Below are 144179 nucleotides of genomic sequence, written 5' to 3'. Positions count from 1 at the left end.
TTATGAAGGATCCCTCCCTTGTGGGTGACCAAACTAATTTATGATTTAAAAAATCAATTTAGCCAGGAATTCTTGAGTTAACAAAGAAGTGAGTTTTTTCATTACCAAGCATGGGAAGAAGAAATAGCGCAACAAACACACATAGGGATAAGAAGTGAGTCCAAAATAAGATAAAAGTTAAAAGATATATGAATCAATCTCTTTGTGTTGTCTGTGATGGCTAAATTGTGGAACACTAGTAGTTAGAGAGATGAGATTCTTGACTTGTGCTGGTTAGTTGCAAACCTTTGGTTCTTTTTTTTAACATTGGTTGGATGGAACACAGAAGGTGAGCAAATCCTTCTGTTGCCCTGTTTCATTTGATTGCCTTGCTGTTTACTGAGCGGGTTGTGAGTTCATGGAATGCCCTGCAGTAACAGTGGTGGACTCTCCCTCTTTATTGTCATTTAAGCGGGCATTGGATAAGCATATGGAGGTTATTGGGCTAGTGTGGGTTAGGTAGGCTTCGGTCGGCGCAACATCGAGGGCCAAAGGGCCTGTACTGCGCTGTATTTTTCTATGTTCTATGTTTGGGTGGCTTCTAGCACTTAGAGCAAGAGAGTCCTTTTACATACAATGGAGGGGTGACCACTGGCTGGTTCTTCAGCTGTGGTTTTCAAAGCACACTAGTGCTGAATCCAGGCTTGCACTCTTGGGTGGCTCAATTCACTAGCACACCTTCTTCAGTTACCACACACAAACCAGGGTTTCAGACAGGTCATTTGTATTTCTGGAAGGGAACCACATGAAAATTGTTTGTAAGGTGTCGCTTTCTTCTGAGAAGACGAATTTCTTTGTGATCTCTTCCTGTTTACATCTCCCTCTCCCTGTTCAAAGCTTCCCCAACACTCCACAGCTGAGACATTCCATGTGTCCCTGTATTGACCAGAACCAGGTCAATCTTATTGACTACAAGTTCCTTGTTTGAGGTGGTTACCTTGGGCCTACAAAGGAGCCCTGGCTGACAGATATAACCAGGGGATTCAGAGAGTCTCCTGACTTCAGGTATTGACTCTGAGCTGACTGGTCATGGCCAATGTAACATGCACATGGAAATAAAGGGTGACTTAGTGACAGGATACTGGCCAAAAGGACTTGGCCGGACAGCACTGATTATAAATCTGCAGCTTTTTTTTGTTGTCTCCAGTTTTTATAGAAACATGTTTTGGAATTAAAAGTTTTTTTAAAATCCCTAGTGCTTTGGGGTACTGATCCTTCATTATGACAGTGGTGAGTTAGTTAACTTCCTGTGGTGTCGCAGTCCTTTGAGTTTAGGAACATTCACAATGCTTTTAGGAAAGGAATTCCAGGACTTGACCCAGCGACTGTGAAGGTATAGCAGTATAATTCAAAGGCAGGATGGTACATGGCTTTGAGGGGAACATACAGCAGGTGGTGCTCTCATGTACCTGCTTCCCTTGCCTTCTAGGTAATAGTGGAAGCGACCTTGCTGATTTGCTTCAGTCTTGAGGATGGTGCACATCATTGTTGTAAGGGCTTCAGGACCCTGGAGGAACCTTGTAATGACGTCATGGAATTGCACATCATTGGGCATAAATACCACAATGTGGACAGCGTACAAAAATGATAAACAACACTACACACATTAGACTAGAACTTTAAAGAAAAGCCAAAAGAATGGCAGATGCTGGAAATCACAAACTCAAACAGAAATTGATGGAACAGCTCAGCAGGTCTGGCAGCATCTGTGGAGAGAAAACAGAATTAACGTTTCAGATCCAGTGACCCTTAGTTCTGAGTTCTCTCCACAGATACTGCCAGACCTGCTGGGCTTTTCCATCAATTTCTGTCTACATGTTGGAACTTTAAAGATCCTTGAAAGCAATGGACATGAACATATAAAGAATATGCATTAGTCCTTATTAAATGTAATTATAAGATTAAAGCCAGGGATAATACTATGTACAGCAGTGCTTCGTATTAATGTATAGTAAGTTGTGTTACTTTGAAGTCTAAGCCTGTACACAGTTCTTAATTTTGACTTCTCCTTGAGCAGTCTGACCAAATTCATAGTGTGGCTTTCAAGCCACATGATTAAAGACACATCATATCCAATGTTTCTGCCGTGACAGGACTGAATATTGAAGGTGGTGGATGGGTTGCCCATCGAGTGGGCTGTTTTGACATGGATGGTGTCAAGCCACTTGGCACATTATTGGGGCTGCACTCATCCAGGCAAGTGGGGAGTATTCCGTCACACTCCTGACTTGTGCCTTGTAGATGGTGGACAAGCAATTGGGAGACTGGAGGTGAGCTACTCACTGCAGACATCTTAGCTTCTGAACTGCTCTTGCAGCCACATAATTATAGGCTGGTCCAGTTCAGTTTCTGGTTGCCGGTAACCCCCAAGGAAATTGATAAGTACCATTGACCAGAAACTGAAATGAACCAGACACAGCATAGGATGTAAGATTTAAAAATAAAAGACAAGAACATTTAACAAAGTTAATTATTATTATAATACACATTTAGACCTGAATTTGTTGTAATGTCACAGCAACAATGATTTTATCTTATTTCAACTAAATAAGATAAAGTTAGTTCTTTCGAGTATGTTTTCCAATTCAATTTAGCTGCTGATTGTGGATTAGTTGCAAAGATATTTACTATTAAGTGCATTGGAATGGAACTAATCTCACAGACATTCATAAAGACGACACTGACATAAGTTTATTTTTAGCCATGGGATGTGGCTTTTGCTAGGCTAGCATTTATTTCCCATCCTTAATTGCCAGAAGGCAGTTAAAAGTCAATCACATCGCTGTGGGTCTAGAGTCACAAGTACATCAGACCAAATAAGGATGGCAAATTTCTCTTCCTTAAGGAGGTTAGTCAACTGGCTGGGGTTTATGACAATCAACAATTGCCATTATTTTTTTCTCCAGATTTTCATTCAAATTGCAACCATCTGCCGCTGTGGGATTTGAATCCATGTAGGGAGGCCTTGATCACTAGGGCAGTGACATCGCCAGTATGCCCAAAGCACTAAACTAATAGAGTCATACAGCGCAGAAACACACCTTTTGGTTCAACCAATCCATGCTGATTATAATCCCAAACTAAACTTGCTCCTGCCTGCACTTGGCCTATATCCCTCCAAACATTTCCTTTTCCTGGACTTAACCAGATGGGAGAAAGTGAGGACTGCAGATGCTGGAGATCAGAGTCAAAATGTGTGGTGCTGGAAAAGCACAGCAGGTCAGGCAGCATCCGAGGAGCAGGAGAGTTGATGTTTTGAGCATAAGCTCTTAATCAGGAATGTGGGTTGACTGATGAAGAGCTTATGAATCATATGCTTGAACAATTGACTCTCCTGCTCCTCGGATGCTGCCAGATTGGTTGTTCTTTTCCAGCACCACATTTTTGGATTTATCCAAATGTCTTTTAAATGTTGTAACTGTACCCACATTCACTACTTTCTCAGGAAGTTCATTTCACGCATGAACCACACTCTGTGTAAAAATGTTGCCCCTCATGTCCTTTCTAAATCTTTCTCCTCTCACCTTAAAAATATGCCCCCAGTCTTGAAATCCCTCACCCTAGGGAAAAGACACCTGCCATTACCTCTCATACTTTTATAACTCTTTATAAGGTTTCTCCTCAACCTCCTGTGCCCCAGTGAAAAATGTCCTAGCCCATGCAGCCCCTCCTTATAACTCAAACCTTCCAATCATGGCAATGTCCTGGTAAATCTTTCCTGAACCCTCTCCTTCTTAATAATATCCTTCCTATAGCAGGGAGACCAGAACTGGATACAGTACTCCAGAAGAGGCCTCACCAATGTCCTGTAGAATCTCAACATGACGTTCCAACTCCTATACTCAAGGTCTGAGCAATGAAGGCAAGCATGCTAAACGCTTTCTTCACCTATCTGTCTACATTTGACACAAACTTCAAAGAATTGTGTCCTGAAATCTATAGGTCTCTCTGTTCTACAACACTATAGAAGACCTGACTTTTAGTTATGTAAGTCTTGTTTTATCAAAATGCAATAACTCACATTTATTCAAATTAAACTCCGTCTGCCACTCCTCAGCCAATTGACCCAATTGATCAAAGTCGCTTTGTAATCTTGGATAACCTTCTTCACTGTTCACCAGGCCACCAATTTTGGTGTCATCTGCATAATTACTAACCATCCCTATTTAAGTGCAGGGCCCAGAAACAGGTGAAACATTGCTAACCACGATTTCTCTCCCAAATTTCTCTCTGCAAGTTGGGCCTTGGCTCATTGGAGTTTAGAATGAGTGGTGATCTAAATGAACCATGTCAGAAGCTGAGGGACCTTGACGGGGTAGGGGCTGAAAGGTGTTTCCTCATGTGGGAAATCTAGAGTTAGTGAGTATTGTTTAAACGTAAAGGATATTCCTATTTAAGATGGAAATAAAGAGGAATGTCTTCCCTCAGGAGGTTCATTGCCTCTGAAAGTCTCATCCACATGAAACAAAATGGAGGCTGAGTCATTGAATATATTCAAGGCTAAGTTTAGAAAGCATTTTGATTGGCAACTAGGGAGTCAACGATTATAATCCTATTGAATAGTGGTGTATACTTGATGGGCAGAATGGTCGAGTCCCACTCCTATTTCTCATGATCTCCAGGAAGAAGTTTTTTAAGAATCCACTGGCAACACTCAGGACACCACTCCCATTCCAATATTGCCCCTCTATAAATAGGATGTTCAAAGATCCTATGCCATTGTTTGCTGTCTCTGAATCAATCTCCAAAGAGTGTAAGAGGGCTTTGAGACAGTGCATTAAACCCTCATTCAACAGCACATGATGGAAGTATTTTATCACTGACAGCTAGCTGGAATCTTTCTCTCTTGAACGACGAGCCTGAAGGTGTTACTTAGGAGAGGTCATTACTGTGATGCAGAGAAGGAGAAAGCATTTCCTGTTATGGGGAAGAGCATCAGTTGAAGCCATCTACGAAAGATTGTCAGCAATAGAGGATTCAGAAAATGCACCCACAAACAAAAACAGAAATTGCCGGAAAATCTCAGCTCGCTTCCTCAAAGCTCGACCCAAAATGCTAACTCTCTCTCCACAGAAGCTGCCAGACCTGCTGAGCTTTTCCAGCAAACTGGTTTTGGATTACGGCATCCGCAGTTCCTTTGGTTTTTATTCAGAACATACATTGTTGCCCACGGAGTACTGAAAATTAGGAATTCAGGAAATGGTTAAGATGAATAGTGTAGATGCTTTGGAGGAGAGGTTGGAGAAGAATATGGGAGAGAAGGAAATGGAGGATTTTGTTGAAAGAGATAAAGATAAATAAGAGGAGGCGTGAGTGGAGTTTATAGATGATAAGGCCTGGTGAGGTTGGGCGGCCTGTATATTGTCTGCCTTGTGTGTTACTATGACAACAGATCAGTAACGCCGAAGTATTTATAGACATATCTTACTGTTCATTCCAAAATTGTGTTTTTCCTTTTAAAAGAGGGCTTTGACAAAAAAAAACTGTTGATGCAAATTCAGTGACTGGCCAAGTACTCTGAAACCCATGAAACATCACATCTGGAACATCAGGGAAGCTTCAAACATGAAGAGACTTAATAAAAAGAGATAATGCAGGGGTTGGCTATTCTTCACCCCCTATCCCTTCAGTAGAAAATCGTCTCTTGGAGAGATGTCTGTCTTATCCTTCAGCAATACAAAAACAGAAAACTTAAAAACTGCTGCAATATTATTCTGTATATCTTTGCGCCTGGACAGTCTCATGTGCAGAGTAGAGTGCCACGAGGGCCATAGCTTTTGAGAACATCCAGTTTGAACACCTGCATTGCAGGTAAAGTAAAAACAAAGGCAGAAGTGGGTACTGCAGATGCTGGAGATCAGAGTCTAGATTAGAGTGGTGCTGGAAAAGCACAGCAGGTCAGGCAGCATGTGAGGAGCAGGAAAATCAATGTTTCGGGCAGGAGCCCTTCATCAGGAATACAGGCAGAGAGCCTGAAGGGTGGAGAGATAAATGGGCGGGTGTGGGGCTGGGGAGAAGGTAGCCAAGAGTACAAAAGGTGGATGGAGGTGGGGATGAAGATGATAGATCAGAGAGGAGGGTGGAGCGGATAGGTGGGAAGGGAGACTGACAGGTGGGACAGGTCATGAGGATGGTGCTGAGCTGAGACAAGGTGGAGTGAGGAGAAATAAGGAAACTGGTGAAGTCCACATTGATGCCCTGGGGTTGAAGTGTTCCGGGGCAGAAGATGAGACGCTCTTCCTCCAGGCATATCCTTGGTAGAGTGGGAGGGGGAGTTGAAATGTTGGGCCACAGGGTGGTGGGGTTGATTGGTACGGGTGCCCCGGAGATGTTCCTTAAAGCGCTCTGCACGAAGGTGACCGGTCTCCCCAATGTAGAGGAGACCGCATCGGTAGCAACGGATACAATAAATGATATTGGTGAATGTGCAGGTGAAACTTTGTAGAATGTTGAAGGCTCCTTTGGGATCTTGGATGGAGGTGTAGGAGGTAGGGTGCGGAGGTGGCGGGAGGGGGGGCAGTGGTGTGGACGCAGGTTTTGCAATTCCTGTGGTGGCAGGGCAAGGTGCCAGGAGGGGAGGCTGGGTTGTTGGGGGGCGTGGACCTGACCAGGTAGTCATGGAGGGAACTGTCTTTGCGGAAAGTGGAAAGGAGTGGGAAGGGAAATATATCCCTGGTGGTGGGGTCCGTTTGAATGTGACGGAAATGTGGGTGGATGATGCAGTTTATGCAAGGGTGGTAGGGTGGAAGGGGGGTGGAATTTCCTGATGATGATGATGAGAGGTTGTGTAGGCTGGGTTTATACTCGTTGGAATATGGAAGAGTGAGAGGTGACCTTATTGAAACATGTAAGATTCTGAGGGGGCTTGACAGAATAGAGGCACAGAGGCCATTTTCCCTGGGACCAGAGGGCACAATCTCTGAGTGAGGTGTCACCTATTTAAGGCAGAGATAAGGAGGAATTTCTTCTCTCTGGCGATAGTGAATCAGTGGAATTTTTAAAAAATTAATTCTTTTAAAAGTTCATTCATGGGATGTGACTGGGCCAGCATTTATTGCCCACCCATAATTACCCAGAGGGGAGTTAAGAGTCAACCACATTTCTGCCCATGGCGAGATTTGAACCCAAGTTCCCACAACATTGCCTGGGTCTCTGGATTAATAGTCCAGCAATAATAGCATGAGGCAATTGCCTCTCCTTTCTTTATCTAAGTGAGTTCTAGAGACCGGTTCATTGAGTAGAGTCAAGGCTGAGTTGAACAGTTTATTTTAATCAGTCAAGAGAATCAAGGGTCATAAATTCAAGGGAATAAAGTCAGGAAAATGGAGTTGGAGGATTATCAGATCAGCTATGATCACATTGAAAGTTGGAGCAGACTCAATGGGTCAACTGGCCTCCATCTTCTCCTATATCCCAAGGTGAATAACTAAGAGGAATCAGCTCATCTGGGAGCTGAATGATTTTGAGGTCTGGGAACCAGAAGAGATTGAGGAAGCTTGCCTGAAGTCTTGTCTACCAAAGTTCTGCATAGATTAGACAGCATCCTTTCATGTTGATATCATGGCTCTACGGTGAAATCAACCTTTCACAATCCCTTGAGCTGGAACCTGGCCAGTCCACAATGCAGGAAATGCCACTAGACCAAATCAATCACTATAGCAACTTGTATCCATTTGAAGCCCTTTGAGAAAGCTCTTAAAATGTAATATTAGCCCCAAGTGCACTCAGTTTATAGGTTTTAAGTATTGAATGATAATTAATTTGCTAAAAAAACTGACTGTGGGTGACCTTAATGAAACTAGTAAATGATTCAGAAGATTTTTAATGACAGGTGGTGGACGAGACATCCACTTTTCATTTTATTAATAAAACTACAGTCGCTTATCACTTTTAAACAGAGCAAACAATTTACTTTACAGCAAGTTTAAAAAATAAACACAATTACATTTAATACAATGCCTGAAGGCATTGTTTCATGGAAGATCTTAAATTTGTGATCTTGTAAATTAGTTTGAGTGGATACATGGACATTAAATTCAATTTGGAAATTGAGCACAACATTAAGTAACATTTGTACTGAGATTGCCAGCTGCATCTAGGCTGGGAAATCTACACTATAATGTTTTGGCAGTTCCTTCCTTGATTCAGTGAAGAGCACTGTTGTCACTGAGACAGAAGTGTTCAAGCACGCCTCCAGGCAGAGACTTGAATGAGGAACAGAGGGTGCCAATTCTGACAGAACATCGCACCATCAGAGGTGAAAAGCAAGGCTGCACCTGCCCTCTAAGGCTGACAGGAGAAATGTCCACAGCAGCCAGGATTTATCCAGTCAAAAGTAGGGCCTTTGGGTAGTGTTGTAGAACAGAGAGGCCTAGGAGTTCAGGTACACGATGCTTCGAAATTTGCATCACGTATACAGTAGAGCCTTGATTATCCGAACATCAATTATCCAAATTTCGGATTATCCAAACAAGATCTCAAATTCCCATAAAAAACGGCAATTCAGCATTCATTTATCAGTTAAATGGCATTATGGCATGCATTGCCAGATAATCGAGCAATATTCGAGAACCCCAGCACTCATATTATTGCTTAGTTACGATAGATCAGTTATCGGTTAAATGGCATTATGGCGTGCATTGTTGGAGAACCGAGAAGTGTTCAGATAACCAACATTCATCAATTACCGTTTGTTTCCGGTTATCCAAACAATCGATTATCCGAACGAAATACTCCCCAACAGTCTTGTCCGGACAATTGAGGTTCCACTGTAGACAGGTTGGTGAAGAAGGCATTTAGCATGCTTGCCTTCATTGCTCAGACCCTTGAGTATAGGAGTTGGGACATCATGTTGAGGTTGTACAGGACATTGGTGAGGCCTCTTCAGGAGTATGTGTCCAGCTCTGCTCGCCCTGTTATAGAAAGGATAGTATTAAGCTGGAGAGGGTTCAGAAAGGATTTACCAGGATGTTGCCAGGAATGGAGGATTTGGGTTATAAGAAGAGGCCCGTTAAGCTGGGATTTTTTTCACTGGAGCATCGGAGGCTGAGGGATAACCTGAAAGAGGTTTATAGAATCATGAGGGGTATAGATATTGGCAGTTATCTTTTGCCTAGGGAGGGGGATTTCAAGACTAGGGGGCATATTTTTAAGTTGAGAGGAGAAAGATTAAAGGAAGACATGAGGGGCAATTTTTTTTTTACACAGAGAATGGTGCATATGAGGAATGAACTTCCAGAGGAAGTGTTGGATGCGGATATAGTTCCTACATTTAAAAGACATTTAGACAAGTACATGAATAAGAAACATTTGGAGAGATATGGCCAATTGCAGGCAGATGGGACTAGGTAGTTTGGGATTAAGGTCGGCATGGACTGGTTGGACTGAAGGGTTTGGTTCCAAGCTGTATGAATCTGTGACACTCTATTGAAACTACCACCCTAAGCAAAATGTGCTCATGTCACTGGCCTTATAATCCCAAACCCCAGCTAATTGTTGGAAGATATGGCTTTGATACACACCGTGGCAGATGGCGAAATTTGAATTCAATGTTAAAAAGTCTGGAATGAAGTGAAAGCTATTCTAATGGTTTTGTAAACTTCCAGCTGGTTCACCAATACCCTTTAGGAATGAAATCTGCCATCCTTACCTGGTCTGGCCTACATATGACTCCAGACCCATAGATATGTAGTTCACTCTTAACTGCCCTCTGAGCAATTAGGGATGGGCAATAAATGCCTGGCCAGCGATGCCCTTATCCCATGAATTAATAAGAAAAAGGCTGCATTTGCTGATTGTCCTATATCATGCTATGTGTTGCTTTAAATTGGACACGGGCAAATTTTGTGGTTGTGATAAAGTCATCAAGTCATAGAGATACACAGCATGGAAACAGATCTTTTGGTCCAACTCGTCTATGCTGACCAGATATTCTACACTAATCTGGGGCCATTTGCCAGCATTTTGCCCATATACCTCTAAACCTTTCCAATTGATATACCCATCGAGATCCTTTTAAAAATTGTGATTGTAGCAGCCTCCAGCACTTCCTCTGGCAGCTCACTCCACACACGCACCACCCTCTGTGTGAAAAAGATCCCCCTCAGGTCCCTTTTGTATCTTTCCCCTCTCACCTTAAACCTATACCCCTTATTTTTGGACTACCCCACCCCAGGGAAAAGACCTTGAGTATTCACCCTATCCATGCCCCTCATGATTTTATAAACCTCTACAAGGTCACCCCTCAGCCTCCAATGCTCCTAGGGCAACAACCCCAGCCTTTTCAGCCTCTCCTTGCAGCTGAAGCCCTCTGACCCTGGCAAAGTCCTTGTAAGTCTGTTCTGAACACTTTCAAGTTTCACAATTCTGACCAATAGCAGGGAGACCAGAACTGATTGTAGTATTCCAAAAGTGGCCGAATCAATGTCCTGTACAAACACAATATGACCTCCCAAGTCCTATACTCAATGCACTGACCAATAAAGGCATGTGTACTAAACAGTTTCTTATGTGGCCTGAGTGATTGGGGGTGTGGTTGGAAGGTTTCAGTGTTAGGATGGTGTGGGGTGGAGTGGGGGGAATGTGGAATGTGGATGGGGTGGGGAAAAGATTAGGATTGGGGCAAGCGATGTCCCGATCCTTTCCACCAATAAGACCAAACGAGGCCATGGTTTGAGTCAGTGTTGTTTGTGGGATTTTACTAAGCACTGAATGCCTGTTACACCTGACCATGTTTACACACCAGGAAATCAGTGCTCAGCAAGATCCCATGAACAACATTGATTCAACTCATATAAACATGGCTGCACTTCAAGGGCGGCAGAGTGGTTAGCACTGCTGCCTCACAGCACCAGGGACCTGGGTTTGATTCCAGCCTGGGGTGACTATCTGTGTGGAGTTTGCACATTCTCCCTGTGTCTGCGTGGGTTTCTTCCCACAGTCCAAAGATATGCAGGTTAGAATAACTGGCCATGCTAAATTGCCTATAGTGTTCAGGGGTGTATAGGTTAGGGGCATTAGTCAGGGAAATGTAAAATAGTAGGGTAGGGGGATGGGTTACTCTTCAGACCGTCAGTTGCGCCAAACGGTCTGTTTCCACACTAAAGAGATTCTATGAAATCTAAACCATTGCTCCGTAAGAATCAACCTTTCTTGTTTTTCTGATGAGAGGTGCACAGGACTGTGGCACTAAGCAGTATCGACACTCAAAGGTATGTTGATGGAAGAACAGATCAAAGTGTACCTCTCCATTCTCCTTGTCTGGATTGGTTGTTCCTCTATCATTTACGTTTCTTATCTCCTATCATTGGCTCAGCAGATTCCAAACATCTGATTAGATAGGGCCGAGTCTGCACCCAATCTCACATCTGGATCTGTCTGAGGTGTTCTGCTGCATTTGTGGAATGTCAGGTTTTCTTTAGGTCCACCCTTCTTACTGATTACCATCAAAGTCTGCTTTTTGATGAGATGTCAGAATGACACGTAGACAGGGTGGTTTAATAAAGCATTTGGCATGTTCACCTTTGTTGCTCAGTCCTTTGAGTACAGGAGTTGTCATGTTATGTTGAGGTTGTACAGGACACTGGTGAAGCCTCATCTAGAATACTATGTCCATTTCTGGTCGCTCAGTTATAGGAAGGATATTATTAAGCTGGAGAGGTTTCAGAAGAGATGTACCAGGGTGTTGCCAGGTATGGAAGGTTTGAGTTATAAAGAAAGGCTGGATAGGTTGGGACTTTTCTCACTGGGGTGTAGGAGATTGAGAGATGACCTTTTGGAGGTTTATGAGATCGTTGTAGTATAGATGGGTGGTAGGTGTCTTTTGCTGGGATGGGGAATTTCAAGCCTAAAGGGTACATTTGTAAAGTGAGAGGAGAAAGATTTAAAAAAGACATGAGGGGCAACTTCTTTACGCAGAGTCGTTCATGTGTAGAATGAACGTCCTGAGGAAGTGGTGGATGCGGACATAGTTACAGTGTTCTAAAAGTACTTAGGTAAGTACACGAATAGGAAAACGTTTGGAGGGGTATGGGCCAGGAGCAGGCCAGTGGGGAATTTTAGCTTGGGATTTATGTTTGGCATGGACTGATTGGACTAATAGGTCTGTTTCTATGCTGTATATAAATTCTATGTATGAGTCGATGTAAACTATACTTCAACTCACTGGCAAAGAGAGTGGTGAATGCAGGGATGGTCAATGATTTTGAAAGGCATTTGGATTGGCCTTAGAAGCAACTTATTGCAGACTGCTGGGTATAATGTGCGGGAGTCAGACTGACTGGATTGCTCAACAGAGCCATTAAAAAGGCACCAATATAGAGGGAAGGAATTTACAGGATTTTGGTTTACTGGTGGAGTATTCTACTGGAGATACAGAACATGATAGAAATATCTTTCTAAATATTAACAACCCTGTTACTGCAGATACCTTTGAAATTCTGATGTGATGTAAGGTCTTTCAAAATCCATCTCTCAGATAAGAACACACACACTTTCTCTCTCTCTCTCTGGCACACACACTCTCTCACACACACACACACTCTCTCTCTTAGTCTCTCTCTCACTCGCGTATACACACACACACACACTTTGGACATTTAATGAAGATTATTTTCCCCTTTCTATTACCAGTGAAATATTGTGTTACTTGGGTTGAGTCAAAAGAACAATCAAACAGTAAGATTGAATACCCCAATTCACCTGATTTTTCTATCATTTAGAATCTGCAAAATCTATGGAAACAGGCCATTCGGTCCATCAACTCCATATAACTCTCCCCCCCACACTATCTCCAGAACCTTCTCTTCCTTTCTCCTTAATGTTTTCATCTCATTTCCTCTTAATGCATCATTGCTCTTCAACTCAAATCTATCCCATGGTAAACATTGTCTAGGTTCCTCCTGAAATTCCAATTGGATAGATTCTTGGTATTCTTATGTTCATGGCCTCCTAGTTTTGGACAATTTGGAACAAAAAGCAGTTAGGACAGTCAAGTGTACTTGACAGAAGACAACCAGCCAATCACCTCCTTCCAAAAGGCCAGAATAATCCATGTTATTTCTTAAAACATGAGCTTGGTTCCAAGAGCTTCCAGATAATTTCGAAAGACTGGTTAGATCTCACTTGGAGCGTTATGTCCATTTTGGGAATTTTTGAAGAAAATGTAAAGGATATTGACCAGAGCGGTGACAGATCTGATGGAGCACAGCTATACGGAAAGGAACTTGTGTCGTTTGCTTCAGGGCAGAAAGATAAAGGGGAGATAAATGGATTGCTTTCCCAAGGAATGGATGCAACTATGATGGGCTGAAAGGCCTCTGTTGCTGTTGTAAAATGCAGATTCTTGCAGGACCTGTTCTAGGCTCCACCCCTTCACTTGGCGGGTCCTGAACCTGCACATTATGAGATGGTACAAACTTCTTATTTTGCAATTGAATTTTTCACACAATGTGTGCATCACAGGCAAGGCTATCACCACCTTCCAAAGGGCAAGTAGGAATGGTAAATAAACAGCAGACAACACTTGTATCCCATGAAAGAAATGGTTAAGGTCTCCATTTAATGATCAGGTTCTAGACTAAGCTTTTGTTTTCTTCAGTAGAGACAGGGCTACTTGAAGGGTTGGGGAAATGTGATAGGGAGCTGCAGCCATCACATTGGCAATCCATCCTAGGACATCTATCCCTACGACTCATTCCACAGGCAACTTTTCGTGCTCTTAATTCCCAAATTTGGATCAGAGACTACTTCATTGTGTGATTTAATTTGCAAAGCCCTAAGTCAGCTTTTCCTGTCTCTATTTCCTGTCCTACTCTCTTTGTCATCTTCATAATCAATGCATTCTCCTCCTCTCATTCATTACACTTTCACTAACAATCGGGCAAATGTTACCATAGTTCTGCACATACTCCACTCTATCTTGGAACTTACCTTCTGTTTTTCCTCTGACTTAAACAACCTTACAGAGTGGCTCAGTGGTTAGCACTGCTGCCTCACAGTGTCAGGGACCTGGGTTTGATTCCAGCTTCAGGCAACTGTGTGGAGTTTGCACATTCTTCCCATATCTGCGTGGGTTTCCTCCTGCATTCCAAAAATTAGGTGGATTGGCAATGGGAAATTGCCCCTTGTCTAGGGATGTGCAGGCTGGGGCACATGGTTCCGCACTGTAGGGGGTTTGTGATATCTACCTTTCTTCAGTTCTGATGCAAGGTCACTTATCCTGAACTCGCCTTTGAACCACCCCCCCTTCACTCAGTCCTGATGGTACAAACTCTCTGACCCCTTTAAACAGTCTGGTAGGCTCTGACAACATTCAACCGCAATAATCCCTCTTCCAGTCTAACATGTAACAAGCATGGCAACACAGTCTTCGCTGTATTCTAAAAGTCCTGGATCTACATTAGGATCTATTCAAGGATCTACCATAGAAACATAGAACATTACAGCACAGTACAGGCCCTTTGGCCCTTGATGTTGCGCCAACCTGTAGAAACAATCTGAAGCCCATCTAACCTACACTATTCCATTCTTATCCATATGTTTATCCAATGACCATTTAAATGCCCTTAAATTTGGCAAGTCTACTACTGTTGCAGGCAGCGCGTTCCAAGCACTTATTACTCTCTGAGTAAAGAAATGACTATGACATCTATCCTGTATCTATCCCCTCTCAATTTAAAGCTATGTCCACTAGTGCTAGCCATCACCATCTGAGGATAAAGGCTCTCACTGTCCACCCTATGATGATCTTATATGTCTCAATTACGTCACCTCTCAACCTTCTTCTCTCTAACGAAAACAGCCTCAAGTCCCTCAGCTTTTCCTCTCTCTAACGAAAACAGCCTCAAGTCCCTCAGCTTTTCCTCATAAGACCCTCCCTCCATAGTAGGCAACATCCTAGTAAATCTCCTCTGAATCTTTTCCAAAAGCTTCCACATCCTTCCTATAATGCGGTGGACGGAACTGCACGCAGTACTCCAAGTGCGACTGCACCAGAGTTTTGTACAGCTGCAGCATGACCTCATGGCTCCGAAACTCGATCCCTCCACCAATGAAAGCTATCAACCAAACAGAAAGCTGTTCCATCTGAAGAGAGCCTCATTTGTTTCTGTTTGCACAAATTCCAAACGTTCTGAACTGTGAAACAAATTAAAAAGCTGTTGCCATACCACTGCAATTTGCTTTCAATTTACCCTTCACTTTTTGCTCTCAGGTCCCATAGCAGACCCAGGTCACCTGGACGTATTTTTGTGAACCAATTGATGTCATAATTATGAAAGTAATTAGCCCTTGTTCAAAAGAAATCTCCTCAGCCCTCTTTCTTTTCTTTTTGAAGGGACATCTCACAACGGAAAATACAGATATTTTTCCCAAAATGTGGGTCATCCCAAAAGGCACTGCACAGGAGGTATTCAGAGGGCATTTTCCTCTAACATTGCAGTTGGGACGCCATTGTATGTGGTACCTTCTGTTCTTCATCTGCCATAATCATAATTCTAGGGCCAACCGTGGAAATGGTCAGAAATACTTATGGGTGATACAGGAGTCCTCAACCTGAATAAACTCAATTGTTAACTCTGTGTTTCACCAAAGACGCTGCTGACCTCTTCAGTTCCCCCGGCACTTTGTTTTTAATTTCCATGAAAAGGATCCTTGATGACTCCATACAGTGAGGAAACAGGCCCTTTGGTTCAACCAATCCACACCAACCCTCCAAACTGTAACCCACCACACCTAACAACACGGGCAATTTAACACATCCATATCACCTGACCTGCACACCTTTCAGAACGTGGGAGGAAACCAGAGCACCTGGAGGAAACCTATGCAGATATAGGGAGAACGTGCAAACTCCACACAGACTGCAGCCTGAGGTGGAAATTGAACCCAGGTCCCTGACTCTGTAAAGCAACAGTGCTAACCACTGAGCCACTGTGCCGCCATCCATCTAGGAGCAACAGGGGAAGGTGTTGGCCTAGTGGTTTCGCTGCTAGAATATTAATCCAGAAACTCAGGTCTGGGAGTGCAAGTTTGGATCCCATCATGGCTGGATAGGTGAAGTTTGATTCCATCAACAAAGTCAGGCATTAAGAGTCCAATGATGATCGCGAAACTCATTGTTGGGGAAAACCCATCTGGTTCGCTAATGTCCTTTAGGGAAGGAAACTCTCGTCCTTACCTGGTTTGGTCTACATGTGACTCCAACCCACAGCCAAATGGTTAACTCTTAACTGCCCTCTGGAGGATGGGTAATAAATGCTGACAAGGCCAGAGATGTCCTCATCCCGTAACTGCATTCGCTGACACAATTGCATGCACACTATGTGTTGCTTTAAATTGTGTATTTTGGGAGGGCAGCCTGAGTGGGTGGGGTAGGGTGGGATGAGGAATAGATCACCAGAGTAGAGGTCTGGAATTAGGATGCAGTGGGGGAAGAGATTGGGACCAGGGGACGAAGTGATCCTGATCCTGTCCATCAGCAAGAGGAAACTTGATTTGGGCCAGTGTCATTTGTGGGATCGTGCTGAACACTGCCTGCTGGCTACCCGTACACGTGGCTGGCAATCACAGCACAGCAAGATCCCACAAGCAACACTGACTCAAGCCATGCAAACATGGCTGTGCTTCAACAAGTGTCAACCTTTGCTTCACAAATGTTCAACCTTACTTATTTTTTTTTGACGTCAAGTGGACAGGATTATTTGGCCAGTCGATGTCAACATTCAAAGGAGACTTCACTGAAGATGCAGATCCCAGTGCACTGCTATGGTCTTCTCAAGCCTGTGAATGAATAATAATAAATTTAGCAGCTCAGAAATTTATTAGGGAGGCCACCCTGATTTCTCATCTGAGGAGGAACGGAGTCTGCTCACTCTGAGAGCTGGCTCTGAGGGAGTGTGATGGACTTTCCACGTGTAAATAAAGAGTGACTTGGTGATGGCATACCGGCCTCTGTGGAGTTATTTCAGCAATAGCTAGGTTTCCTCAGTTGTGTCCATGCCCAAGTTTAACAATTTTGCAAGGATCTATATTGACTACTGCAAAATTAATGCAACAGCCTAGGCTGACACCTACCCAATACCCCAGCTGGAAGGTCGCACAGACTGGGTAGGTAAAGCTGCCTATGTTTACCAAGATAGATTTACTCAAAGGATGCTGGCGGATTCCCGTGACTGCCTGCAGAAAGGATATCTCCATCTTTGAGCCACACTATTCAGATTCTGAAATTCCTGAGTCATCTTTCACAGGCTGAAGAACCAAATCGCTTATCTACTTGTGTAGCGTACCCACGTTTTCCACTGCACAATGACACCCTGTGGAATGCACTTTGAGAAACTTGAAGCCCTCTTCCAGGAAACACCATCTGCTGACCTACTGGTCAATCTTGCCAGGACTGAGTTCCCGAAATCATGTCCCTCTGGAACATTCATAGGTCAAGGATGACTACTTTCACCCGCACTGGGCATGCGTTCACATGCACTGGGCATATGTTCACCAGCACTGGGCACACTTTAACCCATATTGGGTACACTTTCACCCACCCTAGGTATACTTTAACCCACAGGAGGCTCACTTTCACCTGCACTGGGCACATTTTCACCCACATTGGGTGCAATATCTCTATGACTCCATGCCTATTCTGAGGTACACTGGCTATGTGTCTGACGCTATTCTGAGGTACACCGGCTGTGTGTCTGACACCATACTGAGGTACACCGGCTGTGTCCCAGATATCTGATCCTGTAACATATCCAAACATGCCCTCACAATTGTAAGCCTTGAAATCGGACACCAACCTCACAATGTTCTTTTGTTCCCGCAGTACTCCGCACGCTCTCTGGGCCTGTTTTACAAACAAGGAAACTGTTTGTTTAAAGTGGGTTGCAGTTCCTTTTTAGTTCAGATGGAAACAAAGCAAATCATTAGGTCTGCAGGTTCTGAATATCCTGTAAATATTCGGATGTGCAGTGATGAAAGGGGATTGGGAGCTCCTCCCCACCAGCCCGAAGCTTGAAGGTAATGAAGTTTTGTCTGAACAGGAAGCACCTGGAATTAATTGTTGTTCTGGATTGTAGTTCTCATTCCCACTGGGGTAATGACAAGGGAATGACAACTGAGTCCACTCCACAGGAATCCTGAGTCCTGCTCCTAATTGCATTTCCCTCACCTTCCATCCCTCTCGCTCTGGTTCCCCATCCCTCAATAGTCAAGAGGGTCAAGAGGGTCACTTGGTCCCACAGTGTGGGACAGAGAGAGATATCACATATGCAGCCTGGGTTGTAGAATGAGAACAAGAGATTATTCCCAAAGTGGGATGAAGAGAGAGAGAGAAGGACATTTTTCCTAAAGTGTGGAACAGAGTTAGAGTGAGAGAAAAGGAGAAAGAGATTATTCCCAGAGTGTGAGATGGAGACGGAGAGAGATGACATTTGAAACATGGGATGAGAGTGAGAGAGAACAAAGAGATTATTCCCAGTGTGGAATAGAGAGGGGGTGGGAGAGACAGTGTGAGAGAGAGATTCCCATATTGCAGAATGAAGAGAGAGAGAGAGAGAGAGAGACAATCATTCCTATAGTGTGGAACTATAGAGGAAGAGAGCGAGATCATTCCCACACTGGAGAATAGAGAAAGAAATACAAGATGTTCTCATATTATGGCTTAGAGAGAGAGAGCAAGACAGTAAGCAATCATTCCTACAGTACGGAACAGGGAGATAGAGGGAGAGAGACAGAGATCATTCCCACACTGTGGAATAGAGACAGAGTGAGATTAAAAGAGACTGAGATTGATCATTTCCACAATATGAGATTGGTCCAGAGAGACAGAGAGAGAGAGAGAGACTGAGCAATCAGTCCTACAGTGTGGAACAGAGAGAGAGTGTGTGTGAGAGAGAGAGAGAGAGAGAGAGAGAAATTGTTCCCACAGTGTGGGGAGAGGGAGAGAGAGAGAGAGAGACAGAGAGAGAGAGAGAGAGAGAGAGAGACTGAGCAATCAGTCCTACAGTGCGGAACAGAGAGAGAGTGTGTGTGTGAGAGAGAGAGAGAGAGACTGAGCAATCAGTCCTACAGTGTGGAACAGAGAGAGAGTGTGTGAGAGAGAGAGAGAGAGAGAGAGAAATTGTTCCCACAGTGTGGGGAGAGGGAGAGAGAGAGAGAGACACACAGAGAGAGAGAGAGAGAGAGAGACAGAGATCATGCCCACAGTACATGATGGAGAGGGAGACAGCAATCACAGCTACAGAATGGAGCTGGTTCTAATGGTGAGAAAAAGGACAGCACAGTGGCTCAGTGGTTAGCACTGCTGCCTCACAGTGCCAGGGGCCCAGGTTCAATTCCACCCTTAGATAGCCTCTGGGTGGAGTTTGCATGTTCTCCCTATGTCTGCATGGGCTTCCTCTGGGTGCTCTGGTTTCCTCCCATAGCCCAACGATGTGTCAGTTAAATGGATTAGCCATGGAAAATTCAGAGGGATGGGATGTGGTGGGATGGATGCTGTACACAGGGTAGGTGTGGACTTGATGGGCCAGATGGTCTGCTTCCGTACTGAAGGGATTCTATGAAAAAAAAGGGAGAAAGCTGGGAACAGTTGTTCAAGGAATTCTCTGACAGGAATTCAGATACAGAAAGAGCTGGAAATATCTGGGACGCGATACAACTCTCGAGTGCATTTAATCAAACTCGGCATGTGCAATGAATAAACACAAAAACTATAATTTGTATTAAAAACATTCCACTTCCTGTTTAAAGTTTAAACAAACACAAATTGTTCACCCACTGGACTCCAAGCAAAACGGTTTCCTGTTTTTAGCTCTTGTTACACAACAACCCACCTTAGCATTGGCAGGGAAACAATTGGATAATTTTATTTTCGCACATATTTTCTTCACAGCGTATTTTTGTGATTACCTCATTAACAGTATTACATCAAATTCAGCATTACACACATGCCCAGTACCAGATGGGAGTGAAGTATTCTCTTCTTAATGCTTGGCGTTTTTAGTATTGCAGGAGGCCATTCAGCCCAGTCTGTGCCTATAATTGTGTTTCACTCAGACCTCCTCAAGCCTTTTAAAGTTATCGAAGCTTATCATAATTATTTTCAACTATCTTCACACATGTTATCTACCTCATTTCCCTCCAAGTGCGGTTGTGAAATTCCCCTCAACTGCTCCAACAGTGAGTTTCACCTTCAATCCATGGTGTGAAGCGATTTCTTCTGACTTCCCAGTTGGATTTACTAAATTCTTTACATTTGTCATTCCTAGTTTTAGATTCACCTTACATTGAGCTTGTCCTTCTTCTTGTTTAGAGCTGAAAATGTGTTGCTGGTTAAAGCGCAGCAGGTTGGGCAGCATAGGCCAATGAACAAGCTGTTTAATTGTTGACCAGGCAATTTCAGGGTTTAGAGACTCTTAAACACAATGACAATGTCAGAAAATGGCTACACACAGCATTGAAATTGGAGTGAGCACGTGTCGGGGGCTGTGATTTCAGATGTAGGCATCGATGGTTTTCAGTGTTCCCAATATTGTAGATAGTGAATCTCCAACTCATTCAGAGCAAGTTTCCTGCCCATCCTACTTGAGGTACCGACGAATTGATTATGGCACACTGCTTTGCCCAGGACTATAAGAAACTACAGAGAGTTGTGAACACATCCCAGTCCATCACACAAACCAATCTTCCATCCACTGACGCCATCTCTGCTTCCCACTGCCTCGGGAAGGGAGCCAACATCATCAGAGACCCCTCCCACCCTGGTTACAATCTCTTCCAACCGGTTGCATCGGGCAGCAGATACAAAAGTTTAAACACACATACCAACAGATTCAAGAACAGCTTCTTCCCGGCTGTTATTGGACTGCTGAATGGACCTCTCAAATTTTAAATTTAGTGTCGATCTCTCTCTTTGTGCACCTTTTCTGCAGTTGCAACATTGTATTCCTCGCTATGTCCTAATAACCTAATGCACTTTGTATGGTCTGAACTGCATGCAAAACAAAACTTTTCACTGTATCTGGGTACATGTGACAATAATAACTCAAATCAAAAAAGTTTCTAAGCCATGTAAGTCTTAAATTATCAACAGTTAATCAACAGGACCCTGCAGATTTGAAAATGTTAACCAGTCCTGACATTCCTGTTGTTTGCTAACTATGTGTGATGTGAAAGCCCTGTGACTAACTGCAGCATCAAACTCTATCCAACCATTGCCTCACTGACAGTTTTCCACGGTCTATTCAATCCATTTAATCATCACAAACAGAATTCTTTCTCCTGACTCATCTGGGATCAAGTTTGTTGTCTCATTCTTTTGGGAAATTGGAGTCAGATTTTCAGTAAGCAGCCATGCTCTGCTGCCAGCGTGACTAATCCAATGGCCTTGTCATGGAGGTTCAACAAGCAGTCGTCATGGGAACAGGGGAAATCCCTCGGCCGCGCTGTTTCAGCCAAGATGCTCTGCAATGGCTATCTGCCCCCAAGCAAAGGAAGAGCCGAAATTCTGCCCCAGATAACAATCCAAAGCTACCCCTTGTGCAAATGTGAGCATGGGTGAGAGGGAGACCAGACACCAGGAAGGTCAGAACATCAAAAGTGAAGGTTTTCAGATAAAGAAACTAAGAGCTGGAGTAGACCATCCAGCCCTTTCAATACAATCATCCTGTTCAACCGTTGAATTTCAGTTGAGATTCAGTTCAGAATCATATCCTTCCTGGAGTACAGTAACCAGTGAAAGTTCTGGTTACTGTATTCCAGGTAGGATATGATTTTACTTGAGTGAGTCGAGACGAGATTGATTAGGCTGTTGTTTGTCCTGGAGAATTTTAGTTATGAGGAAAGGTTCCACAGGTTAGTTTGGCTTTTGTTGAAATGAGGAACATAAGGCAAGAGGTAGGAGGTTCAGAGGGGAATTGAAGGGAATGTTTTTCAACCAAGTGGCAGTGGGGATCTGGAATTCACTGCCTGCAATGAAATCCTCATCATATTTAAAAAGTACTTGGATATGGGCTAACGGTTCTATAATTTTCAATGACAATGGGTTGATAGCTGGAAAGTGGGATTATATAGGGGATGGCTGTTTAGAATCTTACAGTCAGAGAGAGGTACAGCATGGAAACAGATCCTTTGGTCCAACTTGTCCATGTTGACCAGATATCCTAAATTAATCTAGTCCCATCTGCCAGCATTTAGCCCATAGCCCTCTAAACCCTTCCCATTCAAGAATCCACCCAAGTGCCTTTTAAATGTTATAATTGCACCAGCCTCCACCACTTGCTCTGGCAGCTCATTCCATACACGTACCACCCTCTGCGTGAAAAAGTTGCCCCTCAGGTCCCTTTTAAATCTTTCCCCTCTCACCCTAAACCTAAGTCCTCTTCTTTTGGACTTCCCCTCCCTGGGGAAAAGACTCTGACTATTCACTCCATCTACACCCGCCATGATTTTATAAACCTCTACAGGTCATTCTACGATAACGCCTCAGTTGCGTTCCTCTGCAAGCTCCGACTATAGAAAATTGCACTGTGAAAGATCGTTAATAGAAAATTGTTATACCCGTTCAGCTGGAAGTTTACATGATCCAAATAATGTCCATAATTCATCAATCACATTATAGCCAATTTGCGCTGATGAAATGTGCGTTATAGTGGAACAACCTGCATTAGGTTTATAAACCTCACCCTCCGGCACTCCAAGGAAAAATAGCCCCAGCCTATTCAGCTTCTCCCTATAACTCAAACCGCCTTTCCCCGGAAACATCCTTGTAAACGGTTGCTGCATCCTTTTATGTTTCACAACATTGTTGGACAATCTGGAATGACGGGCTGAATGGCCTGTTTCAGTGCTGTGACTCTAAGATGATAGAATAACTTCCTTGCTTTTCTTGGCTTGCATTGACTCACACACAAGGGAAAAGGCAGGAAAAGGCTACAGGAAATAGCAGGAAGGGTTTGATGATAATCTGGGAATTTGTGCGTATTGGAAATACGTTGTGCAGCCACTGTGCGTTCACATCTGGAGGCAGGAGGCATTAAATGCCACTCCTCTTCCAAAGGTGTTCCCTGTAAGTGGGGCACAGGTCCACCAGTAATCCCCAGAACCTGGGAAATTGGAGCAGAGGTAGACGTTACGGCCCTTCATCGAACCCTTAACCTGAGACAGTGTCCCTGTCTTCTCAATTTGCCAAGCCAGGACAAATAAACCTCTCAGTGTCAACCTCCGCTTATGGAGAAAGGATTGAGCTCACAACCTTCTGACTCAGAGATGAGCATGCTGGGAATGAATAAACAAAGCAATATCCTTCTGATCTCCTGGTAGTCGTGGAACACAGCAATCTTAAAGGCAGCTCACCCATTCGGAAGAGAGAGAGGAGGCACTCACTTGCTGTGGTCACAGTTGGATCCCAGACAAAGCAATTTAATGGTAGATCTTACATGAAACATGTCCAATCAATTAAATGTGGTCATCAACAAAATGTCTGGGATGTAGGTTCTCTGAGCACTGTGTGGGGTAAAGGGTTAACTGTACCTTTCCTATGATAATAGTGTTGCCTGTGACATTTTTATACAGATACTTTGACCAATTCATTAGAATAGAATAGATTAGAACTGAATAGAATAGCAATTTATTGTCATTTGTATTTTTACCAAAAAAATAAAGTGAGGAGTGTTTAAATTGCCCTACTTCAGCACCATTTTAATAACAAATTATTCATATTAAAGAAAAAGAAAAGTTGAGATAAAGTCCGCCCTGGTTGAATTCACGGCTCCAGGACTCCGGAGCTCAAGGAAACCTGACACTGAAGACTCCGCAAGGAATCCTGGGCTGCCGCTGAAGTCAACGCTGAAGCTGCCGAAAGGAATTCCAGGCCATTGGAATCCCAGGTCAGGCCCACATTGCTGCCCTAGAAGCTGCCGACGATGTCGTGAGGAATTCCGGTCCATTGGAATCCCGGGCCCACCTTGTTGCCGATGCCGCCTCTGAAGCAGCCCACCACGACCTGGGCCCCACCGGGACACGACGGCAACGGCCATGAGGACCAGCCAGATCCACACGCCACCCTCTGCCGCAGCAGCCCCTCGAAACCGCCTTCCTCCCCTGAAGACGTCAAAAGGTGAATTTTGATGTTCGAAATGAAAGAAAAGAATATGGCAGGTTCAGTGATCAGAAACAGACAGGCCAGGAGCCCTATCACTTCCCACCCTGCCACCTTTTACTGTTCATAAAACATGTTTACCTAAGCACACTTACTGTGAGAGCTAAACAAAGGACTGCGGTTCAAACGTAGCTTTATTTAAAAGGGGTAAGTGAGGACTGCAGATACTGGAGATCAGAGTCAAAAAGGGTGGTGCTGGAAAAGCACAGCCGGTCAGGCAGCATCTGAGGAGCAGGAGAGTCGATGTTTCGAGCCTAAGATTTTCATCACGTTCCTGATGAAGAGCTGGTAGTATCATAGAGTCATAGAAATGTACGGCACGTAAACAGTCCAAACCGTCCATGCCGACCAGATATCGCAACCCAATCTAGTCCCACCTACCAGCACCCGGCCCATATCCCTCCAAACCCTTCCTATTCATGTACCCATCCAGATGCCTTTTAAATGTTGCAATTGTACCAGCCTCCACCACTTCCTCTGGCAGCTCATTCCATACACGTACCACCCTCTGCATGAAAAAGTTTCCCCTTAGGTCTCTTTTATATCTTTCCCCTCTCATCATAAACCTATGCCCTCTAGTTCTGGACTCCCCGACCCCAGGGAAAAGACTTGGTCTATTTACCTTATCCATACCTGTCATGATTTGTAAACCTCTTTAAGGTCACACCTCAGCCTCTGACTCTCCAGGGAAAACAGCACCCCAGCCTATTCAACTTCTCCCTAAAGCTCAAATCCTCCAACCCTGGCATCATCCTATGCTTGAAACATTGACTCTCCCACTCCTCAAATACTGCTTGACCGGCTGTGCCTTTCCAGCACCACTCTTTTTGACTTAGTTTTATTAAACACTCACACGTTAAAGAAACAACTCTTACACAAATTAAGTTAACTTTTCTCAAACTAGGCTGACTGCCTGAAAGACACATGATACCACCCACTCTGGTGAACTTGCCTGGGTTGCTGGATCTAATTCACTGAGCTCCATCAACAAGACACTCTGGGTCTTCTTAGTACAAAGATGGCTCTCTCACCAGCCAAGTCTTTGCTGAGGGAATGGCCGCCAGATGTCCCTCCCCATCTCCTATTTCCAAGCCCTTTTGGCAAGTTCTCTGACTTCAGTCAATGGGGTCAGAGGGCAGAAGTCACAGCGCTCAGTGAGGTTAGGCAGACCATCCTCGGTGAACCCATCCCCTTTCCAAGGTATGATTATTCCATGGTGCCAAGGGCTCTGGCTGAAACTGGGGAATATACAAATATCATGGATGCTATTCTGGCTGAGTACCTCTTAATGGGCTTCGGTTCATAACAACTCTCCCATTGTTCAATATGCAATAAATGTCTGGACTGATCCTTGTTTACTGTTGAGCTTTTAAACTTGGCCTCTTTGCTTTCCATGAGGCCTTGCTACCAGAAACGGTTTAGCCAATTTTGTGTTGGGTCTAGTTGCTGAGGCTGCTGGCCACTTGGTCACAATAGCTACTGAGAACATATATAAGGAGGTGTGGCATGATCACATGGAACTGGGATCTGAGTTCCAGCAATGCCCTCTCTTGGCATATTCAATAAGGGTAAAATAAAACAAAGAACTGCAGTTCCTGGAAATCAGAAATTGCTGGAGGAACTCAGCAGGTCTGGCAGCATCTGTGGAGAGATAACAGAGTTAACATTGAGTCCATTGATCCTTCTTCAGAACTTAAGGAAAATGTTCACCGACAAGGGTATGGGCTAACCTTTTATCAACAATCCAGAGATGATCTATTGTACACAGAAGGAAGCCATTTGGTCATGCTCTCTCTCAATCCCTTAGCTCTCTGAGCCAGTAATCAATTAGCTCCCTTGCTGATTTCCCATAGCCCTGCATTTTCTTTCCTGCTCTTCAGTTTCCTTTATTATTGAATCCACCATTTCAAGCTGGACATGGGGGATAGATACAAGGCCATTGGTTGTCTGGATCTCTGAAGTAGGCATCCTGCCCAATTCAGTTCTGTCTCCAACAGCCTCCACATTCATCCTGGGGTGGTCTAGCTCAACTCCCAAAATCTTGGCAGGTCTCGGATGAAAGTATCAACTTCCCAGGTGCTTGCAGTCATAGAGTCATAGAGTCACTTGTTGCATTAAAATAAAATTATCCTCCAAAACAGTTGCACAAATGGCAGCAGAAGAGGTGATCAAGCTCCATAACGCTCTTGTTGGATATCCTATTGAACATTACGTCCAGATCTGTCACGTAGAAACAAGCAAGGTATTGAAATGCTGGGGGCAATGTAGGGTTAGAGCCATATCATTGATGATGGTGACATCTGAGTTACATGAAAACAATAAAGTAACACAAAGACTTTTAGCTTTGGCTTTTGTGAGATGAAATGGTGGTGTTTTGGCAATATCACAAGATCAGAATCCAGGCTAGTGTTTTGGCAACATGGGGTAAAATCCTACCATGGGAACTGAGGAATTTAAATATGATTAATTTTCAAAAACCATATTTATAAAGCTAGCCCCAGTAAAGGTGACCTTGGTGAAAGCAGGTCTGACCTTTGTGAATTGTTTGGATAGATACTGTACCCCTTTGGGGAGGTAAGAGTTATCCCTTGGAGGCAGAACTGAATTGGGCAATAGAACATAATCATGCTGCATTAACCCAGGAACAATAGGCCTCAGGCTTACATCAACAGAGAACGCAACTTGACAAGTTACGTTTTTTATAACACTCCAAATATTTAATGGCAGGAGTTTTAAATACCTTAAAAGCTCCCTTTGTCAGCTCTATTAACGATTTCTTTTACCAACTAATTTGACACTGTTGAGAGGGTTGGCTTATGAGGAGAGATTGAGTAGACTATGACAATACACACAGGAATTTAGAAGAATGAAAATAATTAATCTTATAGAAATTTATAAAATTTTGAAGGGAATAGATAAGATAGAAGAAGGGAGATTATTTCCACAGGTGGGTGAAACTAGAATGAGGGGACATAGCGTCAAAATAAGGGGGAGCAGATTTCGTACGGAATCAAAGAGGAACTTCTTCACTCAGAGGGTCGTGAATCTGTGGAATTCCCTGCCCAGTGAAGCAGTTGAGGCTTCCTCATTGAATGTTTTTAAGGCAAAGAGAGATAGATTTTTGAACATTAAAGGAATTAAGGTAAATGGTGAGAGGGTGAGTAAGTGGAGCTGAGTCCATGAAAAGATCATTGGTTGTCTGGACAAGGCCATTGGTTGTCTGGATCTCTGAGTAAAAAGTGAGGTCTGCAGATGCTGGAGATCAGAGCTGAAAATGCGTTGCTGGTTAAAGCGCAGCAGGTCAGGCAGCATCCAAGGAACAGGAAATTCGACATTTCAGGGATAAGCCCTTCATCAGGAATGAGGAAAGTGTGTCCAGCAGCCTTAGCCTGCTGGACACACTTTCCTCATTCCTGATGAAGGGCTTATGCCCGAAACGTCGAATTTCCTGTTCCTTCGATGCTGCCTGACCTGTCTGGATCTCTGAAGCAGATATCCTGCCCAATTCAGTTCTGTCTCCAACAGCCTCCACATTCATCCTGGGGTGGTCTAGCTCAACTCCTAAAATCTTGGCAGGTCTTGGATGGAAGTATCAACTTCCCAGGTGCTTACTGTCATAGAGTCATAGAGATGTATAGCATGGAAACTGACCCTTCGCTCCAAGTTGTCTATGCCAACCAGATATCCTAAATTAATCTAGTCTCATTTGGTCAGCACTTGGCACACGGCCCACTAAACCCTTCCTATTCATCTACCCATCCAGATGTCTCTTCATTGTTATAATTGTACCAGCCTCCACCACTTGCTGCCAGATTTGGGATTTACATGGCTGGGAAATTCCCTGACTGTGCTCTCCCAATCCAGAATCCAAAGCCAAGCTTGGCAGTTTTCTCAAAATTCTGAGTATTTCCAGAATCTCTGTTTCTAGCCACTGCTTTTCTTAAAAAAATAACAATGTGGCATGTTTCACAGAGTAGGCGGAGCCTTGGTCCAACATTTCATCCCAAAGATGACACCCCTGCCACTGTAGCTCGGCCTCAGCATTGCACTTGTATTCCAGTCTTAGCTTTCCTTGTTATTCAAGTCTTGGGTGGGGACATAGCCCAGAAGCTGCTGATTCAGAGACAGGCAGGCTACACTACATCTGTGTTCACCAATACATAGACACAGTGATGACAAGAATGGGATAGGAGCTACTCAGGAAGGCCAAATGGCTTTCATTCAGGATCTCTCCGAGCAACTGCATTTATAATTGTTGCTTTATGAACAATTTGGTGAATAATGGGCTGGCAGGAAAGAATCGCACAGAACACGGATCATTTCAAAGTACAATGGCCAGCTACTCTCCGAAGGGTGGTTTTCCAGGAGAAAGCCTCTCTCAGGTCACCGGTCTATCCCAGGATGCAGTTCCCATCAGCGTGAAATGTTTGAGGGAAGGAAAGTTGGATGCTCAGTTCATTCACTGATGAGAGGGTGTGTGTTAGAATGCTACAGGGTAGCGAACACAATTACTCAGGCTGACCACTGACCTAGTCTTTCTGACTCACCGCATCTACAGGCACCCTGGGTGGTCTGAGCGTTTGTTTGAGGAAAAAATTACATCCATTTTCAGTCACCAGGCAACCTAATTGAAGTCACATGTCCCTTTTACATTTTGAAAAAAACAAAACATAAGTTTTAAATGTTCCCCCCAGCAGCTGTTTAACTCTTACCCTGCCGCTGCTCAGGCAATAGTGTGCAGTGAACCCGATAGTTAGGGTGGTCTTCAGATTTGATGCAGTGGTAGTGACGAGGAAGGGGGCTGTTAATGAGAGCAGGGGAAATTAGAATGGCCAATTCCATGGATGTAGCAGCTCTCCAAGCAGCCATTCTTAATTTGTGAGCTATTCAACCATGGAGGGGTTACCACCAAGACTGATCTGTCAATGCCTAACACTGAAGCACACACTGAAGACCATAAGACAGTAAGACCATAAGACTTAGAAGTGGAAGTAAGACCATTCGGCCCATCAAGTCGACTCTGCCATTTAATCATTGCTGATGGGCATTTCAACTCCACTTACCTGCAATCTCCCCATATCCCTTAATTCCTTGCGAGATCAAGAATTTATCAATCTCTGCCTTGAAGGCATTTAACGTCCCGGCCTCCACTGCGCTCTGCGGCAATGAATTCCACAGGCCCACCTCTCTGGCTGAAGAAATGTCTCCTCATTTCTGTTCTAAATTGACTCCCTCTAATTCTAAGGCTATGCCTATGGGTCCTAGTCTCCCCATCTAACGGAAACAATTTCCCAGCGTCCACCCTTTCTAAGCCATGCATTACCTTGTAAGTTTCTCTTAGATCACCTCTCAACCTTCTAAACGCGAATGAATACAAACCAAGGATCCTCAGCTGTTCATCGTATGTTAGGCCTACCATTCCAGGGATCATATATGTGAATCTCTGCTGGACATGGTCCAGTGCCAGTAGTGCTTCCTGAGGTGTGGGGCCCAAAATTTGACACTGTATTCTAAATGGGGCCTAACTAGAGCTTTATAAAGTCTCAGAATCACATCACTGTTTTTATATTCCAACCCTTTTGAGATAAATGGCAACATTTCATTTGCTTTCTTAATCACGGACTCAACCTGCAAGTTAACCTTTAGAGAATACTGAATTAGCACTTCCAGATCCCTTTGTACTTTGGTTTTATGAATTTTCTCACCGTTTAGAAAATAGTCCATGCCTATATTCTTTTTAGCAAAGTGCAAGACCTCACATTTCATCAGCCATTTCCTGGACCACTCTCCTAAACTGTCTAAATCTTTCTACAGCCTCATCACCTCCTCAGCACTACCTGTCTGCCCACCTAACTTCGTTTCATCAGCAAACTTTGCCAGAATACTCCCAGTTCCGTCATTCAGATCATTAACATATAAAGTGAATAGCTGTGGCCCCAAAACTGAACCCTGTGGGACACCACTTGTCACTAGCTGCCACTCCGAAAAAGAACTTTTTATCCCAACTCTCTGCCTTCCATCAGACAACCAATCTTCAATCCATGCCACCTCAAACACCATGGGCCCTCACCTTACTCAGCAGCTTCCTGTGAGGCACCTTATCAAAAGCCTTTTGGAAGTCTAGAAAGATAATATTCACTGGATTTCCCTAGTCTAACCTACTTGTTACCTCTTCAAAGAATTCTAACAGGTTTGTCAGGCACAACTTCCCCTTACTAAATCCATGTTGACTTGTTCTAATCCGACCCTGCACTTCCAAGAATTGAGAAATCTCATCCTAAACGATGGATTCTAGAATTTTACCAACAACCAAGGTTAGGCTAATCGGCCTATAATTTTCCATCTTTTGTCTTGATCCTTTTTTGAATAAAGGGGTTAGAACAGTGATTTTTCAATCATCTGGGACTTTCCCTGACTCCAGTGACTTTTGAAAGATCACAACCAATGTCTTCGCGATTTCCTTAGCCACCTCCCTCAGAACTCAAGGAGGTAGCCCATGGGGGCCAGGAGATTTATCAATCTTTAGACCTTTTAGCTTTTCAAGCACTTTCTCTTTTGTAATGGCTGCTATACTCAACTCTGCCCCCTGATTCACCTTAACTGTTGGGATATTACTCCTGTCCTCCACTGTGAAGACTGAAGCAAAGTACTTATTAAGTTCTTTAGCTATTTCCTTATCTCCCAGTACTCGCCTTCCTGCATCAATTTGGAGTGGCCCCATGTCTACTTTTGCCTCTCGTTTGTTTCTTATGTATTGAAAGAAACTTTTACTATCATTTCTAATATTACTAGCTAGCCTACCTTCATATTTGATCCTCTCCTTCCTTATTTCTCTTTGTTATCCTCTATAGTCTTCCCAATCTTCTGATTTTCCAGTGCTCTTGGTCACTTTACAGGCTCTCTTTTTCTTTGATACATTTCCTGACTTCTTTTATCAGACACAGCTGTCTAGTCCCCCCCCTCCGGATAATCTTTCTTTTCTTTGGGACGAACCTCTGCACTGTGTCCTCAATTACACCAAGAAACTCCTGCCATTGTCGATCCACTGTCTTCCCTGCTAGGCTCTGCTTCCAGTCGATTTTCATCAGTTCCTCTGTCGTGCCCCTGTAATTACCTTTATTCAATTGTAACACCATTACATCTGATTTTGCCTTCTCTCTTTCAAACTGCAGACTGAACTCTACCATATTATGACCATTGCCTCCTAAGTGTTCCCTTACTCTAAGGTTTTTTATAAAGTCTGGCTCATTACATAACACTAAGTCCAGAATAGCCTACAAACTTGTGGGCTACATCACAAGCTATTCCAAAAAGCCATCCTGTAAGCATTCCATGAATTCCCTTTCTTTGGATCCAGAGACAACATTATTCACCAAGTCCACCTGCATATTGAAGTCCCCCATGATCACCATGACCTTGCCTTTTTGACATGCCCTGTCTATTTCCCGATGCATCTTGCACCCCTGATCCTGACCACTGTTACGAGGTCTGTATATAATCCTATTATGGTTTTTTTGCTTTTGTACTTCCTCAACTCCACCCACACAGACTCCACATCATCTGACCCTATGTCATTCAGTGCCATAGATTTAATTTCATTCTTAACTAACAAGGCAACCCCACCCCTTCTGCCCACATCCCTGTCTTTTTGATAAGTAGTAAATCCTTTGATGTTTAACTGCCAGTCCTGAACCCCCTGCACCATGTCTCTCTAATGCCTACCACATCATAATCATTCACAATGATTTGAGCTATTAATTCATCTATGTTGTTATGAATACTACGAGCATTCAGGTAAAGTGCCTTAATGCTAATTTTCTTATCTTCATGATTTCCAACATCTCTGGTAAATGTCCTAAGTTATACTTCATTTTTGCTTCATTCCTAGTCTGCCTTGAACTTAAACCTTGCACACATGCTAAACTGTTGCTTATCTTTCTACCTGACTCCATACTCCCTGTCGCTTTCCCATTCCCTTCTCCCCTGACTCACAAGTTGAAAGTCCTACTGACCACCCTATTTATTCTTTTCACTAGAACACTGGTTCCAGATCAGTTCAGGATGGAGATCCCCTCATCAGTACAGATCCCTCAGTTCCAAAACTGATGGCAATGCCCAATGAAATGGAATCCCTCTTTCCCACACCAATCTCCTAGCCACGTGTTTACTTCCCTATTATTCTTATCTCTACGCCAATTTGCAAATGGCTTGGGCAGTAATTCTGAGATCATGACCCTGTTCTTAATTTCCTTTCTAGTGCTTGATAATCCCCAAACTGGTCCTCCTTGCCTATATTGTTAGTGCCATCGTAGACCATAACAACTGGATCTTCTCCCTCCCGCTCCAATATCTTTTCAAGCTGGTTGGAGATGATCTGCACCCTAGCACCGGGCAGGCAACACACCACACGGAGAACTCCCGATCCGGTTCGCAAAGGATATTATCTGTCCCCTAATTATAGAATCCCCTATAACAACTACTTTCTTTTTTCTCTCCCATCTTGAATGGCCTTTTGCACCATGGTGCTGTGGTCAGCTGGCTCATCCTGTCCATAGCCCTTTTCTTTATCTGTACAGGGAGCAAGAATCTCATACATGTTGGACTAGGTCAAGGGCTGAGGCTCCTGCATTCCTGAACCCAAAATGCCCCTACCTGCCTTACTTACAGTCACAACCTATTAGTTCCTAATCACCCTCAAGATGCAGGAGAATGTGGGAAGGCACAGGCCTAGTGGCATTTATTAATTCAGAGACTGAGGTAATGTTCTGGGGACCTGGGATCAAAGCCTGCCACAGCAGATGGCAGAATTTGAATCCAATAGAAATAAATAAACACGAGTCTAATATGGTGTGTGAGAAATCTTTAGGAATCAATATCACTTTATCTGAGTGTTGAGGCCATGTCCATGCTTCCAAATCTCTTCTGGAATCTTGACGTCTATTATCAAAGGCAGTATCTCCTCACCTCCAGCACCCCTATTGACCACACAATGCAAGTGGAGATTTGGAATGCATGGATATTTGTCAACTGTGATATCTATGAGCCCCAAAGCCTGTCCACCATCTACAAAGCCTAGGTCAGGAGTGCGATGGAATACTCCCCACTTGCCTGGGTCAGTTGGGTTGAAATAATACTCAAGAAGCTCAACACCATCAAACAGTCCTTGTGACTGGCACCTCATCCACAAGCATTCACTCCCTCAGTGGCAGCAGATATTACTACTCTCAAAGACGTCTTTTTTAAATTCCTGCCTAACTCTCTATATTTTCCCTTCAGAATCTCAGTCTTTTCCCTTCCTATGTCATTGGTTCCAATGTGTACAATGATTCACATTTCTGGATCATTGGAATTTCTTCTAGGGTAAAAGTGACCTGTATAAGAAGGACAGGTAGAAGATACTCTGCAGAAATTTGCCAAAGATCACCACTTAGTGGACTTTGTCTTAAATTTGCCTTTTAAAAAGTATCTTTTTTTAAAGTAGTTTATCATGGAAGGGCTGTTATTTTGGACTTTTATTTCTTTATTTTTCTCATTTTTTTTCCATAAGAATTTGAACTCAAGAATCTGTATCCAGATACCTTGGTACCTAAGATAACATCATAAATGAGGCCACAGCACAGAGACGGATAAGTGAATAGTTTTAAGTGTGGACTTGAAGCCTTGCTGTAAGTCTGCAGTAGTAAGTAGAGTGGGTTCTTTCTTGATTATATGTTTTATTGAGATATGTCTCTTAATTAAACTTAAAAATATAAACCATAAGTATTAAGTTAGCCTGGAGCAGTGTTTTGTAGAAGAATAAGACAGTGCTATTTTCTGAATCTGCAGATTAGAAGAGTGATATGTTCTTCTTGTCGGATGTGGGAGTTTTGAGCAAGTTTACGTGCTACTGAGGATTATATCTGCAATAAATGCCATTGGTTTTGAATTCTATAAGATCAAATGGATCGGTTGGAGCAACAGTTAGAGACAATGAAAAATTTACAAGGGCAAAGGGGTGTATTGGATGGCAGTTATAGGAAGAGAGAAAGGCTGCTGATACAGTCAGGTAGATGGGTTAACTCCAGGAAAGGTAGGAGAGGTAGGCAGGTAGTGCAGAACTCTCCTGTGGCTACGCCCATTTCAAGCAAGTATGCTGTTTTGGAAAATGTAGAGGGTGATGGATTCTCATGAGAATGTAGCACGAACAGCCAAGTTTCTGGTATTGAGACTGGCTCTAATGCAATGAGGAGTACGTAGGTTTCCAAGCGACCGATTGTGTTAGAGAACCCTCTAGTCCAAGGCACAGACAGACGTTTCAGTGACCAGCCGCAAAAAATCAGAATGGTGTGTTGCCTCCCTGGTGCCAGGATGAAGGATGTCTCAGAGAGGGTGCAGAATGTTCTCAAGGGGGAGAGGGGCCAGCAGGAGGTCATTGTACATATTGGAGGGAAAAGGCTGAGATTCTGAAGGGAGAATATAGAGAGTTAGGCAGGAATTTTAAAATGAGGTCCTTGAGATAGTAATATCTCGATTACTCCCGGTGCTACAAGCTAGTAAGGGTAGGAATAGGAAGATAGAGCAGAACAGCTGATGTATGGGAGAAAGATTCACATTGCTGGATCATTGGAATCTCTTTTGTCGTAGAAGTGACCTGTACAAGAAGGATGGATTGCACCTGAATTGGAAGGGGACTAATGTACTAGCAGGGAGATTTGTTCAGGAGTATTTAAACTGATAAGGTGGTGGTGGCACCCAGAGAGCTAGTGAGGAAGGAGATCAATCTGAGACGGGTACAGTTGAGAAAAGAAGCAAGTCAAACAGTCAGGGCAGGCAGGGACAAAGCAGAAAACAAGGTAGGACTGATAAGTTAAACTGCATTTACTTCAATGCAAGAGACCTAACAGGGAAGGCAGATGAATGCAGGGCATGGTTAGGAACATGGGACTGGGATATCGTAACCATTACAGAAACATAGCTCAGGGATGGCAGGACTGGCAGCTTAATATTCCAGGATACAAATGCTCCAGGAAGGATAGAAAGGGAGGCAAGAGAGGAGGGGGAGTGGTGTTTTTGATAAGGAATAGCATTACAGCTGAACTGAGAGAGCATATTCCTGGAAGTTATTTGAGTGGAACTGAAATAAGAAATGGATGATCACCTTATTGGAATTGTATACTAGACCCACTAATAGTCAGAGGGAAATTGAGAAACAAATTTGTCAGGACATCACAATTATCTGTAAGAATAATAGGGTGGTTATGTTAAGGGATTTTAACTTTCCAAACGTAGATTGGGACTGCCATATTGTTAAGGGTTTAGAAAGAAAGGAATTTTTTAAGTGTGTACAAGAAACATTTCTGATTCAGTATGTGCGTGTACCTACTAGAGAAGGTGCAAAAGTTGACTTACTCATGGGAAATAAGGCAGGGCAAGTGACTGAGGTGTCAGTGGGGCCAGCAACCATAATTCTATTAGTTTTAAAATAGTGATGGAAAAGGATAGACCCGATCTAAAAGTTGAAGTTCTAAATTGGAGAAAGGTCAATTTTGACAGTATTAGGCAAGAACTTTACAAAGCTGATTGGGGGCAGATGTTTGCAGGTAAAGAGACAGCTAGAAAATTGGAAGCCTTCAGAAATGAGATAACGAGAGTCCAGAGACAGTATATTCCTGTTAGGGTGAAAGAAAAGGCTGGTAGGTGTAGAGAATGATGGATGACTAAAGAAATTGAGGGCTTGGTTAAGAAAAAGAAGGAAGCATATGTCAAGCTTAGACAGGATAAATCGAGTGAATCCTGAGAAGTGTATAAAGGCAGTAGGAGTATACCTAAGAGAGAAATCAGGAGGGCAAAACGGGGACATGAGGTAGCTTTGGCAAATAGAGTTAAAGAGAATCCAAAGGATTTTACAAATACATGAAAGACAAAAGGGTAACTAGAGAGAGAATAGGGCCCCTTAACAATCAGTAAGGCAGCCTTTGTGTGCAGTGCAGGAGCTGGGGGAGATAATAAATGATTATTTTGCATCTGTATTTACTGTGGAGAAGGAAATGGAAGATATAAAATGTGGGGTAATAGATGGCGACATCTTGAAAAATGTCCAGAAAGTGCTGGATGTCTTGAAATGCTTAAAGTGGATAACTCCCCAGGACCTGATCAGGTCTACCCAGAACTCTCTAGGAAGCTAGGGAAACGATTGCTGGGGCCCTTACTGAGACATTTTTATCATTGATAGTCACAGGTGAGGTGCCAGAAGACTGGACCTTGGCAAATGTGATGCCACTATTTAAGAAAGGTGGTAAGAATAAGCCAGGGAACTATAGACCAATGAGCTTGATGTCGTTAGCAGGCAAGCTGTTGGAGGGAATCCTGAGGGACAGGATGTACGTGTATTTGGAAAGGCAAGGACTGATTAGAGATAGTCAGCATGGCTTTGTTCATGGGAAATCATGTTTCACAAATTTGATTTAGTTTTTTGAAGAAGTAACAAAGACGATTGATGAGGGAAGAGTGGTAGACGTGATCTATATGGATTTTGGTAAGGGGTTCAACAAGGTTCCCCATGGTAGACCGGTTAGCAAGGTTAGATCTCATGGAATACAGGGAGAACTAACTGTTTGGATACAGAATTGGCTCAAAGTAGAAGACAGAGGTGGTGGTGGAGGGCTGTTTTTCAGACTGGAGGCCTGTGACCAGTGATGTGCCACAAGGATCAGTACTGGCTCTACTACTTTTTGTCATTTATGTAAATGATTTGGATATGAGCATAAGAGGTATAGTTAGCAAGTTTGCAGATGACACCAAAATTAGAGATGTAGTGAACAGCAAAGAAGGTTACCTCAGATTACAACGGGATCTTGATGAGATGGGCCAATAGGCTGAGGAGTGACAGATGGAGTGTAATTTAGATAAATGTGAGGTGCTGCATTTTTGGAAAGCAAATCTTAGCAGACTTAGTCACTTAATGGTAAGGTCCTGGGGAGTGTTGCTGAACAAAGAGACCTTAGAGTGCAGTTTCATAGCTCCTCGAAAGTCACAGGTAGATAGGATACCTGAAGAAGGCATTTGGTATGCTTTCCTTTATTAGTAAGAACATTGAGTACAGGAGTTGGGAGGTCATGTTGCAGCTGTACAGGAATATTGTGTGCAATTCTGGTCTCCTTCCTATCGGAAGGATGTTGTGAAACTTGAAAGGGTTCAGGAAAGATTTACAAGGACATTGCCAGGGTTGGAAGATTTGAGCTATCGGGAGAGTTTGAATAGGCTAGGGCTGTTTTCCCTAGGGTGTCGAAAGTGACCTTATAGAGAATTATAAAATCATAGGGGGCATGGATAAGGTAAATAGACAAAGCCTTTTCTCCAGAATGGGGGAGTCCAGAACTCAAGGGCATAATTTCGGGAGAGAAGGGGAATGATATAAAAGAGATGTAAGGGGCAACGTTTTTATGCAAAGGTTGGTACGAGTACGAAATGAGCTGCCAGAGGAAGTGTTGGAGGCTAGTACAATTGCAATATTTAAAAGGCATCTGGATGGGTGTATGAATAGGAAGGATTTAGAGAGATATGGACTAGGTGCTGGCAGGTGGGACTAGATTGGGTTGGGATATCTGGTCAGCATGGATGAGATGCACGGTAGGGTCTGTTTCCATTTGGTACGTCTCTGTGACTCTCTGACTTTAACTCTAAGTGGCAACTTGTATATTTTATACAGTGAGCACATGACAATGGAGTTAATTCATTCAATATCCTTTGACAGTATCTTCCAAACCCATGACCATTTTACCATTTTGAAGGACAAGGGCAACAGATACAAGGGAACACCACCACCTGCGATTTCCTCTCCAAGCCACTCACCATCCTGTTTTGGAAATATATCACTGTTTGTTCACTGATGCTGGGTCAAAATCCTAGAATTCTCTCTCTAATGGCATTGTGGGTCTACCCATAGTCTGTGGACTGAAGGCAGTTCCTGAAGGCAGCTCAGCACCACCAAGGACTACTAGGGATAAGCAATAAATGTTGGCTGAGCCAGTGATACTCATGTCCATGAGTGAATTTTAAAAAAAAATCAATTCAGCTGAAAATAAAGTAGGTGTGCCAGGGAATTGTTTGTCTCATTGAATTGTGCCTTGATACTGAAAGGGTTGGGAACCACTAATTAAACGGTGGAGGTCCATTCAGTCATCAGATCCTCCTATTGCTTCAAATGCATGTAAATATAATTTTGTCCAAGTAAGAGATGCCTTTGTTTTGTTTGGATAGAGTCAAACTCCAAAGTTTGTTTGTTTCCTTGATATGCTATTGTCCAGATCTGAACTGATTTGTAACTGCGCACATATATAACTTTTTTTATGAATAAAGCGTATTTTTGAAATAAAAAGAAAATGACCATGAAAACCCATCTGGTTCAATAAAGTCCCTTCAGGAAAGAAACTGCCACCTTACCTCGTCTGGACAACTTGTGACTCCACATCAATAGCAACGTGGCTGCTTCTTAACTGCCCTCTGGGCAAATGGAAACGGGACAATAAATACTGGCTGAATGAGACCTACATCCCATGAGTGAACACAAAAGCAATCCCTAGCCGATGTTAATTCTTTCACCATTGTTGCATTCAGCTGCTGGGGTCCCAAGCCATGGAATTCTCTCAAACATTAATTGCTGTTCTCCACAAATTCTGCCTGACCTGCTCAGCAGTTGTTTTTACTTCAGATTTTGAGCATCTGCAGTCTGTTGTTTTGGAATTTACTCCCCCTCAGTTAGTTAGAGGGGTCTCGGTGTTGGCTCCTGTATCTCTATAGTACATGCCAGGTGTACCTGGTGCCTGTTCACTCTTCTCTTGCTGCAGTGACACAGGGCCTTGGTGAGGCTACACCTTGAGTATTGCGTGCAGTTTTGGTCTTCTCGTCTGAGGATGGACATACTTACCATTGAGGGAGTCCAGCAAAGGTTCACTAGCTCATTCCCAGGATGGCAGGACTGGCGTATGAAGAAAGACAAACATCATGAGGGGTATAGAAGGGTTTAATGGCAGTTGTCTTTTCCCTGGGGTGGGGATTTCAAGACTAGGGGGCACATTTTTAAGGTGAGAGGAGAGAGATTTAAAAAAGACATGAAGGGGCAAATTGTTTACATGGTGCGTTGTTCATGTATGGAATGAACTTTCTGAGGAAGTGGTGGATGCAGGCACAATTACAACATTTAAAAAACACTTAGGTAAGTACATGAATAAGAAAGGTTTGGAAGGATATGGGTCAGGAGGGGACAGGTGGGACAATTTAGTTTGGGATTATGGTCGGCATGGACTGGTTGGACCAAAGGGTCTATTTCCACGTAGTACAACTCTAAGACTCTATGATTGGGCTTGTACTCACTGGAATTTAGAAGAATGGAGAGGGGCATCTCATAGAAACATAGAAAACTCTGATGCGACTGGGCAGGCTAGATGCGGAAAGAATGTTCCCGATGTTGGGGAAGTTCAGTACTAGGAGTCAGAAAAAATAAAGGGTAAGCCATTGGGACTGAGATGAGGAAGAACTTCTTCACTCAGAGAGTGGCGTTATCTTCCACAGGAAGTCATTGGGGCCAGTTCATTAGATAAATTCACGAGGGAGCTGGACATGACCCTTGCGATCAAGGGGTTTGGAGAGAAAGGGGGAGTGGGATACTGAGATTGCATGATCAGCCATGATCATATTGAACGGTGATGTAGGCTAGAAGGGCCAAATAGCCTACTACTTTACCTATTTTCTAACTGTTTCTAAAATACTTGCAATTTTTGTATTTAAGCACAAGATTTGTTCACCGTGACAAGGCTGCTCCTTATCCCAAAGGCAGGGCTGGAGTCAAACATCAGCGAACTGGTTAAGGACATCAGATTTGCGTCTTTGAAGGATGCTAAATTCTCCAGCTGTTGTGCTGTGTTTCGAACTAATGTGACCGAGACATTTTTGGAATACTGCATTCAATTCTGGTCTCCCTAGTTTAGGTAAGATGTTGTTAAACTTGAAAGAGTTCAGAAAAGATTTATAAGGATGTTGTGCAAACAAAGAAATGCTGGAAAGCGCATCAGGTCAGGCAGAGCTCTGATGAAGAGTCATCTAGACTCGAAACGTTAGGTTGCTTTCTCTCCATGGATGCTGCCTGACCTGCTGTGATTTCAGCATTTTTGATTTCCATTTAAATCTCAACACCTGCACTAATTTCTCCTTTTACAAGACTGTTGCCAGCGTTGAAGGGTTTGTGCTATAGGGAGAGGCTGAATAGGCTGGGGCTATTTTCCCTGGAGCGTGGCTGAGGGGTGACTTAATAGAGGTTTATAAAATTATTAAGGGCACGGATAGGATGAATAGCCAAAGTCTTTTTCCCAGGGTAGGGCAGTCCAAAACTAGAGGTCATAGGTTTAAGCTGAGAGGGGATAGATTTGGGTGGCATGGTGGCACAATGGTTAGCACTGCTGCTTCACAGCGCCAGAGACCCGGGTTCAATTCTCGCCTCAGGCGACTGACTGTGTGGAGTTTGCACATTCTCCCTGTGTCTGCGTGGGTTTCCTCCCACAGTCCAAAGATGTGCGGGTCAGGTGAATTGGCCATGCTAAATTGCCCGTAATGTTAGGTAAGAGGTAAATGTATGGGTGGGTTGTGCTTCGGCGGGTCGGTGTGGACTTGTTGGGCCGAAGGACCTGTTTCCACACTGTAAGTAATCTAATCTAATTTAATTGGGACTAAGGAGACACTTTCTCATGCAGAGGATGGTGCGTGTATGGAATGAGCTGCCAGAGGAAGTGGTGGAGGTTGGCACAATGACAACATTTAAAAGGCATCTGGGGATGGGGATACGAATAGGAAGAGTTTAAAGCGATATAGATTAGATTACTTAGATATGGGCCAAATGGTGGTAACTGGGACTAGATTACTTTAGGATATTGGTCGGCATGGTTGAGTTTGACCAAAGAGTCTGTTTCTATGCTGTATGACTCAATAACTCTATGACCATGAACCAGAGGTCCAGATTACTGGTCTATTAAATAAGTAATATCCCGAAATAGATCATGTGTGGCTCCATTTCAACTGCCAGACCGATAAAATACATTACCATAAAATTGGTTAATTACCGGCAATTGAAACTTGACGGCATGGGTCACAGCTTCAGCTCCTATAGTTGCTCGATTCACAACAGATACAGAAGAACAGAAGTCCTACATTTATATAGCACCTTTCAAGATTGTAGGAGATTACAAAGAATTTTACAACCTATGGCATACTTCTGTAGTGTCGTCACAGTTGAAAACGTGGTGGCCTATTTGTGCACAACCAGCTCCCAAAAACAACAATATGAGGATAAGCAGAGAATGTTTGTTTGCAATGATGATTAAGCAATAATGGGTGGCACGGTGGCCCAGTGGTTAACACTGCTGTCACCCAGTGCCAGGGATCTGGGTTCGATTCCAGCCTAGGGCAACTGTCTGTGTGGAGTTTGCACGTTCTTCCTGTGTCTGTGTGAGTTTCCTCCAGGTGCTCTGGCCTCCATCCACAGAACAATGGTGTGCAGGCTAGGGCGGATTGGCCCTGGGAAATACAGGGGAGGGAAGTGGATCTGCATGGGATGCTCCTTGGAAGGTCAATGTGGACTCAATGGGCTGAATGGCCTGCAGTGTAGGGATTCTATGATAAATAGTGGCTAGGACACTGGAGTAAGTTCCCTGTTCTTCTTGACAAATAGTGGAGTGGAACCTACAATATCAATTTGGGAGTCAGATAGCGCAGTTTAGTGCTTCATGAACTGACAATTGGGCACTCCCTGTTGATAAGATACAACTTTTGTACTGCGCACTTCTGTATTCCATGCACTCCTTTTTATTAAAAATTGATTTGTGCAGTGACATGTGAATTCTCCATTCGTTTGAATGAAACAATGTAACAAAAGCACAGTAGATGAATTTTCAAACAATCTGAATGAAGCAGATTTGGAACAAAAGGACTGAAGTGTAATTTCAGAGTCAAATTACCTGACAGCACAGAGGTTGAGACACTCCTCCTGGGGCTAATACATGAAGGAGCCTGCCGTTCTGAAGCCGCATACAGTACAGCTGTGTGTTACTGGCCTTTTTTATTTAACAGTTTAGGAGATTGTTAAGGCTCCAGTGATCAAACTTGAGTCTTAAAATGCTCCTGCCCAGGATTTGAAGTGTGACCAATTGGAACTGCAATAATGGGCGGTCTTTATGGGACCACTCAGAGTCTTTAGAGGGGGGAGACAATTGATAAAGTCACATGGCATGGAAATAGACCCTTCGGTCCAAGCAATCCATGCCAATCATAATCCCAAACTAAACTAGTCCCATCTGCCTGCCTTTGACTCATATTCCCTCTAAATATTTCCTACTCGTGTACTTATCCTTTAAACAATGTAACTGTACCCGCATCTACCACTTCCTCTGGAAGTTCATTCCACATACAAACCAAATCTGTATAAAATAGTTGTCTTTTTAAAATCTTTCTCCTCTCACCTTAACATGATGCCCGCTAGTCTTGAAATCCCCCACCCGAGGGAAAAGCCATCCTGCCATTCACCTTATCTATACCCATCATCGTTTTATACACCTCTATAAGGCCACTTTCAACCTCCTACACTCTAGTGAAAAGAAAATCCCAGTCTATCCAGCCTCTCTTTACAACTCAAACCCTTCATTCCCAGCAACCTTCTGGCAAATCTCTTCTGAACCCTCTCCAGTTTAATAATATCCTTCCTATTTAAAGTTTGATTGAAGATTTGCAGCTCGGGTATCCGTTGTTGTGGTTGTGTTCGCCGAGCTGGAAGTTTTTGCTGCAAACGTTTCGTTCCCTGGCTAGGGAACATCATCAGTGCTGTTGGAGCCTCGTGTGAAGCGCTGCTTTGATGTTTCTAGAAACATCAAAGCAGCGCTTCACACGAGGCTCCAACAGCACTGATGATGTTCCCTAGCCAGGGAACGAAACGTTTGCAGCAAAAACTTCCAGCTCGGCGAACACAACCACAACAATATCCTTCCTATAACAAGGAGACCAGAACTGGACACAGTATTCCAGAAGAGGCCTCACCAATGTCCTGTACAACCTCAACATGACCTCCTAACTCCCATACTCAAAAGTCTGAGCAATGAAGGCAAGAGTGCAAAACACCATATTTTTATTGAAAAAGATTTTGAATTTTTTACAAACTTATAAAATTACTATAAAATACTGCTACAATCTTATAGCATAACAACAATAACAATAAATGAACTACTACTCTACTTCACAAACAAATTAGAGGAAAAAAAATCTACAATTCAATAAATAATTAAACAAAATAAACTAATTAAATTAGATAGAACCAAGTTAAATTACAACACTCAGTGCAACCCCACCAATGCTCCCCATCACCAGCAGCATCAGTTGGTATAGTTATTCTGAATTCTTCCTCTCAAGAGCCCCTGGCCCACCAGACACAACCCTCACGGCTACACAGAGGCTCTGACCAATATAGCCAACAAGTCTGCTTCCATATAGTTCAAAAAGGGCCGCCATGTCCTATAAAAAAGTTTTGTTTTCTGGTACACCATACTTGTAAGGAAGTCTAGAGGGAATACATTCCATAACTAACCTACGCCATCCCAAAAGCCCTGGGGATTTTCCAACATCCAGCTCATCAGAATGTTCTTCCTCACACAATATGAAAGAATATCAAACTGTTTCTTCCCATGCACACCTAAAGAGGGCAAATTCGGCAGACTGAAGAGGAGGGACACTGGATCTACCAACACCTCAGTTTCCAAGACACCTTCCAAAACACTCACTATAGCACCCCAATACCTATAAAGCTTGTGGCATGATCACAAGCAGTGAGTAAGAGTCCCACCATCTGTTTTACATTTGGGACACATTGGAGACATTCTTTTTTAAATTTTGCAAGCCACTCCAGAGCCAAATAGGCCCTGTGCAGAACATGAAAATTACAAATTGAAATCTTCCTCACATTCTCTCAAATGTCCTCCCATGCCTCTGACGAGATCTCCACCTCCAATTCCTGAGTCCAGATCGCGCACAGCTGCTCAATGTCCTTCAAGACACTACCTCCTAGTAAATAGTGGAGGATAATGATCGAGAGAGTACCCTTGGACTGAAGTACTCTCCTCTCCACATCAGACTTATAGGGATTGACCAGTAATGCAGTCTTTTTCTGTACAAAGTCCCTAATCTGAAAGTAACAAAAGAGGTCCCTCAATTCATATTTTTGGCTCAAGTGATCGAAAGACGTCATGACCTCCCCCAAATAAATCTCCCAAACAGGAAACTCCTCTAGACTCCCAGAGCCTGAAGCCAGAATTCATCAATCCCAGCTTGAATCCTGGCATTCCTGCAACATTAGTAAAAATGGAAGTTTTATATAAGTTGCCCTCGCATCATTTGCTAAACACTTTTTTAACCACCCGACTCCACGTGATGCAAACTTGAAAGAGTTATGTATCTGATACCCTAGGCCTGGCCTAATACTGCCCAGGGCCCTACCATTAATTGCATAAGTCTTACCTTTGTTTGTTTTCCCAAAATACAATACCTCATGTTTATCCAAATTAAATTCCATCTGTCAACCCATTGACCTGATTGATCAAGATCTCTTTGTAATCTTAGATAACCTTCTTTACTGTCCACTATATAGCCAATTTTGGTGTCATCCACAAACAATACTGAAACTCCCTAACAGCATGGTGGGTGTTCCTAAACCCACAGACTGTAGCAGTTCAGGAAGGCAACTCATCACCACTTCTCTGAGGCATTTTAAATGCTAGTCCAGCCAGCCACGTTCACATCTTATGAACAAATTAACGGAAATTTAATTGGGTGGGACTGAAAAAAAAATCATAACCTCCACAAGAGGTTGACATTTCACAATATAGTTCTCAGAACCTTTCAGGTGGGTCAGGAGACCTCATGGTCAGAGGACTGCTTTGTCTTCATTGCCAGTGGCATGAATACTCCTTGGCATGCTGACCCCCTGGAATTGCATTCACAGGTGCAATCTTGCCAGTTAAGAATGGCAATCAATTCTGTAAGTCAAGGGCAGTCTCCGATGCCAGCCCAGGGGCTTAGACATGGTCAGTTAGCTGCTTGACAGCTTAAATGTTAGGCACCCCATCATCCATCTTGGTTCTATCTTGCCTAACGTTGGCTGTTTTTTCCAGAAAGGTGTTTAGGGGGATGAATCATAGAATCCCCACAGTGAAAGAAAGAGGTCTTTTGGCCCATTGTATCTGCACTGATCCTCTGAAGAGCATCCCACCCAAACACAGCCGCCCTATCCCAGAACCCTGTATTTACCAAGGTCAATCCACCTAGCCTGCACATCCCTAGACTGCATGGGTAATTTAGCATGGTCAATAAGCCTAACCTGCAAATCTTTGGACAGTGGGAGGAAACTGGAACACCCAGAGGAAACCCAAACATACAGAGAGGGAATGTGCAAACTCCACACAATCAACTAAGGCTGGAATCAACCCTGGGTCCCCAGTATTGTGAAGCAGATGTGTTAACCACTGAGCCACCATAGCAGCTGTGAAAGTAGGTTGCACAGCTGGTTGTGCTGGGGCAGCTGTGTGAAAGGTGTGCCAAGTGAGGGGTTAGGCCATGCAGAGTGAGAGGTAGTTAATGGTGCAGTGCTTTAGGAGGGCTAGGAGTGCGTGAAGGAATATGCTGCTTGTGATAGTGAGGGTGGTAGAGCATAATATTTGACCTGCATAGGAGGTACTGGTGGACAGAAGTGGAACAAAGGAAGAACGTCCTCATTTCTGGACCCGACAAAGGATCAGAACCTGCCAGCCTAGTCTGAGATCCCCATCTGGGTCAGCACAGTCTCAGCCATCTGGAGGAATGCTCACCACTGGAGGACAAAGGTGAGCCGCCTTTTCTACGTCAGTATGCCATGTATTCTCAGCTACCTCACACTCAATCACTGTTTCGACACCCATCTTACCATTGACAAGAATGCCCCATTCTCCAGAATCGCCATGTCCGGGGCAAATGTCAGGAAGCAAGCATGGCCGCTCCATACCAATGGTCCTGGACTTGGGGAGAACTGGCCTTTTAAAGATGGAGCCAACACCAGGAATATCAGTCCATTCCATGATATCCCGGCAGAGGGGTGGGGGGTATTCATCCAGCTACGGTGAGTGGAAAAATAGGTCTAGCACCAGACGAGAGTACTGCCAATAGGAAGCTAGTTATTGGGCTGGGTTTGGGGCGATAGAAAACCGGCTTGGTCTTTTGGAGAGAAATCCTCCATGAAATCGATAGATAGCCAAAAAAAAAGTAAGATTCTCCCCTGTGTGTTGGATGGAGGGAGCTTGATCAGGCCAATGAACCAACGCCAACAAACCAACACCCGCAAACATGACCAGCAAGGGGGTGCCAAACTGAAAAGGCAGATCCACCCAAAAGGCAATTGTGGTTGGGACCGTCTCGCATGCATGGTGAGAAGCTGTCAGATGTGTATTTTCTCTCAGTTGTGAGGAAAGAGCAGTCGACCTGATAGCTCGAGAGCTCCTGAGTGTTGACCTCCTGATTATGATTGAAGTGTAAACCTCAGCTGATGTGCGTGAGGCTGTATCACTGTGATTCTAGAAATGCTACATCAGTAGCTGCAATCAAGTGGCAGGCATTGCATCTGATGAAGATCCCAAGCTCTGTATGGCAACCTTAACCTGTTAAATCACATTCATAGAAGTAAGTAGCATTGACTTAACAGTAATATATACCCTGATAGTACACAACAGATCTGAAGGTACTGGAGCCAGGATCTGTTGAGCTGCTCATCAGTGCTGATCTCCGTCCAGTCTGCCTGAACTAATCAGTCGGGGTGGCTTTGTGTTGCCATATTAAAAAAAAGAACCTCCCTTCCCTCCAATACAGCATTTAGGAGACTGTTTAGAGAGGTGTCACTAAAGTGGGACACTGCCTTTTTGGCTGGTCTCTAACATTGGGGCAACACGGCAGCTAAGTGACTAGCACTGCTGCCTCCTGGCGCCAGGGACTCGGGTTCGATTCCATCCTCGGGTGACTGTCCATGTGGAGTTTGCACATTCTCCCCAAATCTGCGTGGGTTTCCTTCCACAGTCCAAGGATGTGCAGGTTATGGTGGATTGGCCATGCTAAATTGCCCATAGTGTTCAGGGATGTGTAAGTCAGGTGCATTAGTCAGGAGTAAATATAGGGTAGGAGGAATGGGTCTGGGTGGGTTATCATTTGAAGGATGGGTGTGGACTTGTTGGGCCGAAGAGTCTGTTTCCATACTGTAAGGATTCTATTCTATCTCCAGACTGGGAGGAGATGATGACTGGAGTGGGTGGTCCCAGACAGTCCAAGTATCTCTTAAATATGGTACTCAGGAGGCTTAAAAACCTTCTGCCAATTAAACTTAGTGTTTTTTTTAAGTTCCTTTTCCCAGAATCACCCATGTGGTTTTATACATATGTATATATTTTATATTTATAGTTAGACAGAAAAAAAATACACCTTTAAATAGACTTTATTATATATATCTTGTTTCCACCATCAGGAACACACCCATGTGGCCAATTGTATTTCAACAAGCAAACCCTGTTAAAAGCAATGGGTAGGGTCAGAAGGAGGGGATGAAATCAAAATGGAGTCGGAGCGAATTGAGCATTTTACACATGCTTGCAAATGTAATGCAGGGTGTAATCAGCATTTACTAGGAGCAGCAGTTATCCAACACCTGGAGGAAGAAATCCTCATCTTCCACCTTGGGACGTTTCATTCGCATGGTATCAATGTGGATTTCACCAGTTTCCTCATTTCCCCTGCCCACCTCATCCCAGATCCATATCTCCAACTCGGCACCGCCCTCTTGAACTGTCCTACCTTTCCCACCTACTTGTTCCACCACCCTCCCCAACCCATCACCATAACCCCCCACCTCCATCTACCTATTGCATTCCCAGCTACCATCCCCCCCAGCCCCACCACCCTCCCATTTATCTCACAGCCCCCTTGCACCCCCCACTCGATTCCTGATGAAGAACTTATGCTTGAAATGTCGACTCTCCTGCTCCTCGGATGCTGCCGGATGGGCTGTGCTTTTCCAGCGTCACACTCTTCAAAACAGCATTTACTGCCTATCCTAATTGACGCAATTCAGAGTCAGCCATGTTGCTGGGAGTCTGGACTTCCTTCCCCCAAAAGCATTGGCTAATCAGACTATTGATGGTTTTTATGACAATCATTACATTGTCACCATGAGAGGAGATTTCAAATCCAGGTTCTGTTGAATTCAAATTTCACAAGCAAAGCTGAGGGAGTTTGCTAATCCTAAAACTAACAGTTAGCTCCCACAAACTCCATGTTTAAGAGTCGCAATGACAGCATGTTGGATGGAAATGGAGGCTGCACATCAAAATGTATTGAGAGGACACTGCCACCATTCAGGGTTGCTTATGTTGTATTGGTGTGTGGTCATTCACTACACTTTGAGCTGCTGCTCATGAGGAAAATTGCTGTCACCATCCTCTTACAATGCAGGAAAATGCAGTTCCTGTTCAATCTGTTGTGAGGGAAAAAAAACTACTTCCTGGTCTAATAAAAAAAACCTCTTGCAGTTTACAAAATGTAGCTGATTGCAACTAGTGGTTACATTGATATGGTGCACATTGTGACAGAGAGCGTAATAAAAGTAAAGTTTCCATTGTCCTACTCTCTCACCAGATAGAGACAACTGGTGATGGCTTAACCTGAGGGCCACCACACCTCAGATGAAGGGAAGAATTGAGATGGAGTGTCCTTCATAATAACCTCAGCTGATGCAGGGATTGAACCCACGCTGTTGGTTTTGCTCTGTGCTACCTACCAGCTGTCTAGTCAACTGAGCTAACTAACCATTATTATGTCATACTTTTTCGAGCTCCTCAGCTGTTGTACTCACAAGTCAAGCGTGTGGTGCTGGAAAAGCACAGCAGGTCAAACAGCATCCGAGGAGCAGGAGAGTCGATGTTTCAGGCAAAAGCCCTCCATCATTGTTGTGCCCACAAGTACATTCGACAGCATCATAGTAGGTGGTGATTATGGTATGCCTCAATATTAACCCTTTCAGACCCATGTACAACAATAGAGTGTTTGGGGTTCTTTGTGTGTACTCTGTACTCCACCATCACCTCATTCTCACCAGCCCAAACAGAGCACACTGTCCAACACAGCTGAGAATAAATGTGTTATGCCCTATAGTACTTGTGTTGTATTCCTCCCATGACTTCCCCCTACCTACCTCTTTACCTTATCCAACCCTATAACCCTCCAAGGGCTTTGTATTCCTTAGACTCTAGCCTTTTGTACATCCTCAAATCCCTTCCCTCAACTGTTGGAGGTTCTGCCTTCAACATCCTTTGTCTTTTCTGGTCCTTTATATTACCTTATGCAGATCAAGGTAGATGCATTTTTGATGCTCCTGTGAAGCAGGTTAAAACAGGTTACAACAAAAAATTAGCTATTCAAATGCAACTTAGTCATAGAGTTATATAGCATCGAAACAGACCCTTCAGCCCAACAACTCCATGCAGACCAGATACACTAATTCACTCTAGTACCATTTGTCAGCATTTGGCCCATATCCCTCTAAACCCTTCCTATTCATATACCTATCCAGATGCCTTTTAAGTTTTGTAATTGTACCAGCCTCCACCACATCCCCTGGCACGTCATTCCATACATGCGCTACTTTCTGCAGGAAAAGGTTGCCCTTTAGGTCCTTTTTAAATCTTTCCCCTCTCACCTTAAACCTATGCCTTCTAGTTTAGGACTCCATTACCCTGGGAAAGACACTTTGGCTATTCACCCAATCAATGCCCTTCATTATTTTATAAACATCTATAAGGTCACCCCTCAGCCTCTGATGCTCCAAGGAAAACAGCCCCTATTCAACCTCTCCCTATAGTTCAAACCCTCCAATCCTGGCAACATCCTCATAAATCTTTTCTGAACCCTTTCAAGTTTTACAACATCCTTCCCATAGGAAGGAGACCAGAACTGAATGCAATATTACAAAAGTGACGTAACTAATGTCCTGTATAACCACAACATGACCTCCCAATTCCTATACTCAATGCACCGACCAATAAAGACAAGTTCAGCACTATCCTGTGTACCTGTGACTTTACTTTCAAGGAATTATGAACCTGCTTTTTTTAAATTTCAAAAATATACTTTATTCATAAAAATATTTTGATGATCTGTACAATTGGTCATGCCATACATATGTAAACATTCTCTTTCTTTGCATACAGAGATTGAGTAATCATTTGTATATTTGGGTCTGTACGCTTATTATACATATATTTAGCTGAAGCGTCAGCGGAGCCCCCTTACTGCATGGGCCCCCTGTGCTTAGGCAGGCAGATGTTACACAGTGGTCTTTCCCCACCGAGCCTTGGCGGCAGCTGCCCCAAGCTTCAGCGCGTCCCTCAACACGTAGTCCCGGACCTTGGAATGTACCAGTCCGCAACATTCAGTCGGGGTCAGCTCCTTCAGCTGGAAGATCAACGGGTTTCGGACCGCCCAGAGAGCGTCCTTCACCGAGTTGATGATCCTCCAGGCACAGTTGATGTTCGTCTCGTTGTGCGTCCCAGGGAACAGGCCGTAGAGCACGGAGTCCCGCGTCACGGCGCTGCTCGGGACGAACCTCGACAAACACCACTGCATTCCTCTCCAGACTTCCTTTGTGTTGGCACATTCCAGAAGGAAGTGTGTGACAGTCTTGTCCCCCCCGCAGCCGCTTCGAGGGCAGCGTGCGGTGCGGCTGAGAGCCCAGGTGTGCATGAAGGATCTCACAGGCAGAGCCCTTCTCACCACCAGCCAAGCCATGTCTTGGTTGTTGGAATGTTCTGGTGATGAGGCATTCTGCCAAATGGCTTTAACAGTGTGCTCAGGGAACCACTCGATAGGACCCGCCCTCTCCTTTTCCTGAAGGGTCTCAAGGACACTACGTGCTGACCACTTCCTGATGGACTTGTGGTCAAAGGTGTTTTTCTTCATAAACTTCTCCACAAAGGACAGGTGATACGGAACAGTCCAACTACTCGGAGCGTTCTCCGGCAGCGAGGCCAGGCCCATCCTTCGCAACACCTGGGACAGGTAGAACCTCAGTACGTAGTGACACTTGGTGTTTGTGTACCGGGGATCCATGCACAGCTTGATGCAGCCACACACAAAGGTGGCCATCAGGGTGAGGGTGGCATTGGGTGTATTTTTTCCCCCGTTGCCCAGATCTTTGTACATCGAGTCCCTTCGGACCCGGTCCATCTTTGAACTCCATATAAACTGGAAGATGGCCCGGGTGACTGCAGAGGCACAGGTTCTGGGAATAGGCCAGACCTGTGCCACGTATAACAGCAATGACAGTGCCTCACACCTGAGGACCAGGTTTTTGCCTGTGAGGAAGAGCGACTGTAACTTCCATCTGCCCAGTTTCTGCCTCACTTTCTTGGAATGCTCCCCCCAAGACTTGGCGCACGCCCCAGCCCCCCCGAACCAAATACCCAGCACCTTCAGGTGGTCAGTCCTGATGGTGAAGGGGATCGAGGATTGGTCAGCCCAGTTCCCGAAGAGCATGGCCTTACTCTTGCCTCGGTTTACCTTGCCCCCGAGGCCCGTTCGAACTGGTCACATATGCACATGAATCTGTGCACAGACAGCGGATCCGAGCAGAAAACGGCGACGTCATCCATATACAGGGAGGCCTTAATCTGCAGGCCCCCGCTGCCAGGAATAGTCACCCCTCTCAGGCTCGCGTCCTTCCTGATGGACTCGGCAAATGGCTCTATGCGGCACACAAACAAGGCAGGAGAGAGAGGGCAGCCCTGCCTGACTCCAGATCTGACTGGGAAGCTATCTGATTCCCACCCATTGATTGAGACTGCACTGACGATGTTGGTGTAGAGCAGTCTGATCCAATTGCAGATTCCCTCCCCAAAGCCCATTTTGGAGAGAACATCTCTCATATATGTGTGTGATATCTGTCAAAGGCTTTCTCCTGGTCCAGGCTGATCAGGCAGGTGTCCAACCCTCTGTCCTGCACATAGACGATCGTATCCCTGAGGAGTGTGAGACTCTCAGCGATCTTCCTGCCCGGCACAGCACAGGTTTGGTCAGGGTGGATCACTGATCCCAGAGCAGACCTGACCCGGTTGGTGATTACCTTTGACAGAATTTTGTAATCTGCATTCAACAGTGAGATCGGTCTCCAATTTCTAATTTCATCCCTCTCCCCCTTCCGCTTGTAGATGAGGGTGATGATGCCTTTCCTCATGGATTCACTCATGGTACCTGCCCGAAACATACTGACATACACCTCCAGCAGTCCTGGCCAATCAAGTCCCACAGAGCGGAATAGAGCTCGACCGGTAAGCCGTCGCTTCTGGGAGTTTTATTCTTTTCAAGGACTCGGGGTCATGGTCAACTCGTCCAGAGATAGCAGCTGGTCCAGCCTCTCGCGTGTTCTGTTGTCTAAGACCTCCGTGATAGGGGACAAGAACGATTGGGAGGCCGCGCTTTCTGTTGGCTGCATGTCATACAGACTGGCATATAAGGATTTGCTGATCCTCATGATGTCAGCCTGAGATGATGTTACTGAGCCATCTTCTTCCTTCAGGCTGCTGAACCTGCACTCCAAGATCCCTTTGTTCAACTGCACTTCTCAACACCTTACCATTAAATGTATTTTCCAAAATGCAGCACTTCACATTCATCTAAATTAAACTCTATCTGCCACTCCTCACCCCATTGGCCCATCTGATCAAGATCCCATTGTACTCTGAGGTAACCTTCTTCACTGTCCACAACATCTCCAATTTTGGTGTCGTCTGCAAACTTACGAATTGTACATCCTATGTTCACATCCAAATCATTTATATAAGCGACAAATAGCAATGGACCCAGCACCAATCCTTGTGGCACACCTCCGGTCACAGACTTCTCATTATCCTTGTCAATGGGCAAGAGGGACATTTGGCATGAATTTTAACTCAGTAGTCTTTCAGAGCTACATAGGAAGGAGCTATGTTGTGTAACCAAAATGGATTTTGCTTTTCTGATCATCTGATCATTAATCAAATACAGGAAACAGATTCTCAACTCCAAATAGTTTGGAATAATCATTCCCCAATATTATTTCCATTAATACAAGGATAAAATTCTCAGAAATCTAGAGAGGGTACATAAGAAATTAACCAGGCTGTTGACAGGAACGGAAGGTTTGAGTTATAAGGAGAGGCTGGATTGGCTGGGACTTTTTCACTGGAGCCCAGGAGGTTGAGGGTAGAGGTTCATAAAATCATAAGGGGCATAGATAAAGTGATTGGCAAAGGTCTTTTCCCGAGGGTGGGGGGGGTGACCAAAACTGAGGGGCATATTTTTGAAGGTGAAAGGAGAAAGATTTTAAAAGGACACGAGGGGCAGAGTATTTTACACAGGGAGTGGTTCGAATGTGGAATGAACTGCCAGAGGAAGTGGTGGATGCAGGTAGAGTTACAACATTTAAAAGACATTTGGATAAGTTCATGAATATGAAAGGTTTGGAGGGATATGGACCAAATGCAGGAGGGTGCGGACTAGTTTGAATTGGGAACATGGTCAGTGTGGACTAGTTGGACCAAAGGGTCTGCTTCTGTGCTGTATGAGTCTGTGACTAATGGACCCCATTAGCAGCCATTCATTCTCCCAGACTGACCTTTCGGCCCAACTGTGTTTCTCTGTCTTTGGGCTCCTCCCCACTCCCCATCTTTAGCACATATCCAACCTTTGCCCAGCTACGTTTAGTTTTGAAGAAAGGTCTTTCGCCCGAAATATTAATTCTGCTTTCTCTCCATATCTGAGAGTATGTTGCTGGAAAAGCACAGCAGGTCAGGCAACACCCGAGGAACAGGAAAATCGACGTTTCAGGCAGAGGCCCTTCATCAGGAATGGCTGGAAACGTCGATTCTCCTGCTCCTCCAATGCTGCCTGACCTGCTGTGCTTTTCCAGCAACACACTCTCAACTCTGATCTCCAGCATCTGCAGACCTTACTGTCTCTTTCTCTCCATTTCTGCTGAGTTTCTTCAACAATTTCTCAGAAATGGCCTAGCAAGCCAATCAGTTCAAGATTGCACTTGGATAGCAGTGAGTCGAGGGTCGCGTAGGTTAAATTACTATATTTTACATTAGGATTAAATCTCGGCACAACATTGTGGGCCAACGGGTCTGTTCAGTGCTGTACTTATCTATACAAGACCAACAGCGACTGGCTGCATCCAATGCTGCTCTTGCCACCAATTCCCGTGAAAGAATTAAAAAACCATTTTCAATTTCAAAAATATACTTTATTCATAAAATAATTTGATGGTCTGTACAGTTGGCCATGCCATACATATGTAAACATTCACATACAGAGATTGGAATTTATCATTGTTATATACAGGTCTGTACATTTTTCAACCATATATTTAGCTGAGGGGTCAGCAGAGCCCAAATGACTGCATGGGCCACAGACTAGCTGATTTTTTTTAAATTTCAAAATATACTTTATTCATAGAAATAAATATTTGGTACCTGTACAGTTTGTCAGGTCATTCATAGATATATACATTGCATGTCTTAACATTACAAAGAACAGATTGAATTAATCGAATTTACAGTTATCCTATTTACAGCTCCCATCCAGTCTCTTATTATTTAGCTGTGGCTTCAGCGGAACCCACCTAGTGAGTGGGTGCCCTGTTATACGAGAGCAAAGAATTAAAAAACTATGCAAAACGTGACATGAAATATTTCACTTTTACCCGAGATGGCAAGATGGAGCGGTTGCACCTCCCATCCTAGACCGGTGTCCTTAAGGTTACCCTGACTGTTCAAACCCAGTTACCTCTTGACCCATCGCTAACCACTTTTGTTTTTTAAAAAAACAAAAATCTCATACTCATAACAAACAGGTCAGGCGAGTAAATAAAGACGACTTTTATTGAGGCTCCGCGGTCAGACTCAGAGAGAAGTTGAGACTGTCTCTTTAAAGCGCTGAGGACAGTCGTGAGTGAGTGTGTGAAGGAGGGGCGTTGGCGTCTGATTTTGGGATCGAGCTGTTTTCATCGTCTGTCCCTCAGGCTGGTACTCAACAACTCAGACTAAGAGTGTCGGGGAATTCAGGTAAAGATTTATCTGCCTCTCTTCAGTCCTTCCCAAAATATGTTTTGTGTGCTCGGTTTGTTGTGGAGGGAAAAAAAAACAACTTATTTTGAGCGGGAGGAGTGGGCAAAAGTCACTGGAAGCTGCTCAAAGTTTGGGGAGTTGTTGCTTGGATCAGTTTCAGGAGCTTGCTGTTTTGATGTCAGTTTCAGTCGAAATTTCATGCGCCTTTGAAATTTAGTCTTCCAAATAAAAAGTTAAGAAATTTTAACCTTCAGCTGTCAGTCCCCGTTGAATTAACACCCGGCTATCGGGAAATTGAAGTCTTTTTTTTAAAAAAACATTGTTTTAAAGTGTAAGTTTGCGGATATGTTCACGATAGCTCCAACTGCGGTTCAATTTGAAGACAACTTAGTTTTAAAAACCTTCGGCTTTAATGTTTAAATCGTTGGCGAGTAACAAAATGCGAAGACAGAACAGTTTGATTTAAATTAATCCGGAGGACGGGCGTGGTGAGTCAGTTACTTCTCTATATTAATGAGGGATTTTAAAAATGTATTTCAAGTTATCTTTACTCCGGTTTTCCCGACGCGAATGACCCCCTTTCTCCTCGATTGATTCTTTTTTTCCTGCGGAGAATGACCCCCACCCCCTTCCCCAAAAAAGAGGGACGAGACGAGACGAATAAAAGCTGCTGTCAGTCTTTAAGCCAGATGTTTTGAATCAATCTTATCTTGTGTTTTCCTTAAACTGACCCTGTAGCGCCCGCAGTGGCAGGAATTTGGGGACGTGGGAGATGGGCCTTTTGTGGGTGGGGGGTGGTGAGAGGGAGGGATGAGGAGGGGGTGTGGGGTGAGAGGGAAAGGGAGATGTTGAGATTTGCAGGGTAAATCCAGACTGACTTCCAATCTGTCCACCGTTATGTGTTCTACCTCTTCTCCGCCGCCCGGTTTCCGAGCCCCACAGTTGCAATGACCTGATGATTTAGATTCCCTACAGTGTGGAAACAGGCCCTTCGGCCCAACAAGTCCCCACCGACCCTCCGAAGAGTAACCCACCCAGACCCATTTCCCTCTGACTAATGCACCTAACACTATGGGCAATTTAGCATGACCAACTGCACCCGGAGGAAATCCACACAGACACGGGGAGAATGTGCAAACCCCACACTGTGCAAGTTGCCCGAGGCTGGAATCGAACCTGGTGCTGTGAGGCAGTAGTGCCGGCCCTTTTAAAAAAAAATGGGACGCTTCATGAATTTGCGTGTCATCCTGTATACGTTCAGTTGAGCGCCGGGTTTGTGTGGATTAAATGAGTAAGGAAATAGGAGCCAGTTTGAAGCGAGAAAGACTTGCATTTAGATGACGCCTAGCGCGGCCCCGGGAAATCGTTGACAGCCCAGTTTGCAATATATACAGCAAACATGATTTAGCAGATCCAGTATGAAACGTGTTCTTTACTGACTGACGGTACCGGTGAGGGGTAATGTCCCTATGTCTGAGCCAGGAGATTCAACTCTCACCTGCTTCAGGACAGTGTGGTAACACAAGTTGATGGGGGTAAAAAATATCAACCTGTTCTTGCTCTCATCTCCCATTTGTCCTGGAATTGAGGGTTTTGCACTGAGGGCGGTTAAGAGTCGACATTGTTTGGGGTCTGGAGTCACGTAGATCAGATCCAAAGCAGATGCCCTTCCTTCTGAAAGGAGAACAGTGACCCCTTGGGGGTTTCCAGTGACAATTCAGTTATGATCCACAATGCAGGGGCTGTGCAAGTGCTGGCATCTGGCCTGAAGACAACAAATGCTGAAGATCACAGCGGGTCAGGCAGCATCCTCGGAGAGAGAGCAAGCTAACGGTTCGAATCCAGATGATTTCTTCATCAGAGTTAGAATCTACCGCTGGCTTTATTAATTGAATTTAAATGTCACCACGGGGGTTTGAAACCGGGTCTGTCCAATATTAACCTGGGGTTTTTTTTGGAATACGAGTGACTTCAAAAAAATACTTTTATCCATAAAATATGTTATATGCATAAATCCTTCCAGCCCCACCCCACCCACAATACTGCCAGACTGTCTTTACATGAGGCCAGTTCGCTGTCACTCCCTCATGAGAGGGATGACTGGATTTGCTGGCTCAGCATTATATCCGGTCGCTGTCTGTTCCCCTCAATGAATGCGGAACATCTGGCAAACCCTGCTCCAGAAACTCCGCCGCAAGACTTTTCCGGCGATGTCACTGTTTTGTTAGACTTTTTTTCGGTTCCTGCATTTTTTTTTGCTTGCTTCTCGGGTTCTTTAAGGATAATTGCGAGCCCCCCTTGTATCCTGGATTGCCTACCTCCTTTTGTGTTCCAGCGCTCCCTCAGTAACTGGTTAAAGGCAGAGGCGCCTTTAGATAGCGCCTTTCATGATCTCCCATATGAAAACCTTGGAAGGGTTTAGGTTTGAGCTAGAGGGAGAGGCTGAATAAACTGGGATTATTTTCCCTGGAGCGTCTGAGGCTGAGGGGTGACCTTTATAGAGATTTATAAAAATCATGAGGCATGGATAGGGTGAGTAGCCAAGGTCTTCTCCCCAGGTTAGGGGAGCCTAAAATTAGAGGGCATAAATTTAAGGTGAGAGTGGAAAGGTGAAAGGGACATGAGACCAATTTTCCAGGCAGAGGGTGGTACCTGTAAGGAGTGAGCTGTTAGAGGAAGTGGTGCAGGCTGGTAGGATTGCAACATTTAAAAAAACATCAGGATGGTTAGTTGAATAGGAAGGGTTTAGAGGAATTTTGGCTGGGTGCTTGCAAATGGGACTGAATTAATTTAGTTTACATGGTCAGCAGGGATAAGTGGGACAGAACGGTGCTGTATGTCCCCCAGTGCTTGCTAATCCAATGTCGTCCTTTTTTGAACTGTTGGAGGGAATGTGGAAGCCAATTTGTGCACAGGAAACTTCCACAAATCAGCAACGTGTTAATGACCAGATTATCATCTGAAGATGTAACTATTAGCCAGGACATCAACAGATCCCCCTGGTTTTCCAGTGATGACCTGTCAGGAATGACTAAGGGGGGAAAGAGAAGATTGTGTTGGACTTCTTGGAAAATCTAGATTAGATTACTTACAGTGTGGAAACAGGCCCTTCGGCCCAACAAGTCCACACCGACCCGCCGAAGCGCAACCCACCCATACATATACCCCTTACCTAACACTATGGGCAATTTAGCATGGCCAATTCACATCCCGCACATCTTTTGGACTGTGGGAGGAAACCGGAGCACCCGGAGGAAACCCACGCAGACACGGGGAGAACGTGCAAACTCCACACAGTCAGTCACCTGAGGCGGGAATTGAACCCAGGTCCCTGGCGCTGTGAGGCAGCAGTGCTAACCACTGTGCCACCGTGCCGCCCCTAAGTTCCACGGGGAACATGATTTTGGGACAGAGATCATCGAGAAGAAAATTTTTTTTTCAGATGCAAGGTTACCCTTTGGGGGTGAAAGAAAGAGCAATTTGATGTTTTTATATCTGCCTTTTTGGATGGTTCCGTGGTTAGCACTGCTGCCTCACAGCGCCAGGGACCCGGGTTCGCTTCCACCCTCAGGTGACTCTGTGTAGGGTTTGAACATTCTTCGTTTCTGTGTGGGTTTCCTGCCACAGTCCAAAGATGTGCATCTTGGCAGGATTAGCCATGCTAAATTACCCCCTGACATCTGGGGACGTGCAGACTAGGTGGGTTAGATATTTGGAATGCAGGGTTATAGGGATGGGATTGGTGGGGTGGCTCTGGGTGGGATGTTCTTCTGAGGGTCGGTGTGGACTCAATGGGCCTAATGTCGAGTGTGTGGTGTTGGAAAAGCTCAGGTCAGGCAGCATCTGAGGAGCAGGAGAATCGGCATTTTGGGCAAAAGCCCTTCATCAGGAATGGGCCTAATGGCCGAGTCCACACTGTCGGAATTCTATGATTCTGACTTTAAAATCGGATGGAACAGTGGCAGCTGGAATTTAAACCAGGTTAGCATCAAGTAATACATTTTGGGAGGTCTAATAAGGGAAGGATCTACACAATGAATGGTAGATTCTTAGAGAGTACTGGGAGGAAGTGAGGACTGCAGATGCTGGAGCTCAGTCAAAAAATATGGCACTGGAAAAATACAGCAGCTAAGGCAGCATCCAAGGAACAGAAGAAGCAATGGTTCAGATATAAGCCCTTCATCAGGAATGTGTACTGAGTATGGAATATTGAGGAACAAAGGAATTATTGTGTACTAGATGTGGATTCCTGAAGGCGTCAGCACGGGCAGAAAGGGTGGGGGAGACAGCATATAGGATGCTTGCCATCATTAGCTGGGGCAAAGAATTTAGGAGCCAGGTAGTCTTGTATAAGACATTGGTAAGGCCATAAATGGAATAGTGTGTGTGGTTCCAGTCCCCAGAATATTGGAAGGATGTGACTGCACTGGAAAGGGTGCAGAGGGAGATTCACCAGGACATTGCCTGTGATGAAAGGTCTCCATTATGAGGTGAGACTGAACAGGCTGAGTTTGTTTTCCTTGGAGCATGGGAGGATCAGGTTGAGATGCACACAATCCAGCGATATAGATCGTGAAAATCTCTCTTTCCTGTGGTAGATGTGTCTAAGACTGAAGAGTATGCGTTTAAGAGGAGGAGCAAGTGCAATTCTGGTCTCCTTCCGGTGGGAAGGATGTTGCAAAACTTAAAAGGGCTCAAAAATGATTTACGAGGACATTGCCAGGATTGGAGGGTTTGAGCTACAGGGAGAGGCTGAATAAGTTATTTTCCCTGGAGCATTGCAAGCTGAGGGGTGATCTTATAGAGGTTTATAAAATTGTGAGGGGCATGGATAAAGTAACTCCAAGGTCTTTTCCCTTGGGTGGGGAATCCAGAATTAGAGGGCATGGGTTTAAGGTGAGAGGGGAAAGATTTAAAAGGGACCTTGGGGACAACTTTTTCATGCAGAGGGTGGTGCATGTAATGGCATGAGCTGCCAGAGGAAGTGGTGGAGGCTGGTACAGACACAACATTTTAAAAGGCATCTGGATGGGTCTATGAATAGGAAGGGTTTAGAAGGAAATGGATCAAGTGCTGGCAAATGAGACCAGATTAACTTAGGATATCTGATCAACCTGGGCAAGTTGGACTGAACAGTCTATTTCTGAGCTGTACATCTGTCTCCTCTAAGTGATTTTGAGGAAATAGTGAGGGAAATCATTTATTCCCACCCAGAGCAGAAATATGGAACTTGCTGCCTGAGAGCATAGAGGTCCCTCTGTCCCTCTGTCCCTCTGTCCCTCTGTCCCTCTGTCCCTCTGTCCCTCTGTCCCTCTGTCCCTCGCATCTACAGGAATGCTTAAAATGCTAGGCTCTTGGTCAAGTGCGGGTAAATGTGATTAATGTGGTTTGCTATTTGTTGGTGACCATGGATATGGTGGGCCGAAGGGCCTGTTTCTATGCTGTTTGACTGTTGTAGTGGAATGAGAGTGGTGAGTGAGAGACTGGTTCCTTGAAAAGATGATAGCTCCTTAGTGAGCATTGAAGAGATAATACGAGGAGGAGGATGGTGGGGAAGCGGCTGAGGATATTTTTTTCAGTCAGATACGTTGTACATAGCAGTCAGAGGAAATGGGAGAAAGCAAGACAAAAGGAAATTGAGATAAAAGCCATGGGCTGGCCCATCACTTGCTGCCAAGTGGCTGTTATCTTATCTGTACAATGTGAGCCTGTTGTGCTGTTAATAGACTCTCCTTTTGAATGCTACTAACACTCAGCCTCATGATTAAACTCCGGTGTTCCCTGTGTGTTTATCAAAAATAAATAACATTAACTGTCAGCACAGTTTGACACATTTCCCCTTTTCCGGAAATAAAGGGAGGATGCTGGATCCCAGAGATTAGGCAGCTTGGGCCGAACAGTAAACGCAGCTGATGGAGTCTCTCTAACTGGGGCTGTGTGGAAAATGAGGCTGCTGCCAAGACCATGTCTGCTCTCTGTCTCAATGTCTCCAAGCCAAATTCCCAGTGAATGTCCTGTGGAAATGCATAGGACCCAGCCAGGATCGGCCTGTGCGGATTCACTTCTCAGCCAGGGATGTTTTGGCCCATTGTGCCTTTACTGGCCCTCTGCACCATCTCGCCAATTAGTTGCCTACCCCTCTCTCTGCCTATATTAGATCTTGCTGCATAAAACTAAAACATCCAGCGCATTTAACTTGTTCCCTGTTTATCTAAGCTGTTTCGCAAATGCAAAAAAGTCATTGTGCGGGGTCTTCTGCCCCACACTCCCTCCTTTCCCCCTCCTTCCCTCATCTTCTCTTCACACGCCCTCCCTCAAACACCTTCTCCCTCCCCCTCCCTTCCCCTTCCTCCTCCCTTCACATTCACTCCACTGTTCTGATGTGTCCCCGCCTCCCATTCCCCTGCTCCTGACCTGTGTTAGTTTAGGTTTGGTGATGTGTGTGTGTTTGGGGGCGGGGAGGATGGTGTTGGGCTAATGGTGAGATTTGCGTTAAAGCACTTTAGGTGACAGTGTGGGAAATGTGTGCTAATTGCGATGGTGTGACATCCTTGGTGCAAAGGGTATGGAATGTGTTGCCCCTCGAGTTGAATTTGCTCGGCTCTTTAGTTGGCGAACACTGGCAATCTCAAATGCCACTTGCTTTGGCAGCCCTAGTTACGTTGGTTGCAATCTGGCAAGCACTTGCTGGAAACCAGAGCAGAGTGTCCTCAGCATCCAGCCTGTGTTGCCTGAGTCAGGAGATCCTGAGGTAAGAGGCAGACTGAGTGCTTTCTGACTGACGCATGTTTGGGTGCGTTTGTGATTGGTTGGGTGTAAACCAGCTAAAATCCTCAAAGAACTCGCTGTTCCTTAGACTCTGGCCTCTTGTCCGTTTCTCCCACTTCCTTTGCTTTACCATAAGTGGCTCTGTCTCAAGATTGCCTTGAGCTCTGGAATTTCCTTGCTAAATCTCTCTGCCTTGCCCTCCATCTCAAAAATTACTTTAACTTCCCTTTTTTATTCAAAACATAAACCTGTCTTAACGTTTGTGGCATGCTCAGATTTTATCCTCCTCTGAAGTGCCTTGGGACACTTTTTTGCCACGTCAAGAATGCAATGTAAATACAAACCATTGTTGGATGAAGGTATTGATTGGCATGCGCTAAATAGAACAAGGCAAGATGGGCTGAATGGCCTCCAGCTATGTGCTTCTGCATTTCTACTGAAGTCCAGGTGTTCCATCTTTCTCTGGGAGAAATGTGACATTCCATCATGTGAGTGATGTTTACTCTGTTGTCAGTGGGCTCTTGGTTTCTATTTTGTTGTGCAGTGATTTTGTGGACTGTGGCTTTGGGAGGAGTGGGACTGCCACTTATAGAAACCAGTAACCAGGCTGTCAAGCCACAGACCTTGGGATTGTAGTTAGAGTGGTGCTGGTGACGTGAGGCATTCTTTATGACTGCTGCTGGCCGGAGCAGTATGTGACACACCAGAACGAACTGGATTTGATACTGGGCGTGGTCATGAATCCATCAGTGGGAAGGGGTTATGGGCATCTGCTGATCAAATTTGTATTGTCGGCCTTTTGATTGAGGAGACTGCAGGGTTGGCATGGGAAATGGTGATTTTATTTTCCCCTAATTGCCGGATCACATCTTAAGAATTCACCCATCAAAAATACTTGTTCAGAGAGAATTTAAGGAAAATACAAATGTGCCCCATGAGATATGCAACATAATGGTGGCTCAGTGATTAGTGCTGCTGTCTCACAGTGCCAGGGACCTGGGTTAGATTCCAGCCTTAGGTGACTGTGTTTTGTGCACATTCTTCCTGTGTCTGCGTAGGTGTGCTTTGGAATATTGTATGCAATTCTGGTCTCCTTCCCATTGGAAAGATGTTGTGAAACTTGAAAGGGTTCAGAAAAGATTTACAAGAATGTTGTCAGGGTTAGAGGATTTGAGCTATAGGGAGAGGTTGAATAGGCTAGCAGCTTCAGGCACAGATGTTTATTCCAAGTTCCTCGTGTGTATCGTGTAAGTGAATGCCTTTTGAAGAAACACCTTGCATTCTGGCCTGAGCTTCTACTAAACCAGAGAAACCCATTGAGAAACAATTCTCAGCCTGTTCGGCCATAACTCTGAAGAGAAGTATGAAAAGCACACCTTTTTGAGTCTGAACTCCCTGAAGAGCCCCGTTTGCAGGAGCATTTTCTTCATTGGCGCTGTACGACTCTGACTCCAAAGCAGACGTTTCAGTCCAACCAGTCCGTGCTGAACGTAATCCCAAACTAAACTAGTCGCATCTACCTGCCCTTGGCCACATCTCTCCTAGCCTTTCTTATTAATTTACTTACCCAAATGTCTTTTAAACGTTGTAATAGTACCCTCATCCACCACTTCCTCTGGAAATTCATTCCACGCGTGAACTGCCCTCTGTGTAAAACAATTTGCCCCCTCACGTCATCTTTTAAATCTCTCTCCTGTCACCTTTGAAAATGTGCCCCCTAGTCTTGAAATCCCCCATCCTATCTGTGCCCTGCGTGATTTTATGAGCTCCTATAAGGTCTCCTCTAAACCTCCTATGCTGCTGGGGGGGGAAAAAAAAGAGTCCCAACCTTTCTTTATAACTCAAACCTTCCATTCCTGGCAACATCCTGGTAAATCTTTTCTGAATCCCCTCCATCTTCATATTCTCCCGATAACTGGGTGACCAGAACTGGACACACTACTCCAGAAGGCGTTTCACCAATGTCCTGTACAACTTCAACATGACGTCCCAACTCCTATATTCAAAGGACAAGTGCCACCCTGTCTATCCACGCTTGAGTTTATTGTTCAACCATTGCTTGAAGTAGGCTCAATTATATATTGTATGTTAAAATAAACATGTGGTTTTAAAGAGGGTTGGGCTTTTTTTGTACACTCGGTGACCTTCTACATTAGTTTGTTGAAGCACTGTGATGCTACTTTAACTTTGGCTGACATGCCCCTTTTTTCAGCCAGGTCTTCTGTCATTCTTCCCACTCCATTGTAACTAATTTGATTCTCTCTTGCACACAAGTGCAATTGTACAAAGCATGCTGGAATTTGTCCTAGTTATGTGGTCTCTATTTCTGTTGTACTGCATTCATTTTAGTTTGTTTTTACTGACCTGTCTCATTACTTGTCAGAAATGGCCAGCTGGAACTGTGCAGGTTTTCAGAGCCAGTTGAAAAAAAAACAAGGAAGAATAAAAAAATCTGAAGTGCTGGGTGACTCTCAATGGTTGTGAATTTTCCACTCTGTGTTGCTGCTGTGGAAATGACAGGCAATAAGGACTGAATTGGAATTCTTCTATGGTAAAGTGCTATGAGCTGTACAGTATTCTGAGGAGCAGAGAATTCTACCAGGAAAGATTTTGAAGACATTCTCTGAACCTTCATAATGTCATTGATAATATACCATGCATAAATGTCAGAACTCGAGTAGAGGGAGACTTATTCAGTATGTGACAGTGCTGTCACAAATAGATGAACCCTGAGCATTTCAGACAATTCAAAGATGGCCAACTCAGTATTGCTTTAGGTATAAGAGATCCTGCAGTAAGAGCACATCTACCGAGACAGGAGAAATTCTCAAGAAAGCTATTAATGTGTTGTCAATCATTAACTCGAGTATATTTATAGTGCAAAGCCTCATTGATTCTCCTATGCTGAGATATGTTCCAGGACAGAGAAGAGTTTTTTAAAAATTACAAAAATATATAAAGGCCAACAGAAAAAAAAACAAAGCCAGAGATATGGATGTAAATTGATTCCATCTACACTTCTTGCTGTCTCAGAAAGGCAGCCAACATCATCAAAGTCCCCTTCCACTCCGGTGATAATCTCTTCCAACATCTTGCGTCAGGTAGCAGATACAAAAGCTTAAACACACCGTACCAATAGGTTCAAGAACAGCTGCTTCCCTATTGTTACTAGATTTCTGAATGAACCTCTCAAATTTCAAATCTAATGTTGGTCTTGCTTTTACAGCACCTTCTTTGCAGCTGTAACACTGTATTCCTTGCCCTGTTTTATCACCCTGTGATCTTTGAGTAGAGTGAAATAATAAATCAAATCAAATATTGCACAGGATCCCATTTAACAACAGTATGTCTAGTGTGGACAAAGCAATGCTCTAATTAAACATAGCTGAATCACTTTGGAATAAATATTTAGCTGGGGGGAAAAGAAAACACGTTCATTCCTAGAAAGCTGGCTGCTGGAGAGAAGTTATGATTTTGTTTTCCCTGGATTTAAAAAAAAACATTGCATTTCATACAATGATTTGTCATCATCAGGAATGAAGGTGCTAAATAGTTTACGGCAGTTAGAATGATGGTGGCTATAGTACAGCATCAAAGGAACATTCAGTGCGAGGTAAAACCAATGCATCATGGACTTAAATGATCTTAAAGATGGTGATCCAGAGATGAAACCCTCAAAGCCAAGAATGAAGGAATGATATTCAACTCCAAAGGGCAAATGGAGCTGAGTGCCCAACACAATGGGGAGATGGAAAATATAGAGTTCAAAATCACAGACACAAGGCAAAATCCTCTTAACCTGGCTGAAACAAATCTGAAGCTGTTAACCCTATATGTACCAGAACAATTTGTTTGTTACTAAAATGCCAGCAAATCCTAAAAGATTACGGAGATGTTTCGGCAGATCTTGAGTGTCTCTTTGGGGAACAATTAACTATGGAGTAGTTAAGAGGGAGAGTTGAACTGAGGAGAGTTCCAGCTGTGAGAAAGTGAGGACTGCAGATCCTGGAGAATGATGAAGGGCTTATGGCTGAAATGTCGACTCTCCTGCTCTTTGGATGCTGCCTGACCTGTTGTGCTTTTCCAGCACCACACACTCGACACGGAGTTCCAGCTGATTCAGGTCTGACCTGAGAAAGAAGGAGCTGGAAAAGACAGGCATAGTCTAGAAAATGAGAACTCCTCCTACAGACTGGATTGGGGCGTAATAGCATTGAAGAGAAAATCCTGCAGAGATCTAATGGTTCTCCATAAAGCTTAGATGCGATCTCACTATGCCATACCAACCAATGTAGAAACTCTGTCTCAATTTGCTAAGACAAAAGGTTTTATACCCTTCTATATGAAGAATGCTTTCCAGAGGGGTCAGATGAAAGTATTAGTTTGCCAACATGTTCTGGACTCCATTAGGAAGATACAGATTGTTTTGCATACCACTTAGCATTTACATTGTTCCAGAAAAGTATCACTGATGACAACACAGCATAGTCAGTCAGTGTTGCTCCCAGAGTGGAAATTACTATGGATGTGGAGAAACAATGGAAGAAGCCATCACAAATCAGATCAGAGCCAGGTATAATTCCTATAGAGAGAGAGCTTGTCAGATAAACCTGAAGTTGAACAAGGAAAAAAAAATGCATTAAAAATGTCTAAAGTTGATTGTATGCTGACAGCAAAAGAAATTTGCCCAGATCCTGACAAACTGAGAACTTTAGCAGAGATGCATCAATCAACGTTGAGATAGTAGTGCAATGATTTGTTTTATTTATGAAGTATTTCCCAAAGAAATTTGCATGATTTCTGGTGTCAGGAGGGTCAACTTCTACACCAAATTGCTGCTAAGGATATACATTGGTATTGGGACACAGAACATGAAGCAGCTCTTGATTAGAGTGAAACAATTAGTAACAACAGAAACTGTGCTGAGATATCTCCATGACAATAGTGAAGTCACCTTGAAGTCTAATGCCGGTGAAACTACACTTGGAGCAACACTTGTGTGGTAAGGATAATCAGTTGAATTTGTGTCCAGGGCGTTAACACAGATTGAAAAATGTTCCAAGCAGATTGAGAAAGTCCCTAGCTATTGTGTTTTTGAAAACTTTGGGCGAGACAAACTGACAGTGAAATCTGACAGCAAGTTATTTTTAAAGCATCTTCCGCACCTTACTGCTCCAAAGCACCAAGGATCGTTGATTCCTTTTAAGGGATATCATCTGTGAAAATACAAACAAGAGAAACAGATGTGCATTAGCGTGCTGTCCAGAGCAGCACTTCCTAGAAGTCCAGCTGAGGAAATCAGGACTGAAATTGTGATATCTTCCAGAAGCACAGCAAAGACATTAAACTTTGAAAGACCAGCATCTTGCTCAAATCACATTTATAAACCTTTCAATTCCACAAGTGCCTTAAGAAGTAATTAGGGAAGGATGACCTGAAAGCATCAATGATAGGTGTGTTGCAATTGAAGAGTACAGAGATTAAGTAAGAGCACAAGATGGTACTCTACAGAGTGAATAGTCGTTCCTAAGGAAAAGAGTAAACATATGTTTGTCTTCATTGCTCAGACCTTTTTGAATACAGGAGTTGGGATGTTGAGATTGTACAAGACATTGGTGAGGCCTCTTCTGGAGTACTGTGTCCAGTTCTGGTCTCCCTCTTTATAGGAAGGAAGATATTAAGCTGGAGAGGGTATACTAGGGGGTATATTTTTAAGATGAGAGGAGAAAGATTTTGGTTTTATATATATAAAAAAAAAAGGCATGGGGGCAATTTTTGTGATTTTGTGCTTAGAATTAACTTCCAGAGGAAGTGGTGGATGTGGATACAGTTACAACATTTAAAAGTCATTTTAAATGAGTACATGAATAAGAAATGTTTGGGGGTGGGACGGAAGGATATGGGCCATGCACAGGCAGGTGGGACTAGTTTAGTTTGGGATTATGGTTGGCATGGACTGGTTGGACCAAAGCGCCTTTTTCCATGCTGGATGACTCTAAGACTGTAAGTGCATCTGTGTAAGCTATCAGGGAATTGAGTCTAGTTTGAAGAAGACAAGAGAAATTCTCTACTGGATAAACCTGAATAATGAGATTACAGGATCAAATCAGCCTCTAATAAATACCAAATTAAAGAGCCACTTACGACAAGTGGCATCTCCTGGATCAAGTTTGAAGCAAAGCTCTCCACTCTCTTACAGGAGCTGCTTATCTTGTTACCAGCTATTATCTTGCGTGCTGGGAATTCAACTTTTCTCACTGAATACTGGTGAGATTATAGATACGAGATAACACACTTTTTAGTCATTATGGTATTCTATGGTTTGTGATGAGTGACCCATATATTCAGGTGAAAACTTCAGCCACTCCCTAAGCAGCTGGGAAATTTAGCAGCCTATATCATTGTTAAATGGAAAGGCAAGGTAGCATCATCCAAACAAAATCCAACATGGGACTTGTACAAGGCAATCCTTGAGTGAAGAACATACCTAATTGAAGATGTACAAAGTAATCTAGTTCAAAGATGAATGTCATGTTAAAACTCTAAGAGCCAAACAAAACCTATTGAAATTGTAACAGACTTGAATGACATTAAAGTCAAGGTGAAATGTTCGATAACCAAATTTTACTTCGGGTCTATTGGGGAGCAAGTTAGTGTGCAAATGTTTAATGCTGTTGGTAAGCTGATGTAATAACTTATCAGAATGGCCATCAGTTCCAGTGATGGTTCATTCTTCAGCATTGCAGGAAGATTAGTAATAGCAGTTACTGTCAGTAGTGCTCCTCAAATGAATTACATTCCCCAGAGATGGAACACTACGCAGGAGACGCCAGATACCTGAAGGACAACAATGCACATGCATACCTTTCTGCAAGACCTGCATGATTTAAAGATACTGCATGTGTAGAGACTGGTTGGTTGATTTAAAGTGGGACAGATTAGAATGAACAGCTTTGTGAGTAAATTATCTTCCTTGACAGTGGATATCAGAATTTTTACTGCAGATGGCAGTTATGATGACACTATTGTTTTAAAAGGTACATTTCGTCCTTTTTTATTTAATGGAGTTTGGTTCAGAAATGTCCAATGGTATGCTCAAAGCCAAAAGAGTAAACAGCTTTGGAATTTTTTTTTAGTTAGAACAATATGGGTAGGTCAAGCTCCCACGGAGCCAGGAGTTTGAGTTTGAACTTTCTGCATTTGGGCTCCTGAAGCCAGATGTGGAAGCTCTGGGACGTACCTCTGTTAAGAGCTAAAAGCTGGAGTTCTCTTCCTGATGCTAGAATTGTATGTGAGACTATCTATTCTACTGAATCTACCTTTTATCAAGGGTGTGTTTATGGGATTTACTACATTGGAACAGTTGCTGTATAGCAATTAATCTAAAAGTCTTTTCAATAGAATTCAATTATTCTGTGTCTTCCTCCTGTTTTGTATTTTAACTATAGTGTATGAATAAAAGTGTTTTGCTTCAAGCCTGGTAGGTTTGCATCCAGACTACAACATCTGCCTTTAAAACAAGAAAACATCAGGGTCTAGGTTTTCTCTTTGACATATTTTGAGGGGGTTTGATTTAGTCCATAACTAATTTGTCAGACTATTCCACCTTGGTTTTAGGATTATTGGACTCCAAGGCAATGAATGATGAGTATTGGTGGTTTTTATTTTGGGCATTGCATTTGGTTGGTTTTAAACAGGGTGCACCTTGGCTAGCAATGCCTTTTCCAGTCATTAAGAGTTTCCTGGAGCTGGAAGAAGTCACTTTGGGCGTTTTGCCTTGCTCACACTCTGCAAAACTTTCAGAATTGATAAACAAGTTGGAGTTGCCTGCCTCTGAGGAAAGGGGAAATAATTGTGGCAGTAACACAACATTTTACAATTGCTAGTAATGCAATCCGAGCCATTAGCGATGACTAAATTTCAATTGCAAATGAAGCAGTTTGAATTAGCGACAAGGGCAAGAGAAACGGAAATAAAACGGTTTTACTTATTAAAAACAGGAAAAATGACCCTGGCAGAACAAAAAGAAAAGGAAACAATGGCCCAGAGAAAGAGTTTTTGAACTTTGAAGGTTGGAATTGAAAACTCAGTCAACTTAAAATAGCAGAGGTAGAGGTAGAAGACAGGAGAAGTAATAAAAACACTGATGAAAAGCAATCTTATTGTTGCCAAAGGCCTGGTGGGATCTGTTTAAGTATGTCCAAGCGTTGCTTAAGTTCAGCAAGAAGGATGTAGAAGCCTTTTTTTTTCTTTCATTTGAGAAAGTGGCTTAACAAACTAAATAGCTGCTGACTATCTGGGTATTGTTGATCCAAACCAAGTTAGTAGAGAGAGTTAGTGAGGTATTTGCATCATTATCAGAGGAGTTATCTGGATGTATCTGAGGAGGTAGGGAAAAAGCCATCGTATGTGCATATGAGCTTGTGCCAGAGGCCTATAGACAGTGTTTTAAGAATGTAAGGAGGGAACCTGGTCAAACGTACATTTTTGAGTTTGAAAGGATCAAACAAAGTAACCTTTAGTGAACAAGGGCATTGAAAATATATCAGACATGGTGCTATCAGAGAGACACTACTATTTGGAGAAGTTTTGAAATTCACTTCCTGAAGTAGAATCGCTGCATCAAGTACACACTGCTCTTTTTGAAGAGCATCCTACCCAGATCCGCCCCATCTTTGTAACCTTGCACTTCCCAGCGTTAATCCATCTAGCCTGCACACCCTCCGATACAGTGAGCAATTTGGCACGGCTAATCCATCCCTAGCCTGCACATCTTTGGACTGTCGGAGGAAACCCATGAAGACGCAAGAATGCCTGTGTGGAGTTTGCACAGTCACCAGTGTGTGGAATGAAGCCTGGATCGATGGCTCCGTGAGGCTAACCGCTCAGCCACTCTGCTGTCCCCATAGTGAGAACTCGTGAGGAAGAGCAGAGAATTCAGACTGCCAAATTAGCAGGAGAAATCCCAGTTGATTTGTATTGGTTCCTAAGTCAAAATTCAATTTCTGACATCAATTTCAATCTGTGAGGGTGAAAAATCTGGAAAAAGAGAAATCCTCAGGAAAAGGAGATCTAATTGAAGATAGTTTTCCCTAGGGTAGAAAGGAAACTCATGGTGGTGGGGGGGGTGGGAGGTGGAGGAGAAGCAGAAAAGGCCAGGTGTTTTCACTAATAAAGTAGGCCACATGAAGTCGCAGTGTTGGTGGTTTAGAAAATGCGCTGTGAAGATGGTTACGGGAAAACAGGATAAGACAGTGAGTTTTTCTCTTCCTTCTGATGGACTGGCATGTGGGACAATCTATTTGCCTTTGCAAGAGTGTGGGATGTTACTGTATTGGAACAGTTGCTGCTTAGTAATTCTGTTAAGTTTAAGTTATTCTGAGAAGATTTGTCGCTCAGGTTGAGGTTCTGGATGTAGATTTGCTCGCTGAGCTAGAAGGTTCATTTTCAGACATTTCGTCACCGTACTGGGTAACCCCTTCAGTGAGCCTCCGGATGAAGATGTTACATAGTGTGGTGACGAAACATTTGAAAATGAATCTTTTTCAGCTCAGCGAGCAAACCTACACCCAGTTGTTATTCCGAATCTATCTTTTTGTTTGTATTTTAACTGTAGTGTTTGAGTTAAGTGTGTTTTGCTTCAAGCCTGGTAGTTCGACCAATCGAATTGCATCTGGACCTCAATGCCTTGCACTTGCCTTTGTTTCATTTCAAAGGTGGGGTTGAGGCTGTCACCTTAACCCCCCTCAAAACATGTCAAGGTCTTGTCCATAACACAGTGCATGTACTTTTCTGCTCTTGTCCCTCCTACCCCTCCCCCCCCCCCCCCCCCAACCCCCTCAATGAAAGGGGGATCTTTTGGAGAAACACAATTGTACATTAATATATGAGCTGGCCTGCCATAGTTTTATGACCTTTGCAATGTGCTTTTGCTTTTAATGGCTGCCACAAATTAAACACCAGGCCAGGTGATTATTGTTTTTAAATATAAGGGCGGGAAAAAAAAGGAAATGTTCCAGGGTCAATAAGGGAAAAATGATTTCCTATCTTTAATCAGTTTCTATACTGAAAGCAGGCCAAAAGATCAAATTGACCGTGTAAACACTAACTGTTGCTCCATTTTTTATAAGATGCTGTCTCCTTCTGTAGTCAAGGACTTTTTTTTTTTTGTTTTTTAAAATTCTGTGGAGTATCAGTACACGTACTAGACCAACCAGCAGTGCGTTCCAGAGGTTAGCTCCACTGGGAAATTAAGACCAGCCTACACATGCAGCCTGAGTATTAATTTTACGGATTGGTGTGTCATAAGGGAAAGCATATGAGATGTAACTTTGACATTAATAGTCATATACTGTCAAGATTAAGAGAAAAATGGAAGGGCTGTATAGGAGCACAGTAATGTAGAAATCAGTTTTCTGTACATTTAATGTGTCAACAAAAGAGTTACTTAGAATCTCTGATTCAAACAATAGTCAACTTTGGATGCAGTAAGAACAGAGATGAGGCAGACCCAAAAAGGAACAGTCTGGTTTGGGATACGTCCAGGATAAAGCAGCCTTCCTGATTTGGCACCACATCCACCACTGATGCTCAGTAACAGCAATCTACTGTCTACAAGATGCACTTCAGAATTTCATCAAAAATCCTTAGACAGTACCTTATCAAACCCACAATCACTGCCTTGGAAGGACAAGGGCAGTGGAGTTAATGTTTCTTGTCGAATGACCTTTCCTTCAAGTTCTGTAGAAGGTTCACTTTACCCAAGACGTGAATTCTGATTTCTCTCCACGGATGCTGCCAGACTTGCTGAGCTTTTCCAGCAGCTTCCATTTTTGTTACTGATTTATAGCATCTGCGGTTCTTTTGGTTTTTAAGTGAAATCTAGAAACACCTCCTCCTCTGCACTTAATCCAAAAAAAAAGGTTACCTCAGCGTCTAACAGGACCTTGATTGGATGGCCTAATGGTTTGAGGGTTGGCAGATGGAGTTTAATTTAGATGAATGTGAGATGCTGCATTGTAGTAAGGCAAATCAGGGCAGGGCATATACACTTAATGATAAGGTCCTGGAAGGTGTTGCTGAACAAAGAGACCTTGGATTTCCTTGAAAGTAGTCGCAGGTAGATAGGATAATGAAGAAGGTGTTTGGTATATTTTCCTCTAATTGGTCAGTGCGTTGAGTACAGGAGTTGGGAGGTTATGTTGCAACTGTACAGGACGTTGGTTTGGCCACTTTTGGAATATTGCACGCAATCCTGGTCTCCCTTCCATAGGAATGATGTTGTGAAACTTAGAGTTCAGAAAAGATTTACAAGGATGTTGCCAGGGTTGGAGGGTTTGAGCTATAGGGAGAGGCTGAATAGGTTGGGCTGCTTCTCCCTGGAGTGTCAGAGGCTGACAGGTAACCTTTATAGAGGTTATAAAATGATGAGGCATGGGTAGGGTAAGTGGGGAAAAGACCTTGTCTAATGTGGGGGAGTCCAAAACTAGAGGCCATAGATCTACGGTGAGAGGGGAAAGACCTAAAAGAGACCCGAGGGACAACTTCTTCGTGCAGAGAGTGGTAAGTGTATGGACTGAGCCCCCAGAGGAAGTACTGGAGGCTGGTACAATTACAACATTTAAAAGGCATCTGGATGGGTATGTGAATAGGAAGGGTTTGAAGGAAAATGGGCCAAATGTTGGCAAATGGGACTAGATGAATTTAGGATCTCTGGTCAGCACGGATAAGTTGGACCGAAGGGTCTGTTCCCGTGCTCTACATCTCTATGACTCTCACCCTCTCTAAACTATCTTCTGCCTTTTTATCTTGAATCTGTGACCCCTGGTTCCTGAACCTTTTGCCAAGAGAAACAGGATCTTCCTGTCCACTCTGTCCCTCCCCCTCACAATTCTGTCATGTCTCTGCTTGGCCTTCTCTTTCCCAAGGAAAATACATTGGAAATTGAGTAGAATTAGTCTTTTTGTCTGTTTTTTTTTGTGTGTGTTCCATTCGTGGTAGTTTCAGTTATGCTGATATTTGCAAGACATGATGGGGGCCTATGTTTACCTCTCCTTTTAGGGAAGAAAGCCAGTCTTTAGGAAAGCAACTGGACCCCTGCCCCCAACCCCCATCTTGTTCTGACACAACTATTTTATAATGCAGCCCAGACAAGTTCTCTGTGTATAACATAGCATCCTTGTTCTATGTTTATATAGCACCTTTCTCATGTGATAAAATATCCTGAGGCTGTTTACAGAATTATCATTAACTCAGGATAACCTAATTTGACTTTTTTTTTTGTACTATCTCTTGGACTCCTCTATGGGCTGTCTGTTGGCTCATCTTTATAGGACGACCAAGAGAGATTCTTTGCAAGGGCTTTTAGATCTCCAGCTAGTGGACAGACCAAGCGTGCAAACTTTCATTTAGGAGTACTGCCTTTTAGTGTCTTACAAATACCACTAGTGTGAAATGCTATTGGATATAGCACCATATCTCAGTCCCAAAATTTGAGGTCAATGAAGTTCCCTTAATTGAGATCGTGAGGAAGTTGCTACCATGAAACAGCTTCTGATGACATCCACTTCAGCGTTCAAAGACATTCAGCCTCTGATCTTCAGAGAGACATCCTCCAAGATGGACTTTGGGATATGCAACAATGCTTTGCTTTGCTTTGCCAAACACAGGCCGGTAGCCATGTTCGATACCCGTGAGAACTGCCTCCACTGCGGTCCTGGGTTTATGTCACGCTACAGGTGACCCAACCACAGTATATTCACTCTTGCTCTCGCACGCCTGCTCTCACACACATTAACTCCCTCACGCGTGCGGGCACTCTCTATCAGGCGCATGCACAATCTCATGCACACTCTCTCTCTCTCTCTCACACACACACACTCCTTCTCAAAAGCACTCTCTCTTGCGCGCACACATTCATATAAATCTATGGGGTGAATTTGCATGTGCAGATTTGAATTTTGCAGATACATATTAGTTACTCAAAACCTGCACCTCCATTCTAACCGATTTTTTTAAATAATAGCCAACTAGGTTTGTTCAATACATTTGCATATGCTGTATGACTCTTTGATCTTTTACTATAAATTCTATGTCCAATGTATTCTCTCTAACTGCCTGAGAAAGGAACAGGGGCTCCAAAAGCTTGCAGTTTCAATAAACCTTTTGGACTAAAACCCAGTGTTGTGTCATCTTTGACTTTGACATGGAGATGGGGTGGACAATGCCATTAGACAGCTTTGCCTTGACTGAGGGCAGTGACATGAGTGTGCAGGTTCTTAGAGGGATGAAACAAAATAGAGTTCACTATTTTCCTCCATTTAGACCTGTTTAGATTCCAATCCAAGGGAAGGCAATTTAGGGATGCAGAGCTCCTGAGGAATGGTTCGTGTGATGAATGTAGCTCATTGCACTGCCAAGGTACATATTCCCTCCAGACCACACAGTAGTATATGTGAGGTGATGATAGGATATATTGGAGAGAGTGATTACATTGCCTATGACTGTGATGGAAGCCATGTCTGGTACTTGAGTTCCCTCCAGCACTTTTGTGACTAACAGCTGTACAGGTGTTGGCCATTGTCCTGTTTTTAATAAACAAACAATGGCCTGCTCCACATGTCACCATATTATTCTTACACTGGGATTCTGGTCTGCTCCCCGATTTGGTGAGATTAGACCGGTTCTGTCACCTGTCTGACTCAAACATCAACATTAACTATCACAGATTTAACTTTTGGCAAAGTTTAGGTTGGGGGGGCTTCCTGCCACTTCTACATGTGTGATCTGATATTGTACCTCCACGCTGGTCTCCTATGTACAGCAAATATACTGTAATGATATTTATTTATACTAAAATATATGTCCATTTGTGATAGTCATATAGCACGGAAACAAACCCTTTATTCCAACCAGTCCACGCCGACGATAATTACAAACTAAACTTGTCCCACCTGCCTGCACTTGACTCCTATCCCTCCAAACATTTTCTTATTCATGTACTTGTCTGAATGTCTTTAATGTTGAAACTGTACCTGAATCTACCACTTCCTCAAGAAGTTTTAGTCTACACATGAATCAATGCTTTTCTAAAAAAAAGTGCCCCTTGTCTTAAGTTTCTCTCCTCTCAAGTTAAAAATATGCCCCCTAGTCTTGAAATCCCCCATCCCAGGGAAAAGAAACCTACCATTCACCTTATCTATACCCTTCATGATTTTATTAACCATATGTGCTTGAAATTAAAAGGACTTAGATTAGATTCCCTACAGTGTGGAAACAGGCCCTTCGGCCCAACTAGTCCACACCGACCCTCTGAAGAGTAACCCACCCAGACCCGTTCCCCTACGTTCACCCCTGGCTAATGCACCTGACACTACAGGCAATCTAGCATGGCCAATTCACCTGACCTGCACAACTTTGGACTGTGGGAGAAAACTGGAGCACCCGGAGGAAACCCACGCAGACACTGGGAGAATGTACAAATTCCACACAGACAGTTGCCCGAAGTGTGAATTGAACCCAGGTCTCTGGCACTGTGAGGCAGCAGTGCTAACCACTGAGCCACCCAAAGCTTGTGTAGACGAGACTAGGTATTGGATGTTAATGAACCAGATGGATTTTCACAATGATCAATGATAGCGGGTCATTGTCACCATGATCTTCAATTCCAGATTTATTCATTTGAATTGAAATTCCCAAAGCTGTCAGGATAGGATTTGAACCCTCTGTCCTAGAACTATAACCTGGGCTTCTGGATTACAAGGAGAAAGTGAGGACTGCAGACGCTGAAGAGTCAGAGTCGAGAGTGTGGAGCTGGAAAAGCACAGCGGGTCAGGCAGCATCTGAGGAGCAGGAGTTTCGAGCATAAGCCCTTGGTCACCCCTGATGAAGGGATTTTAAGCCCGAAATGTCAATTCTGCTGCTTGTCTAGATTACCAGCCCAGTGACATCACTGCCATGTCACTGTTTCCTCCAAATCTCTAAATGGGAGCCTGAATTACTTCACCGATTTGGGGAGATGATAGCTTGAAGAGACCGTGAAGTATTCAGTAATCTATGGGAAGTGGGTGTCTAATACAAGGGCAAGGTTGCTGAGTGAGACTTTCCAGATATCATAGTCACCATCTGGTTTGTGTTGCTGTGAGAGTGGTACAGATTTTGAAAGGAATGTTCAAAAGTGGTTCGGGTATGCTTAAAAAGAGGGAGAGAGAGAGAGAGCTGGGAGAAAAGAGCAGTTGAGCAGCCCTAAGAGTCAGTACAGGTTTGGGCTGAATAAACTCCTGAAGTGTTTGACTTTATAGCTTCAGGGCCAGTCTGATAGCTTGACAAGCCGCATGCAGTGATCGAGAGAATATTTTGCTTTATACTTTGTTCTTTCAGGCATTATCTTGACTGAGAGAAATCCTGAAGTGAGCAGCACCATGTCCACTCCTGTCCTATAACCCACTGACTGTGACACAGGCTCCTGCCCTCTCAAGTGGATATAAAAGATCGGTTTTGGTTCAATTTTCAAGAACAGGAGTTTCCCTTGCCAACACTCTGGCCTCAAGCAACTCCTAGAATCCCTGCAGTGCGGAAACGTAAGAATTTGAAGCAGGAGTAGGTGATACATCCCTTCAAGTCCATTCCACCATTTAACATGACCATGGCGGATCTTATCCTGGTCTCCACTCCACACTCCTGCCTGCTCTCCATGATTAATTTATTCCTGCTTTTCTTCAGAAACCTATCCAGTTCGTTCTTGAATCTGTTGATCGATTCTGCCTCCACTGCATTCTGGGGCAGTGAGTTCCACACATTCACAACCCTCTGGGAGAAGGAGTTTCTCCACATCTGTTTTGAACCTACCTCCTCTCTCACTCTATATCTATGACCTGTTGGTCGAGACTGTCCCACAACGGATAGCATCTGTTCAATGTCTACCTTATCAATCCCCTTTAGCACTTTGTATTCCTCAATCAGATACACCCCCTCCCCCTACTCAGTCTTTTGAACTCCAGCGAGTACAAGCCCAAACTATTCAACTGCAAGAGCCATTCAGCTCCCCAAATCTGCACCAAAGGGTATCCAACCCAGACTCAGCCCCTTACGCGATCCCCGTGACTCTATATTTCCCATGGCCAATCCACCTAAACTGCACAACTTTGGACTGTGGGAGGAAACCCACACAGACACTGGGAGAATGTGCCCACGTACAATCACCCGAGGTTGGAATCCAACCCGGGTTCCTGGCGCTGTAAGGCACCAGTGCTAACTGCTGAGCTGTGGTGCCATCTAGGTTCCACAGAACAGATAGTCTGTCTGGTCATTCTTCTTCAAGGTTTTAGAGATCTTTCTCTGCAAAGATTTTGGTGTCATGTCCGATTCTGTTATCGAGGCCATATTTCTAAAGCAGTATCTTCAGACTTGCTTGAAGTCATGAGGAAGCTGAGCTTGTGTTGCTGGAAAGGTCCAATCAGTCATTGTCAGAAATCTTTTACATTTTTGTGGGTTCGGCTTCGTGGTCTTGCCTTCCGCCCAACCCCCTACCCCAATGCCTCTTTTCATAGCATTTGCGTCTCCTTGGTGTGATACAGCTGTTACCCTGAACATCATATCCAGAGTAGCACTTCTAGTAATTGATAAAATACAAACCAAGGCTCCCTCCACAGATCTATTTCTGCTGCTGGGAGACCGTAGGACAAGGAGGGTCCTTTTAAAAAGTCTTGAGTAAAATTAGGAATCCATACTGCACACAAACGCTAGTAGAAGTTTGGAACTCCTTCCCTGAAAAGGAATTGATGCTGGATCGATTGATTTTTAAATCTGAGTTTTTATTTTTGTAACTAATGGGACCGTGGTGGGTATGTAGATATTGAGTCACTGATCAGACGTGATCTTATTGAATGGATGTGTAGTCTTGAAGAGCTGTTGGGCCTCTTCCACTTCCTACATTCAAGTTCCACCCCAATCCAAAAAACAAGGTCCTGTATCATTACTTGCTGCAACGACACTTTTCCCAAAATTCCCATATTTTCCCAAAGGGATAACTTCACTTCTAAAACTTCTTCTGAAAATAGAGATTCCAAAAGCGTTGCGACTCGAATGACAGAATTTGTAATAAAATTCAACTTGTTCCTACACAGTGTGTTCCACTCAATACCTTTTTTGTTTGTCACCTGTACCCTATTATGGGATTGTTATCCTGCATGTGGTGCCAAAGAGTTACACATGAGAAATGTACAGAGGGTGAGGAGGAAGCACTTTAGTCTGACAGCCTCCATTGTAATCAAATCCAGATTAATGATGGAGATAGACCACTGTATTTCTGAACTCAGACCATGGGTTAGTGGCTGTCAGAAATCATTTGCAAGTGAAATATTCTATTCAAAATTCTTCCCAATGCAGCAGCCTTCAATTGGACTAGAATTACCGACTGCTTTTACCCGCAGGACTTCAGCACACCTTTTTGATTTCCATTCCGTCTCTCCTAGGCCTCAATTGCAAATTTTGCTTTTCTCTGTTGGATTTCACTTCCTTTTTGATTTTTTTTCAGCTGTTTGCATTTGAATAAGTCTTGATTTTCAAATACAGTGAAACCAAAGTCCCGCAGACGCTGGAGATCCTGAAGTAAAGGAGCTGGAGAAACTTAGCAGGTCTGGTACCATTATGAAGGAAGAATGTTTTGAATCCAATGTGACTTTCTGTTTGGAATTTCATCTGTTGATGTACAGACCTTGGTTTAAGTAATTCATTGGGAAGAGAGTTAAAAATCACACAACGCCAGGTCATAGTCCAACAGGTTTAATTGGAAGCACACTAGCTTTCGGAGCAACGCTCCTTCATCACTACCACTTGATGAGACGGAATGGAAATCACAAGGTGTGCTGAAGCCCTACGGGTAAAAGCAGCCGGTAATTCTAGTCCAATTGAAGGCTGCTGCATTGGGAAGAATTTTGAATAGAATATTTCACTTGCAAATGATTTCTGACAGCCACTAACCCATGGTCTGAGTTCAGGAATACAGTGGTCTATCTCCATCATTAATCTGGATCTGGGCGGCACGGTGGCACAGTGGTTAGCACTGCTGCCTCACAGCGCCAGAGACCCGGGTTCAATTCCCACCTCAGGCGACTGACTGTGTGGAGTTTGCACATTCTCCCCGTGTCTGCGTGGGTTTCTTCCGGGTGCTCCGGTTTCCTCCCACAGTCCAAAGATGTGCAGGCCAGGTGAATTGGCCATGCTAAATTGCCCGTAGTGTTAGATAAGGGGTAAATGTAGGGGTATGGGTGGGTTGTGCTTCGGCGGGTTGGTGTGGACTTGTTGGGCCGAAGGGCCTGTTTCCACACTGTAAGTAATCTAATTACAATGGAGGCTGTCAGACTAAAGTGCTTCCTCCTCACCCTCTGTACATTTCTCATGTGTAACTCTTTGGCACCATATGCAGGATAACAATCCCATAATAGGGTACAGGTGACAAACAAAAAAAGGTATTGAGTGGAACACACTGTGTAGGAACAAGTTGAATTTTATTACAAATTCTGTCATTCGGGTCGCAACGCTTTTGGAATCTCTATTTTCAGGAGTTTTAGAAGTGAAGTTATCCCTTTGGGAAAATATGGGAAATTTGGGAAAAGTGTCGTTGCAGCAAGTAATGATACAGGACCTTGTTTTTTGGATTGCGGTGGAACTTGGACTATAACCAGGTGTTGTGTGATTTTTAACTTTTGTACACCCAAGTCCAACACTGGCATCTCCAAATCACTGGGAAGAGAGGCTGTGTTTACAATAAACACCACTAGGTGGTGCAAAGAGAACACATTCCCTTAGTTCAATGGTGTTGGGTTCTGACACTCAGCCTTCCAATAGGGTGGACAGTAGTAGTTGAAGAGAGAAGACACTCATCCCTGGCCTTCCCATCTCCCAAAACCCCACCTTGTACCTTACACTTCGGTCACTTCCATGCACCCCATCTTGCATTCCCACCCAGCCTACACTCCCAGCCTTTACCCTAAGCCCACTGGGCCTCCAGCTTTGGTAAAGACTAGAAAATGGAAGTTGTCATGATTGGAATCAGGTGGACCTTGCTGACTGCAAGATCCTTGACTGGGTTGTTAACCTAGACCAATCAGGAAGCCCTAGCTGACCAATAAGCAGGGGATTTTGAATCTCATCCGTTCAGGGTAGTGACTGCAAGCTGGCTGGTCACTCAGTGTACTATGTTTGTGTAAATAAAGGATGACTTGGTGACGGGATACTGGCCTCTGTGCAGTTATTTCAGAATTTATGTCCATATTTATAGTCGTGGCTTTATTTCAGTTACACAGACTCCATAAAACTTTCACCCCACTGATTAATAGCACCCCATATTCATACAACCAATTCACACCCAATCAATTCACAGTATATCCATCACCTTTTCCTTCAAACCTTTGATCTCCTTCAGATAATAACTGATGATAACAGGTCCCCTCTTCTAAATGTATATTTATTTATTAAAAATAAATATGCTGATGGTATTATGTTTTTTTTGACATAAGCATTCTTTTTCCAGTATGTCCAGTAGTTCCCTATAACCTCTTTATGAAGCAGTCTGCTACTGATGTTTCTCCATTCGGAGAGTCCTCTGTTCAAAGTTTGTGAGAAGATTTGTAGCTCGGGAGCTCGTTGTTGTGGTTCTGTTCACCGAGCTGGGAGTTTTTGTTGCAAGCGTTTCAGCGGACAGCAACTGACAACCAGAAGCGGCAGATTTAAACCACTATAAATGCTGGAGGAATCAACACAGAAGCGCTTCACAGGAGACTCCCAAGCACTGAGGATGTCACCTAGAAAGGGGACGAAACGTTTGTAACAAAAACTCCCAGCTCGGCGAACAGAACCACAACAGTTCTCTGTTTTCAAGCTGCAGTATTCATCATGAGTCTTTTCTCATTCACACATTTTGTTGAGTGGACGTTATCATGGTTGTAACTTGTCAATGTAGCCCCTTTTTTAGAATTGAATTCCCAAAGCTTTTTTGTGATGAAAATGCCTTGCTGCCACCACGTTAAGAGCAAGGGTTTCTGCTACTTTTACTATTCTTTTGAGCTTCTCAAACCGAAGGGCGGCACGGTGGCACAGTGGTTAGTACTGCTGCCTCACAGCGCCTGAAGACCCGGGTTCAATTCCCGACTCAGGCGACTGACTGTGTGGAGTTTGCACGTTCTCCCCGTGTCTGCGTGGGTTTCCTCCGGGTGCTCCGGTTTCCTCCCACAGTCCAAAGATGTGCGGGTCAGGTGAATTGGCCATGCTAAATTGCCCGTAGTGTTAGGTAAGGGGTAATGTAGGGGTATGGGTGGGTTTCGCTTCGGCGGGTCGGTGTGGACTTGTTGGGCCGAAGGGCCTGTTTCCACACTGTAAGTCTAATCTAAGTCTAAAAAAAAAATTTCTCACAAGGGGAAAATAAACCCTCCTGCATTTGAGAACACGTCAGAGAGGTATAAGGAGCACCTCTAAAAATAACTAGTTTCATGTTCCAAGCACCTTCTAATATAGTCATAGAGTTGTACAGCACAGAAACAGACCCTTCATTCCAGCCAGTCCATGCTGATGATGATAATTGCAAACTAAACTTGTCCCACCTGCCTGTGCTTGGGCCTATATCCTTCCAAACATTTCTTATTCATAATTCTGTCCAAATGTCTGTTAAATGTTATAACTGTACCTGCATCCATCATTTCATCTGGAAGTTCATTCCACACATGAACCACCCTCTGTGTAAAATAAAAAAAAGTTGCCTTTCATGTCCTTTTTTTAAATATTTATTTTCTCATGTTAAAAATATGTTTTCCCCCCCCGCCCCCCAGTCTTTGAAATCCCCTGCTCTAAGGAAAAGATATCTGCCATTCGTCTTCTCTATATTCCTCCCGACTTTAAAAACCTCTGTAAGGCCCCCCCCCCAACTCATACACTCCAGTGAAAAATGTCCCAGCCTATCCAATATCCCTTATTTGGGCGGCTTGGTGACTCAGTGGTTAACAGGGACCTGGGTTCGATTCCAGCCTCGGGTAACTGTCTGTATGGATTTTGCACATTTTCCTTGTGTCTGCGTGAGTTTCCTCCCACAGTCCAAAGATGTGCAGGTTGGGTGAATTGCCCATGGTGTTTAGAGATGTGCAGGTTAGGTGCATATGTCGGGGTTAAATGTAGAATAATAGGTGAATGGGTATAGGTGGATTATTCTTTGGAGGGTCAGTGTGGACTTGTTGGCTGAATGGCCTGTTTCCACACTGTAGGAATTCTATTCTACTCTATTCTATTCTATCCAGCCTCAACCAATAACCCAAACCTTCCATTCCTGGCTAATCTTTTCTGACCCCTCTCCAGCTTAATAATAGTCTTCCTATAACCGAGACAAGAACTGGACACAGTCCTCCAGAAGAGGCCTCACCAACATCGTGTACAACTTCAACACGACGTTCCTGTACTCGGAGGTCTGAGCAATGAAGGCTTCTTAACGACCCTGTTTACACATGGTGATGTAGTTATGGAAACGTCAAAACAGAATACTCCATTTTAAATTCTTTCAATTTATATCACTCAAATAATACCTTCCTTTTTAGAATGTTTTACTGTCATACCCAACTCTCACTCTGGGTCTTGTTTGGATGTCCAACTGTTTGATTAGACTTTGTAATTCCTCCATTTCAACTTTGGAAGCAATTGTAATTTTTCCTGAGGCCCTACTTTCACTATTAACAATGAGCTCAACACTCTTTTTTGCAAATAAGATTGCTGATGCAAAGTGATACTTGATCCATTCTGTTTGATTCCCAATGCAACATGCTTAAAAGCCTGACTTGCAATTTTGAATTCTGCTCTAACCCACTTATCCTAATGGTTTCCAATTCATTGCTCCCACCCCATGAAAAGTTATCTACAGGCATCATAAAGATGCCTGAAAGTTGCTCCACATGGTGCCAGTAAAACCTGGCATGGTCTGCTTTTAACTGAAGATAGCCCAATCCTAATCCGATGGGGCCTTACTGAGAAGTACCAAACTCTAGAGATATCACATTAATTGGCAGATGCATGTTTGTTTAACTTTGTGCCCTGGCAATATTTGGTGCCTCTTTTGAAAAAGCACTTCCCTTTTAAGCTGATCACCCTGTAGAAATTCAGCTTTAACATCAATGATCTATACTCTCTCAAGCATCTGTTGCTTACTAAGCCTTGAAACTTTTTCAAAGTTGTTTTTCCAGTCATCAGTATAGGAATCTATTCTTACGCCCAGTTCCCAGATTTTCTGCAAAACCTTGTGCTGCTCGACTTGCTTTCACCTTTAACTTTTATCATGAGACTCCTTTTCCAAACAAATCCACCTCTGGGTTAGAGCTGTTTTTTTATATAGAACTTTTAAAATTCTTGTTTGGCATCTTTTTGTTAACTTTATCTTCTAGTTCGTTCATTCCCTCTTAAGACTTCCCAAATCACATGGACTTCAGCTCCTGATATGGATTGAATTTCTTGATCTTGTTGAGTTATGCCCTCTAACTTGGTATCTTTTATTTTCTGAACTGTTCAAAAGTTCATCATTGCTCTCCCTGGGTTCGTTCACTTCCAGATCCACTGTTCGAGCTGACATGGCATTTTTCCTGCCTTCCATTTTCATCTTTTCTAATCCATGGGCCTATCTGCCTGAATTAACTGCAAAGGCCACACTGATCCTCCAAAGAGTATTTCCCCCACACCCCAATCCCTGTAACCTCTCATCTCCCATGGCTACCGCACCTAGAGTGGATACCCCTTAACACAATGGGAAATTTAGCATGGCCAATCTACCTCACCCACGCATCTTTGGAGTGTGGGAGGAAACTGGAGCATCTGGAGGAGCCCGCCCGCAGACCAGGGAGAGAACGTGCAAGCTCCACATGGACCGTCGCCTGAGGGTGGAATCGAACCCAGACCCCTGGCGCTGAGGCAGCTGTGCTAACCACTGAAAGTGGTTTGCACAGATGTTCACGCTAATGCGGAAGTAGCTACTTCTGTTTTTGAGGAGCGGAGACGTTTTATTAGTGTCTGTGCTGCTACCATAGAGTGAACTGATTGATTGGCTCAGTGGGACCAGCACTCCAAAAATCTCTCTTGCGATGACTATCTACTTCTTTCACAGCAGCACCCAGTAAAGAAATGCCTCCATATCCAAACCTTGGGTATGGGCTTTAAGAGGAGAAAGTGAGGACTGCAGATGCTGGAGATCAGAGCTGAAAATGTGTTGCTGGAAATGTGTTCCTGAAGAAGGGCTTATGCCCGAAACGTCGAATCTCCTGTTCCTTGGATGCTGCCTGACATGCTGCACTTTTCCAGCAACACATTTTTCAGCTGGGGGCTTTAAGATGCTTATGAAGGGCTTAAGTTTGTTTACACACTCACTCTCCCACACACTTTCTCCCCACCCCCCCAGTTTTGTTGAGTACTGGATTCTCTGGGATTGGAATCCTATCTTGTCCAAAACCAGCTCCTTGTAGTGGCAGGGTATGTTGCCAGATGTTTGGAAGGCAGTCTTCCCATCGTTGAAGGGCATATGCCCAGCGTAGACCAAACGTGAGGTAAGGTGGTGGGTATTCTTGTCTGAAGTGAGGTGGCACCACACTGTGGATGAGGTGGGTGGTGAGTCACCTTTGAAGAAGTTCGGGGGAAGCCTCCCTGGTCTCTAACCGACGTCCAAACACCGCTTTCTGCACCTTTATCCAGCCCCTGTTTTGAGGATCTTGCTGTACCACAGCCAGCAGCTATACCAGGTCTGTCGCTCGCAACACTACAGACTGCTCTGATTGGTCAAAGGAGTTTCAGAATTGACATTTCTTTCCTTTTTTTTCCTGTCGTTCTTGCTTCATGTGACATAATTCGAACTCGATACCAAAGTTAATCAATTTTCATCGCAGAATTTGACAAGCCATTTACACATGTGGGTGGTTGTTGTGTTGTAGCCATAGGGCAATATTCTTAGTAGTGGCTGACCCATCGTTCTGTGGGTCTCGGACACTGCTGACTCTCTGGACAGTTCCTGTTATGAATATTGACTGGTGTCCACAGTAATCTTTTGAAGCATCTGTTAAATTAATTCCAAACTATTAAAATCTAATCCATCCTCCTCTGACAGCAATTAGTCAGTGTGTGCAGTGAGATCTAGTACACAGCTGTAGTATTTACATATGTATTTCCATTTCAGTTGCAGCTTATTTAATAGGGAGAACACCAGCTGTATTGTTGGTAGTGTCAGTTATTCATATTCATAGAATCGGTACAGTGCAGAAAGAGGCCATTCATTCCATTCTTATTTCTTATGGTCTTAATTTGCACCAACCATCTGAAGATCATTTCATCCAGCAGCCCCGCCCCCCCCTCCCCCCCCCCCCCCCCCCCCCCCCCAACAATCCTCCCCATAACCCCGCATTTACCATGGCTGACCCAACTAATCTGCACATCTTTCAACACTATAGGCAACATAGCATGGCCAATCCACCTAACCTGCACATCTTTGGACTGTGGGAGGAAATGGATGCATCTGCACGAAACCCAACTGCAACTGCATCTGCATCATATTGCATCTGACGCCTGTTGCTATAACAGAGATGGGCGTGGCAAGATGGATGGATGGATGGATGGAGCTATGGTCTAGCTATCCAACCATTGTAAAGCTGCACAGTCTGGCTTGTGTGTGGCAGACCCTCGAGCCAAGGCCCCCTCTTGCTCCTAGTGCGACCTTACGTCTGGGGTGTAGTTTGAAGGTGTGGGAGCGTGTTATGCAGCAGCTAACACTTGGGGTTCAGGCAGACCAGGAAATCCTGTCTCTCCTGCTGACCATCGTAGGTATGTCGGAGGGATTTACAGATCAATACTCTGTCTGCTTGGCTGTGATGTGACAACGGTTCTACAATCATCGAGTACTGAGTTAGTGCAGAGATTCTGGTCTAGAGATAGGGGCACTGCCACTGTGTCACATTTGAATTGATTTTATTGTCACGCACTGAGGCATAGTGAAAAGCTTTGTCTTGCGAGCAATACAGGTGGATCAGAGTTAAATAGCATAGATAGTAAATAATAGGTAAACAGTGGCAAAAAACTAAAACACAGGTACAGTTGAGTGTTAAGAGTTTGAGAGTCCATTCAGTATTTTAACAACAGTAGGGTAGAGACGGTTTCAAAACCGACGGGTGTGTGTGTGTGTGTGTTCGGGCTTCTGTACCTTCTCCCTGATGGTAGAGGTTGCAGAAAAGCATTGCCAGGGTGGAATGGATCTTTGAGAATGCTCACAGCCTTTCCTTGACAGTGGGCCTGGTAGATGGATACTATAGATGGGTGGTTGGCCTTTGTAATTATCTGGGCCGAGTTCACCACTCTCTAACTGTCTCTGATCTTGAATGGTACAGTTGCCATACCAGGTAGTGATACATCCAGACAGAATGCTCTCGATGGTGCACCTATAAAAGTTGACAAGGGTATTCACCGTCACGCCAAATTTCCTCAGCTGCTTGAGGAAGAATAGATATTGTTGGGCCTTTGTAACCAGCGCATCCACTTGAAGAGTCCAAGAAAGCCTGTTGTGGATGACCACTCCCAGGAGCTTGATGCTCTCAACTCATTCCACCTCTGTGCTGTTAATGTGTAGGGAGGCATGAGTAACATCCTGTTGAAAGTCAAATAATGAGTTCCTTGGTTTTGCCAGCATTGAGAGCTAGGTTGTTCTCGGTGCACAATTTTTCCAGATCTTCTATTTCCCGTCTGTAGTCTGTTTTGTCACCATCTGAGAATCGACCAACAATGGTGGTATCATCAGTGAACTTGTAAATAGCATTAGCCTGGTATTTGGCAACACAGTCATGGGTATACGGTGAGTACAGTAGGGGGCTAAGTACGTACCCCTGGGGGGGGGCTCCAGTGTTGAGTGTTAGTGATGATGAAATATTGTCCCCAATCTTCGCTGATTGTGGGCCAGGAAATTAAGCATCCAATTGCAGAGAGTGTGGCTTAGTCCAAGATCGCTAGGTTTAGTAATCAGTCTCAAGGGGATAATAGTGTTGATTATAGTTCAGCCTTCAATAAATTGGATTCTTGGTGTTGAGATGTTCTAGGGAGGTGTGAAGAGCAAGTGATATGGCATCTGACGTGGATCTGTTGGTCCAATAAGCAAAATGGAGTGGGTCAAGAGTAGTGGGGAAGTTGGAGTTGATTTAATGCTGTGAGCAGCCTTCATGACCATTGAAGTTATGGCCACTGAAGGGTAGTCATTGAAACATGCTGCATGAGCCTTCTTAGGCATAGGGATGATGTTGGCCTCTTGAAACAGGCAGGGACAGTGGCCTGCTGCAGGGAGAGGTTGAAGATGTCGGAGAAAACCTCTGCCACTTGATCTATGCATGCTCTGAGTGGACAGCCTGGTACTGCATCTGGTCCCATCGCCTTCCTTGGATTTGCACGAATGAATCTGACCTCTGATGCCGTGACTGTTGGGATAGGTTCGTTAGGACTTGTCGGAATAGGTGTTACCTCTCCGCTGAAATTCTGCTCAAAATGAACATAGCAGGCGTTGAGACAATCTGGGAGGGATGTGTCATCATCTGTTATCTTGCACTGTCTCCTTTTAGAACCTGTGATGTCATTCAGTCCTTGCCATAGTCGCTAGGTGTCTGGGTCTCCAGTTTGGATCGGTATTGGTCCTTGGCTGTCCGAATGGCTCTGTGAAGGTTGTACTTGGATTCCTTATATTTGAGTGGGTCTCCTGATCTGAAGGCCTCACACCTGGTTTTTGACAGGTTTTGTATGTCCTGATTCATCCAGAGTTTCCTGTTGGGGAGCCCCCCGGATTGACTTCCTTGGAATGCAGTCCTCCACACACTTGCTGCTAAAGTCTGTGGTGGTGGTGGTGGTGGTGCAGTCCATCCAAGGTACCTGTGGACTGTTTGAACATAGGCCAATCAGCTGATTCCAGACAGCACCAGAGTTGATCCTCTGCCTCCTACGACCAGCACTGGACCTGTATCTGCGAGGTTGGGGGTGGGGGGGGGTCTCTCCTGCTTGAGCTTTTGCCTGTAAGCCGGGAGAAGAAACACGGCATTGTGGTCGAAGTTCCCGAAATGAGGGCAGGGGATGGAGCAGTAGGCATCTTTTCATAGTGGTGTAGCTGTGGTCTAAAATATTCGGGCCCCTGGTGGGGCAGGTAATTTTCTGGTGGTACTTGGCAACACCTTCCTTAGATTGGCTTGATTGAAGTCACCAGTTACAATAAACTGGGCCTCGAAGTGTTCCTCCCTCGACTGCCTAGATATAAAATGGTGGCTTCTTACACCAGCCCCTGTACTTGTTGGATGTTACCTGGGACTGTGGCAAAGGCTCACTCAGTCATGGGTTGTTTACCATACCTGGAAAAGTTGACAAAGCACAGACTGGGCGAATGTTTCACAGAACGCCTGTGTTCTGTCCATAGAAAAGACCCCAGGCTTCTAGTTGCCAGCCCTTTCAACACCCCACCTTGTTGCCTGGCCGGCATCTCCTTCTCAGGCTTGCTGCAGTGCTCCAGTGAAGCTTAGAGCAAGCTGGAAGAACAGCACCTCGTTTTCCGCTTGCAAACTCTATAGCCATCTGGACTCAATAGAGTTGACGCATCTTCTCCCATGCTCTTACCCTAACTCCCACACACCAGATCTTATTGTCACATGGTCTGCTATTACACACAACCCCATTGTTGGCCACTGTCCCCATTTGTAGCTATTTCCGTCTCCCAGGCGAATCGTTATCCATTCCTTTGTCTGTCCAACCGTTCTTCCTTCTCTTTGGGCTCTATCGTTACTCCCTTCCCCCACCCTATCTTCTGCGTTTTTAAAAAAAATCCTTTTTCCTAGCTGCCATTAGTTCTGATGGGTCAGTGGACCTGAAATGTTAACTCTGATTTCTCTCCCTAGATACTGCCAGACCTGCTGAGCTGTTCTGTTTCTGGGATTGGCTGAATCTGTTCCATTCCACAGCTGTGTGAATTGACCCGAACGTGTTCTCTTCTTCACAGCATTACTCTCGGACTCTGTTTGAAGACAGCTCCTTGAATCCATCATGCTGCTGTTGCTAACCTCGATCTTCCTCCTGCATCTGACTGCCATCATCCTCCTCATCATCTCCACAGCCCACAATGTAAGTTTGGAATCGCCTTTGCTCTGTGATGTGACTGGACAGCAAGAAGCATCAGCCCCTACAGGGAGGAGGGGAAGAGTTCAGCTGGGAGATGGTCCCGCCTCTTGGCGTCCACAGTAGACTCTAAATAATCCTGTAAATAGCATTGGTCCGATATTTGGCAATGCAGTCATGGGTATACAGTGAGTACAGTAGGGGGCTGAGTACGTACCACTGGGGGGCTCCAGTGTTGAGTGTTAGTGAGAATGAATTATTGTCCCCAATCTTCACTGATTGTGGCCTGTGGGCCAGGAAACTAAGGATCCAGTTGCAGGGAGTGGGACTTAGTCCGAAATCACTAAGGTTAGTAATCAGTCTCGAGGGGATAATAGTGTTGATTACAGTTCAGCCTTCAATAAGTAGGATTCTTGGTGTTGAGATGTTCTAGAGAGGAGTGAAGGGCAAGTGATAGGGCATCTGACGTGGATCTGTTGGTCCGATAGGCAAAATGGAGTGGGACAAGAGTTGTGGGGAGGTTGGAGTTGATCAATGCTGTGACCAGCCTTTCAAAGCACTTCATGACCACCGAAGTTAGGGCCACTGGGCAGTAGCCATTGAGACATGCTGCATGAGCCGCCTTAGGCACAGGGATGATGGCCCTCTTGAAATAGGCAGGGACCCCAAACTCTGGAAACTGGTCCAACTACCATGTAGAAACATTGCTGTTCTTTAATCAGTCGAGCATGTGGTGCTGGAAAAGCACAGCAGGTCAAGCAGCATCTGTGGAGAATTGCCTGATGAAGGGCTTTTGCCCGAAACGTCAATTCTTCTGCTCCCTGGATGCTGCCTGACCTGCTGTGCTTTTCCAGCACCAAACTCTCAAGTCTATAATCTCCAGCATCTGCAGTCCTCACTTTCGCCTCTTTCTTAATGATCCCAGCTTTCTCTTGTAAGCTGATGCATCCACTGTATGGCTGTTGTGTGAAGTGAGTTAACCCTTTCAGGTCTTACCTACGTCACATAGTGTGCTATTCCAATCAGAATCGGAAGGACCGGGCCTGGGAGGAGCTAACTAGTATTGGACTTTGACCTAAAGATGTTGCATTTTCCCCCTTCCCAGCACTTCCTCTCCTGTAATGTGAACTGTTTTTAAAACATCGGTATTTATTTCCCTGAGCGGCAGATGGAGTCCAACTTGGATTATTGTGAGGTATTGCATTTTGGTAAATCAAACAAGGTCAGGACTTGTGGTGGGGCCTTGGATAGCGTCATACAACAGAGAAACGTAGGGTTCAGGTTCATAATTCTTTGAAATTTGCATCATAGGTACACGGGGGGTCAAGAGGGTGCTCAGCATGCTTGACTTCATTGCTCAGACCTTTTGAGTATCAGAGCTAGGACGTCACGTTCAGGTTGTCGAGGACATTAGTGAGGCCTCTTCTGGAGTCCTGTGTCCAGTTCTGGTTGCCCTGTTATAGGAAGGATATGATTAAACTGGAGAGGGTTCAGAAGAGATTTATAGGATGTTACTGGGAGTGGTACGTTTGAGTTCTAAGGAGAGTCTGGATAGACTGAAATGACATCACCAACCAGTCAAGGTGGCTCAGTGGTTAGCACTGCTGCCTCACAGCGCCAGGGTCTCTGGTTCGATTCCAGCCTGTGGCAACTGTCTGCGTAGAGTTTGCACATTCTCCCCGTAGCTGCGTGGGTTTCCTCCGGGTGCTCCGGTTTCCTCCCACATTCCAAAGATGTTCAGGTCGGGTGAGTTGGCCAGGCTAAATTGCCCATGGTGTTAGGTGCATTAGTCAGAGGGAAATGGGTCTGGGTGGGTTACTCTTCGGAGGGTCGGTATGGACTTGTTGGGCCGAAGAGCCTGATTCCACACTGTAGGGGATCTAATCTAATCTAGATGGCATTAGTTTAAGGTGAGAGGGAAAGATTTAAAAGGGACCTAAAGGGCAACTTTTCTACACATAGGATGATGCATGTATGGAATGAACTGCCAGAGGAAGTGGTGGAGGCTAGTACAGTTATAGCATTTAAAAGGTATTCTGGATTGGTGTATGATTAGGAAGGGTTTAGAGGGATATGGGCCAAACAGAACTTGATTAATTCAGGATATCGCCTGGGCGGATTGAACCAAATTGTATGTTTCCTCTCTGCCTCACTCTCTGCCCATGAGGATAGAAAGAAGGGATCCTGGGAGGAGGTAATTAGTGCTGGACATTGACCTAAAAATCTGCGAGTTCCCCCCCCCCCCCCACCACTTCTTTGGATTAAAAAGGTGGTTGAGCTCCCTTCCGATCACTCCTCAGGAGTTTTCAATTCTTCCAGATTACAACCCGTCTTCTTGAGCAGGAACCTCCATTGCTGTGAGGGGCAAGGGCACAGAGCAGGTAATGGATGCTTCCAGATTGGTTTGGTGCTAATGAGTAGGCCACGATTTCATTTGTTGGGGGTTGGATCTAGAGGTGCCAGAGATTTTTCAAGTGGGGTTTGTTTCGTGGAAGCAGAAAGCCGTTCCGTTTGTCTCCCATCAAAAAGAGAGCCTCCGATTCTGCATGTCAGTATTCAGTCACCAAATACATGACCTGTCCTTCAGTAAGACTCGCTGGAGATGCTCCAGTGTGTTGAGGGTTGTGACCGTGTGCTTTTATTTTGTTCCCAGGTTTGGTGGAGCAGCAAGGGTTATTGCATGGACATCTGGAAGCAGTGTTTCTACACAAACAACAGCTGTGTAGATGTCCACTATCAAGGCAAGGAAGGTAAGTCATAAAGAGAGGCTCTTGCATCTTGTGTTTCATTACAGCCATGGATAAGGAAGGCAAAATTACACTCATGACAGGAGCTTTTTGTGCTTTTAATTGTCTCCTGATTTATTTACTGAGATAGCATCTGAGAGGGAAAGGGGAAAAACAAATCCTTTTTAAATGCAGCACTTCACATTTATCTAAACCAAACTCCATCTGCCACTTCTCAGCCCATTGGCCCACCTGAATTATGAGGGGCATGGATAGGATAAATAGACAAAGTCTTTTCCCTGGGATGGGGGAGTCTAGAACTAAAGGGCATAGGTTTAGGGTGAGAGGGGAAAGAGATAAAAGAGACCTAAGGGGGCAACATTTTCACACACAGGGTGGTACGTGTATGGAATGAGCTGCCAGAGGAAGTGGTGGAGGTTAGTACAATTGCAACATTTAAGAAGCATTTGGATGGGTATATGAATAGGAAGGGTTTGGAGGGATATGGGCCGGGTGCTGGCAGGTGGGACTAGATTGGGTTGGGGTATCTGGTTGGCATGGGCAGTTTGGACCGAAGGGTCTGTTTCCGTGCTGTACATCTCTATGACTTTATGATCAAGATCCCATTGAACTCTGTACTCTGAGGTAACCTCCTTCGCTGTTCACTACACCTTCAATTTTGGTGTCATCTGCAAACTTACTAACCGAAAGGACTACGGATGCTGGAAATCAGAAACCAAAACAGAAATGGTTGGGAAAACTTAGCAAGTCTGGCAGCATCTGTGGAGTGAGAAACTGAATTGAAGTTTCAGGTCCAGTCAGAATTGAAGAAGAAGGGTCTTTAAGAGTGGTGATGGACCTGAAATGCTCGCTGTGCTTTCTCTCCATGGAAGCGGTCATACTTGCTGAGTTTCTCCAGCTATTTCTGCTTTAGTTATCCTAGATGGGAGGTTGTTGACTGAAGTGGGTTGACTGGAGTGATCGTTCTGCCTCTCAGCTCCTTGTTGGATTAGAGTAGGAGCCAGATTTAGCTTTGGAAGTGAAGTTCCCTGTTGTCGAATTGCCTTCTGACCCCTCTCCGATCAGGTTTCCAGTTTATAAAACACACAATTAAGTATGGGGCCTGAGGGGGACTTTTGTGTTTGGCTTGGAGCGAGAGGCCAGAACCAGTATCACAGTCCACTGTTTCTCTATCTAGCCCCTACCACTCTCAAATATCAGACTGGATCCATTGTCTCCACAATGATATTGAGGTTAGAATAGTTTTCATAGAGTCCCTACAGTGTGGAAGCAAGTCATTCAGTCCATCGAGTTCACACTGACCCTCTGAACAGCATCCACTCAGACTCGCACCCCCTACCCTAACTGTGTAACCCTGCACTTCCCATGACTAACTCGCATAGCTCACACATCCCTGGGCATTATGGGCAATTTCCTATTGGCAATTCACCTAACCTACACATCTTTGGACTGAAAGGAAACTAGAGCACCTGGAGGAAACCCCACGTAGACACGGGGGGAATGTGCAAACTCCACTCAGTCATTCACCTGAGGCTGGAATCGAACCCAGGTCCCTGGCGCTGTGAGGCAGCAGTGCTGACCATTGAGCCATTAGGCACTTGTTATTGACCAGCATAGACTTGATGAACTGAAGGGCCTCTTTTCTGTGCTGTACTTCTCTATGACTCTGACTCAACCCCACCTGAACCTACTCTTCACACTCTCCTCTTGCACACATTCTCTCGCACTTTGATTCTTTCTTTCTTATTTAATGTGTATTTCCAAATAACCCATTCAGCGATTTGTTATTACACACTTCCGAAGCAGGTGGGACTTGAATCTAGACGTCCAGGGCTAGGGACATTACCACTGTACCACAAAAAGGGCCCCACACGTACTCTTTTACCCAAATCTCCCCAGTTACATATCCAGTCCATGAGCTGCAGCCAGACTCTGTCCTCTCCCAAAATCTGACTGACTTTGTTGTGTTTACTTGAGTAGCATCCAGAAGTTAAGCAGCAAATCCTGGAGTTCAGACTGGCCTCAATCAGACTTTCCATGGCTTTGAGGAGGGTGACACACTGGTGCCACCTGCTGACTGCATGCAGTAATAATCTCCCATTCCTATGGAGCACGCCAACAGCAGACTATTAACACTGGTACTCTGCAAACTAATTCACCAAATGGGCCATCAGTGTCGTGGGTTAATGGGAAAAGAGACTAAGGAGCAGCTGGGTGGAAGTTACACTCAAACAGCATAATCTGCACTCTCCGGATTTGAATTTTGACTCTGTTGTAGGGATGATTCTCCCCATCTGTAGAATATTTTAACACGTAATATTTGGGGATGATCTTATTGGTCACACAGACCTCCATTGTGAAGTGTAGCAGACAACTCAGACCAGCAGGTCGTTTTTCAGTTTCCCTTGTCGTCGTCCTTCTGTCCTTTTGATTTTCTTCCTGGTTTGGGACAGGTCTCATCTTTTGCTTTTGTCTCTCTCTCTCTCTCTCTCTCTCTCTCTCTCTCTCTCTCTCTCTCTCTCTCTCTCTCTCTCTCTCAACAGGCCCTTCAGCCCAACAAGTCCACACCGACCCGCTGAAGCGCAACCCACCCATACCCCTATGTTTACCCCTTCACCTAACACTACGGGCAATTTAGCATGGCCAATTCACCTGACCTGCACATCTTTGGACTGTGGGAGGAAACCGGAGCACCCGGAGGAAACCCGCGCAGACACAGGGAGAATGTGCAAACTCCACACAGTCAGTCGCCTGAGGCAGGAATTGAACCCAGGTCTCTGGCGCTGTGAGGCAGCAGTGCTAACCACTGTGTGTGTCTCTCTTTTTATTTTCTCTTTTTTTTTTCTTTTTCTCTCTCCTCCAGGCATGTCTCTCTCTCTCTCTTTTTCTCTCTCCTCGCTGTCTGACTTTCTTTCTTTCTCTCGTGCTCTCTCTCTCCTTTTTTCTTTCTCTCTTTCTTAATTTTTCTCTTTCTCTTTTTTTTCTCTCCTCTCATTCATTCTCTCTCCTCTTGTTTTCTTGCTTTCTTTCTCTCTCGCTCTCTGTCCCTCACCCACCCCCCATTTTCCTCACTCGGAGAGTGGTGCGTGTATGGAATGAGCTGCCAGAGCAAGTGATGGAGGCTGGTACAATTACAACATTTAACAGACATCTGGATGGGTATATGAATAGGAAGGGTTTAGAAGGATATAGGCAAATGATTGCAAATGGGACAAGATTAATTTAGGTTAGCATGGGCCAAACGATTGGTTTCTGTGCTGTATGATTCTATGACTCCAATTCAATGGTGCCAGGGTCATGGGGTTGGGTTCAAACAGGCTGCAGCTCAAAGGCAGCGATGTTGTTAGTTAGGGGTGGGGTGGGGTGCAGGGGAGGATCTCAGTTGTGCTGTGCTTTAACGAAGTGGAGCTGCCACGAGACACCTTGTTATGACCCAATCTCTACCAAACCACATGGTCCCATGTGGGTTGCACCAAAGTATCAAGATCTGGAGTGAATGAGGATGAATTGTCTCCCCTTCTTTTAGTCACCATCGGTTGGTCGAGACCAGATTAACATACAAAGACAGCTTCCCTTGTGGATACCTTTCTCCCTCAAATCAAATCAATGTATGTATTAAAAGGAGCCAAATGAAGCAGGCTTACATGTGTCAACAACAGAGTTGAATAATTCGTAAACATGGGAAGAAATATTAGCATAATGCACCCTCTCAGGTTTAGAATAACAGTCCAACAGAAGATAAAAGTTGAGAGATGTACGCTTCATCTCCCTGGGTCACTTGTTCCATTCTCTGTACTTCATACTGTGGCCATTAAAGTGGGTGTTGCTTGCAGCACCACATTGCTGGTTGAGCAGTTGATTTTTGAGATTTTTAGTGTTGTAGGTTGATTGACCCATCTTTATCCTGGCTCGGAGCAGTACTGAGGGAGAGAGCACCTTTTCCCCTTTCTTTACCTGCATCGCAGGGTGTTTTAATGTCTCTTCTCAAAGCCATGACCATCACATCACATGGCAGGCACCAAACACACCAACTAGAGCTGCAGCTCGTTTTTGACCCGCCTCTGTCTATACTTGAATGGGGAAAATGTATAGTGTCTCTCACACAGAATGTTGTCTTTTTTTTAATCCATTATGTTCACATTCTGGGAGACTCCCAGGAGATTACAGTTCAGGCATTTCTCTCCCTTGAAGCTTCTTTCACACATCGTCATGATGAGGAGGTGCTGGTGTTGGACAGGTTATGGTCCAATAGGTTTATTTCGAAGTACTTCATTTGGAAGCAGCCCCTTCAGTCCAACTCGGCCAGGCCAATCAAATATCCTAGATCAATTATAGGATCCCTACTGTCTGGAAGCATTCTATTTGACTCATTGAGTGCACACCAACCCTTCGAAGACCATCCCACCCCCTACCCTATCTCCTGTAACCCTGCATTCCCCATGGCTAAGCCACCTAGTCTGTGCACTGTGGGCGATGTAGCATGGCCAATCCACTGAACCTGCACATATTTGAACTGTAAGAGAAAACTGGAGCACCCAGAGAAACCCCCATAGACATCCAAACTCCATACAGACAGGCACCCAAGAGTGGAATCGAACCTGGGTCCCTAGTGCTGTAACGCAGCAGTACTAACCACTGAGCCACTGTGCTGCTCCTAATCTAGTCCCATTTGACAGTATTTGGCCCATATCCCTCTAAATCCTTCCTAATCATATACCCATCCAGATGCCTTTTAAAAGCTATAATTGTACCAACCTTCACTACTTCCTCTGGCAGCTCATTCCATATATGCACAACCCTATGCATGAAGAAGTTATGTCCCTTTTAAATCATTCCCCTCTCACTTTTAAATCTATTCCCTCTAGTTTTGGACTCCTCTATGCTCTGCGTGAAAAAGTTGCCCCTTTGGTCCCTTTTACGTCTTTTCCCTCTCACCCTAAGTCTATGTCCTCGAGTTCTGGACTCCTCCCACTCCAGGGAAAAAACCTTGTCTATTTCCCTTACCCTGGCCCCTCATGATTTTATAATCTCGAAGGTCATCCCTCAGATTCCAACGCTCCAGGGAAAACAGCCCCAGCCCCTCCCTATAGCTCAAATCCTTCAACCCTGGCAGCATCCTTGTCAACGTCCTGGTCTACTCTAGACAGTCTTTGGAGAGAGACTGTGGTGTTTGTCTTTCTAACATTGCTTCTTGTTTTTCTGTCATACTGTCTCCATCTGTAATGTAACTTTCTCTCCTTCATTTCTCTATCCTGTAACTAAGGATTGTACCTCGGTACTCTGTGTCTAAGATGACGCTGTGTTTTGGTGATGTGGCTACTGTACCTGAGGATGGGTACTTTGCGCTGTCAGGGGAGACTTTTCCCTGCGCTCGTTTGAGTACGTGTGACAATAAAGCAAATTCAGTTCAATTTTCCAGGGCCCCAAGTGGGTCAAGAATTTCTGGATCTAGAAGGTTCCAGAAACACTGGGTGATGATGGAGGCAGCAAAGCTGAGGTGTGGGAAGGAGGTGAGAATTTGTACCGCAAATCTCCCCCTTTATTTTTTGTGTGAGACAATAAGCATTTGTCAGAAGGAGTGCTCTCAATTGTGACTTTAAATTGTGCAGCAGATGGTAAATAACGCGGTTCCCTAGCGGCTTCCTTTGTCATGTGGTGACCCCTAATCTTTGATCTGTTTTGCCTCTCAGAATACTTACAGACTGTCCAGGCTGGCATGGTGCTGGCTGTGATCTTTGCCTGCTGTGGGCTGTTCATCTTCATCTGCCAGCTTTTCACACTGAAGAAAGGAAATCGATTTATCTTCACTGGTCTCTTTCAGCTGCTCTCCTGTAAGTTGGTTCAACATTTGCTCTTAAAGACCACCTGGAGACTACCATTGCGCGATGGGATTTTTTTTAAAAAAAAAAGGTTCGGAATGCAGTCGCTGAAATAACATGGACAGACCATCCTCAGAGAGCCCAAGCAGAAAGTCTTGCCACCCTAAAGGAGAAATCACAGAAAAACACTGTCATTTAAAACCAGTGTCGCAGGCTGAGGGGGTGACCTTTATAGAGGCTTAAAAGATCATGAGGGGTATGCATAGGGTAAATAGACAAAATCTTTTCCCCAGGGTGAATAGGGGGCTGAATCCAGGACTAGAGGGCAGAGGTTTAATGTGAGAGGGGGAAAGATTAGATTCCCTGCAGTATGGAAACAGGCCCCTTCGGCCCAACAAGCCCACAACGACTCTCTGAAGAGTAATCCACCCCTACATTTACCCCTGACTAATGTACCTAACACTATGGGCAATTTAGCATGGCCAATTCACCCTAACCTTGCACATCTTTGGATTGTGGGAGGAAACTGGAGCACCCGGAGGAAACCCACACAGATACCGGGAGAATATGCAAACTCCATACAGACAGTCATCCAAGGCTGGAATTGAACCTGGGTCTCTGGTGCTGTGAGGCAGCAGTGCTAACCACCATTTAAAAGGGACCTAAGGGGCACCTTTTTCCACACAGGGTGTTGCATGTATGGAATGAGCTGCCAGAGAAAGTGGTGGAGGCTGGTACAATTACAACATTTAAAAGACATCTGAATGGGTACATGAATCGGAAGGGTTTAGAGGGATATGGGTCAAATTGCTGGCAAATGGGACTAGATACATTTAGGTTATCTGGTCAGCATGGACGAGTTGGACCGAAGGGTCTGTTTCCATGCTGTACACCTCTATGACTAGCAAAGGCGTTGAAAGGCTGGAGTAAAATGCCATTTAATTCCATTCTGTCTTCCTTTCACATCCCATGTAAACTCTGCCCTCTGAGTTTAAAAGGAGGGTAATTAATACCGAATAGCAAAGGTCTTATGATTTCTGTAGAAACAGGCTAAATTGTAGAGAAATTTGAACTTTGTTTTTGGTTGATTATTGTCACATGTGCAGTGAAGCATCTATACAGGCAGATCGTACCATAGGTAATGCATCAGGGTCGCAGAACAGAGTGCAGGATGCAGAGTTATAGCTGTAGAGGAGATGCAGCGAGAGAGAGATCAGAATTAACGTTTGGGAGGTCAGCTCAAAAGTCAGAAAGCAGTGGGGAGAAGCAGTCCTTGAATCTATTCATATCTGTATTTTAACTTTTATATCCGCTGCTCGACAGGATAGGGTGGAAGAGAGTATTTGCGGGGTGGGAGGGGTCTTTGACTGACTATATTGGTTGCTTTCCTGAGGTAGGGGAAGTGTCGAGGAGTCGACAGGTGGAAGGCTGGTTTGGGTGATGGACTGGACTGTGTTCACAGCTCTCTGTAATTTCTTGCAGTCTTAGGAAGAGTAGTTGCCGTACCAAAGTGCGATGCATCGCTGAAAGAATGTTATGTCACAGTTTCACTTTTTAAAATAACTTTTTGCTATATCACTGAAAAAAAGCGCTATTTTTGTAGGCCTTAAATTTTAAACTATACTTTATTTTTGCCCCTTTCTGTCCGTCTTTTAAATACGATTGAAAGCTCCAATTTTGCTTTACCCGATCTGTTAAGCAGCCGTTCATTTCTCCTCCGAATAAGCTGGTTTGCAGCTCCCAAGGATGTATTTCAGTTCTTTATTTCCTTTTCCAATACAATCTTCCACCGAGTTTTCTCCCCAGATTCTCTCCCTAGCTTCAGCCATATCTCACACTTCAGAGATTAAGTTAAAATAGAATGTAAGCTCTCATCCCCACCCCACTCCCTGAGGTGCACAAGTTTCCTGGCATGTGGAATTATTGCTGATGAAGGGCTTATGCCCGAAACGTCGAATTTCCTGTTCCTTGGATGCTGCCTGACCTGCTGTGCTTTTCCAGCAACACATTTTCAGCTCTGATCTCCAGCATCTGCAGACCTCACTTTCTCCATGTGGAATCATTGGCAAAGCTAACACTCAGTACCCCATCCCTAATTGTTCTCAAACGGAGAGTCTTTGGAGTGGTCTAGCAAGCTAATTCATCGACATGTTCAGCACAGAAGCAGTCCCTTCAATCCAACCCGTCCATGCCGACCAGATATCCCAACCCAATCTAGCCCCACCTGCCAGCACCCAGCCCATATCCCTCCAAACCCTATCTATTCATAAACCCATCCAAATGCCTCTTAAATGTTGCAGTTGTACTAGCCTCCACCACTTCCTCTGGCAGCTCATTATAATTAACTCAATGTTTTGCCCTCTGCAAGAAAAGATTGCCCCTTAGTTCCCTGTTATATCTTTCCCCTCTCACCCTGAACCTATTCTCTCCAGCTTTGGACTCCCTCCAGTCCAGGGAAAATACCTTGTCTATTTACTCTATCCATGCCCCTCATGATTTTATGAACCTCTATAAAGTCACCCCTCAGCCTCCGATGCTCCAGGGAAAACAGCCCGAGCCTATTTGGCCTCTCCCTGTAGCTCAAGCCCTCCACCCCTTTTCTGAACCCTTTATGTTTCACAACATCTTTCCAAGAGCAGGGAGACCAGAATTAAATGTAGTATTCCAGAAGTCACCAAACCAATGTACAGTATTAGATTAGATTAGATTTCCTAGTGTGCAAACAGCCCTTTGGCACAGCCAGTCCACACCAACTCTCTGAAGAGCAACCCAACCCCCTCTGACTAATGCACCTAACACTATGGGCAATTTAACACGGCCAATTCAGCTGGCCCACACATCATTGGATTGTGGGAGGAAACTGGAGCACCCGGAGGAAACCTACACCGACACGAGGAGAATGTGCAAACTCCACCCAAGGCTGGAATTGAACCTGGGACCTTGGCGCTGTGAGGCAGCAGTGCTAATTGTGTCACCATGCTGCCCAACATTGCTACAGCATAACCTCCCAACTTGTATACTCCATGCACTGACCAATAAAGACAAGTGTACCAACACTTTGACTATCCTCTCTACCTGCAACTCCACTTTCAAGGAACTATGCACCTGCACTCCAAGGTCTCTGTTTAGTAGCACTCCCTAGGACCTTACCATTTAAGTGTGTAAACGTGCTGCCCTGATTTGCCTTTCCAAAATGCAGCACTTCGCATTTATTTAAATTAATCTCCTCTGCTACTCCTTGATCAATTGGCCCATCTAATCACATTGCTTTTCCTTCATTCTCACTGGGTCAAAATCCTTGAACTCCCTCCATAATGACACTGTGGGTATACCAACACCATACAGGCTCCAACATGTCGTCATCATCATCTTGAGGAGGAGTAGAGAGAGCCAGTGACGCCCACTTACAAATTTTTAAATCACTTTTTTAAAATAAAAACTTTTGAGCCAACTCAACTGGTTTGGATGAGAATACAGAAAGTGCGGTGAGTGAGCTAGCCGCAAAACTGGTGGTATAGTGGACAGTGAGAAAGGTTGTTTAAGATTACAAAGAGCTCTTGATCAATTGGGGCAATGCTTTGAGGAAAGACAGATGGAGTTCAATTTGGATAAATACACAGTATTTGTTTTGGGAGAACGATCAAGGATTTAGACAAAAAATGGGGAGGCCCTGCGTAGTGTTGTCAAACAGAGAGAGCTAGGGGTTTAGGTACATAATGGTTTGAACTTTACATTTCTTTAGGGTGGTTAAGGTGTCTAGCATGCTTACCTTTATTGCTCAGACCTTTTAAGTGCAGCAGTTGGGACATGATATTGAGGTTGTACAGGACTGCGTGGGTTTCCTCCGGGTGCTCCAGTTTCCTCCCACGGTCCAAAGATGTGCAGGTCAGGTGAATTGGCCATGCTAAATCGCCCATAATGTTAGATGCATTAGTCAGAGGGAAATGGATCTGGGTGGGTTACTAGGTGTGGACTGGTTGGCCCGAAGGGCCTGTTTCCACACTGTTGGGAATCCAATCTAAAAATCCAACTTGAGTCTCTTTTTAAGACCTCTGGTTAGAGTGGAAATATATAGGACTGTTTATCGACCAAGATGTCACCACTTGAAAACCAGTCTTGCAATTGGCTTGCTCCTTTCAGGAACAGTCCTGTTCTACTCTGAGGTGTGAGTCAAATCACATTTATGTCAGTTAACCCATTTCTGTTACTAACTACCTTCTACAATGTTATGCTGTTCAACATGGCTTGTGTCCTGTTGCAGGTCTCTGCGTGATCACTGCAGCCAGCGTCTACACCGTCCACTTCCACTCCGATGACAAGAATGGGGGGTATGGCTCCTCGTACATCTTGGCTTGGATCTGCTTCCCTTTGACGCTCCTCAGCAGCATTATCTATGTCATCCTGCGTAAACGGGAGTAAAAGCCGGTGGCGAATGCACTGGAGGCTGCTGGGATTGCTCTGGGAAGGTGGATCTTGGGAGCTCAAGCATATGTTAGTTTCTGGAGCAATGTTCGACTGAAATTCCGTTTTGAAAAAGGGAAACTTATTTTTGTAAATTCTTTTCTCAAATCTGCTCTTTCGCTCATGTTCCCTCCTTGACTCCTCAACTCTTCCCTTTCAGTGTAAAAATGCCTGTTTTTTGTTTCAGTTAGATGGGTGAGGGGCTCATAGAAGGACAGATCAATCGTGTTCCTTTTTGTTGGGTTTTTGTGGGGTGGGGGGGTGGGCAGGAGTTGTTGGTGTAATCTCCAGGTTTTCTAGCCCCTCTGGCAAATACAAGGCAACTTTAAACTTATTTTTTTAAAAAACAGTGACTTCTAACCAAAGTGAACCAAGGAAACATGAAACCTTCACATGAGCGAATTTGCTTTGAACCACCATAATAAGATTGGGTCTGGTGTCTCATCTCTGGCACCTTGAACAGAATGACTTGTAGCGCCTCTTGCTGCGGCAAAACTGCTACTACACTGGAGAGAGATCCCATGGTGTGTCCCTGGCCAGAGGAATGTATCTGATTAGAAGGTTGGAGAGAAGGAAACCATCTCCGATCCAACAGATGAGCCTAGTCTTCGATAATGGCGATGCAATTAAATTCTAGGACGTATGTTTGTTGGCTAGACCCATGCCTGCAGTAGAGTGGGACCAAGATTAGAGTGCTTTTGCACCCTCATGCCTTTGGAAGACCTATCCCTAATGAGCAGGTCTGCTCGAAGCTTGTCCTTGGTTGAGGGTAGGGAGTGTGATTGGGATTAATTGTTTGCCCCTGCACCATTACAGCGTACTTTGACTCATTAATAAGAACAGGAGTTATGGCTCTCTACCCTTGTCATCTCAATAACTGGTGGAGGGAGCCACTGAGGGGAGAACGGACAGATGTAATCAGTAACAAAACACCTTTTTATTCAGGAAGTCCCAAAACCTTTCTCTGACCCATCTGACAATATTTTTTTTAACCTGTAAGAAAAAGATATTTTCAGTGCCATTTAATTTTTCAATATGCTTCCAGGCCGTTTTCTAATATTTAGTTTTGACAACGTATTCTTCAAATGACGCTCCTGCAACTGACCGTGTCACTTGTTAAAAAATAAAGGTGGCCGTTTTCCTTCCCACCTACATTCAGCTTGTCAAACGAGTCTCCTAGTCACGGGATATTCCTCAGTGTTAAAATTTGCTAGGCTTAGGTAAATCTTCCCCCTACCTCCCTTACCCTGACCCTGTACACTACCCCCCCCCCCCCCCCCCCCCCAACAAAATCAATGCTTAACTCCCTCCAGTTCATCTTCAGTACAGATGGTGGGAAGTACATCGTGCTGTGGGAGGAGGGATTGTTTTATCTTTTTTTTTGTAAGACTGCCGCTACATAAACATTTTTTAGAAACAAGCAAAAATATGCTAACTAGTAATAAATGAATATTATATTGTTACTAAGTAGAACTGCGTCTCTGTTCAGGGTTGGCATTGGTGTCATTTTAATGTATGGTACAGGGCAGAAACTCATTCACTATAATTGTACTGTCCTGAAGATGCACAAATTGACTCCTCCTCCTTTAGACAACACCTTCCAAACCTATATCCGCTATTATCTAGAACAACTAGAGGATTGAATACATGGGAATTCCAACTCCTGCAAGTTCCCCTCCCCACCACACCCCAGTTCTGAGTTGGAAATACATCACTGTTCCTTCAGTGGTGTTGGGTCAAAATCCTGGAAATCCCTCTTTTATAGCATCGTGTCCAAGGCAGCTCGAGAGTAATTGATGACGAGCAATAAGTTTTGACCCAGCCAATGAGACCCCTGACCGCGGAATAAATTTAAAAAGGAAAAGCTCCACATTGAGCTTCATTCCCGATGAAGGGCTTATGCCCGAAACTTCGAATTTCCTGCTCCTCGGATGCTGCCTGACCTGCTGCGCTTTTCCAGCAACACATTTTCAGCTCTGATCTCCAGCATCTGCAGACCTCACTTTCTCCTCACATTGAGCTCCCCAAACGATTCAAAGAGAAAAAAATAACTTTCCCACTCAAGCCTAACCTAATATCTGAGGCTTTGTAATAGAGCAGGCGACAGCAATGGATTGCTAAGCCTTTACCCAAGAAGATTGATCTGAGGTGCTTTAGAGATGATGGTTGCAATGGAAGAAGGGGCCACGAACCAAGGGAAGAGAATATGAGAAAGAGACTGATGAAAGAAATGTTACAAAATGAGCTGAGTGATGGTTTGAGGGCTGTAGGAGTTGAGATGCAAACAATTCGGGCTCTAGGACGTCAGGTAAGTCTGCTCCTTTTCTTAGGAGACTGAAGCAGTTATATAGGAAATTTTAGAATGTGGACTTATTGTAGGCATAGCTAGAAAGGAAGGAATGCTGGGTACGTAGGGCATCGTTTAAAGCGGTATGGTTACGGGGCTAAATTAAGTTAATGAATCTGAAAGACAACTTGAATGCAAAGTTCAAAATATTCAACTTGAGATTTTGGGTGACTAGCAATTGGAGGAAGGTCAGGTTTGGGTTGTTACCAGAAGGTGGCCAGATCATGTCAGTAAATATCAAAAGCTTTTATTTTACCTAACTCTTTAACATGAGAGAGTAGCAGTCGAGTTACAGCTGCATTCCATTCTCATCTCCCTGCTAAACTTGAAAGGGTTCAGAAAAGAGCTATAGGGAGAGGCTGAATAGGCTGGGGTTGTGTTCCCTGGAGTGTCAGAGGCTGACAGATGATTTTGCAAACCTCTTAAGGTCATGGGGGACATTGGTAGGGTGAATACCGAGGTCTTTTCCCCAGGGTAGGAGAGTCCAGAACTAGAGGGCATAGGTTTAAGGTGAGAGGGGAAAGATTTGGAAGGGACCAAAGGAGAAACGTTTTCACACAAAGGGTAGCCTGTGTATGGATGAGCTGCCAGAGGAAGTGGTGGAAGCTGCTACAACAACATTTAAAAGGCATCTAGATGGGTAGTTGAATAGGAAGGGTTTAGAGGGATATGGGCCAAATGCTGGCAAATGAGATTAGATTAATTTTGGATATCTGGTCGGCCTAGACGAGGTGGACCCAATGGTCTGTTTCTGTGCTGTACAACTCTATGACTGTCCAGCTTTGATTTCCTGGTTTCTGCTTTGATGAGGTAGTTGCAGTCTTTATACAGATGGTCCAGTTCAGTTTCCGGTCAGTGGTAACCCCAGAACATTAAGTGAGGGATTCAGTGATAGTCACACCATTAAATGTCAAGAGATGATGGTCTAGTTCTCCTTTCCTGGTGATGGTCACTGCTCGCACTTTATTGCAAGTAGCAGCCATGTTAAACACCAGTCGAATCTACCCATTGTCCAGGTCTTGCTGACGCAGGTTACTTATTTTTGGGACATGGGCATCACTGGCTAGGACACATCTCCAGTTACAATCTAGATGGTGGGTGAGTCACTATCTTGATCTGCTACATTCCAAAAGCACCCACAGTACTTTTGGGAAACGAATTCCAGGGTCCTGCCCAGTGACAGTGAAGGGACAGTAATATCTTTCCAAGAGAAGATGTTGAGCAACTAGGAGTGAAGTTTGCAGAAGATGGCGTGGTAATTCCGTCCTTGAATCCTGTTCTATCTGAAAGCAGTTGGGGCATGCTTAAACTTGGAAGTTTTGAGGTCTGATGTTGCAGAAGGTACAGCAATCTAATTTACTCGTCCAGACAAGTAGAGAATATTCTATCAAATTCCAGGCTTGTGCCTTATAGATGGTGGACTTGCTTTGGGTCTCAGGAGATGTTACTTGCTGCAGGATTTCAAGTGTCTGACCTGTTCTTATAGCCCAGTATTTATGCAGGCAGTCTAGGGAATTGGTTTAGCTCAGATGGCTGAATAGTTGGTTTGCAAAGCCCTGTGGCATTAATAGCTTAAGTTCAATTCCCATCACTGGCTGAAGTTGCTATGAAGAGCTGTCCTTCTCAACCTCTCCCTTTGCCTGAGGTAAGGTGGTCCTTTGGTTTAAACACTACCAGTATTGAGAGCTGCCCTATGGTCAGGTAAGACTACAGGGAGACAACATAACTAGTCCAGATCCATTCAGTTTCTTGTTAATGGTAACTCCCAACATGATGTTAGTGGGGGAATTCAGCAATGGCAGAATGTCAATGGCAGCTACCTGGACTACACCTCCTCCCCCCCTTGCCCCCTGCAAAAACTCCATCCCATATTCCCAATTCCTTCGTCTCCGCCGCATCTGCTCCCAGGAGGACCAGTTCCAACACCGCACAGCCCAGATGGCCTCCTTCTTCAAGGACCGCAGATTCCCCCCAGACGTGATCGACGGTGCCCTCCACCGCATCTCCTCCACTTCCCACTCCTCCGCCCTTGAGCCCCGCTCCTCCAACCGCCACCAAGACAGAACCCCACTGGTTCTCACCTACCACCCCACCAACCTCCGCATACAACATATCATCCGCCGTCATTTCCGCCACTTCCAAACGGACCCCACCACCAAGGATATATTTCCCTCCCCTCCCCTATCAGCGTTCCGCAAGGACCACTCCCTGCGTGACTCCCTCGTCAGATCCACACCCCCCACCAACCCAACCTCCACCCCCGGCACCTTCCCCTGCAACCGCAGGAAATGTAAAACTTGCGCCCACACCTCCACACTCACTTCCCTCCAAGGCCCCAAGGGATCCTTCCATATCCGCCACAAGTTCACCTGTACCTCCACACACATCATCTATTGCACCCGATGTGGTCTCCTCTATATTGGGGAGACAGGCCGCTTACTTGCGGAACGCTTCAGAGAACACCTCTGGGCCGCCCGGACCAACCAACCCAACCACCCCGTGGCTCAACACTTTAACTCTCCCTCCCACTCCACCGAGGACATGCAGGTCCTTGTACTCCTCCACCGGCAGAACATAACAACACGACGGCTGGAGGAGGAGCGCCTCATCTTCCGCCTGGGAACCCTCCAACCACAAGGTATGAATTCAGATTTCTCAGTTTCCTCATTTCCCCTCCCCCCACCTTGTCTCAGTCGGTTCCCTCAACTCAGCACCGCCCTCCTAACCTGCAATCTCCTTACTGACCTCTCCGCCCCCACCCCACTCCGGCCTATCACCCTCACCTTGACCTCCTTCCACCTATCCCACCTCCATCGCCCCTCCCCCTAGTCCCTCCTCCCTACCTTTTATCTTAGCCTGCTTGGCTACTCTCTCTCATTCCTGATGAAGGGCTTATGCTCGAAACGTCGAATTCCCTATTCCTGAGATGCTGCCTAACCTGCTGTGCTTTAACCAGCAACACATTTTCAGCTGGAAAAGCTTAATGAAGCACTGAGGAAGTGCTGCACTGTTGGAGGTCCCTCTTTGCAGTTGAGGCTTTAAACCCTCTTTAACCCTCTAAGCTGAATGTACAAGATCCAATAACAGTATTTGAAGAAAAGAGAGAGTTCTTAGGGGAGTCATGGCCGATACCTATCCCTCAACTGATGACAATGTAAACTGGTCATGTACATTATTGCTGATTTTGCCGTATAATGGTGTGTGCAAATTGGATGTCATATCTTTCTTCAAAGTATAAGTGATTATTATAGAAATATGCAGATGAGTCCTGAGATATGCACGGAATTATGATGTTAGCAGACAGAGACTATTCAGTTCATCATGTCTGCTCCAGCTGTAATGTCTGGTGCCAATCTTTTGTCTTTTCCCCCAAACAATTGCCATTCCCTGACTGAGGACTGAATCCAGGGGCCACAGCAGTCCGAGCCCTGAGTCCTAACCACTAGATGATACTTTGGGTCTTTGGAGGAAGTGCAGTGTACGTTTCCTAGATGCCAGCAGGTGTCCATGACTTTGTGAGTTGGGCTGGCTACAGTAAGGTTGGGTGTGGGGCAGCTTCAGTGCCAAATGAATGAATCTAAAGATTGAATGAATGATTGATTGATTCAATCAATCAATCAATCAATCAATCAATCAATCAATTAATCAATCAATCCAAAGATTAAATGAATAGATGAATGAATCTGAAGATTTCATTCATTCATTCAATCAATCTTCAGATTCATTCATCTATTCATCTAATCTTTGGATTGATTGATTTATTCATTCATTCAAAGGTTGAATGAATGAGTACAAAGTTTGAATGAATCAATGAATCAATCCAAAGATTAAATGAATAGATGAATGAATCTGAAGATTGATTGAATGAATGAATGAAATCTTCAGATTCATTCATCTATTCATTTAATCTTCAGATTGATTGATTGATTGATTGATTCATTCATTCAGACTTTGTATTCATTCATTCAATCTATCGAAAGATTAAATGAATAGATGAATGAATCTGAAGATTTCATTCATTCATTCAATCAATGAATGAAATCTTCAGATTCATTCATCTGTCCATTTAATCTTTGGATTGATTGATTGATTGATTGATTCATTCATTCATTCATTCAGACTTTGTTTTCATACATTCAAAGCTTGAATGAATGAATGCAAAGTTTGAATGAGTGAATGAATGAATGAATGAATGAGTGAACTGTTGGATCCTCAATGTAACTTGTACAAATAAAAGTTGTTTAATGACTCATGATTGGCTTGACTTTTAATGGACTCTTTCTACCATATCTGAATAACTTTCAAAAGGGAATGGTAGACTATGGGTTTGGCCCAGTTTCTAACTGCGAGGCATTCACACCTCGTTTCTGTCCTGACAGTTCTAAGAGAGTTTGCAGTTTCATGACCTTCTGAATGAGACATAAAGTTAAAAGCTGTTCCTCTGTTCTCGGTCTTTAGAGGAATTGCAGCAAGGATTTCCCAGAATGGTGCCTGGACTCCCCTTAAATTATGAGGGGAGATGACAGAAACAAAGATTGCATTTCCTGGAATTTTAGAATATTAAAGGATGATGAGATAGGAGTTTTCACATTGCTTGAGGAAATAGAGGGCATTGGATTATTATTTGGATAGAAATGGCATGCAGGGATATGGAGATAAAGGAGGAGATTGGTACTAGGGGATAGAACCAGTGCAGGGACAATGGGTTAAATGGTCTCCTTCTGTAACATAACAATTCTGTGATTGTATAAGCAGATCGATGAGATAGGCAAAAACTCTTTGAAGATTAGAGGGTATTGATTAAAAAATTAGAACCACAGTTTTGGAAATGAAGTTTGGAACTTCTGTGCACAGCGAAACACTCTTTCACAAAGAGAAACAGGAGTAGGCCATTTCACTTTCATAGCATTTTGCCGCAGATTCCAGACATTCCTTGATTCTTAGTACTGCTGTGAAAACTCTCAGTCTTGAATGTACTCAAATGATTGAGCCTTCTGGAGAAAGAAATGTAAAGATTCTCCACCCTCTGCTTGAAGGCATTCATCCTCATCTCAGTCCTAAGTGGGTATCCCCTTATTCTAAGATAATGTCTCCTGGTACTAGGTACCCACCCTGTCAGGGCAGCATCATCCTTGTCTAGCCATTTTGGAAATTTCAATCAGATCATCGCCTATTCTTCACAATAGCAGCATTCAAGAAACCCCTGGAAGAATACATAAATTAGAAGGGAGCAAAGGTATACAGTTCCTGTAAGTGGAGACAGTTTTAGCATGGAAGGGCAAAATGTGTCAGCACAAGCTTAGAGAGCCAAAGGGCCTGTTCCTGTGCTGTAGTGCTCTTTGCTCTTTATTCTAAACTTGAGAGAACACATTTCATGTTCGCTCACTCTCTCCCCATTGAACAATCCCATCATCCCAAGATTTAGTCGAGTGAACCTCTGCTGTACTCTCTCTATCGCAAGTTTGTCCTTCCTTATGTATTGTCTCACAAAGCCTCTATACAATTGCTCATCGGGGCTGGATTAATTGTTCATTTAAATTTGAAGCTGATAGACTTTTGTCATCAAAAGTTCTTATTTCGATAAATGACACAGACTCCAATCAGTCTGGGGGTTGAAGGGTTTTAGGGCCAATTTGATAATACCTAACAGATACTGCCTCAAGCAGAAGGCTTTCAAGTTTAAAACAAAACACTTGTACAATGAAAGGGAATGGCCAGTTCTTCCACTTCAGCTTTTCTCTGCTATCCCCACCATTACATGTGGGGACACCACTCACCGTGTACAGAGGAACCTCGATTATCAATTATTCAAATATCAGGTAATCCAAAGGGGAACTCAGGGTCCCGATAGAAACAATTCGCCAAAGAGTTGTTTCAACCCTGATCGCATCTTTTATTTACGTGTACAGTGATTAAAAACGAACTCGGCACGCTGAAATGCTGCCGAGAACAATCCTGGACAGTCCAGGCACCATCTCTAAATGATTGACCTCCCAACCTCTCTGTCTCTCCCAGCGCTTTCCCTGAGGTTCTACACAGGGGTGTACCCTAAACTCCCCCTTCTCCAGATAATCTCTCTAACATTGTCCTGTACAGGGGCAGAGGGTGGAACCTGTCAAAAAGTTTTGTGTGTGTGTGTGTGTGTGTGTGTATGTGTATGTGCATGCACGCTATTTGGAGACTTCCTCCACAAAGGCAGCAGCAGTCTTACTGTTGGTGTCCAGACCAGCCGCCACGGAGGGTTGGAAAGTGGGGGGGGTGGGGCACAGACAGGGGTCAGATGATGGGTGGAGATGGACAGAGGGTGGGGTTGGGGCTGCGGGGTTGGGGGTGGGAGCAGATGGGGTTGGGGCGTGTGATTGGGGGGGCAGGAGCAAATGGGGGGTGGGGTCTTGCGCGCAGTGTGCTTTTACCTAGTTTCCTAAATGGGGAGCAAACTTCACAGAAAACATTTGACCTCAGACCTTCAGGTGTCCATCCTCCAAGGTGGACTTTGGGACAAGCAACAAAGCAAAGTGGCCAAGCAGAGGCTGATGGTCAAGTTCGGTATCCATGGCGATGGCCTCAACCAGCACCTTGAGTTCATATCACACTACAGGTGATCCCACTGCACTACACACAGACAGACAGACAGACACAGATACTCCTACAGATGTACACACACACTCCTACAGACCCATACACTCACGCAGGCCCCCTCTCATATACAAGCTCTCTCTCATATGCACACACATACGCACCCACACGTGCACCCTCTCATAGACTTATACCCCTTTATGCTCATAATCACACACACACACATATACACCCACTCACTCACAGACACTCATACTCCCTCGGACACACACCCACATGCACACATACACGTATAAGTTTGTGGAATAAACTTGTACTTGCAAAATTACATTTTATTTTGCTCAAAAACTGCAGGAATCCATGTGAGATTCTGTAAAATCCTTTTTTAGAAATGGAATCCATCTGAACAATGTGGCACAGACAGTCTCACACAGAGCACCTCACAGCTTTAATGCATTACCTGGGCCGCCATGGCACCCATTGTTAAAGTTCATTTGAGAATGTAACTTTAAGAAAGTTCTGGAATTTATATATGAAAGAACTAAAACCAACATGCCTATTCTAAAAGATGAGAGACTTAACAAACAATCCAAGTCTTTTTCAATATATAATTTCAGTTACATCACACTGTAATGTTTTGTTATAAATTCTGTGTCTTACGATCTTATATTCCACAACCGCCTAATGAAGGAGCAGTGCTCTGAAAGTTAGTGCTTCCAAATAAACCTGTTGGACTATAAGCTGGTGTTGTGTGGTTTTTAACTTTCTCTGGTTTGGCTTGGGTTTTTAGCAGTGTATGAAAAGAAAGCTGCTGGACCCAAAGAAGGAGGTCCAGACTGGTACTTTCTCTCTGATTTCTATCTGTAAGAACTAGTGTTTGACTTTACTTTTTATGCCAAGGGGTATTTATGGGGATTGTTGCAAGTATTTGGAACAGCATCATTAAACTGGGATGATCTGTTAAGATCATGAGAGGTTAAGATATTCGGTATTCTGCTTTCTGTTGTTTGTGTTTCATTCTGTAATTTGTAAATAAATTCTGTTTTGTTTAACACGGAGTGGTTTCACCAGCTGCATCTCTCCTGGAATATCCTGCTTAAAACAACTATCAGAGTTAGGGTCAGGGTTTTGAGGGTCTAGCCTAGTCCATAATAAGGGGTATATGAAGTTAGTTCACGGTTGAGCCAAGGTATCACTGAAGGGCTGGAAAGGCCAGTTCTTGCTGCAGCATTCCTGTTTCATTGAAATTTAAAAAACTCATGCATCTTTTTCATGAAGAAAAGCAGGAGATTTTCCCAAGATCATGGTCATATTTGCCCTTGGTCAATGTTAAATGATAGTCTGGAATTTCCTCTTCAAATAATTCCATTCCTCTAGCTCTCTTTCCTTTTGTTTTCTGATAATTGTGAGAACTCACCTGTTCAACCTAATTGGGAAAAAATCCTCTTGGCTTCCTCAGAATCAATTCCTGATTCCTAATGCTCCTGTAAAGTGTCTGGTGATATTGTATTGTAGACAGTTTTCAGACACAGGTTGCTCTAAAACTGCAGGTGCTTTTGATATTCAATACCTTCACTCTCTTTACAAAACTAATGGAAAATAGTATTAGAAATAAGTATTGCATCTGTTATGTGTCGAAACAGCTAGTGTTTTCAGTATTCCAAAGACATTACATCTGGAGGCAATGGGCTCAATGTAATGTCATGTGATAAGGACATTCACTGTGCTTCACGCAACTGTTCAAGTTTTTTTTTCCATATGCTCCTTTTAAAGAAAATTAATCCAAAACAAAATACATCAGAAAATGCCCGAACCTCAAAATATGAAAGAAAGCTTCTGCAAAGATTCAATGTGGAAGATATTCTGGCCAAGACAGAATGGACTCTAGAAAAAATATAGTCACTATAACCCACTTCACGGTGAATCAAAAATGAGTTATCTCAGCCCACTGTTCCAGCAATGCATCACACCCAGACAAACATCTCCCATTGTCCTTTCATATAAAAGTCATACATTATCCCCTTCTCTTCAGGCAAATCTTGAACCCTGTATCTTCGTCTTACCCATGCTATCTCCTTGTACCAATGTTCCATCCCTTCCTCTGTTTTCTATCTTCCTTTTCCTATAGTTTCCCTTGCTCTCGCTCCCTACCTTTCTCCATCCCCAGCATTCACAGGTTTTTGCTTATGCCTCCCTCCTCTCCTGTTAGCTTTTCCACCTCTCTTGTCCATTCCCTACTCGTTCCCTTCCCTCCCTCCTTTTCCCTCATTCCTCCTTTTTCTCTCCATGACTCCCCTCAAACATCCTCCTCCTCCCTCTCCCCTACACACCCATTCCCCCCTCATCGCCTTTTCCTCTGTCCCCTCTCTGCGCTGAATTCTTTGCTTCTCTTCCTCCCTCCCCCATCCAGCTTCTCTCCACCTCCCTGTGGCCTGTCTTCACCTTCTCTCCTGCTTCTCCTCTCTCATGTCCTCAATTCCACAGATAGTTTCTGTTCAAATGTGGACTTGGGAGGTGATAAAATAAGGAAGAGAGTCAACACTTTTAAAACGTCAACTGAATTACATCTGTAGACCCAGTTTTAATTCGCCCATCGTAACATTGCCTCATTTAAAGGTGAGAAGTGGGCTTAGCTCTCCATTGTATTCTCAAGAGAAAATGGCACAGAGAACTGCAGGGGCTTGAAGCCTCCTGGAACTCACTGATGGGGGGAAAAACTGAAGTAAAACTGGAGGTCCCCCACTGGAGTGCCTCACTGGCAGAAGGTGGACAGATACCTCACTTCCAACTCACTGCTCTTTGACAAATTCCCCGCTGTCGTCATCCAAGTCCAACACCCAATAAAAGAGACCAGAATGTTAGAGCACCCATCCAGTTAGAAAGGCGAGTTTCTGTAAGCAATAACAAAATTCAAGCATGCCCCCATTACTGAGGACACAGTTTCCTGTCAATGATTGTGATCAGGAATTGAGTGTATATTGCAGGATTGCACTCAGGTTATTGGAGAGTGATAAATCCATTCGTCTGGAATTGTGGGATTATTCAATAGTTTGTGCCCCTACATCGACTGCCAATGAGCAGCGAATCCCACCAACCTGCGTCTGAATGAGGATTTCTGTCACCTCCCCAACAGCTCCATCCTAAACCAATCAATGAAAGCCACAGGATGTTTATTAACATGCAATCTGATTTGCATTATCAATTCATAAAAGGTTTGAATATAAACACAGCTTTATTTAATACCAGTTCTGAATGTACATGGAAAATATTGGTAATGTGGATTGTGAATCTAAATATAACATTGAGAACTGGTTCGTTCACATTGACTATCTACTAACCCTGTTTTATATAAGATTCTGTCCTCCTTTATTTAATTGCCTGGATGATTCCTACTGGTCCAGGGTGCAGGCTTCAAACGAGGAGCTAACTAGTGACAGGGTGGTTCAATTCCATCTTCCAGGTGCAGTATGGATAAGGGTTGCTGTCTGTGTTTACCTTGTGTTAGGTTGGATCAGGTGTACTATTTGTTAGAGGATATAAGAGGGCATCTGTTAAGATTATACTCATGTAATTTAAGAGCAAACATCACAACCACTTCTTTACACACAAAGCAAGGATGCAGTTTGGTCCGACAGAGACTTGGCTTCATTTTCCCTGAGGTGGGGACAGGGACAGGAGGGGCAGTTGGAAAATAAGAGGTGGCAGGGTTTTCCGTGACATTGTACCATTCCCGCCAAGATTGACCGTACCCACCAAGGAAGCTGTCAGCAACAGTAGATCAGGTTCTCTTGTGTTCGGCTGCTCCACCCCAACTCATCCCTGGTGTTGCCATGACAATGGAGTTGACCTCTCTCTGTCAGACCAGGAGATCATCAGGATGGCTTTCCTGAGGTCATAAACAGGGATCCACAGTGAAAAATGTTACGTTCCATGTGAAATGATCAACACCGAAGCATGTCCCCTCATATTGTTTCAGCCCTAAACATTTTACCTTACAGTACTGGTTTCCCAATTCACACACCCCCATAGTTTGTGACCTGCCTCAGCACTCCCAGCGGTGCTGCCCTCTGATTTGGTCAACTTCATCAAAGCCACACCCACTCCATCTGGCTTACCCCATTTCACTCGGAGTCACCAAAGGCAAATTGGTCACCCTTCTCCATTTCTCAGCCACCGAACCAAGTATTGTTATGGTGTGACAGGAGGCTATTTTGCCTGTGCTGGCCCTTCAGCCAAGCATCATTCCCTTGTTCCACTCTCCTGCCTTTTCCCCACATAACATTGCTCACTATTTCTATCTAAATAATAATCCAATGTTCTCTTGCATGCCTGTTGAACCCTGTCTCCACCACACTCCCACGTAATTCATTTCATACCATAATTACTCGCTCAAGGAAAATGTCTTCTCTTCCATCACCAATCCCCATCTATCACCTCTTGGTTCTTGGACATTTCATGAGTGGGAAGAGTTTCTCTCTATCAACTCTATTCATCCTGATCTCTGTTAACCCATTCCTCGTGCAATCCCGGCAGAATCTTAGATACTTAGACTTACAGTGTGGAAACAGGCCCTTCGGCCCAACAAGTCCACACCGACCCGCCGAAGCGAAACCCACCCATACCCCTACATTACCCCTTACCTAACACTACGGGCAATTTAGCATGGCCAATTCACCTGACCCGCACATCTTTGGACTGTGGGAGGAAACCGGAGCACCCGGAGGAAACCCACGCAGACACGGGGAGAACGTGCAAACTCCACACAGTCAGTCGCCTGAGTCGGGAATTGAACCCAGGTCTCTGGCGCTGTGAGGCAGCAGTGCTAACCACTGTGCCACCGTGCCGCCCATCTGTGGAGAGAAATCAGAGTTAAAGCTTTAGATCCAGTGACCTTTCTTCAGAAATGATGACACTGCGATTAAGCATAGATTTTATGCAGTATATAGGGAGAGGGGAGGCAGAAAGATTAACGGATGGTTGGAAATAGAGCCCCCAGAGACAGAAAAACACTTGGACAGACAAAGGAGTGGATGAAGGCCAGCCTGGGAGAATGATTCACTGCTAATAGGAACAATTAGTAGCTGACAATGGGTTGTGTGTGGTAGCAGCCTATGTAGTGATGAGACCTGATGTATCAGAGTGGGGGAAAGCTTGGGGAAAGTCATTCAAACACTAAATTGTTGAACTCAATGAGAAGTCCTGATTGCTGCAGGGTTCCCAAATGAAAAATGAGGTGCTATTCTTCCAGCTTGTGCTGAGCTTCACTGGAGCACAGGAGCAAGACTGAGACAGAGATGTTGGCCAGGGACCAGGCTGGGGTGTTGTAGTGACAGGCAACTGAAAGCTCAGGGTCTTTTTTGTGGACAGGATTTAAGTGTTCATCAAAATGGTCACTGAATCTGTCTTTTGTTTCCGGAATGTACAGGGGACCACATCATGAGCAGGTAAAGATGGAGATGAGATTGTGGGATGTGCAGGTAAAGTGCTGCTTCACCTGGAAGGTGAATTTGGGACATTAGATGGTGAAGAGGGAGGAAGTAAACGGACAGATGTGGCACCTTCTGTGATTGCAGGGGAATGTTCTGTTGGCTGTATATGCGGTGGGTGTGTTGGAAGTGAATGAGCAGTGCACCAGAGTATCCTGGAGGGAATGGTCCTTGTGGAAGGTTGACAAGGGAGGGGATTGGAATATGGGTCTGGTGGTGGCATCCATTTGGAGATCACAGAAATGTTGTCTAATGTTCCTCATTTGCATTATTAATCCATTAAATTGTGAAGATAATCACAATTTTATTTAGAAGCAGTTTTAAAATCAATGGAAAATACTGGTAATGTGTTAGATGAACCTGAATGGAATATTGAGAACTGGTTGGATGAGACTGACTATCTACTAACGCTGAGTATAAAGTATTGCAATTTCCTCTGTTTTATAGAAGACTCTCTCCACCCCAACCTAATGCCTGGGTGATTCCTAGTGGTCTAGGGTGCAGGCTTCAAACCTGTAGCTGTTTAGCGACAGAGTGGTTCAATTCCACCATCCAGGCGCAGTGTGTGTGTAGGGGCTTGTGTTTAACTTGTGTCAGAGGTTTAAAGGTTGGCTCAGGAGTGTTATTTGTCAGAGGATTGACAGGGGCATTTTATTAAGATTTTACTCGTGATTTAAGAGCAAACATCAAAACCCTTTCTTTACACACAAAGCAAAGATGCAGTTTGATATAGCAGAGAGTTGATTTCTGTTTCTCTGAGGTGGGTGCAAGAACAGCAGAGACAGTTTGAACGAAGAGGTGGCATGGTTTCCTGTGACACAGCTCCATTCCTGCCCAGATTGACCGTACCCACAGAGAAAGCCATCAGCAAGAGTAGGTCAGAATCTCTTGTGTTCAGATCCATATCCCCCACCTCATTACTGGTGCTGCTTTAAAATGGAGTTGACTTCTCTCAGCCAGTCCAGAAGATAATCAGAACTGATTTCCCAACATCATAAACACGCATCCACAGTGAAAATATGTTGCAATCCATTTGAAACGATCAACAGCGAGGCAAATCCCTTCATAGCTCAACTGGCCATATTGTTTTAGCCCTAAACATTTCACTGTCCAGCACCGGCCTCCCAATTCACACACCCCCATAGTTTGTGACCTGCCTCAGCACTCACAGCGGTGCTATCCTCTGTTTTGGTCAACTTAATCGAAGCCACACCCACTCCATCTGGCTTATTCCTTTCCACTCAAGGTCACCAAAGGCAAATTGGTCACCCTTCTCCATCTCTCAGTCAACGAATCAAGAATTGTTATGGTGTGACAGGATGCCATCTTGCCTATATTGGCCCTTCAGACAAACATCATTCCCGAGTGCCACTCTCCTGCCTTTCCCCCATAACCTTGCTCACTATTTCTATCCAAATAGTGATCCAATGTTCTCTTGCACTCCTGTTGAACCCTGTCTCCATCATACTCCCACGATGTTCATTTCGTACTACTCGCTCAGTGAAAATGTTTCTTTCTTCCATTACCTATCCCCATCTATGATCTCTCACCGCACCTTTTACGGGTGGGAAGAGGTTCTCCCTTTCTACTCTATTCATCCTGCTCATCATCGACCTAATCCTCGTGCAATCCTGGCAGCATCTGTGGAGAGAAATCAGACTTAAAGTTTTAGGTCCAGGATCCATTCTTCAGAAAGGAGGAAGTGAGGATTGCAGGTGCTGAGGATCAGAGTCGAGAGTGTGTTGCTGTGAAAGCGCAGCAGGTGAGGAAGCATCCGAGGAGTAGGAAAATTGATGTTTCGAGCTCCTTGATCAGAAAATAGGGTTGTGGGCTGAGATAAAGGGGAGGGAAGTTGGGTTGTGTGAAGTTAGTTGAAAAAGCGATAGGTGGATGAAGGTGAGGGAGAAGGTGGTGCGTCTGGGGGGAGTGACGGACAGGTCGGGAGACCCACGCCGAGTTGGAAGTATGGGACTTGGATAATGTGGAGGGAGGGGAAATTAGGAAGCTGTTGAAATCCACATTTATCTTGTGTGGTTGCAGGGTCCCAAGATGGAATATGAGGCGTTCCTCCTCCAGGCATCGGGTGGTAATGGTTTGCGGTGGAGGCGGCCCAGTACCTGCATGACCTTGATGGAGTGGAAGGTGAAATTGGAATGGTCAGCCACAGAGCGGTGAGCATAGTTTTTATGCAGTATTATGGAGATGGGAGGCAGGAGGATTAAAGGATAGGTGGAGATAGAGCCGCAAGAGAGAGAAAAATAGTTGGACAGACAAAGGAGTGGATAAAGACAAACCTGGGAGATGTTGCTAATGGGGACAATTAGTCGCTGACAATGGGTTGTGTGTGGTAGCAGCCCATGTAATGAAGAGGCCGGGTATGTGGGGGTGGGGGAAAGCTTGGGGAAAACTTAAATTGCAACCCTAAAATTGTTGAACTCGATAAGAAGTCCAGAATGCTGCATTTTCCAAATGGGAAATGTAGTGCTGTCCTTCCAGCTTGCTCTGAGCTTCACTGGAGCACTGCAGCAAGTCTGAGACAGAGATGTTGGCCAGGGACCAGAGTGGAGTGTTGTAGTGGCAGGCAACTGGAAGCTCAGGGTCTTCTTTGCGGACAGGTTGTAGGTGTTTTACAAAACGGTCACCCAGTCTGTGCTTTGTTTCCCTTATGTGCTAGAGACCACATTGTGAGCAGAGAAAGCAGTAGACGAGGTTGTGGGATGTGCAAGTAAAGCACTGCTTCATCTGGAAGGTGTATTTGGGACCTTAGATGGTGAGGAGGGAGGAAGTAAATGGTCAGATGTAGCATCTTCTGTGGTTGCAGGAGAATGTTCTGTGGGGCTGTGGATGGGGTGGGTGTGTTGGGAGTGAAGGAGGAGTGCACCAGGGTGTCCTGGATGGAATGGTCCTTGTGGACGGCTGACAAGGGAGGGGTTTGGAATATGGGTCTGGTGGTGGCATCCATTTAGAGGTTGCATAAATGTTGTCTAATGATCCTCATTTGCATTATTAATCCATAAAATTGTGAAGATAATCACAATTTTATTTAAAAGCATTTTTAAAATCAATGGAAAATATTGGTATTGTGTGAGATGAACCTGCATGGAATATGAGAACTGGTTGGATGAGACTGACTAACTACTAACCCTGAGTATAAAGTATTGCAATTTCCTCTGTTTTATATAAGACTCTCTCCACACCAGTTTGATGCCTGGATGATTCATAGTGGTCTAGGGTGCAGGCTTCAAACCTATAGCTGTTTAGCAACAGAGTGGTTCAATTCCATCTTCCAGGTGCAGTATGTGTGTAGAGGCTTGTGTTTAACTTGAGTCAGATGTTTAAAGGTTGGCTCAAGAATGTTATTTGAGAGGGGCATTTTATTAAGATTATACTCATGATTAAAGAGCAAACATCAAAACAATTTCTTTAAACACAAAGCAAAGGTGCAATTTGATATGGGAGAGAGTTGATTTCTGTTTCTCTGAGGTGGAGTTGACTTCTCTCAGCCAGTCCAGAAAATCGTCAGACCATATTTCCCAAGGTCATAAATACGCATCCGCAGTGAAAATATGTTGCAATCCATCTGAAACGATCAACAGCCAGGCAAATCCCTTCATAGCTCAACTGGCCATTTTGTTTTACCCTAAACATTTTACTTTCCAGCACCGGCCTCCCAATCCCCATAGTTTGTGACCTGCCTCAGCACTCACAGCGGTGCTATCCTCTGTTTTGGTCATCTTAATCAAAGCCACACCCACTCCATCTGGCTTATTCCTTTCCACTCAAGGTCACCAAAGGCAAATTGGTCACCTATCTCCATCTCTCACTCAACGAATCAAGAATTGTTATGGTGTGACAGGATGCCATCTTGCCTGCCGTTCAGACAAGCATCATTCCCTAGTGCCACTCTCCTGCCTTTCCCCCTATAACCTTGCTCACTATTTCTATCCAAATAATAATCCAATATTCTCTTGCACACCTGTTGTACCCTGTCTCCATCACACTCCCATGATGTTCATTTTGTACAATAACTACTCACTCAGTGAAAATGCTTTTCTCTTCCATTACCTATCCCCATCTATGATCTCTCACCGCACCTTTTACCAGTGGGAAGCGTTTCTCCCTATCTACTCTCTTGGTCCTGCTCATCGTTTACCTAATCCCCTGCAATCCTGGAAGCATCAGTGGAGAGAAATCAGACTTAAAGTTTTAGGTCCAGGAACCTTTCTTCAGAAAGGAGGAAGTGAGGACTGCAGATGCTGAGGATCAGAGCTGAGAGTGTGTTGCTGGGAAAGCACAGCAGGTCAGGCAGCATCCGAGGAGCAGGAGAATCGTTGTTCCAAGCATAAGCCCTTCATCAGGACTGACGGTCGTGGGCTGCGATATAGGGGAGGGAGGTTGGGTTGTGTGAAGGTAGTTGTAAAAGTGATAAGTGGATGAAGGTGAGGGAGAAGGTGATGCGTCTGGGGGAAGTGATGGGTGACAGACAGGTCAGGAGACCCATGCCGAGTTGGAGGTTTGGGACTTGGATAATGTGGAGGGAGGGAAAACTAGGAAGCTATTGAAATCCACATTTATATTGTGTCCTCCAGGCATCAGGTGGTAATGATTTGCAGTGGAGGAGGCCCAGTACCTGCATGACTTTGATGGAGTGGAAGGTGAAATTGGAATGTTCAATCACAGGGCGGTGAGCATAGTTTTTATGCAGTATTATGGAGATGGGAGGGGGATGATTAAAGGCGAGGTGGAGACAGAACCCCAAGAGAGAGAAAATACGTTGGACAGACAAAGGAGTGGATAAAGACAAGCCTGGGAGAAGGTGTTAATGGGGGCAATTAGTCACTGAAAATGGGTTGTGTATGGTAGCAGCCCATGTAATGAAGAGGCCTGGTGTGTGTGGGGGTGTGGGAAAGCTTGGGGAAATGGGTTCCAACCCTAAAATTGTTGAACTCAAAAAGAAGACCAGAATGCTGCATTTTCCAAATGGGAAATGTGGTGCTGTCCTTCCAGCTTGCTCTGAGCTTCACTGGAGCACTGCAGTGAGCTTGAGACAGAGATGATGGTCAGGGACCAGGGTGGGTTGTTGTAGCGGCAGGCGACTGGAAGCTCAGGGATTTTTTTAAGGATGTAGGTGCTCGACGAAACAGTCACCCAGTCTGTGCTTTGTTTCCCAAATATACCAGAGACCACATCGTGAGCAGAGAAAGCAGGAGACGTGATTGTGTGATGTGCAAATAAAGCACTGCTTCACCTGGAAGGTGTATTTGGGACCTTAGATGGTGAGGAGGGAGGAAGCAAATGGACAGATGTAGCATCTTCTGTGGTTGCAGGAGAATGTTCTGTGGGGCTGTGGATGGGGTGGGTGTGTTAGGAGTGAAGGTGGAGTGCACCAGGGTGTCCCGGAGAGAACAGTCCTTGTGGACGGCTGACAAGGGAGGGGATGGGAATAAGGGTCTGGTGCTGGCATCCCTCTAGAGATCTCAGAAATGTTGTCTAATGATTGTCATTTGCATTATTAATCCATAAAATGGTAAAGATAATCACAGTTTTATTTAAAAGCAATTTTGAACATCAGTGGAAAATATTGGTAATACAGAACATAAACCTGAATGCAATATTGAGAATTGAATAGAAGACACTGACTATCTATCTACTCACCCTGAATATAAAATATTGGACTTTCCTCTGTTTTATATCAGACGGTCTCTACCCATGATTAATGCTTGGGTGATTCCTAGTGGTCTAGAATGCTGACTTCGAACCTGTAGTGGTCTCGCGACAGAGTGGCTCAATTCCGTCTTCCGGATGCAGTGTGAGTAGGGGCTTGTGTTTAACTTGTGTTTGATGCTTAAAGGTTGGCTCAGGAGTGTCATTAGTCAGAGGGGCATTTTGCTAAGATTATACTCATGTAATTTAAGAGCAAACATCAAAACCACTTCTCTACGCTCAAAACAAAGATGCAGTTGGTACAGCAGAGAATTGGGTTCATTTTCCCTGAGGTGGGGAGTGGAACAGGAGGAGCAGTTTGAACTAAGAGGTGGCAGGGTTTCCTGCAACTCACCTGCTCCTTGGATGCTATTTAACCTGCTGTGCTTATCCGGCAACACACTCTCGACTCTGATCTCCAGCATCTTCAATCCTCAATTTCTACTTTGCCAATTCCTCGCCCAATCCAGACAGCATCTGTGAAGAGAAATCAGTGTTAAAACTTTAGGTCCAGTGACCTTTCTTCAGAACATTCCCCTGCAATCACAGAAGGTGCTACATCTGTCCGTTTATTTCCTCCCTCCTTCACCATCTAAGGTTCCAAATACACCTTCCAGGTGAAGCAGCACTTTACCTGCACATCACACAATCTCGTCTACTGCTTTCTTTGCTCACAATGTGGTCTCCCGTATATTCTGGAAAGGAAAAACAGATTTGGTGACCATTTTGTCGAACACCTACAACCTGTCCGCAAAGAAGACCCTGAGCTTCCAGTTGTCTGTCACTACAACACCTCACAGTTTTATTTAAAAGCAGTTTTGAACATCAGTGGAAAATATTGGTAATATGGAAGATAAACCTGAATGCAATATTGAGAATTGAATGGAAGACATGGACTATCTACTCACCCTGAATATAAAATATTGGACTTTCCTCTGTTTTATATCAGACTGTCTCCACCCATGATTAATGCTTGGGTGATTCCTCGTGTAAAAAGTGAGGTCTGCAGATGCTGGAGATCAGAGCTGAAAATGTGTTGCTGGTTAAAGCATAGCAGGTTAGGCAGCATCCAAGGAACAGGAAATTCGACGTTTCGGGCCAGAGCCCTTCATCAGGAATGAACCTGATGGTTCATTCGTGGTCAACATCTCTGTCTCAGTCTCGCTGCAGAGCTCCAGCGAAGCTCAGCACAAGCTGGAAGAACAACACCACATTTTCCATTTGGGAACTCTGCAGCATCCTCGACTTCTTATTGAGTTCAACAAGTATAGGGCTTGACTGACTTTCCCAAACCCCCACACACCAGGCTTTTTCATTATATGGGCTGCTACCACACAACCCATTGTCAGCGACTAATTGTCCCAATTAGCAGCAAATCATTCTCCCAGGCTGGTCTTTATCCACTCCTTTCTCTGTCCAAATGTTTCTCTCTCTCTTGGGCTCTATCTCCACCTATCCTTTAATCCTCCTGCCTCTCCACTCCCTTTCTACTGCATAAAAACTGTGTTTAATCGAGGTGTCATCACTTCTGAAGAAAGGTCACTGAACCTACAGCTTTAACACTGATTTCTCTTCACAGATGCTGTCTGGATTGTGCGAGGGATAGGCAAAGGATAAGTGAGGATTGAAGATGCCGGAGATCAGAGTCGGGAGTGTGGTGCCAGAAAAGCACAGCAGATCATGTAGCATCCAAGGTGCAGGAGAGTCGATGTTTCGGGCATAAGCTCTTCAACAGGAATTTCAAATGAAAAGTAAAATGTTGAGGACTGCCACAATAAGACCTAATGAACCAAGATGGGATATACCTTGCTATTGATCGTTCCAGCTGGAATGTGACATTTTTCATTGCGAATCCCTTTTTCTGATCTGGGGAATTCTGTCCTGATGATCTCCTGGCCTGACAAACACAGGTCAACTCCATTGACATGGTAGCACCAGTGATGAGGTGGGGGTGGAGCGACTGATCACAGGAGAACTCGACCTACTCTTGGTGACAGCAGCTTTGGTAGGTGCAGTCAATCTGGGCAGGAATGGAGCAATGTCACAGGAAACCCTGCCACCTCTTAGTTCAAACTGCTCCTCTTGTTCCACTCCCCACCTCAGGGAAAATGAACCCAACTCTCTGCCGTACCAAACTGCATCCTTGTTCTGTGTGTAAAGAAGTGCTTTTGATGTTTGCTCTTCAATCACATGAATAAAATCTTAACAAAATACCCCTCTAAATCCTCTGACAATTAACACGACTGAAATCCTGGAGAAGTGCTTATGCCCAAAACATCGATTCTCCTGCTCCTCAGATGCTGCCTGGCCTGCTGTGTTTTTCCAGCACCACATTTTTCAACTCTGATCTCCAGCATCTGTAGTCCTCACTTTCTCCAAATTACACTACTGAGCCAACCTTTAAATACCTGACACAACACGATACTCACACTGTGCCTGGAAGGAAGAAATGAACCATTCTGCCAATAGACAGCTACAGGTTTGGAGCCGGCAACCTCAATCACTAGGAATCATTCAGGCATTATGCAGGTGTGGAGGGAGTCTTATATAAAACAGAGGAAAGTGCAACACTTTGTATTCGAGGTGAGTAGATAGCCAGTGTCATCAAACCAGCTCTCAATATTACATTTAGGCTCAAGTTCCGTATTACCAATATTTTCCACTGATGTTCAAAAGTGCCTTTAAAGAAAACTGTGATTATCTTCACCATTTTATGGATTAAAAATGCAAATGAAGATCATTAGACAACATTTCTGTGACCTCGAGAGGGATGCCACCACCAGACCCGTATTCCCATCCACTCCCTTGTCAGCCGTCCACAAGAACTGTCCCCTCCGGGACACCCTGGTGCACTCCTCCTTCACTCACAACACACCCACCCCATCCACAGCCCCACAGGACGTTCTCCTGCAACCACAGAAGATGCTACATCTGTCCATTTGCTTCCTCCCTCCTCACCATCTAAGGTCCCAAATACCCCTTCCAGGTGAAGCAGCGCTTTATTTGCACATCACACAATCTCATCTCCTGTTTTCTCTGCTCACGATGCGGTCTCTGGTATATTTGGAAAACAAAGCACAGACTGGGTGACCGTTTTGTCAAACACTTCAATCCTGTCCGTAAAAAACCTCTGAGCTTCCAGTTGCCCACCGCTACAACACCCCACCCTGGTCCCTGGCCAACATCTCTGTCTCAGGCTCACTGCAGTGCTCCAGTGAAGCTCAGAGCAAGCTGGAAGGACAGCACCACATTTCCCATTTGGAAAATGCAGCATTCTGGACTTCTTATCAAGTTCAACAATTTTAGGGTTGGAACCCATTTCCCCAAGCTTTACCCCACCTCCACACACCAGGCCTCTTCATTACCTCGGCTGCTACCACACAAACTATTGTCAATGACTAATTGACCCCATTTGCACCTTCTCCCAGGCTTGTCTTTATCCACTCCTTTGTCTGTCCAACTGTTTTTCTCTCTCTTGGGGCTCTATCTCCACCTATCCTTTAATCCTCCTGCCTCCCATCTCCATAATACTGCAAAAAACTATGCTCACCGCCCTGTGGCTGACCATTCCAATTTCACCTTCCACTCCATCAAGTTCATGCAGGTACTGGGCCTCCTCCACCGCAAACCATTACCACCCGATGCCTGGAGGAGGAACGCCTCATATTCCACCTTGGGACCCTGCAACCTCACGGGTAAATGTGGATTTCAACAGCTTCCTAACTTCCCCTCCCTCCACATTATCCAAGTCCCAAACCTCCAACTTGGCATGGGTCTCCTGACCTGTCCGTCACTCTCCCCAGACGCATCCCTTCTCCCTCACCTTCATCCACCTGTCGCTTTTTCAACGACCTCCACACAACCCAACCTCCCTCCCCTATATCGCAGCCCACAACCCTATTTTCTGATGAAGGGCTTATGCTCGAAACATCGATTCTCCTGCTCCTCGGATGCTGCCTGACCTGCTGCGCTTTCCCAGCAACACAGTCTCGATTCTGATCCTCAGCACCTGCAATCCTCACTTCCTCCTTTCTGAAGAATGGTCACTGGACCTAAAACTTTAAGTCTGATTTCTCTCCACAGATGCTGCCAGGATTGCACGAGGATTAGGTAAATGATGAGCAGGATGAATAGAGTAGAAAGGGAGAACCTCTTCCCACCTGTAAAAGGTGCGGTGATTGATCATAGATGGGGATAGGTAATGGAAGAAAGGAACATTTTCATGAGTGAGTAGTACGAAATGAACATCGTGGGAGTGTGATGGAGACAGGGTTCAAAAGGCATGCAAGAGAACATTGGATTACTATTTGGATAGAAATAGTGAGCAACGTTATGGGGGAAAGGCAGGAGAGTGGCACTAGGGAATGATGCTTGTCTGAAGGGCCAATATAGGCAAGATGGCATCCTGTCACACCAAAACAATTCTTGATTTGTTGACTGAGAGATGGAGAAGGGTGACCGATTTGCCTTTGTTGACCTTGAGTGGAAAGGAATAAGCCAGATGGAGTGGGTGTGGCTTCAATTAAGTTGACCAAAACAGAGGAGAGCACCGCTGTGAGTGCTGAGGCAGGTCACAAACTGTGGGGGTGTGTGAATTGGGAGGCCGGTGCTGGACAGTGAAATGTTTAGGGCTAAAACAATATGGCCAGTTGAGCTATGAAGGGATTTGCCTGGCTGTTGATCGTTTCAGATGGATTGCAATATATTTTCACTGCGGATGCGTGTTTATGACGTTGGGAAATCTGTTCTGATGATCTTCTGGACTGGCTGAGAGAAGTCAACTCCATTTTAAAGCAGCACCAGTAATGAGGTGAGGGTATGATCTGAACACAAGAGATTCTGACCTACTCTTGCTGATGGCTTCCTCCGAGGGTACGGTCAATCTGGGCAGGAATGGAGCTGTGTCACAGGAAACCATGCCACCTCTTCGTTCAAAATGTCCCTGCTGTTCTTGCACCCACCTCAGAGAAACACAGATCAACTCTTTCCCATATCAAACTGCATCTTTGCTTTGTGTTTAAAGAAAGGGTTTTGATGTTTGCTCTTTAATCATGACTATAATCATAACAAAATGCCCCTCTCAAATAACATTCCTGAGCTGACCTTTAAACCTCTGACACAAGTTAAACACAAGCCCTGACACACACACACTGCGCCTGGAAGGTGGAATTGAACCACTCTGTCTCTAAACAGCTACAGGTTTAAAGCCTGCACCCTAGACCACTAGGAATCATCCAAACATCACGGTGGAGTGAAGAGAGTCTTATATAAAACAGAGGAAATTGCAATACTTTACACTCAGGATTAGTAGGTAGTCAGTCTCATCCAACCAGTCCTCAATATTCCATGCAGTTCATCTAACACATTGCCAATATTTTCCATTGATTTTAAAACTGCTTTTAAATAAAATTGTGATTATCTTCACAATTTTATGCATTAATAATGCAAATGAGGATCATTAGTCAACATTTCTGCAACATTAAAAGGATGCCACCACCAGACCCGACCCATATTCCAATCCCCTCCCTTGTCAACCGTCCACAAGGACCATTCCCTCCAGGATACCCTGGTGCACTCCTCATTCACTCCCAACACACTCACCACATATACAGCCAACAGAACATTCCCCTGCAATCACAGAAGGAACTACATCTGTCCATTTATTTCCTCCCTCCTTACCATCTAACGTTCCAATGTACCTTCCAGGTGGAGCAGCACTTTACCTGCACATCCCACAATCGCACCTCCTTCTTTCTCAGCTCACAATGTGGTCTCCTGTACGTTCCAGAAACGAGAGACAGACTCGCTGACCATTTTGTCGAACACCTACAACCTGTCCGCAAAGAAGACCCTGAGCTTCCAGTTGCCTGGTCCCTGGCCAACATCTTTGTCTCAGGCTTGCTGCAGTGCTCCAGTGAAGCTCAGCACAAGCTGGAAGAACAACACCTCATTTTCCATTTGGGAACTCTGCAGCATTCTGGACCTCGTATCGAGTTCAACAATTATAGGGCTTGAGTGCCTTTCCCCAAGCTTTCCCCCTCCCCCACGCACCAGGCCTCCCATTACATGGGGCTGCTACCACACAACCCATCGTCAGCGACTCATTGTCCCCATTAGCAGCAAATCATTCTCCCAGGCTGGTCTTGATCCACTCCTTTCACTGTCCAACTGTTTCTCTCTCTTTTGGGGCTCTATCTCCACCTGTTCTTTAATCCTCCTGCCTCCCCTCTCCCTATCTACTGCATAAAAACTATGCTTAATCAAGGTGTCATCACTTCTGAAGAAAAGTGACTGGACCTAAAGTTTTAACACTGATTTCTCTTCACAGATGCTGTCTGGATTGGGCGAGGGATGGGCAAAGTAGAAATTGAGGATTGAAAATGTTGGAGAACAGAGTCGGGAGTGTGGTGCCGGATAAGCACAGCAGGTCAGGTAGCATCCAAGGAGCAGGTGAGTCGATGTTTCGGGCATAAGCTCTTCAACAGGAATTTCAAATGGAAAGTAAAATGTTGAGGACTGTCACAATAAGACCTATTGAACCAAGATGGGATATACCTTGCTGTGGATCGTTCTGTGTGGAATGTGACATATTTCATTGCGGATCCCTTTTTCTGACCTCGGGAATTCTGCCCTGATGATCTCCTGGCCTGCCAAACACAGGTCAACTCCATTGACATGGTAGCACCAGTGATGAGGTGGGGGTGGAGCGACTGATCACAGGAGAACTCGACCTACTCTTGGTGACAGCAGCTTTGGTAGGTGCAGTCAATCTGGGCAGGAATGGAGACAAGCACAGGAAACCCTGCCACCTCTTAGTTCAAACGCTCCTCCTGTTCCACTCCACACCTCAGGGAAAATGAACCCAACTCTCTGCCGTACCAAACTGCATCCTTGTTTTGTGTGTAAAGAAGTGGTTTTGATGTTTGCTCTTCAATCACATGAATAAAATCTTAACAAAATACCCCTCTAAATCCTCTGAAAAATAACACTACTGGAATCCTGAAGAAGGGCTTATGCCCGAAACACCGATTCTCCTGGTCCTCAGATGCTGCCTGGCCTGCTGTGTTTTTCCAGCACCACATTTTTCAATTCTGGTCTCCAGCATCTGCAGTCCTCACTTTCTCCAAATTACACTACTGAGTCAACCTTTAAATACCTGACACAACACTGTACTCACACTGGGCCTGGAAGGCAGAATTGAACCATTCTGTCACGAGACAGCCACAGGTTTGAAGCCTGCACCCTCGATCACTAGGAATCATTCAGGCATTATGCATGTGTGGAGGAAGTCACATATAAAACAGAGGAAAGTGCAACACTTTGAATTCGAGGTTAGTGGATAGCCAGTGTCATCCAACCAGCTCTCAACATTATATTCAGGTTCAAGTTCCGTATTACCAATATTTTTCACTTATATTCAAAACTGCCTTTAAATAAAACTATGATTATCTTCACCATTTTATGGATTAAAAATGCAACTGAAAATCATTTGACAACATTTCTGCTACCTCCAGAGGGATGGTACCACCAGACCCATATTCCCCTCCCCTCCCTTGTCAGCCGTCCACAAGGACTGTTCTCTCCGGGACACCCTGGTGCACTCCTCCTTCACTCCCAACACACCAATCCCATCCACAGCCCCACAGAACATTCTCCTGCAACCACAGAAGACGCTACATCTGTCCATTTGCTTTCTCCCTCCTCACCATCTAAGGTCCCAAATACACCTTCCAGGTGAAGCAGTGCTTTACTTGCACATCACACAATCTCGTCTCCTGCTTTCTCTGCTCACGATGTGGTCTCTGGTATATTTGGGAAACAAAGCACAGACTGGGTGACTCTTTTGTCGGACACCTACATCCTGTCCCTGAAAAAACCCTGAGCTTCCAGTTGCCCGCCATTACAACACCCATCCTGGTCCCTGGCCAACATCTCTGTCTCAGGCTCACTGCAGTGCTCCAGTGAAGCTCAGAGCAAGCTGGAAGGACAGCACTACATCTCCCATTTGGAAAATGCAGCATTCTGGACTTCTTATCGAGTTCAACAATTTTAGGGTTGGAACCCATTTCCCCAACTTTCCCCTACCCACACACACACCAGGCTTCTTCATTACATGGGCTGCTCACACACAAACTATTGTCAACGACTAATTGTCCCCATTAGTATCTTCTCCCAGGCTGATCATTTTCCACTCGTTTGTCTGTCCAACGGTTTTTCTCTCTCTTGGGGCTTTATCTCCACCTATCCTTTAATCCTCCTGCCAATTCCAATTTCATCTTCCACTCCATCAAGGTCATGCAGGTACTGAGCCTCCTCCACCGCAAACCATTACCACCCGATGCCTGGAGGAGGAACGCCTCATATTCCACCTTGAGACCCTGCAACCTCACGGGTAAATGTGGATTTCAACAGCTTCCTAATTTCCCTGCCTTCTACATTATCCAAGTCCCAAGCCTCCAACTCGGCATGGGTCTCCTGACCTGTCCGTCACTCCCCCAAGACGCATCACCTTCTCCCTCACCTTCATCCACCTATCGCTTTTTCATCTACCTTCACACAACCCAACCTCCCTCCCCTATATCGCAGCCCACGACCGTCATTCCTGATGAAGGGCTTATGCTTAAAACATCGATTCTCCTACTCCTCGATGCTGCCTGACCTGCTGTGCGTTCCCAGCAACACACTCTCGGCTCTGATCCTCAGCATCTGCAGTCCTCACTTCCTCCTTTCTGAAGAAAGGTCACTGACCCTAAAACTTTAAGTCTGATTTCTCTCCACAGATGCTGCCAGGATTGCACGGGAATTAGATAAACGATGAGCAGGATGAAGAGAGTAGACAGGGAGAAACTCTTCCCACTCATAAAAGGTGCGGTGAGAGATTATAGATGGGGATTGTAATGGAAGAGGATTTTCACTGAGTGAGTAGTTATTGTACAAAATAAACATCGTGGGAGTGTGATGGAGACAGGGTACATCAGGCGTGCAAGAGAACATTGGATTATTATTTGGATAGAAATAGTGAGCAAGGTTATGGGGGGAAAGGTAAGACAGCGGCACTAGGGAATAATGCTTGTCTGAAGGGCCAATGCAGGCAAGATGGCCTCCTGTCACTCCATAACAATTCTTGAATCGTTGACTGAGAAATGGAGAAGGGTGACCAATTTGCCTTTGGTGACCTTGAGTGGAAAGGAATAAGCCAGATGGAGTGGGTGTGGCTTCGATTAAGTTGACCAAAACAGAGGATAGCACCGCTGTGAGTGCTGAGACAGGTCACACACTATGGGGGGGTGTGGGGGGTTGGGGAAAGGCACTCAAGCCCTATCATTGTTGAACTCAATAAGAAGCACTGAATGCTGCAGCGATCCCAAATGGAAAATGAGGTGTTGTTCTTCCAGCTTGTGCTGAGCTTTGCTGGAGCACTGCAGCGAGACTGAGACAGAGATGTTGGCCAGGGACGAGGGTGGTGTGTTGTAGTGACAGACAACTGGAAGCTCAGGGTCCTCTTGGCGGACAGGTCGTAGGTGTTCAACAAAATGGTCACCGAGTCTGTTTTTCCTTTCCGGAATGTACAGGAGACCACATCGTGAGCAGAGAAAGCAGTAGATGAGATTGTGTGATGTGCAGGTAAAGTGCTGCTTCACCTGGAAGGTGTATTTGGAACCTTAGATGGTGAAGGAGAAGGAAGTAAACGGACAGATGTAGCATCTTCTGTGATTGCAGGGGAATGTTCTGTGGGACTGTTGATGGGGTGAGTGTGTTGGGAGTGAAGGAGGAGTGCACCAGGGTGCCCTGGAGGGAATGGTCCTTGTGGACGGTTAACAAGGGAGGGGATTGGAATATGGGTCTGGTGGTGGCATCCCTTGGAGGTCGCGGAAATGTTGTCTAATGATGAATCTCATTTGCATTATCTATCCATAAAATTGTGAAAATAATCACAATTTTATTTAAAAGCAGTTTTAAAATCAATGGAAAATATTGGCGATGTGTTAGATGAACCTGCATGGGATATTGAGGACTGGTTGGATGAGACTGACTATCTACTAATGCTGAGTGTAAAGTATTGCAATTTCCTCTGTTTTATATAAGACTCTTCATGCAGGTATGCTGCCTGGATGATTCCTAGTGGTCTAGGGTGCAGGCTTCAAACCTGTAACTGTTTAGCGACAGAGTGGTTCAATTCCACCTTCCAGGCACAGTGTGTGTAAGGGCTTGTGTTTAACGTGTGTCAGAGGTTTAAAGGTCAGGTGGGGGATGTTATTTGGGAGGGGCAGTTTGTTAAGATTATACTCATGATTAAAGAGCAAACATCCAAACCCTTTCTTTAAACACAAAGCAAAGATGCAGTTTGATATGGCAGAGAGTTGATTTGTGTTTCTCTGAGGTTGGTGCAAGAACAGCAGGGACAGTTTGAATGAAGAGGTGGCATGGTTTCCTGTGACACAGCTCCATTCCTGCCCAGATTGACCGTACCCACGGAGGAAGCCATCAGCAAGAGTAGGTCAGAATCTCTTGTGTTCAGATCCAAATCCCCCACCTCATTACTGGTGCTGCTTTCAAATGGAGTTGACTCTCTCAGCCAGTCCAAAAGATCGTCAGAACAGATTTCCCAAGGTCATAAACACGCATCCGCAGTGAAAATACGTTGCAATCCATCTGAAACAATCAACAGCCAGGCAAACCCCTTCATAGCTCAACTGGCCATATTGTTTTAGCCCTAAACATTTTACTGTCCAGCACCGGCCTCCCAATTCACATACCCCCATAGTTTGTGACCTGCCTCAGCACTCACAGTGGTACTGCCCTCTGTTTTGGTCAACTTAATCAAAGCCACACCCACTCCATCTGGCTAATTCCTTTCCACTCGACAAATTGGTCACCAAAGGCAAATTGGTCACCCTTCTCCATCTCTCAGTCAACGAATCAAGAATTGTTATGGTGTGACAGGATGCCATTTTGCCTGCATTGGCCCTTCAGACAAGCATCATTCCCTAGTGCCACTCTCCTGCCTTTCCCCCATAACTTTGCTCACTATTTCTAGCCAAATAGTGATCCAATGTTCTCTTGCATGCCTGTTGAACCCTGTCTCCATCATACTCCCACGATGTTCATTTCGTACTACTCGCTCAGTGAAAATGTTTCTTTCTTCCATTACCTATCCCCATCTATGATCTCTTACCGCACCTTTTACGGGTGGGAAGAGGTTCTCCCTATCTACTCTATTCATCCTGTTCATCATTTACCTAATCTTCGTGCAATCCTGGCAGCATCTGTGGAGAGAAATCAGACTTAAAGTTTTAGATCCAGGAACCATTCTTCAGAAAGGAGGAAGTGAGGACTGCAGGTGCTGAGAATCAGAGTCGAGAGTGTGTTGCTGGGAAAGCGCAGCAGGTGAGGAAGCATCCGAGGAGTAGGAGAATTGATGTTTCGAGCCCCTTGATCAGAAAATAGGGTTGTGGGCTGAGATAAAGGGGAGGGAGGTTGGGTTGTGTGAAGTTAGTTGAAAAAGCGATAGGTGGATGAAGGTGAGGGAGAAGGTGATGCGTCTGGGGGTAGTGACGGACAGGTCAGGAGACCCACGCCGAGTTGGAAGTATGGGACTTGGATAATGTGGAGGGAGGGGAAATTAGGAAGCTGTTGAAATCCACATTTATATTGTGTGGTTGCAGGGTCCCAAGATGGAATATGAGGCGTTCCTCCTCCAGGCATCGGGTGGTAATGGTTTGCGGTGGAGGCGGCCCAGTACCTGCATGACCTTGATGGAGTGGAAGGTGAAATTGGAATGGTCAGCCACAGGGCGGTGAGCATAGTTATTATGCAGTATTATGGAGGTGGGAGGCAGGAGGATTAAAGGATAGGTGGAGATAGAGCCGCAAGAGAGAGAAAAACCGTTGGACAGACAAAGGAATGGATAAAGACAAACCTGGGAGATGGTGCTAATGGGGACAATTAGTCACTGACAATGGGTTGTGTGTCGTAGCAGCCCATGTAATGAAGAGGCCTGGTATGTGGGGGTGGGGGAAAGCTTGGGGAAAACTTAAATTGCAACCCTAAAATTGTTGAACTCGATAAGAAGTCCAGAATGCTGCATTTTCCAAATGGGAAATGTAGTGCTGTCCTTCCAGCTTGCTCTGAGCTTCACTGGAGCACTGCAGCAAGTCTGAGACAGAGATGTTGGCCAGGGACCAGAGTGGAGTGTTGTAGTGGCAGGCAACTGGAAGCTCAGGGTCTTCTTTGCGGACAGGTTGCAGGTGTTTTACAAAACGGTCACCCAGTTTGTGCTTTGTTTCCCTTATGTGCTAGAGACCACATTGTGAGCAGAGAAAGCAGTAGACGAGGTTGTGGGATGCGCAAGTAAAGCACTGCTTCATCTGGAAGGTGTATTTGGGACTTAGATGGTGAGGAGGGAGGAAGTAAATGGTCAGATGTAGCATCTTCTGTGGTTGCAGGAGAATGTTCTGTGGGGCTGTGGATGGGGTGGGTGTGTTGGGAGTGAAGGAGGAGTGCACCAGGGTGTCCTGGAGGGAATGGTCCTTGTGGACGGCTGACAAGGGAGGGGATTGGAATATGGGTCTGGTGGTGGCATCCATTTGGAGGTTGCATAAATGTTGTCTAATGATCCTCATTTGCATTATTAATCCATAAAATTGTGAAGATAATCACAATTTTATTTAAAAGCATTTTTAAAATCAATGGAAAATATTGGTATTGTGTGAGATGAACCTGCATGGAATATGAGAACTGGTTGGATGAGACTGACTAACTACTAACCCTGAGTATAAAGTATTGCAATTTCCTCTGTTTTATATAAGACTCTCTCCACATTAGCTTGATGCCTGGATGATTCCTAGTGGTCTAGGGTGCAGGCTTCAAGCCTGTATCTGTTTAGCGACAGAGTGGTTCAATTCCACCTTCCAGGTGCAGTATGCGTGTGGAGACTTGTGTTTAACTTGAGTCAGACGTTTAACGGTCAGCTCGAGAATGTTATTTGAGAGGGGCATTTTGTTAAGATTATACTCATGATTAAAGAGCAAACATCAAAACAATTTCTTTAAACACAAAGCAAAGACGAGGTTTGATATGGGAGAGAGTTGATTTCTGTTTCTCTGAGGTGGGTGGAAGAACAGCAGGGACAGTTTGAACGAAGAGGTGGCATGGTTTCCTGTGACACAGCTCCATTCCTGCCCAGATTGACTGTCCCCACCGAGGAAGCCATCAGCAAGCGTAGGTCAGAATCTCTTGTGTTCAGATCCATTTCCACCACCTCATTACTGGTACTGCTTTAAAATGGAGTGGACTTCTCTCAGCCAGTCCAGAAAATCGTCAGAACATATTTCCCAAGGTCATAAGCACGCATCCGCAGTGAAAATATGTTGCAATCCATCTGAAACGATCAACAGCCAGGCAAATCCCTTCATAGCTCAACTGGCCATTTTGTTTTACCCTAAACATTTTACTTTCCAGCATCGGCCTCCCAATCCCCATAGTGTGTGACCTGCCTCAGCACTCACAGCGGTGCTATCCTCTGTTTTGGTCAACTTAATCGACGCCACACCCACTCCATCTGGCTTATTCCTTTCCACTCAAGGTCAACAAAGGCAAATTGGTCACCTATCTCCATCTCTCAGTCAACGAATCAAGAATTGTTATGGTGTGACAGGATGCCATCTTGCCTGCCGTTCAGACAAGCATCATTCCCTAGTGCCACTCTCCTGCCTTTCCCCCATAACCTTGCTCACTATTTCTATACAAATAATAATCCAATGTTCTCTTGCACGCCTGTTGTACCCTGTCTCCATCACACTCCCACGATGTTCATTTTGTACAATAACTACTCACTCAGTGAAGATGCTTTTCTCTTCCATTACCTATCCCCATCTATGATCTCTCACCGCACCTTTTACCAGTGGGAAGAGTTTCTCCCTATCTACTCTCTTCGTCCTGCTCATCGTTTACCTAATCCCCTGCAATCCTGGAAGCATCAGTGGAGAGAAATCAGACTTAAAGTTTTAGGTCCAGGGAACTTTCTTCAGAAAGGAGGAAGTGAGGACTGCAGATGCTGAGGATCAGAGCTGAGAGTGTGTTGCTGGGAAAGCACAGCAGGTCAGGCAGCATCCGAGGAGCAGGAGAATCGTTGTTCCAAGCATAAGCCCTTCATCAGGACTGACGGTCGTGGGCTGCGATATAGGGGAGGGAGGTTGGGTTGTGTGAAGGTAGTTGTAAAAGTGATAAGTGGATGAAGGTGAGGGAGAAGGTGATGCGTCTGGGGGAAGTGATGGGTGACAGACAGGTCAGGAGACCCATGCCGAGTTGGAGGTTTGGGACTTGGATAATGTGGAGGGAGGGAAAACTAGGAAGCTATTGAAATCCACATTTATATTGTGTGGTTGCAGGGTCCCAGGATGGAATATGAGGCATTCCTCCTCCAGGCATCAGGTGGTAATGATTTGCGGTGGAGGAGGCCCAGTACCTGCATGACTTTGATGGAGTGGAAGGTGAAATTGGAATGTTCAATCACAGGGCGGTGAGCATAGTTTTTATGCAGTATTATGGAGATGGGAGGAGGATGATTAAAGGCTAGGTGGAGATAAAGCCCTAAGAGAGAGAAAATACGTTGGACAGACAAAGGAGTGGATAAAGATCAGCCTGGGAGAAGGTGCTAATGGGGACAATTAGTCACTGAAAATGGGTTGTGTATGGTAGCAGCCTGGTGTGTGTGGGGGTGAGGGAAAGCTTGGGGAAATGGGTTCCAACCCTAAAATTGTTGAATTCGAAAAGAAGACCAGAATGCTGCATTTTCCAAATGGGAAATGTGCTGCTGTCCTTCCAGCTTGCTCTGAGCTTCACTGGAGCACTGCAGTGAGCTTGAGACAGAGATGTTGGCCAGGGACCAGGGTGGGGTGTTGTAGCGGCAGGCGACTGGAAGCTCAGGGATTTTTTTAAGGATGTAGGTGCTCGACGAAACAGTCACCCAGTCTGTGCTTTGTTTCCCAAATATACCAGAGACCACATCGTGAGCAGAGAAAGCAGGAGACGAGATTGTGTGATGTGCAAATAAAGCGCTGCTTCACCTGGAAGGTGTATTTGGGACCTTAGATGGTGAGGAGGGAGGAAGCAAATGGACAAATGTAGCATCTTCTGTGGTTGCAGGAGAATGTTCTGTGGGGCTGTGGATGGGGTGGGTGTGTTGTGAGTGAAGGAGGAGTGCACCAGGGTGTCCCGGAGAGAACAGTCCTTGTGGACGGCTGACAAGGGAGGGGATGGGAATAAGGGTCTGGTGCTGGCATCCCTCTAGAGATCTCAGAAATGTTGTCTAATGATTGTCATTTGCATTATTATTCCATAAAATGGTAAAGATAATCACAGTTTTATTTAAAAGCAATTTTGAACATCAGTGGAAAATATTGCTAATACAGAACATAAAGCTGAATGCAATATTGAGAATTGAATGGAAGACACGGACTATCTACTCACCCTGAATATAAAATATTGGACTTTTCTCTGTTTTATATCAGACTGTCTCCACCCATGATTAATGCTTGGGTGATTCCTAGTGGTCTAGGATGCTGACTTCGAACCTGTAGCGGTTTCGCGACAGAGTGGCTCAATTCCGTCTTCCAGACGCAGTGTGAGTAGGGGCTTGTGTTTAACTTGTGTTTGATGCTTAAAGGTTGGCTCAGGAGTGTCATTAGTCAGAGGGGCATTTTGCTAAGAATATACTCATGTAATTTAAGAGCAAACATCAAAACCACTTCTTTACGCACAAAACAAAGATGCAGTTGGTATGGCAGAGAATTGGGTTCATTTTCCCTGAGGTGGGGAGTGGAACAGGAGGAGCAGTTTGAACTAAGAGGTGGCAGGGTTTCCTGCAACTCACCTGCTCCTTGGATGCTATTTAACCTGCTGTGCTTATCCGGCAACACACTCTTGACTCTGATGTCCAGCATCTTCAATCCTCAATTTCTACTTTGCCAATTCCTCGCCCAATCCAGACAGCATCTGTGAAGAGAAATCAGTGTTAAAACTTTAGGTCCAGTGACCTTTCTTCAGAACATTCCCCTGCAATCACAGAAGGTGCTACATCTGTCTGTTTATTTCCTCCCTCCCTCACCATCTGAGGTTCCAAATACACCTTCCAGGTGAAGCAGCACTTTACTTGCACATCACACAATCTCGTCTACTGCTTTCTTTGCTTACAATGTGGTCTCCCGTATATTCCGGAAAGGAAAAACAGACTTGGTGACCATTTTGTCGAACACCTACAACCTGTCCGCAAAGAAGACCCTGAGCTTCCAGTTGTCTGTCACTACAACACCTCACAGTTTTATTTAAAAGCAGTTTTGAACATCAGTGGAAAATATTGGTAATATGGAACATAAACCTGAATGCAATATTGAGAATTGAATGGAAGACACTGACTATCTACTCACCCTGAATATAAAATATTGGACTTTCCTCTGTTTTATATCAGACTGTCTCCACCCATGATTAATGCTTGGGTGATTCCTCGTGTAAAAAGTGAGGTCTGCAGATGCTGGAGATCAGAGCTGAAAATGTGTTGCTGGTTAAAGCACAGCAGTTTAGGCAGCATCCAAGGAACAGGAAATTCGACGTTTCGGGCCAGAGCCCTTCATCAGGAATGAACCTGATGGTTCATTCGTGGTCAACATCTCTGTCTCAGTCTCGCTGCAGAGCTCCAGCGAAGCTCAGCACAAGCTGGAAGAACAACACCTCATTTTCCATTTGGGAACTCTGCAGCATCCTCGACTTCTTATAGAGTTCAACAATTATAGGGCTTGAATGCCTTTCCCCAACCCCCACACACCAGGCCTCTTCATTACATGGGCTGCTACCATACAACCCATTGTCAGCGACTAATTGTCCCAATTAGCAGCAAATCATTCTCCCAGGCTGGTCTTTATCCACTCCTTTCTCTGTCCAAATGTTTCTCTCTCTCTTGGGCTCTATCTCCACCTATCCTTTAATCCTCCTGCCTCTCCACTCCCTTTCTACTGCATAAAAACTGTGTTTAATCGAGGTGTCATCACTTCTGAAGAAAGGTCACTGAACCTAAAGGTTTAACACTGATTTCTCTTCACAGATGCCGTCTGGATTGTGCGAGGGATAGGCAAAGGATAAGTGAGGATTGAAGATGCTGGAGATCAGAGTCGGGAGTGTGGTGCCAGAAAAGCACAGCAGGTCATGTAGCATCCAAGGAGCAGGAGAGTCGATGTTTCGGGCATAAGCTCTTCAACAGGAATTTCAAATGGAAAGTAAAATGTTGAGGACTGCCACAATAAGACCTAATGAACCAAGATGGGATATACCTTGCTATTGATCGTTCCAGCTGGAATGTGACATTTTTCATTGCGAATCCCTTTTTCTGATCTGGGGAATTCTGTCCTGATGATCTCCTGGCCTGACAAACACAGGTCAACTCCATTGACATGGTAGCACCAGTGATGAGGTGGGGGTGGAGCGACTGATCACAGGAGAACTCGACCTACTCTTGGTGACAGCAGCTTTGGTAGGTGCAGTCAATCTGTGCAGGAATGGAGCAATGTCACAGGAAACCATGCCACCTCTTAGTTCAAACTGCTCCTCTTGTTCCACTCCCCACCTCAGGGAAAATGAACCCAACTCTCTGCCGTACCAAACTGCATCCTTGTTTTGTGTGTAAAAAAGTGCTTTTGATGTTTGCTCTTCAATCACATGAATAAAATCTTAACAAAATACCCCTCTAAATCCTCTGACAATTAACACGACTGAAATCCTGTAGAAGTGCTTATGCCCAAAACATCGATTCTCCTGCTCCTCAGATGCTGCCTGGCCTGCTGTGTTTTTCCAGCACCACATTTTTCAACTCTGATCTCCAGCATCTGCAGTCCTCACTTTCTCCAAATTACACTACTGAGCCAACCTTTAAATACCTGACACAACACGATACTCACACTGTGCCTGGAAGGAAGAAATGAACCATTCTGGCAATAGACAGCTACAGGTTTGAAGCCGGCAACCTCAATCACTAGGAATCATTCAGGCATTATGCAGGTGTGGAGGGAGTCTCATATAAAACAGAGGAAAGTGCAACACTTTGTATTCGAGGTGAGTAGATAGCCAGTGTCATCCAACCAGCTCTCAATATTACATTTAGGCTCAAGTTCCGCATTACCAATATTTTCCACTGATGTTCAAAAGTGCCTTTAAAGAAAACTGTGATTATCTTCACCATTTTATGGATTACAAATGCAAATGAAGATCATTAGACAACATTTCTGTGACCTCGAGAGGGATGCCACCACCAGACCCATATTCCCATCCCCTCCCTTGTCAGCCGTCCACAAGGACTGTCCCCTCCGGGACACCCTGGTGCACTCCTCCTTCACTCACAACACACCCACCCCATCCACAGCCCCACAGGACATTCTCCTGCAACCACAGAAGATGCTACATCTGTCCATTTGCTTCCTCCTTCCTCACCATCTAAGGTCCCAAATACCCTTTCCAGATGAAGCAGCGCTTTATTTGCACATCACACAATCTCGTCTCCTGCTTTCTCTGCTCACGATGCGGTCTCTGGTATATTTGGAAAACAAAGCACAGACTGGGTGACCGTTTTGTCAAACACTTCAATCCTGTCCGTAAAAAAACTCTGAGCTTCCAATTGCCCACCGCTACAACACCCCACCCTGGTCCCTGGCCAACATCTCTGTCTCAGGCTCACTGCAGTGCTCCAGTGAAGCTCAGAGCAAGCTGGAAGGACAGCACCACATTTCCCATTTGGAAAATGCAGCATTCTGGACTTCTTATCAAGTTCAACAATTTTAGGGTTGGAACCCATTTCCCCAAGCTTTACCCCACCTCCACACACCAGGCCTCTTCATTACCTTGGCTGCTACCACACAAACTATTGTCAATGACTAATTGACCCCATTTGCACCTTCTCCCAGGCTTGTCTTTATCCACTCCTTTGTCTGTCCAACTGTTTTTCTCTCTCTTGGGGCTCTATCTCCACCTATCCTTTCATCCTCCTGCCTCCCATCTCTATAATACTGCATAAAAACTATGCTCACCGCCCTGTGGCTGACCATTCCAATTTCACCTTCCACTCCATCAAGTTCATGCAGGTACTGGGCCTCCTCCACCGCAAACCATTACCACCCGATGCCTGGAGGAGGAACGCCTCATATTCCACCTTGGGACCCTGCAACCTCACGGGTAAATGTGGATTTCAACAGCTTCCTAACTTCCCCTCCCTCCACATTATCCAAGTCCCAAACCTCCAACTTGGCATGGGTCTCCTGACCTGTCCGTCACTCTCCCCAGACGCATCCCTTCTCCCTCACCTTCATCCACCTGTCGCTTTTTCAACGACCTCCACACAACCCAACCTCCCTCCCCTATATCGCAGCCCACAACCCTATTTTCTGATGAAGGGCTTATGCTCGAAACATCGATTCTCCTGCTCCTCGGATGCTGCCTGACCTGCTGCGCTTTCCCAGCACCACACTCTCGATTCTGATCCTCAGCACCTGCAATCCTCACTTCCTCCTTTCTGAAGAATGGTCACTGGACCTAAAACTTTAAGTCTGATTTCTCTCCACAGATGCTGCCAGGATTGCACGAGGATTAGGTAAATGATGAGCAGGATGAATAGAGTAGATAGGGAGAACCTCTTCCCACCCGTAAAAGGTGCGGTGAGAGATCATAGATGGGGATAGGTAATGGAAGAAAGGAACATTTTCATGAGTGAGTAGTACGAAATGAACATCGTGGGAGTGTGATGGAGACAGGGTTCAAAAGGCATGCAAGAGAACATTGGATTACTATTTGGATAGAAATAGTGAGCAACGTTATGGGGGAAAGGCAGGAGAGTGGCACTAGGGAATGATGCTTGTCTGAAGGGCCAATATAGGCAAGATGGCATCCTGTCACACCAAAACAATTCTTGATTCGTTGACTGAGAGATGGAGAAGGGTGACCAATTTGCCTTTGGTGACCTTGAGTGGAAAGGAATAAGCCAGATGGAGTGGGTGTGGCTTCAATTAAGTTGACCAAAACAGAGGAGAGCACCGCTGTGAGTGCTGAGGCAGGTCACAAACTGTGGGGGTGTGTGAATTGGGAGGCCGGTGCTGGACAGTGAAATGTTTAGGGCTAAAACAATATGGCCAGTTGAGCTATGAAGGGATTTGCCTGGCTGTTGATCGTTTCAGATGGATTGCAATATATTTTCACTGCGGATGCGTGTTTATGACGTTGGGAAATCTGTTCTGATGATCTTCTGGACTGGCTGAGAGAAGTCAACTCCATTTTAAAGCAGCACCAGTAATGAGGTGAGGGTATGATCTGAACACAAGAGATTCTGACCTACTCTTGCTGATGGCTTCCTCGATGGGTACGGTCAATCTGGGCAGGAATGGAGCTGTGTCACAGGAAACCATGCCACCTCTTCGTTCAAACTGTCTCTGCTCTTCTTGCACCCACTTCAGAGAAACACAAATCAACTCTCTCCCATATCAAACTGCAACTTTGCTTTGTGTGTAATGAAAGGGTTTTGATGTTTGCTCTTTAATCATGACAATAATCTTAACAAAATGCCCCTCTCAAATAACATTCCTGAGCTGACCTTTAAACATCTGACACAAGTTAAACACAAGCCCCGACACACACTGCGCCTGGAAGGTGGAATCGAGCCACTCTGTCGCTAAACAGCTACAGCTTTGAAGCCTGCACCCTAGACCACTAGGAATCATCCAGGCATTGGGGTGGT

General features: G+C 44.7%; 1 protein-coding gene, 1 long non-coding RNA gene and 6 other non-coding genes across 10 annotated transcripts; 5 read left to right on the top strand and 3 right to left on the bottom strand.

Moving 5' to 3' along the window:
* Positions 1-8009: 8009 nt before the first annotated feature.
* LOC132831453 (uncharacterized) lies at positions 8010-18198 on the bottom strand. The gene is made up of 3 exons (XR_009646497.1): positions 17835-18198; positions 16706-16818; positions 8010-8951 (listed from the first exon to the last, which is right to left on the bottom strand). It is a non-coding gene; the product is annotated as an uncharacterized LOC132831453 (long non-coding RNA).
* Positions 18199-55039: 36841 nt separating this feature from the next.
* On the top strand, positions 55040-104763 carry LOC132831527 (peripheral myelin protein 22-like). Of its 3 annotated transcripts, none has more exons than XM_060849725.1 (6): positions 55040-55368; positions 79711-79772; positions 90158-90279; positions 92927-93023; positions 98711-98851; positions 103101-104763. In XM_060849725.1, the coding sequence occupies exons 3-6, from the start codon at positions 90202-90204 to the stop codon at positions 103256-103258; spliced, it is 474 nt and encodes a 157-aa protein (XP_060705708.1). In that variant the 5' UTR covers positions 55040-55368; positions 79711-79772; positions 90158-90201; the 3' UTR covers positions 103259-104763. The 3 variants fall into 3 exon arrangements, with proteins under 3 accessions (XP_060705708.1, XP_060705707.1, XP_060705706.1); XM_060849724.1 differs by having other exon boundaries at positions 79673-79772; XM_060849723.1 differs by lacking the exon at positions 79711-79772 and having other exon boundaries at positions 55042-55368.
* Positions 104764-118181: 13418 nt separating this feature from the next.
* On the top strand, positions 118182-118268 carry trnastop-uca (transfer RNA opal suppressor (anticodon UCA)). The gene has a single exon. It is a non-coding gene; the product is annotated as a tRNA-Sec (tRNA).
* Positions 118269-120915: 2647 nt separating this feature from the next.
* On the top strand, positions 120916-121002 carry trnastop-uca (transfer RNA opal suppressor (anticodon UCA)). The gene has a single exon. It is a non-coding gene; the product is annotated as a tRNA-Sec (tRNA).
* A 9591-nt stretch (positions 121003-130593) lies between these two features.
* On the bottom strand, positions 130594-130680 carry trnastop-uca (transfer RNA opal suppressor (anticodon UCA)). The gene has a single exon. It is a non-coding gene; the product is annotated as a tRNA-Sec (tRNA).
* Positions 130681-133518: 2838 nt separating this feature from the next.
* On the top strand, positions 133519-133605 carry trnastop-uca (transfer RNA opal suppressor (anticodon UCA)). Its single transcript has one exon. It is a non-coding gene; the product is annotated as a tRNA-Sec (tRNA).
* A 2638-nt stretch (positions 133606-136243) lies between these two features.
* On the top strand, positions 136244-136330 carry trnastop-uca (transfer RNA opal suppressor (anticodon UCA)). The gene has a single exon. It is a non-coding gene; the product is annotated as a tRNA-Sec (tRNA).
* Positions 136331-144081: 7751 nt separating this feature from the next.
* On the bottom strand, positions 144082-144168 carry trnastop-uca (transfer RNA opal suppressor (anticodon UCA)). The gene has a single exon. It is a non-coding gene; the product is annotated as a tRNA-Sec (tRNA).
* Positions 144169-144179: the final 11 nt, after the last annotated feature.

The sequence above is a fragment of the Hemiscyllium ocellatum genome, chromosome 33 (assembly GCF_020745735.1).
Source record: "Hemiscyllium ocellatum isolate sHemOce1 chromosome 33, sHemOce1.pat.X.cur, whole genome shotgun sequence".
NCBI lineage: Eukaryota > Metazoa > Chordata > Chondrichthyes > Orectolobiformes > Hemiscylliidae > Hemiscyllium > Hemiscyllium ocellatum.
Note: the sequence above shows the minus strand (reverse complement) of the source record. Positions and strands in the feature narration are given on the sequence as shown.

Bases quoted from the DNA above. Each gene is read 5' to 3' on its own strand.
- LOC132831527 (XM_060849725.1), top strand. From the start codon at position 90,202: ATGCTGCTGTTGCTAACCTCGATCTTCCTCCTGCATCTGACTGCCATC. The intron at 90,280-92,926 runs GTAAGTTTGGAA...TTTTGTTCCCAG, and splicing joins TCATCTCCACAGCCCACAAT to GTTTGGTGGAGCAGCAAGGG. The intron at 98,852-103,100 runs GTAAGTTGGTTC...GTCCTGTTGCAG, and splicing joins TCTCTTTCAGCTGCTCTCCT to GTCTCTGCGTGATCACTGCA.